The sequence below is a fragment of the Leptosomus discolor genome, chromosome 3 (assembly GCF_034619465.1).
Source record: "Leptosomus discolor isolate bLepDis1 chromosome 3, bLepDis1.hap2, whole genome shotgun sequence".
In the NCBI taxonomy this organism is placed as follows: domain Eukaryota; kingdom Metazoa; phylum Chordata; class Aves; order Leptosomiformes; family Leptosomidae; genus Leptosomus; species Leptosomus discolor.
The window spans coordinates 61,102,128-61,203,220 of record NC_141393.1 but is presented as its reverse complement, the minus strand read 5'-3'; the positions used below and the strand labels follow the sequence as shown (position 1 = coordinate 61,203,220).

Genomic DNA, 101,093 nt, shown 5'->3' with positions numbered 1-101,093 from the left:
CATACTATTAAACCTATGGTTTAATGAAAAAGTCCATGTTTCTCTTTTAAAGGTCCAACAAAAATTTGCTGTTCATAGCTCAACCACTTCTCAGTAAGAAACTGGCAGAGATCACTTCCATGTGCTGTACAAGAAAATCAGACATATATTTCAAAAGCTTATCAAGTTATCGCTACGTCATGGATGTTACTGCAAATGGTTTAAAGCTCTCATTTTCAGAACAAGTAAAAAAAAAATCCACCATCAAGAGCTCTAAATAATCCATAAAGTTATGGTCCATCACTTGCCCTCCCATCGTAGGCACTGCAAGAAGCAAAAGCTGTCACCCAGATATCTTAGCCCTATTGCTCCTAGGTGTTTGAAGGAAAGAACCACTATTTTGGTAACTACACATATCTCATTGTACTATTTCAAAGCAGAATGTGAAACCTCACCTCTTATGTGTTCCTGGAAGTAAGAAGACAAACAGTTAATCGTGTTAACAGCAGCTGCTGTGTTACGTTTCACCCATGTAACACCTACTGCGGAGTGAAAAGAAAGCAACCCCAGATCCCCAGAACCACGTACACCTCGAAGAGGGAAAGCTATCAATTACGTAGTCTACTGAAGATAAAGGCATTTTCGCTTCCTGCTGCCATAAAAATGACAATAGATAGAGCAATTGAGGAGATTCTGATATCAGCACTAGTATAACCATAATTAACAATATTTGGACCAGAAGGTAAAAACACAGTCCAGAGCAGCTCGAGACATCTTCTCTTCCTACTCCTACTGCATCAACCTAGGCTGATTTTTACAAAGTTGTTATTTTTCAATGCTGGTTCCAACAACATTAACGAACAAAAATTAGTGCTGTACATGATCAAAAGGCAGTGTAAGCTGCATGTCACCAGCATTAGCTCCTTTTCTGTTCAAAGTTCAGTATCACTTGTATAAACTTTACACAGGAATTGGGTAAAAAGCCCTGTCTACAGGTAACTCCCAGGACAAGATTAACATACTACTGGACCGGAGAGGACTGCCCAATATCTATTCTAGTGAGAATATTGAACTTCACAGAATTTCTGACTTCACTGTAAGAAGGAATACAAGTTTTACAAGAACAGCTACAGGGAACAGGAAGTTAAATAAAGGAGAATTATTAAAACTTGTAACTATAGCTCTATCCCAGAGAGGAAGTTAACACAGCAAGGACAAACAGGTTTATGTGTGGCTAGGGAAGTATCCTTGCTTGGATAGTTCTTCCATAGCAAATGGAAGGAATCAGGGCCCATTTTAATGCATCTATCTTAAGATACTGCATTCAGAAACCACCCACTTTGCTGCTGCGTACAAGAAATTTTCCAATTTCATACGTAAATAGTACATTCCTCTCCATGCTAACCACTGTACAAAAATCTTCAGTCCCTCTCGTAACAAAAACATCCAATTTAAAACAAAACACAGCAGATATGACAAGCAAGGAGGACAATGAAAGTAAGACCATTTTTCTTTACAGGCTGGCTGAGAAGTCACACAATCCATTGGCAGATCAGCACGGGAAACATTTTCAGCACTGCCCAAAACAAGCACGCCTGGTGATCCACAAACACCTGCTAACTGGGCATGGAAAACGAGCTGGAAGTTTTGCTTTTCCTTCTGGAGCTCTCCCCCCCCCCCCCCCCCCCGCAGTTTCTTGTCTTGACTACTCACATTACTGCATATCTCCTTTCTGAACTACAAAAAAAGGGTTGATGTGAAAAGAGGACTGCAGTATGAGGCAGGACTACCTGTCCAGTCAGAACATCAGCGAACAGACGGTGGCACTGGTGCCTAAGAGTGCCAAGTCTCTACAACCCGTCCTAGACGTAGCAGAGAAGCACAACCCTCTCACCACAAAACTCAGCTGTAAAATTCTCACTGACTTTTACAGGGACAAAGAGACTAGATGAGCAAACGTTGCAAGGTCAGAGCCTTACATATTAGTGGTTTCCAAAGAGCAATTTCCCAGTTGCCAGGATCTCCAATTTTTCCTCAAGTAACGCACCACACACATACGGGTTGGTTTTTGGTTGTTTTTTTTTTTCTTTTTTTTATTCCCATCCTCCCAAAAAAACAACAGCAGCTGCTAGTTAATGGAAAACAGGAACATAATACTGCTAGCACACAAACTGTCCCTGACTTTTACACGCACTTCGCTACAGCTGTTTTTAAATATTTAAAAGATCTCTATAAAGAATAAAAATACTTCAGTAATAATGCCAAAGCACAGCGCCTTCTGGCCTGCTCTTTTAAGGGTGCTGAGGGCTTTCCAGTCCTGTCGGTTTTGGCAAGACTACTGGCTCTCGGTCAGCCCTCCTGGGCATGGAATTTCATTGCATTTGTTTGTCATTTAGTATATTAGTAAACACGAAGAGTTCAGAGTAAATGCAACATACAAAATAGCAATGAATATGACTTGCATTGAATAATTTTGCTTTCTAATACTAAAGCTTTTAACCAAGGCAACCTAAGCTGCATATCTCCCACACACTAAGCACAGCAGAACCAGCAGCAGAGCTACCTTTGCCTCACTTGTGCACAACAGCAGCTCCAAGTCCACTGATGGAGCCTTTCTTCTGAAACTCAACATTCCACACGCAAGAGACTTTCTCCAGATCGTTCAATTTCTCGATTGTACCAAAACTACCCCCTCATTTCACAGACATCCACGCTGCTCAAAGACAGGTTCCCTTCGCCCCAACGCCGAGACAGACAGCAGGACATCCAGCAGCAGCACAGCAGTTGCGTCTGTTCCTGTATCTCCACTCCCACAGCACTGAAGTTTCTGCACGCTCACGATGCACAATTTGAGAGATTTAAGTTTCAGAAATATTCCTGGGTTTAAGTCAGCAATAGAGAAAAGCAGTTTTAATAAACGCACTCTCACTGTTTTTCACTGCTGAATAAACATTGGGTTTTCCTGATATGCAGCTGTAAACAGAGCTCCTGTAGTCATCTAGTGCTTAAAGCTCCTTCGGATTATAGCCACGGTTGGAAGGTAAGTGCTTTCACTAAAAACTCTATTTATAAATGCTGTGTCAATAATTAACATTAAATTTCCAAAGTGCTCTTCTATCAGAACGGCTTCTGCAGCATCACTGACTCACAACTCACATTCATGGAGGTGTCTTTTATCTTTTCCTTCAGACACGAAGCCTCAAGGAGGGGGGGAAGGTCTGGTTTGGGTACACCACACAGACCTCCCAACCTCCACAGGTGCCTGGTCCTTTCGAGAGCAGACCTGCGAGGGCAAAGACCACACTCCCCCACGGGCTGTGTGCCGTCCTTCTGGTTTTTGCCGTGTGGCACCCTCCAGCCGCCCCCCTTTCCCCACCACCGCGCAGGAAGGAGCCGGAGGGGTGCCTCACGGTGGAAGGAAGCGTCCCGCCATGCCTGCCGGCGGGGAGGGACGGAGGAAAGCGGGCAGGGTCACACGGGGAAAGCCGCCGATTAAAGAAAAAAAAAAAAAAAAAAAAAAAAAGTGAATTCACCGACCTACTTTGCTTCATTCCCGGAGTCTTTAACCGGCAGCCGGAGTTACGCCGCGGGGGTCATGTCTCGCTGCTCCGCCGAGGAGCAGGAGGCACCGCCGCCGCGCTCCCCTCCGCAGCCCCGGCAGAGCCCGGCCGGTGCTGGCCGCGGCCCCGCCTCGTCCTCACGCCCCGCCCGCGCTCCCCCGCGCCCGCCCTGCCTCAGGGCCCGCCGGCGGCGGGGAGAGGCTGGTTCCCCCCGCACGGCCCGTCACCCCCCCGGCGGCTGGGTCCGGGCCCGGCCTCACCTCACGCACAAGATGCCGGGCGGGGGGGTTCAGAGCGTGGCGGCAGCCCCCTCAGAGCGCAGGGACGGAGTGGTGTTTCCCCTTGTCTGCTTTAATGTCTTACAAAGAGCGCGACACCGAAGAGAGTAAACTTTAAGCCTTCAAAGAGGTGACGGGCGGTGAGGGGGGAGGCGGGACGAGCGAGCGCCGTGGGCAGGCAGGACCCGCCGTGCGCGGGGCGGACAGGCCCGGGCCGGGCCGGGCCGAGCCCAGCAGAGCAGGTAGCACCGCTTCCCTCTGCCATAAAGCATACAAATACCAGGGTTTTCACCGAAAAGTTTCCCCTCACATCGAACCTGGCGTGGGTCCGTCGTGACACCGCTGCTTCGCGTGGGAGGGGCAGCGGGAGTGTGGCCGGGAGAAGTTCAGGGAGAAAAGAAAGTGAATATTCAGTGTTTTCCTCTTCTGATAGCCTAATGCATTGTGGTTATTACAGAAGGAAATTTAATGACAGTTCTTATCTTTTTTTTTTTTTTTTTTTTTTTTTTTTAAATTCAGAGTGGGACTATTTTACCAGAACAGAGAACCTTGAAGGAAAGAACCAGTGCTGTTTGAATCCACACAAACATTCGTTAAGAATTTCATTAACGTTCAGTTTAAGTATTGTGGACAGTGGTTTTAACAGCGGAGGCTGTACAAAATAGCCAATTACTCATGTAAAAGGCAACATGAACCAGAAGCATAGGGAATGCTTCTATTAAACCTATTCATGTGAGGCTATTAAATTTCTGGCTATTAAACCTATTCATGTTAGGATGACTTGTGCTAAGGATCTCTGAATTTTCACAAAATTATAAACATAAATGTTATGAATTATTATTTGTAATACAAACATGCCTACTTGTCAGTGGAAGGACAAAGAGATTAGTGTTTAACAAAAATAATCTCATTTGGATACACTTCTTTTAAATGGCACATTAAGCAGTGCTATGTAATTTGGTTTTAATAATTTTTTGACACCGGTAATTATTTCCCATTATTTTAAAAACTACACATTTCTGTGAATAACCTGGATGCAGAGTGACTATGTTCATCTCTTCTTCAATATACAACTCTTCTGCAGCTAATGATGTTTTAATACCAACTATGTATGGATTGTTATTACAAAGATTTTGGTTAACTTAAAAATCCTGAGCCATACTGAAGGGATTGACAGTGAAAATTAATAATTAGAGCTAAATTTAAATCCTGACTTTGAGTTTTTCAAGTATTAAATTTGTGAGGACCAGAAGTCAGAAAAGTAGACATCCCTAGGCTATACAAAATGGTTCTAAAATGAACAACAAACACACCACAGCAATCTGTACCTCTCCAAAAAGCTATGCCGTGTGTAGCTTAGCAGCTACCTTTACATGGAAGTCAGAAGTCCAGCCTGTCACTGGTGGGGTGAGGTGAGAGGCAAAAAAAGGCCTAGACTGTGTAAGCACTGCTCAGCAATAACAAAAACATCCCTGAATTATCAACACTGTTTCCAGCACAAAACCAAACGCAGCCCCACACTAGGTACTGTGAAGAAAATTAACTTTATCCCAGCCAAAACCAGCGCATGCCAGGTGTCCCCAAAGATACGGCAAGAAACCCAACCGAAGGAGACTTGGAAAAAATACTAAAACAAACAGCAAATGTAGCAATTAAGTTACAGATCAGAGATAACCCCCTTAAAACAAACAGCAAAAATAGAGATTACAGATTTCTCTAACCCCACATTAGATACAGAATCTCCTCAGTTTGCCATAAAGATAACAATGTTGACCGTAGCGTTAAGAGCAGGAAGGATAACAAGGGGGCAAGGAAACTAAAATTGCTATAACCACAGCAGGGAGAACACTGAAGGAGTCTGATCCATGAAAACAGCATTATGAAAAATTAGCAGATGAAATTGCAAGACCCAGGCACTGATATTTTAAACAAATCTGTTAACAGGGTGTGATAATATCTGATTTCTAAAACATACAAGACTCTAGAACAGATTGGGGGTAGGGGGGTTGAACAGCTGGGGAGTAAACCCCAAGGAGAAGGAATGATGAACTATTTAAAGCAAAGGACAACACCGGTAGATGGTTATAAACCTGCCACAGAAACATTTAAGCCTGTTAATAAAACCTGAGTCTTGGCCAATAGAAGACTCAATTCTGGAACAATCTTCTAATGGGAATAAGGACAAAAAAGAAATGGTTTAAGTGAGGGTTTAACGAGTTTATGAAAAGAATGATTATACAGGTTTGTGCCTCTAAGAAAACTCAATAAAATAATCGAGACAGACTGTTCTAGCCTCCTGTTTCTTTGCTGCCAATGAGAGTCCCTTGAGTGACTACTCATTTCACCCACACTTCAGACCACTCCCCTTTCCACACACAGAGATTTAAATTCTTATACTACCTGACAGTCAATTATCTCTCCCTCTCTGTCTGAATATAGCTTTCATCGCACTGCTGCTTGAAATAAAGCTTCGCTTCATCTCCCACTTCCTCACTTCCACAGTTGTTTTCATGGCTTGCATGGTACCCTATTGTCTGGGTTAGCTTCTCTTAGTGAGGTTAATTCATTCAAATCTCTTGAAGACCTGGTTCTGCATGTATCCATTACCTGCTGGCTCTCTTTTTTGAGGCTAGTGGGAGAAAACCCCAACATTTAACTCAATAAGTAGTAGAGTAAATCACATTTTGACCCTTTTGCACTTTGATCTTTGTCCTTATGAATGATGAACTCTTTGAGAAAAGAGCTGACAGAGATGTGAAGCAATACCACATATTTAACAGGAACTTCCAATTAAAAGCCAAAACCCAGAAATTTTGTCAAGGAACTGAAAGGACTGAGCCCTGCTAGAAAAGATGCACCTTTAATCTTGCTTGTGGTCATCCTTTGTCTTGGAAAAAGCAGCAAGAGTCTAGAGCCAGCGTACCAGAGTCTGGTAAGTCCCAGGTATGTGCAAGTGAGGGGGTTTTTTATAATGTTTTTTTCTTTTCAGCAATATTATTTTCAAATAAATGCAAAACCAGTATCTCTGCTTCATAAGGTAGGAAGAAAAATACTTGTATTTGCCTGCTGCAAGCTCTTCAGCATGATATCATACTATCTTTTGTGTAATAGCTCTGCTGTGGCTGTATAAACCTGCTGATTGGCTTTAATTTATTTATTGACTTTCCGTAACTCATGATCCATTTCCTCCAAGTAGCATCAGCCAATTTCGCTCCTTATTAAAATAAGCATCACCTCTAATTGCTAAATTCTATTTTTAAAATATTTCTGTGTTTTAATATGACAGTTTGGGAAATCTGACTACACACAATTTGTGTCTGAGGTTAGGAAGCTGCTGAAGCTTTTGTACCCCAGACTTCCATAGTGTAAGCAAAAGCTGTCACAAGCCACCCAGTCTGCCGTTTCTCTGCTAGGTGAGATCCAAAAAAGGACCACTAGAAAATAGTTTTCTATTCAGGTTAGAACATCTTGAGACAAACATTTGGCATGGTAAGTTTTCTTTCGCTTCCTCATGCAGCATGGTGCTCAGTGAACTAGAAAAAAAAATCCCCTGCATAACCTACACTAGTGCGTTTTCGTTTCTTTCTTTTTCAAGTGTTTTTTTTTCCCTCCTTTAATATCGAAACTAAATCTTCCCACAGTTTAATCCTCTTACTTTTTCATACACTTAAGAAAGACAGGTAACGCCTCCTTTCAGAAGTCCTTTGATGTATGTTACTTTGCTCTGTCAAACTGATCATCGTTTGTGTAAAGCTCGAGTTCCTTCAGCCTTTCTTTATAGACCATCTTTTCTGGACACTGCTAAGGCTAACCGATCCCCTTTGGACTTATTCCTGTTGCTCTCTCTCTTTTTGAAGAGTAATGCCCAAAGTGCTCCAACCAAGGACTCGGTAGTGCTATTTAGGGGAAGAAATATCTCACTTTTTGCATGACAGAACCTTGTTCACACATCCCATAAGGACGTTGGCTTTTCTCCTCCCAACAGCGTGCCTGTGTTGACTCACACTCAGTTTGCGCGTCTCCCTAACCCTCAGATCCTTCCTGCAGAACTTCGGTTTGTGCAGTTGGTTCACCGTTAAGTGCCTTCCACTTGCCTTTATTGAATCACAGCGTATTTATTTCAGACCACTTCAGCAGTTTGTCAAGATCACTTTGAATTCTAATCTTGTTCTCTGAAGTGTTTGCAGCTGTTGCTAGCATTTTGTTATCCAAAGATTGACTATAACATGCACATTGCAACTATCCAAGTGTTTGTTGAAAATACAAAATATTTTAGACTTCAGTTATACCACTGAACAATACAGTCTTCCAATCTGTGACTTGTTGATTGCCCTTTTTTGTTTGGTTGTTTTTTTTGGAAAGTTCCTTTCCATCCAACTGAGCACTTTACAGTTGCTTAAAGTAGACTAGGCTTCCCTAGCTTGCGTAGGAGAAAGTCATATGAGACGGCACCAAAACCATCACTAAAGATAATGTGCTATGATGTTACAAGTTTTCCGTATCTGTAGGAATTCCCCTCACTACCAAGAACATTTTCTTGGTCACCCTGAGGGACCCTTTTGATTCCATCTGTTCTGGTCTTTGTCATTCTGATTTACCCCTACATGTTTGTGTTACTCTTTTACAAGTCCTCTTCAATAACTTTGCTTTCAATTCCAACTAAAGTTTCATTTTCCTTAGTAATGTATTATTTGCTCCTTTACTGACTTTCCTACCTTTAATTCACATTGGAGCAGGTGCTTTTCTGCCTTTCAGGTATATTTTTCCCAAGAAAATGCCAACCCTTCTGGACAACTCTTTTCTTTAGACTTACTTTCCATTTGATATTCACCATAGTTGAGTTTATTGAAGTTTTCTTTTTCAAAAACTTTAGTCTCTGTTCCGCTGTTTCCTTAAATCTTCACATTCTCAAATGGTTCCTCTTTCTCAGTCCAGGGAAAAAAAAATTTAGAATCTAGAAGAATCGTCTCTCAAGATGTTAACCAGCTCTGGTTACAATGGTCTTCATCCACCTGGCTTCTTTGGCAATATACAATTAACACTTACCTTGATCTTTTCTTCACATCTTTGCCCAAAGACTTCCAGTTACTTTGCCTCCTATCTGTGCTGGCTCTCAACAAAAATCATATGCCTCCTTGGGATAAAGACTTCATTCCTCCCATGCCTGCAGACCTCTCAGAACAAGTCTTTCACATTTGAATTATCTCACAAAGTCTCTATTTTGCCAGTGCAGTTATCATTTTGACTCAATACAAAATTTTCAGCATCTCCATACTTTATGCACTGGTATACGGACATCCAAGATGTCAAGCAAACTGACCCATGATTTTCCTTCTTTTGCTCCTGTCTCTTGAGCAAGCTCCCTAGCTTTTGCACCTTTTCCATGTTATCAAAATTCATACTAAATCACTGGGCCTATGACATTGGCCCCTACCAGTCTGAATGCAAAGGAATCCACACCAGTTTAGCAGGCCTGTGAGCAAAGAGGATGTTCTCCAGCATCCCTTCTTCTTAGGGCCTCACCCTTTGCAGAAGTGAAACATATTTTGGAGAGTGCTTTTCATAAATACAAGCAACAAGGAAAATTATTTTCTCTCAGCCTCACGTTTCACCTCAGACTTTGTTCCTTGAAGCATTATAAAAATAACAAAGGTCCAGGAGCCTTTCAAAGAGTTACACGTTGAAGAACAACAAAATACCATAAAATATCAAGCCCCAAGTGTTTTTGCAAAGCACGTGAGAAGACTTCAGTGCCCTACATGCATGCTTTGCAATTGACTGTGAGCAAGAACCATATAACTGTAGATGAAGCTTCTCTGACAGAACAAAAGCACTTAATGTTATTTAGCCTTGAAGGTTGGTTTATTCATTTATTTTAAAAATGCCACATTAAAACAATTCCTTCTCTTCCACCAATCATGCTGGACAGAGTCATGTAGCCACTGTGTTGGCAGATAACGATAGTATCCTGACCTTTTACAAAAGAAAACATCTATAATCTCCTGCGCAGCTTTACGTCTGTATAGATATCTGTTGAGATGCTTATATTGCTGCCAGGGAGTGGTGGAACCACATCTCTTCTAGGCTTGTAGAAAGACCTGAAAACTTCCCGCTTGAGAGCAAAAAAAATACAAAATAGAAGTTCTTTTCCTCCTCTAGTGAGGAAAAACACCACAGCCATCTGCCCCAACAGTGACAGGTTAGTGACAACATAACAAGTTGAAGCAGAAGTACTTTTCTGAGGTTTCCAGTTCTGAATAAAGATGCAGAAATCTGAAGCATACTAACCTCAGCTGCTTGGTGCAAACTGAGCAATTATGCATCTGAAAGAGCTAGAAAAAGTGTTAGAAATTCAGCTTCGGTTCTACCAGGTTAAATTTGTCCTTTCTGAGCACAGCTGAACTCCTTCTGGGTTTTTAGCATGGGTTTCAACATTTGTCTTAATTTTTTTCTCTTCTAATCCATCCAATTTGATTCATGCCAGGTCAACCAGTTTATATTTAAACAGGTGAAAGATAATAACTACAGAACTGCTACAGAAAAATCAAATACTGTTATTCTATATAAAAACAAATCACACATATGTATGTATGTATCAGAAGTTTTTTTAAATCATTTAATAACAACAGAAGTGAAAAGTCTGTTTTCATTATGTAGTTGATGTAAAGATGGGCTCTGCCTCCACAAGAGGATGTTTTCAGTAATTCATTTTTGCCGCTGCAAGAATGTTTTGCATTTAATCTCTCTGGACCTCTTTACCGGCATCCAGGCTTAATCAGCCAACCAAAAGCTTGCTGCTGTATTAAGACCACCAACAAAATTAAACTTCACTTTTTGTGCACCCACAGAAATGCTTTCTGCAATCCCCATTGCAACTTGAAGTAGCAGAGGTGGTGATTAAACATGTTCTGTGCAAAAAGTATGTTCTTTACCCTGAAAGATTCATCTGTTTCCCATGGCTGTACACATACTACAATCCTGTACTTTGACCGATAGATTAAATTGGCATCAAATACACTAACAAACTAAATTTTTAGTTGCAGAATAAACAGGAGTTGTCTTATAACCAGAAGAATGAACAACTGAATAGACATTAAAACTTACTGGACATACCATTATCAAATACAATCAGGTAATTACATGTATGTTCCTCCTTTGCTGGAAACCCCTAGCAGCTCACACCCAAATTTCATCTCCAGACTGATGATGCAAGTGTAACTACATTCATTTAATAAAGATAAGCCAAGAGACACACCTTTCTAAATCAGAGCAGGGTAATTCCTCCCTATTATTCAGAAGTTCCCTGTTGATTTATTTTTTTTATAAGGCAAAAAGTTAAAGCGTTGCTTCGGACTGGAGGAGCAGTGGCAGCTCTGGGAGCACACATGTTCACCTTCCAGGACAGAATCACTCATTATTAGCTGTCTCGACCTCATTGACAGTGGTTCACCTCGGAGGCATGTAGGAATGAGTCACATCTGTTAACAGCAGAGTTGCTAGCAGCAGAATAGGGATGTTAAAATGTTGACTCACTCTCTGACATTTTATGCTATCATCAACAGACACTTTTGAACAAGGTGTAGTAGGACTAGATCTTCTCTTTTTTAAAGATCTGTAAAACTTGTATCTTTGGCTCACATGATGGCAGGTAAGACTAGTTTGTCCGTGAGTGTTGGAACAGCTGAACCATCCTGTCCACAGTACAGTTACCGCAGAGCACCCTGGTAACATGCTATTAAGATGCTCACTGGGAAAAAGAGAAGTGGGATTCCAAATCCATATCTTTATATGAAAGAATAAAATTTGTCTACCTCTGACACAGTGGACAAGCACCTGAAAGCAAGTAGATCATTCACCTGTGAGAAACAAATCCAGGTGAAATTACTGACAAATAGTTAACATGTTCTGTCTTTGGGGTTAAAGCTAATATTAATGAAAAACCTACCCCACTCTGCAGATTTGTATTAACCTTAAGTCCTCTCTCCAAGGAATCCATGTTTTAGATACTTTACCACTGCCCTATGACAGGATGCTCCCTATCCCAAAAAGCATGCAGGAAAAAACAGAAGGATACCAAGAGGCAGATGAAGACCTTAAGAAGTAACAGGCTAATGTTCAACAAAACTTCCATTTAGAACCATTTGTCTTTTCACTGTAGTACCCCTAGCACGAGTATCCCCGCCCCAGCTGGAGGAGGTCAGTGTCCAGAGATGAACGTGGCAGTCTGTATTGAATCTAGTGGCATGTTGCTAAACATTTGATGGAAACACACAGAAGCAAAGGGAAGAAATCACTGCCAGGCTAATGTAAGAAGTGTTGTCCTCAGGATTTTTATGCTCAGATGCATGTTCTAGATGCTCGGAAATGTGTACGTTCAAATACTCTGTTCCCAGTATGTAGAGAAAAAAAATTGAGACAGCGCTAAATATATGTAGGTTGTGATATAAACTACTAGTGCCATCTTAAATGGAAGTTTTTGAGCAAGAAACTAGTTGCGGAGAATGCAGTAATTCAGTGAGTCATATAGATAGAAATTACACAAAGCTAATAAGTCTCTGAGGATAATAGAGACTTTAAAAATTATTCATGAGAGAAGTGTAAAAAGTTTGATTCATATGCGACAAATTGCCCACTTTTGCATCATGCTTTTTTTCCACATATTAATAATTCAGGCCGACAGATGCATCAGGTTTCTAGATTTTTATGTTTCCTTGTGCTTTTAAGCTGCTGTGTTACTCCTCTCGGAGCTTACCAAATCAGTCTGTCTGAAGCATCTATACGAACAGTACTAAAAATACATACAAACAGCAGGCATTTTTGCAGGAAAACCATGTCATCTTCCAGACTCATCAGTGCCAAACTTGTTCACAAACTGGCAAGTAGGGCACAAATTCCTATGGGGAGCTTATCAAGATGACAGATCCAGGCTTTTCAGCATGGTGCACGGTCAGAAGACAAAAGACAACAGGCATAAACTGAAATGAGAGGGTTCAGAAATTATAGAAATAAACGCTTTTTCCCCATGAGAACAGTCAAGCAGTGGAACAAGCAGAGCAGTCTCCATCCTTGGAGGTTTTCAAGACTACAGATAAAAGTGTGAGCCACCTGGCCTCATCTAGCTGGCTAGGCTTGAGGAGGAGGTTGCTTTAGAGAGTTCCTGAAGTCCCTTCTAACCTTAAATATCCAGTGACGCCATCACCCTGTGGAGTTGTATCTCATCACCAAGAGAAATTAATGACATCTTAGACAATATATGCTTTTAAAAAGATAACTGGGAAAGCAACCAAAACCAAAAATCTAAATACTGAAGTTCTCCCTTACGAACACGTTCCCGCATCTGTACACATGCAGAGATGCATTTGATGTTCTGTGTTACCCTGAAGAAAGGTTTTTCCTAAGGCAGCCAAGCTTACAAGGTTTAAGTTGAGTTTGTAGCTGTGATTGCTCACTGGCAGGACAGAGCACAGCCCGAAAGGCCGGGTATGGCCATGCTAACTGGTCTTGTAAGCTCTGGGAGCACGTCACTGCAAGCTGAGCCTACTGCCTCAAGCACAGCCCCAGGAGAACAGGTCTGTGGTGGTCCAGGACCTACGCTGTAAGTTTGCACGGTGTCCTGTTGGCCATATGGACTTGTTAGCCAAGGCCTCCACTACTTGCACCATGTTTGTGTAGGTTTGATTAGTTTGATCACAAGCAAGTCACTGGAACTGGTCTCAGCCCATCAGATATTGATTGTTAATACTGGCAATTCTTCTCATCTTACCTGTTTAGGTATAATCTCCTCAGGGCAAGTGATTTCCCTTGGAAACACTCACTCATTGCCCATCACAGTGAGTCCTGATCTCAGCTAATCAGCAATATTAAAACACAGTTTTAACTGACAGCTTGAGAAAGATCACCATTGACAGTGAGACTTAAGCTGCATCTATGTCATAATCCCAGAGGCAGGGTTGCACAGTAACATTGATTTTTCTGTAGTCTAGGTGAGATAACAGATACCATGCACACCATTTTTCTCCTTGCCATAGCCAGGAATCTAAACAGACAGCACAGCGCACTGAACCTTGCTCTGTTCCCATGGGGAGAAGCACCTCAGTCTCCCTCCAACCCATTGCCATCTGCAATTGTAACAGCCTTTCCCTCTCTGCCGTGGCCAGGTGAGTTGCATCCAGATTCTCCAGTTTTCTGTTTGCTACTGCTCTCTGTCCCTGAGACTGTCTCTGTGACAGTCTTACAATATATTCAAGCCTCCATCCCTAGCTTCAAGCTAGTTCTTTCCATTCATAAACAGGCTTCGCACCCATTTGCTCCTCCCTCTTGGCTCTCAATCTTCCCAGTCCTTTGTTAGGACTTTCTTCCGCCTGCCTCAGGGCTCAGATCCTGCAGAAACCATTCTAAAAGCTTATCTAGGAGGCTTGTTCCCTTCACATCTCCTTCCCCAAATCCCATCCTTCCCAGCAGAGAAGAACCTTGCAGGACATATCCCACATATTTCAAACCTGAAGGGTGCCAAACCCCCTCTGAGAACTTAGAGCTGGCAAAGGTTGTATCCCAACCTCTTTGCAAGAACCTGCTAAGCTTGTGATGTTCCCAAATGCTTCTGCAGATCACCTTTTAGGAAACAAGCTATGTCAAATACAGCACAAGATGGGTTTCCTCCTGGCAATCAACCTTAAACACATCAATGGTCTAGTCACAAAAGCCTCACTATCCAACACAAAATATGTAATACCAACAGGTTAAACAGCAAGGACCCGCTCTTCCTCATCTTTCAGACAAACAACTAACATGAGTTTACGCTAGCAAGCACAGGGAAATTTTCTAAGTGGAAAAGATGCGCACGAAAAGCATATAACCTTGATATTCATAAGATATGACTCTTCATTTATGCAGATCTGTAATTACTTTATAATCAAAAAACACAATACAAATTTGAGAGAGCAGAGCTGACACCCCAGAAGGCAGCCAGCTCTGATGGTAGCCTGGCTGTGGCCAGCCCAGGGGCAGGGAGGGCACAGAGTCACACCAGCTGCTCAGGTGGAGCAGGAGGAAGAGAGGAAAACAGAGCAGCACTAAACACACTTGGCTTCTCCAGGGACACCTCTCTCCCATTCAGCTGAATCAGTGGACTAGGAGGAGGAATATATAATATTTCGTAACATCATCTTAATTCTTTTTATAGTTAGGTAGCTCTAGCTGTTAGGAATAAGCTTTCAAGGGAGGCAGAAGGGAATGGTCTACAGAAAATTCACTAGAAGGCATTTTCATCCCTTTTTAAGCCTTCACATGGGTGCATGAGACATCCCAGGTAATTCGTTCTGTCACCATTAGTGAAGCCTCTTTCCTGAGTACTAAAACGCAATTTGGCAAGAAGAAAATCCTGAGTGCATTTGTGGGGGAAATTGCAGCAAAAATAGAAGTTTGGCAAAAAAAAAAAAAAAAGTGTTCCTTCAACTATCAGGCTCTGCAGTTTAACTTACATTTTGACAAGTTATATGGGTTTTATATGTCCATTTACTGGGGTTTTAAATAAAAACACTAGTTACTATAGTAACATTTACATCATAGGTTGTACTTATGCTGCCTTTGAGATACAGAAAACCAATCTGCTATGTTAACCTTTGTACTTCACTTCTGCAATATTTTAAACGACAAACCTGTTTTCTAATAAATTGTCTTTTTTGCTAATTATTTTACTTCCCAGATTATAAATTCAATACATTTGATCTAATTTTCTTTTAAATGACTAAGCCCTGTGTGTGGGAACATGAAAACTGGTTCCAGGGAGAACGAGGAGAATGTATGCAGAAAGAAAACAGCAGTATGGGGAAATAAGACAAATCTTGCTTTTCTAGTCCTTCTGTAATTTAGTTTCCTCTTGTAGGAATCATGGTAAAATGACAGATTATTATTTATTTGGACAAAATGACAGATTATTATTTATTTGGACAAATAGTCTTCTCCTCTGTACCTTTTATTTTAGCCTGTTAAAATAGCAAAGCAGCATGGCCCATTCTGAGCTCTGGTGTCCTTTCTGCTATTTTCCCAGCCTCTTATCAGTTGATTTGGTATCATTTTCAAGTACTTCTGTACATCAGCTATATTTGCCCCCCTGCATACTTACCAGTTTACTTGATCAAAGTTACAGTGAGTAATCACAAGACATAGAACATAGACAACCTTGCTCAGCCAGCTTTGTTCTTGGGGAACCCCTTCACTGGCAGAACATTCCCAAGCTTGCAGTGTCCTGATCTAGTGCTGGAAGACCTATTATGCTCTCCGTGAGGTTGATTCCCTTCCCTGAATTCTTCATCTTACAGCATTTAATGTTTCCAACTTACAGTAGCAGAATAAGATCCTCCATGATTTCTCCCCTCTGCAAAGATGTGTGGAAACACAGCCTAGGGAAATGTGTTTGAGGGGAGGGGAGTGGATCAAATAAAGGGAATTTTAAAAAATGCAGCTTGACAGAGTAAAAGGTCACTGGTGCTTTAGCCAAGGTTCTTGATTCCAGTAAAACCACTTCTCAATCATGCATTTACCTAACAGGAATTAGCAGTTAGGAAAAGCAGAGCGCAGTGTGAAGGTAACTCACATAGAGCTATCAGACACCTCTCCAATGGGTTGACTTGCTTTTTCCTTCTATTTTCCTTCCTGATGTACACACATTCAATTTAGACTGCAGTGAAAATGTGCATGAATGGGACTAGCACAGCCAAAACACCACTGGTCATGTAGAATTACTCTGCTGATGGCATAACCATGCTGAAAACATGAGTTGCTTTTGGTTCAGAAGGGAAGCATTGTTTAGTCTATTATCCCTGTAATCCCTGCCAGGATGAGAGCGCTACTCGACTACATTTCAGTGGAAAGAAAGTAAACACCACTACTTTTTTCCTAAGGGGGTGGTGGTGGAAATCTGTCTCCAGAAGTGCTTTATAAAACCTGGCACTAATTGGAGTTTCTCAGTGTGTCATCTAGCACAGAGGATATGAATTCACTGGCAAGAGAGATAAACGGTGGAGAAAATTAGGTTTTTGAATAAATCCCTTCATGAAAAAAACTCTAGGCCTTTTAACAACTTAGACATTTCTAAACCTGGCAGAAGTTGAGCCTGTTGCCCAGAATGACATATACACACTGAATACTAGAGAAAAAAAAAACAACACCAAATGAAATGGTGGTCTAATCCAAATTGAGGCCACTTTTATGGTTTTGGCTATGAAAACAAGATTTCACTTGTAATGTTTCTGTATCAGTGACGACTTTCATCCAACACAAACCAGAAAACCCATCTACTTCATGCCCACAATAAATGAAAATGCCACCATTTTTTTCATTAAAGCAGGGCAAGGGAGAGAATGGGTACAAGGATCCTCACCCACCTTGTCTCACCATTCCAAAAGGGAAAAAAAATCCTGAATAAGAGAGAACATCACACATGTCTTCCACAGCTCTTTTCAGATAGGTTATTCTTCTCTAAAAAAAGAAAGGGTCATATGACCATCCACTATTGCTTAAGAGGCCTTTTTACAGGACAAAAAAGGCAGGCCAGAAAAGAAGTGAACCCAACAATGTTCTTTGACAAATGTAACTGGAGCAGAGATTCTGGACAGGCCACTAAAGTACCAGACCTCCAGAGACAGAAATCACCTGCACATCAATGCATGTGAAGACTGAAAGGACCTGACCATCATCTCATTTTACATTCTATTTGTAGCTAGACTCCTTTTGTCAGTATTTCCTATATTTTAAGAGTAGCCAGTGCTTTCATAAACCACTTATCAGACTTTATCCTGCAAAACAGAACTACCCTGGCAATTCCTAATCAAACCAGTACCTAAACCACCAAGACATATGTCATGTCATTAGTCTCACATGACTCCAGTCAGTCCTCTTGCACATCGTCTGTCCTTCAAGTGCCTGCAAGGCCACAGTGCCTCTGCCCATGAGGTCAGTCTTAATTCTGCCTCTGTTCCCACTCTTGACATGTTACCTTCTCCCAGGCTGCGCTGTGGGTAAATCTTCTCTAGCCCGCTAGCTGTGACTCCCAAATGCTTTGTCAAAGACCACCTCAAAATTTGTTTTCTCCAAAAATCAGTTTCTACCTCTCGTGTAACACCAGAGCACGAAGGAAGAACGCCTGTGTCCGAACTGATATTTAGAAGTAGTATTTAAAAAAAAAAAAGAGGAAGATATTAACTAGAATTTTGAGTGTTTGGATGGACTGTCGCACTGTGGAGTCTCCGAGACTAAATTCCTCCAGGTGAAAGCCATCTGGTTTACGTGACTTGTACAGTATTGAGTCAACACCATGAAATGCAGTGATTAAACTGCAGGCTACTATAGCTGCCTGACTAGAATACACTACACATGGAAAAGATTTCATTGCTATGCATTTGGAATGGGGGCATTGCTTCTGAGTGTCAGGCTCGAAAGTAAATGGAGATCACCACAATAGATGAAGCGCTGGTACGAACACTGTATGCATTCATGACATATCAGTCATACCTACTTCTGATCATAATTGCCTCTAGAATATGGTTAAAATCCTAGGAATAGCTGCAGAGCATTTTATAATGCCAAGATGAATAATACACTGTATTTTCAGGGCAGGCAGAACTCGTCTTCAGCGTGATGTGCTGTGCAGCCCAACACACCGTGTTCCTGCTGTTATAAACAACTCAGTATGCACAGGAATTCAACTTGCTGAAGATACCAGGTATCTTAAAAGCACCATCCCATGTCTGCCGCTCCAGTATAGCAACAATTGCTATTTTGAGTGGTCTGTCAAGCAACTATTGACTAATTTCATGGGGCTTTTTGGCAGCAGCCCTTTACTAAGCTATCTCAGCCTTAAGAACCTTCTTCAGTGTATCATATTTGGATGTTTCATGATCGAGTGTCTACTGAGAACATGCTTTTTTTCTCCTAACTTCTAGAAAATTATGTAATTTCCCCCAAAGTAGCTGCAACAATGAAAAAATCTAAAAATCAGATTATTCTACCTAAACATTGAGTGAAGTCCTAGCACAGTGTCCAGTTTGCAGCTACTAGTTTTTCAATGTTGCTCCAAACCACATCTTTAGGCACCAATATTAGGGGGAATCCAGCATCTACCCTTGAGGATCCGGGTCTCAGTCTCCAAAATCTGGCAATATTTCACCCATGTTAAGATGCACTGTGACCAAGACCTATTAGAAAGCACATCTTAGCATGCATCTCAAAAACACAAATACAGCATTGCTGAGACATTATGTGCAGCGCTGAAGACATTTCTGTCCCAGTAACTTCTCAGAGCCAGATCTGACAATTTCAAAACATGAGGGAATATTCCAACATAAGTGGCTGATAGTTAAGAAAGAAAATCAGAAAAATTGAGCAGAAAAAAAGCGGGGAGTGGGTACACCCCTTTCTATGCTGAGATGTTGACATTCTGTATGACTTCATTTCTAGACAAATAATAATGGGTGAGAAGGAAGGCTCGGCATGGGAAAACAGCATGAGAAAAAAAATACAAGGGCATAGAAAGAGCATGTGGTGGTAATACAGGGAAAAATGGGCTAGGAAGGGCCAGATATGGGAAGGAGCAAGAACAGCAAGCAGAGGGACCCCACCAAGGAGGAAATTATGTGTACAGATAGCCCTGGCACAGAGGTGTGACCAAAGGAATATCAGGGGATTCTGATATGAGGGAAAGTGTCAACAGGGAGACAAAGTCTCAACAAAAAGTTGGGGTGGGGGCGTGAAGTCCCCATGAAGGGGCAAACACTACCAGCAGGAACCATGTACCCACCACCAGCAGGCAGGGTGCTACGCCCTCGTATTTAGGGGCTGGTGAGAGCACTTCTGACTGCGACACTGCATTTTGAAAATTTTGCCCTCCATATGTGGCAGCAAAAATTGGAGCAGTAAGGCACGGGCACCAAGCCAACAGGCAGGGACTCCGACAGCTGTTCTGTATTGTAGCAACCCCAGTTTTCAGTGCCATGTGGATGAGGCTCAGAGGATGCTGACGTAATGGAGGGAGGCGATCTGTACGGCATGTTTCATTCCCACATGAACTCCACATGGGAAACGTTCCCTCATACCACCCTGTGCCCAGTGCTCTGGCTTCTGCATGAGGCAAAGGCTAAGCCACCGCTGGTGCTGGAGAAGATGGGAGGAATGGGCAGGAGTCAGCCTTCTCATGCTGGGTTCTGTTGGCAAGGACCCACACATGCACCAGTGAATCCTGAAATCTGAATCACAAGGAGAGCAGACAGGAATTTCAGTCCTTCCACACTCAGACAAAAATGCTGTGCCATACAGAGGCCAGAGCTGTTCGTACAAGCCCAGATCAGAGCAGAAGAGAAGATTCAGGTACAGAACATACTCTAGTTTTCCACTTGCATCCCACACCTTGCATCCTGTTTAAAATGTCATGGTCCTTTGTTTTGCACATATGGAGGTAACTCTGCATCTCCAAACATCAAGATTCTCCCTTATTGATTAGGTATTTTAGCCAAAAGGTCTCCATTTGAAGTGTGTCAAACAAATCTAATTTGATTGTTCAGTTCAGACAGGTTTTCCCTTCAGAAAGGTCATATTTAATGCAGCGTTATTCCATCACGCGTCTGACTGCAGGACATCTGAATGGCTGCTAATAGTGTGACACCCACGGATAACCCCAGCTAAGCATCGGTTGTCTTTCCCTCCACCTTGCCACTTCTAATTTCCATCACTCCGGTTTCTTCATACGTGGGTTAAAGAGAGATAAAATTGACTGTTGAACATGATTAATAAAACTAACTTCAAAAGGTTTCATTTCAGGTAGGAAGTTTCAATGTTTAAATGGAAAGAAATTAGCCTAAATCCTGTTTTCACACTCAGTTGCCAAAGAAGAACATAGTAATAAAGAATGGCCCATTACTGCAACTTAAGAGTTTTCAGAAGGCCAGGGAAATGCTATAGAGTTAACGTGATTACTAAAAGCGCTACAGGAAAACACATATTGACTGATCCTCATAATGAGTTTACCTACAGACCTCCTCATTACCTGCACATTACAGAAGAGATTTACTGAAGAGAATACAATTAGCTTCAGTAACTTCACATACCTTACACCACAAGTGAGAAGAGTAGTGTGCAATAAAAACGGGCACTTAAATGTCAGACAAGCAGATGGAAGAATGATAGTTTTACCCTTCAATTTACTTATACAGAGCCTTTTACAAAGAATCAGAAAGTTCAGGATCTATTTGTAAATGATCCGCCAAAATTGACTTTATGCTTCTTTCCGTCTATCAACGTAATTATTCTTGTCACTAAAGAGAAAGGAATACACGTAGATATCAGTGCTGTCATTAATTATGACTTCCATCACTTGTCAGAAGCATTCACTGCATAAACAGATGAAACTAAAATTAAGTTAATTAGGCCATTTTTCATACCAAATCAGAGAGGTATACATTTTAAAAATACCTTACAGCCCACAAAGTTTGAGAAACCATTTTTGAACAAACTTCACACAGTGAAAGGCAGTAAATCACCATCACTTTCAAGAATTACAAAGCAGACATTAGGTTTTTTATATTTAATCAAAATTCTTCCATTCTGTGCAAAGCTTAGGACATGAGTAAGAGTTTATATTTAAAACAGAAGGTTAAAAAAAATCCAAATAAGCCAAATCAGAGCTAGTAAAAAAGTTTATCTTTTAAAACTCTTTTAAAAATTAACAAAGCCTTTAAGATTTAGCAAAGGAACTTACTGTGTATCTCACCACTAAAAAGACAGGTAATGAATTACAGCCCAATTACAATCATCTGTGAGTTTGGGTTTTTTTAAAATCAGAAACACCACCACTGCATCTTAAGAAAAACTGTGAACTTCAACCTGTCTGCAGATTACCAGTGTAGCATCACAGCTACTGATGGTCTCACATGGAGCCACACCATGAGGAACAGCCACCTTTTCATTTGCACTCCCACTCCACTGCATTTTGCCTCCTCAAAAGCCACCACAGGGGACATTAATCTACATCAGTTGCATTCTTCCTCTTAACTTTAATGAAAAGATTTCCACTGAAATTAGATTGGGGTATGGAGGTACCAAATGACGTACTGCTCACTGAGAGAACGGAAAATTCAGGCCTAACCTGAAACACTGTGATTTCAACAGGAGCTGAATCAAAAGAGCAGGATTGACTCATTTAGTCACGCTGGAATCATCTCACTAGTTCATGATCAATCTTCCACCATTGTTTGGTCTAGTTCAACCCCCAGACAACTCACTGCCTTGCAAGATAAAACTTTTTTTGGTGGTTTTTTTTTTTTTGGTCTTTCAGGTGACTTGCTGCAGGAAACATGGTTTTTCTTTTTAATGTACACAGTATGATTTTATTTTCAGTCAGATATTTTGTTCCCTGTTTAAATACGAGTTCTGTCATAGTGAAATGACGTAATGACTCATCCTGCAGTCATTAGGCATAATATCCTATGTTTTAGAAAGAAATAACACCTACAAAAGTCTGCATGTATGAATATATATATACGTACTTACACATTTAACAGGAGTTGTCCCAGAGAGCTACCATTTCTCTCCATTACCACAGTATGTCCCAGCTGTGTCTGTACAAATACCTTTACATGCTGCTAGAAAAGTCCTGACCTATGTAGGACTTCGGTTGTCAGACATTCTGTGGCAAATGCAGTACTCTAATCCCAGAAGTGGAAGTGTTGCAATTAATAACTGATTCTCAAAAAGCACATTCTTTAAGAGCACGTGCTAATTTCTCTGAAAATAAGGAGTCGATCTCAAGGCTACCCATACATCTGTTCTGCTTAGTCTTACCACATATAAAAAGAGGCTCTCAATAACCCTCATTACATCCCAAGGGGCCTTCCAGGGAATGAACTTTGTCCTTCTACCCAAGCTCTCTGGTCCATTAATGCATTTGACAGAAAAGTAGCTACAACAACAGGAGTTAGCATTCGGCACCTCAACACAAACTGTTGTGCAGCTTGCAAACTCTAGGCCAAGCATCCACCATCGATAGAAAATGTTTGAAAAAGAAAATTGGCAGCCAGAGTTGTGGTTACAAAATGCAAACTCAAATTTTTCCTTAAATGAGGTTGTGCTGAAAAAAACCACCAACCCAACCTTTTTTTTTTCCCTTTTTCTATGCATGTTGCTATAGCAAGTTACACAACAAATCCTGGCTTTAATAGCAAAGACACCAAAAGGCAAGTGAGGGGAAACGGGGTAAGGACAATCAAGACAATAGTACTCAAAAGGAAGAACTATAATTGCTTAAGCTGTTCCTCTCTGGTTAAAGAAACTGTCATCTCAGAATAGTTTCTTAGTGTATCTGAGAATACAGATCCTGTTTAACAGTCCTGTTAAACACAAGTTTTAAGTAATTAGAAACTGGAAGTCAGAGCCATCCATCCACATCCAGAACCAGTTAGCATTTTATGACATAGTTCTCTCTAAATCACTACTTGCCTGCCCCTCTTTCCATCTCGTTAATCCTATCCATAAATCAGTGATTGTTAACTTGTTTGAATGTGTGACTCACTTTTGGCTCAGCTTCTTGTGACACCCGGAGCTGACAATAGCTCAGTCCCATCAGGGCAGGGAAGCAAGGGCTGGTTGCAATTACTGACTGTGGGAGTTTAAAATTCACTCTCTTATTCTGGAGAACCTGGAACTGCCAGCAACTCGGGGAGGGTTGCTTCGGGTTGGTTTTGCTTGGTTTTGAATGGAATTGTAGCACATGTGGAGCAGGGAGGGGACCCCCTAGGCCCTATGGTAGGCTAGGGTTAGGTAGGGGATCTGAGGATCTTCTAAGCAACCCCAAGAGTTAGGATGAGGGCTGGAATCAGGACAGAGCTGCTGCTCAACAACTCTTTGGAGCTGGGACCTTCTGCACTTTCCTTGCAGGGCTGGACCCTGGGGGAAAAGGACTAAGGAAAGATGGAGAGCACAGACTAATGATGGGGTACAACCACTGTAAAAGAGGAGAGGAAGAAAGAGGCATCTGCATCAATCTCGAGGTGCCTAAAGGGATTTGAATAATCTGGATCCTAACTGAGGATATTTGCCGAATCCTAACTAACTTTACACATTGTTCATGAGACTACTAGAAAGATTGTGCGTTTTGAAATTGTTTCTAATGAGGATCTGTCTAGCCATTAAAAGATCCTTGTAGACTAAAGTATTTGCCACTGTAGATTTTAAACAGCAAGATATTTATTAAGAATGCCATCTTCTTTGAAGGAATGAATAGAAGAGACAGCTTCTCTTCTATTCTCTTCTATCACAAGAGATAGTCCAGTGCTGGACTGCCTAAGGTGTATTCTGTATTATCTGATTCAAAAGGTAAAATTTACTTTGTATGCATATGAGAAATATTCCACATTTCTTCATATTTTAAAATTAAACTAAGAGCAGAGTTCTCTTTCAAGGCTTACAATATGAGAAGTTGTTTTATCAGCATGGAGCTGTTTAAAACTTCCTAATGTCTCATTGCAATCATTAGCATTTATTTCATCCAAAAAAAAAACAAACACAAAAACAAAAACCAAAAAAACCCAAAACAGATTACCAAAGAAAGATTGGCTGTGCAGGGTGACACTGAGCCGTGTTTCTAGTAACAAGGACAAGCTGTTAAATCCTCTCCCAGAGCAAAGTGCCCTCTGTTGAAATACAGGCATACGGATTTTTGTAGCCAACAGCTACCCCATATCCTCTGTAGCGCAGCCAGAAGTAACAGACACTCAGACAAGATGGGCAGCCTGTTGCATAGAAGTGACTCACAAGCACGCTCCTAGATCGCTCTAGGACACGAAAGGCTTCAGCATCTGATGGGATTAGGCCTCTCTCATCCCTCCTTCGCCACCCCAATGACCCCAACAGCCCGTTCCCACCAACTTCTAAAAGGGAGAACTTGATCAGTAGCCAGTAAGTTACAACTATTGCAGCTTTTGTTTCTGTGATGTGTAAAGGCTTTTTTTTTTTTAAAAAAAAAAAAAAAAAAAAAGGAAAGAGGGAAAACTGGTAACAAAGGCTCCTATTATATTGTGAAATACCAGTCTTAGGCAGGAATTAAATGAGTAACAAAATCACAAGCCCAGATCAAACAGTCACAACAAAATATAAATGTCACTATCAATCCTCTTATTCCACACATATGCTTTGTAAAGCATGATAAATACCATTTTAACTTCTCCCCACATTCTCAAGCAAACAAAAACATCCAAACAGCATCTGTCCTTTATTCATATTGACCAAGAAAATGAAAGTATCTCAGCCAGATTACTGGCAAATAAAACTCACGGCAGGTGACAAAATGAAAAATCAGAAACATTGATAGCCTCAGCTGACCTCCTGGGCCTACCAGGCGACATCCACATCCCTTTTTGCCTCCAGCTCTGTTTGAGCCTCAGCACGCTTTGCTCCACTTAAGGGTTTTGAATGAACTATATACAACTTGGACTTGAATATGATTTTGGGGTTTGTGTGCATGTGGTTTGTTTTTTTTTAAACTCCACAAAAGCAAGCAGTTAATTTTACAAGCATTCCCTGGGAAAACATGCAATTAAAAATATAGTACATCACAGGCAACTTCCACCACTGAATGCCCGTTCAGCTGCTAGCAAGCAAACAGCTAAAAGAAAATATCAGGGTTTCAGATCACAACACCTGGGACAACTGCTGGAACTCCATACCTGAAATTCTTTTTTTCACTAGACAGCGATGTTATAAGCATGTTTCAGAGGAACAAGTATTCCCTATACGCAAAGGCTCCAAAGCAAGGCTATTACATGCAATTTTACACAATTATGTTCATTATACATAAATTACTTTAATAAACAAAGCCATAGGTTTAGACTCACTTTAAAAACAATCTTCCTCCTATCCCCTAAGACTTTGGGGGGGGGAAGTATGTTTCTGTAATTCCTGTCCTCTCCCTAGTAGTATCTGCCTCTCAGATGGCCATAAGGACCTCCAAGTGTTGAGGGCTAGCAGGAAGAAAGCCATCTGCACATGCAGACAAGGCATGATCACCCTCATGGGAGAGGAAGCAGGGAACAATCAACCAGTCCATTTAAAATGAGCCATTAGAAAGAAGTAGTACCCAGAATATTTGTTAAAAACTAGGACTAGTCTACGAGAAGCAGTAATTCCAAGACAGTAAGTGAAGTGCCTCCAGTGCTAGTCACGGAGCACGAACAACTGTAACCAATTTTTGAAAATAACCCAGAGAACACAGCTGAAATAAAACTCAACATGAAGACCAAAAGCAAAACAATAAACCAAGCTAAATATAGGAACAGACCATTGGAGAAAACATTTCTTTACGAGTGTCCAGCTGATCTTTAGAATTTAATTGTAATTCACCAGTCAATGCTTCCTTACATATTTGATCAAGAGACACTTCCCTTGAAAGCCCTCTAGCACATACCGGTCATGTGTTTGCAGGGGCCACTTAAATCAATTAGTCATTAGTACCTTGTGTGCATCCAGCTTAATGAAATAGTCTTTTCATCCATTATCACAGATCAGAAACAATCCCTGCAGAGTAAATGATGTAGTATCTTAAAAGTCATGCTGTGTTAACAGTTGAGATCAGGGTTATAGAGATCATTTTAGAGCTTTACATAATGTTCCGTTTAACAATAAAAATCTACATGTGGCTCTCTAGGACAAGTTTGTTTGGTCAACTCCCAGGTATTAACAAGCTTACATTCATTTTATGGGATTAAAGTCTGTTTAAAGTTTGTTTTGAAAGTTATCCAAGGTCATAACTAGTTAGGAAGGTTACCAGCTTTCTTAAAGGACTGAAGAGACTACAAAACCCATGCAAGACACTGACCAGTAACCCCTGCTCCTGACCTTGTATGCATATTTTACTTTTTTCCCTCCAGCTAACTACATGTTGACAGGGAAGAGCTCTGTCAACTACAAAACCAAGCAGCCGCAAGAACAAGGGTGGGAGGGATAGGAAATAAAAGTCATACCGTACAGATAATACTAGCAAATCCAGAACCAGGTTGAATAAGGGAGCTCAGGAACCAAGCCTAGAGTCTGAAGTTACTCAATATGCAAAGCATGAGTAGGGTTAGGCAGTACACAACAGCAATCCCAAACATGCATTTTGCAAAACAAGACAAAGCCAGCAGCTAACTGATCCAAAGTGCAAATATACTCACCTTCTCCAAAGCTCAGTTGCTCCATCATTGCAGTAAACAGAAAGCATCAGCTATTCAGAACACAGACACTACAGCTGCCTTCTCCCAATGGTGGGTGCGTTCACAAATTGATTAAAATAACTGAGCAGGTTTCATTTTCACAAGCACTGGTGGGATCCAAATCACCCACTTCAATATATTCACCAACTTAACTACAGGAGTACTGACCTCGAAAAGAAAGAGAGCTTTGATGCCCTCTGCATCCCTGCCTATCAGTGCTGACAGAGCAGACGGGTCTTACTCCAGACCCTTCTGAAGCAAGGAAAGAGGAAGAGGTCAAGTCCTACCCTACACACCATCTTTTTTGAACGCCTTTAAAAAGCTTACAGATTTACCATGTACGCAAGAGATAACTGATGATCATTTACCTGCATATTTGAATATGTCCTCTACAATCCATTCTAATGCAAGCCTTTACAGTAATTCCACGTATTGCAATTAGATCACAGCTTCTGAAATTTGTTCATGACACCACTTACACCATTATGAAAGCACCACTGGGTATATTTTCTCTTATCTTTCCTCTCCCACCAGTCTGTTGTCAACTCTCGAAATTTAAGACAGACAAATACTTAAGCATCAGGCATGTTTATTAGACAATTCAGACAGTCAGTTATTAGATAATTCGAAAAGAAAAGCAGAAGATGTTTTAATTTCCATGTTTTAATACTTCATCATCTCAAGAACCTGGCAATCACAGAAAATAAAAATAGTGTTTACAAAAGTTACAAAAGCTGCACTGCACCTCAAATTACAGAAAACATGATTAGTTGACAAGGAAGCTTTATAAAACGCAGTAACAGATTTTCAGGTGATTATGAAACAGAGTGATATTGCCATGTATATGCATTCACAAAAATCAGCATAGTATCGAAATTAAGGCACTTTGGATACATAGTATTCACTTCCATATAAGAAAACAATTTCAGAGAAACCACAGTAAATCGCTACTGGTAGATAGTGACAGTATGCCCAGTACTGGCCATCGAAGCACCAGGTTTGTGTAAATGAGTGAAGCTCTTGATAAAAAAAAAAGCATTGAAAACTATCTTTTTTACCCCATTTGATAGCAAAGACTCATTCAAGCAAATTTAAAGAGGTCAAGGAAGATTTCCACAATTTAAACTCTGTTAAACACAATTTTTAAAGTTAAACATTTTAAAATAAAAGTCCATGGTGAAAACTGCATGAAGTTCACATTAAGGATTAGTGCATGTAGCTGCTTCAAAGGAAGAAAAAAAAAAAGCATTGACATTCTCCAGTCAGCATTTACCTGTAATTTCATGAGGCATCCACCAACCACAGCAGTATCAAAGGAAATACAGTACAAGAGAATAATTTGTCAAAGAAGCAACCTCTCTTCAAGACTGCACTTTCTAATCCTCCTTTTCATTTTAGATTGTCACATGTTTACTGCTGTATCCCAGTCTGCCACAGCACACTGTTCACTAACAGATCTACAACAGATTCTACAAATTACAATTTCCTAATTTAAAGAAAAATTAATCTCAGCTGGTTTTCACACCACTTGCCTTGAAAGCAAAATTTCATCAGTAACTGAGTAGTTTTGTAGACTTGCAGCCTTCAGTACACAAATTCCAAGGAGTAAAAATACCCAAGAATCTAACCCTGTAAGCACACAAGTATTTTAACAGGAGTTAAACGGAACTGTTAGCAATAACACTAAGCATTTACAGGATCAGGCACTTCAATTGTGCATTATTGTTGCTGTTTTACTTCACTAATTTGAATGAAAACTGTTATCGTATAGGAAAAAAAGCAGTTTCTTAAAAACATCAAAGCAGGACTTATACGTGGAAACTCTAAACAACTTGACTCATAATCAGAGCAAATAATTTCCCCAGTGGCATTTTACAGTAGGGTCCAACAGATTTCACCTGAAGTCAGGAAGATGACGCTGTAAGAGAACTTGCTTATGCACAGCACCTTTACAAGTATATTCCCGCCATGTCTTTGATGAAGCATTAACATCCAGAAAAAACTGTCCTTTAACATTAATTCTTCTTTTACAAGAATGACAGCCCAGATGCACTTCAGTATGAAATACAGCTACTCAGCACTCCTCAGCACTGAGCTGTTCACCTTACACACATCTGAAGTTTAAATTTAAAACACGTAATTAACCTCCCTGAAACCCAATATTCCATTCCTACTTAAGTGATATTACACTGCTTGGACCACAGAATGAGTTCTGCACCCAGCATCAGAGTGCTCACGTAACATTCATTAACCTGTGAACCTTTGCTCAGCACAGCAATCCACGGGACACCATTTTGCAGTACACGAGTATTGAGAGAGATTTGGAGGGCAGCAGCAGTAGTTCTGTACAACTGAGGGGCCAAAAAGCACCGCGTTGGTGAAGCTGCCACATCTTGGAGGGCGGATTCTATCACCTCCAGACACAGCATCCCTCACAGCTATATAGGGTGACAGCACTCAGCTGTGGACTAACACAACTATCAAACATGCATTTGCAATCTAAAGAACTTGCAATAGTGAAACATACCCGATGCAGGAGTTCAGCTTCTTACTCCACAGGGCCGAAATCTCTTGTCCATTTTGGTATGAAAGAATAAAGTAAGGTGTCTTTTCCTTTACCACTCTGCAAATTACTGAAATCTCTTCCAGAGTTAGGGTTGTATCAGAATGCGTTTTTACAAAACTACATATCTCTACAATTTGCAGGATTCAGCAAGTCAAAACAGTAATAAAATTAACTTTTATAAGTGTGCTTATGTTAATGTTTACTAGGATAATGCTATTTAAAAATATAGTGTTTTACTATAACAATCTCTTCTTACAGACAAAAAAATAGTAGCTGAATAAGTATGTTTTAAAAGCAATGAGAACAGAAGGGATAAGAAGTCCTACCCCACAGAACACTCACTTCTTTGCCATTCAGGCATTTCACACATAAGAACAACGAGCTGTACGCTACATTGAGATTGTAAGTGTCCTGAGCGTAGTTCCTTCTTTTGTGAACCTTCAGAAGAGGAGTAATGTCATCTCTAAGCATTAAGAGAGGCATTAAAACATGTTATTCCCAAAATATGTCCACAGTTGTTGAGCAGGGACAATGCCTGAGTATCTTCGGAGGGGAATTATTTTTTAAATGAACACCATAAGTGGAAGGAAGGATTTTCAACCAGGGTTGTTTTCTTTTTATTTCATTAGGTAGCAAAAGAGTTGGCATAACCTACATCTGGTTTTACGTTACCAAGAAAAACCACTAACATTACAATTACTGAAGTGCAAGGCAAGCACTCATACATCCCTCATCAAATAAGACAGACTGGCCAAGTTGAACAACACTTTGTATTGGCCTGGTTTGATTACATGGTTAAAACCAGCCAACAGGCACGCTGACCAATGTCACATGTATCGACGATACTACTGTGATTAGAACGAAAGTTAATGCACATATAGTGAAAAAATGAGTAAAACAGCTTGTGTTTTGTAAACTTACTCGGGGACAAATTTGCAATTTGCTGGCGATTCCAGCGTTTACCAAATACGTCAAGACAGCTGTCACAAGAGCCTTTGCCCTTTGGCTGAAAGGAGTCTTAAAAAAGCACGTTATGATCTGACAATGTAATGCTACATGCATAGGCACATACAGACATCTCAGCGTGCACACACACACGTGTTATAATATAGGCACATATACACACACAGAGTATACATATGGTGATACATGCTGCAAAATATTACCAGTATCAGAGCGGTGTCCTACCACTGTTCCCAGCTAAAGTCATCTCCTCTACCAAACACAAGAAAAAAGCCTAAAATAGTAAGGAAAATGACTGCATTGCCAGCCAGCACCAGACCACAGGCTCCCCATTTGATCTGAAATGCAAGGAAATGAAACAATCAAAGCAGTTCTTAAAAGACAGGTCGAGGTCAGTTATTTATACGCATTAGATAAAGTAAACGAAATACTACAGACAGGTGCTAAAAGCATAAAGAAAAAAAGACAAACAATAAATAGTTCAATTTATGTGACCATTCAATTAGCAACCACTCGTATCTTTAATACAAGACTTCAACAAACAGGCTAATTACACTATGGTTTAGAACAAAATAATCACCTTGCCATACAAGTCACTAAAACATACCTAAAGTCATAGAAAAAAATCTGGTGAAACTAGTGCTCTCCTTTAATCGCTATGCAACAAAACAGAAGATAGCCTTTCAAATAAATGCCAGTAAGAAGCATGGAAAACAGTACATGCTTTTAAAGCTTTCTTTAACGATCTGCCCGGCTAAGTTGACTCAAACAAGCAACAAGCGCTCTTAAAAGACACAGCTATGAATTAGAGTTCCCCCTCGTGGTTACTTCTGGGTCTGCCTACCGTCAGATCCCCAACTTAAAACCAAAAATGCATCGTCAGGGAAATTGTGTATTATAAATAAACTAGAAATAAGCACACAAGTTTTAAGCAAAACTGAAAGACTGAAAGGGGAGAAACAACGCAACACAAAAACGTCACTGGCTAGTTTGGGAGACAGGACGAAAGAGGTCTTTGCTTTGCAAACCAATGCAACAAAAATCTCACCACTGAAGAGCAGTTCAGAAAGCAAAGAGAAAAGAAGTTAGCAGAACTTCCTCAGACTTTGAGGGGACAAAGCATGACTTTGGGAAGTGCTTTGAAAACCAGAAGGGCAGCTCTAGAAGTTTGGCCTTTTATCTTTTAACTGATAATACACTCCAGTCACCAAATTTTCAGCATCCTAAATGGAGAATATAGACATTCCGAGATAAAAATAAGGAAGGTGGCGCAAGAAGCGATGCAAAAGTTGACGAGACAGAGAGGCATGAGATGTAGAAGGCGATAATATCTTGTATTGGACCAAAACAAATCAGGGAAAGAACCCAGCTAAAAACTTTTCAGTCATGCAAGTCCTTTGTTCAGGTCAAAAAGCAGCATTGACAAACAAAATTTCAGCAGAGTGATTATTTTAATCAGAAACATTACAACGATGAAATTAAAGACAGGGTTTATGAACAGCAGCAGCGCATTTAAAGACTACACTCAGTAACCGATGCCCTACAATAAAAACGAGCAAGCAGAACTTACCGCTTCAACCCGGGCAAGGATTATAGGAAATCCAAAGGCAGAAACAACAATTCCCGTTGTGAAGAAATATGCCAACTCCCTGCAGGCACTGCTGGCTGCATCACTGTCATCACTTACTCTTTTTGCAATGAAGTGGGGAATGGGGCAGATGAAGTAAAATATTAAGACAAACAGAGGCCAGTATACACTGGGGAGGGGGGAAAAAGGAAATACATAATCAGTTTAGATGGATGCTTCAATAAAATGTATCTTCTGCTTAGAAAAAAATGCAATAGCTGTAATCCTACTTTTGGGTTTGAAATCCGTATTACGTGATTTAAGTACAAGCTTTCACCCAAAGAGGCAACCCCACCTCGTTTTCCCTGCACAAGCACCCAGCACGGCCTCGTGTAGAACAGGGTCCACGCTCTCACAGGACCAAGCAGTTAACTGGTTTTACATTTGAATCGGCATGGTGATTCGACTCACCCCACCAAACCCCACAGTCACTACACAGGGAGCTGGAAACGTACACAGGCAGGACGGGAACCAAGAGCTTTCCCAAATTAGAGGGAGCCTGGAGTAGAAACAAGGCACACCCTTGTGCTCTCATCTCTGTGTGCACACTCCCATCAGCTTCACCTGGATTTTTAAGCATAGCAGACATCCCAACTGGAGCCCTGTGGCAAGGAGGGTTGTTTAAAGAAACAGGGAAGCAAGGGAAAGAACTGTGCAAGGTTAAAACTGACTGCTTAGCAAGATGACACCGCTTTTCCTGAGAAAGTAGATTAGTTTCAGTCACTTTTTTTTTAATGGAAACGCAAGTCCTGGCTAAGGAGGTGGTATTCAACCACAACAAACGACCGCACGTCAAAAGCCAGAAAGCAGGCGGCTCTTTGGAGGACCACTAGAGCCAAAGAGCTCAATTAAAGGAGATTAACACCTCAATTAACAGCTAGAGAGAAGAGGGAAGTTTTGGAAGGGAAGCCGGCCCGCTCACCCGTAGTACTCCAGGGCGCAGCCCAGCATGAGGAACGTCAGCCCGATGGCTCCGCTGAAGGACAGCGCTACGAGAGCTGCAACGGCACAAGGCAGGCGGTGAGGCGGGAGACTCCCTCCTTATCCCCCCCATCCCCGGTTATGGGTTATCCCTCCCCGCGACGCCCGCTGAGGAAGTGCAAGCGCCCACACGATCGCTCCGCTCCCTCACAGGGTGACGGCCCCGGCCCCCCGCCCCGCGGGCAGGCAGCGGCTCGGAGCTGCTGAACGGGAGCTCCGAGCCGCTGCCCGCCCGCGGTGGGACCGGGCAGCTCTCGGTACCTTTCACGCCCGCCATGTTCAGGGCTCTGAGGGAGGCCGAGCTGAGGTGGCGACGAGCGACTTCCGCCTACCGGGCACTTACCCCGCCCCCTCCTGCACAACGTGAGCGGCCGCCTTAAAGGGCCAGCGTCACCTGTGAAGTGCGGCGCTGCCTCCGGTCAGGCCTTGGGGCGGATAGACGCACAGACATACGTGTATATTTTTATATAGGGTGTATATGTGTGTAAATACATGTATACATGTGTGCGCGAGCACGATTTAAACGCATAAATACGGCGTTAGAAAGCCCCCGCCCATCACTCATTACCATTTTGCAGGCAAGTTCTGAAAACCCCTGTTTTCACCCAAAAAAAAGAGGCCCAGGCATCTGCTTGTCTCATACAGTGCCTTCTCATGAACTACATCATCCACCCATCTGCTAATCTGCACTGAGAAGGGCACATCTTTTCTTAGAGCAGTATTTTTCAAGCTCTAGATTTTTTTGAGATGCCATTTTTGAGCTAACAACAGCCCTTTTGAGTGAGATTTTGCTCAGCCCTCTGGATACACCCCCCGCCCCCCTAGGGAGGTTTTTGTTAGGTATCTCCCATCTCTGTCTCTCAGCTCATCTTCTTGTTTCATATCTTCTCCAATACAGATTTTTTCCCAATTTCATTACTAATTTTAAATAATTTAGAGCCTCAAGTTACGCCAGGGGAGGTTTAGTTTAGACATTAGGAAAAATTTGTTTACTAGCACTTGCAGAGTCATCAAGCACTGGAACAGGCTGCCCAGGGAGTGGTGGAGTCACCACCCCGGGAAGTGTTCAAGAACTGTGTGGATGTGGCAATTCAGGACATAGTTTAGTGTGCACGGTGGTGTTAGGTTGACGGTTGGACTTGATGATCTTAGAGGTCTTTTCCAACCTAATGATTCTATGATCCTAAACAGGCTGCCCAATTAAAACAGCAGGCTTAAGTAGCTAAATGCTTTGAGTGAAAATTTGTTAGGTGCTACATTTGCGGACTTGTTTGGCTGTGGGTCTCTCAAGCGTAGTAGCATGAGAATAGCAAGTGACAAGTTGTTTCCAAATGTCTTCATTTGGGAAACCCACCTGGAATGCCAACCTGTGTGCTATCGCACAGCATCAGTGACCACTGTAAAAAGAAAATACCTGTATCAGGGGAGTAGATGTGTGATTTTAACATTGTGGTCTCGTCAAAGTTCATGAGCAGCAACTGAACTCAGCCTTTCTGGGCTTATTTTGAGACAGAAAATGATGTAGAGACCTTTTTACTGTACCCTCCCACTGTTGTAAGAGCAGAACAGATCCTTTGGCTGTCCTCAAAAGCAAAAGCCCTAGGAGTTTCAATACAAGCTTACATCTTGGTATAACTGCTGCTAAGGTAAATGGCTTTGGACCTACCATAAATATACAAACATGCACTTGACTTGTCTGAAAAATCAAAACACAGAAGCAAGTTACAGTCTTCTGTTTCAGCTGGGTTGAAGGGTTTTTCTCTTAAGCACAAAAGGCTACATCTTTGCCCATTGCAAATTTTCTCTACATTAAATCCTCACTGTTCTTACCGTCTGCTTGCAGTAACAAGAGCTGGCTTCTTCAGGTAGCTTGTTTGCTTTTGAGGAAATATAAGCCCTAGGGAAAAAAAAAAATATTTGCCTCTAGAGCAAGTAATTTGTGACTACCTTTATGTGTACCACAGAGGTCCCACACAACTGTGCTAGAGCAACAGACAGAGGTGTTAGTCACACACATAAGATGCTGTAAACAAAAGAAGTTTCCATTTACCACACATGGATTTGTTGCTGCTTATCCAACAGTTGCAGAGAAGTTACCCTGAACTGTGTTTAAAGCAAGAAGGAAGAGGGTTTCTTTCCCCACAAGCACAAAACATACCTGAATATGTTAATTTGATCTTTTTAATGTATATACAAATGTTTTAGACCAGTCACAATTTCATTGAGTATATACTGTATTTACAAAAATTACAATAATTTAGTCAAACAGTAAACCTGAACATTGATAACTTCTGTCACTACCAGATATGACAAGAATTTTTTTTTTTAGTTCACTATTTTGATATACATATGTCCTAATACTTTCATGCATCCATAAAAACATCAGGGATGGAAGTAATCAAAGCTTAAGTGGGGTAGGGTTTCTTTTGGTAGATAAAGTTTAATGATGGATTTGTATTTTGTGAACATAGGAGTATCCAGAGTTATGTGCCATGACAAACTCGATACAAAGCTAATGTAGTTTTTTCATCATTAAAAAAAATACGTTGTAGTCATGAGATCCTTTTTATTATATAGGCATAGGTCACAATATCTACAAATGTGAATGAGAAACAATAAACCAACAAATCACAGGAACATGATTCACATTCCAGTTATCTCTTTATATAAGACAAGCACATACTGGATCAAAACATTAATAAATAACATCCAGTTTGTTACTATTATCTTAAGGTCTTTTATATAAAAGGAGATCTATGTGTTGGTTTCACATTTTCAGTTAATGGTAGTAAATAATGGACCAATACAACAAAAGGATGACTTTTATACAGAAAGCAAGGTACTTTGACATACTGTCTTTGCAGTAAAACTTTTGCCACTTGAAACTGTAAGTGCAAAAACAAGTGGATTGTCTTTAAAAACCACCAGCTTTAAAGACTCACATCGGTTGACAACCTGTTCCTTAAGCAGTAAATACAAATTATTTCCTGCCCAACTTCTGAAGATACCTGCCCTTACAAAGCTCAGATACAGATACAACGTGTTGGTAACTAAACTTCTAGCTTGAGTTGTTCTACAAAAGGAGAATGGCAGAATTTGGGGTGAAGAGTGTAACTCACTTTTTAACTAGGAAAGATGCTTCAGCTTTAGCATCAGAGCTATTTCCTTGTGATATTATTGCTTTGGTCCAATATAAACTTTTAAGATAATCAATTTGCACTGTATTTACCTCAAAAATCAGGCCTGGTCCACAGATGTCTACATGACAGCTTGTACACCATGATCTGAAAAGTGAAGTGCAACAGGTTGCGTTCTGCCAAGAGCCTTTGCCAAGTGCTCCGGAGCTGATAAAGGCATAGAGGTGATAGAAGTGGGCTGGAAAAAATCTTCTGAATCCTCAGGAAAGGAAGTGTTACCTATAGCCTGGGAAGTTTCTAAAACTTTGCAGCAGAGCTTTAGTCTGTTGCTATTTCTTTTGTTTGATGGTTTCAAGCTATTGATGAGAACTTAATGGGAAATGCAGCACATGCTTATTCCTCACTTTTACAAAAATGGATTCACCCTTCCCCTCAATTCCCTGTTCCTCCAGAACTGCTGTTTGACAAACCAACAAGGTGCTGTTTAACATCAATTACTTGTTGCTTGCTTTAAAAGACACTTGCTCCATAATGCTGAGGAATTTTGTCTGCGCATTTCACTGCTGGACTGTGAGGTGAAGTACAGGATTAATGCGTAAAGCAGCAGTCAGCTGCCACACTGATCTAACCCAGGATTCAGCTGTGTCTCTATTCAGGCATACGATACTATATGAGCAATTAAGCAGCAAACGGTGACTGTTAAAAGTGTGCCTAAACCACATCTGCGCACTTAAGTTTGATAAAGTTTGATCCAAACCTAGGAAAAACGTACATCGACATTTGGGCTTCACCACCAGTTATTGAACTCAACTGAAGTCTTGCCATATCACATATCACAGAAAAAGTGGGAAACTCACCCGCTACTATGTGTCGGAGATAGAACAATTCCACCTTTTCCCAGAATGCGTTCTCCCTCGCCCCACTCGAATCCAAAGAAAAATACAAAAGTTTCAAGAAACTGTAACCCCATGGCTCTCATATGGCAAGCCAGGTGGCTAGAGTTCCTCTGAGCTCAGGATTCTTAATACAAGTATAAGGAAACCTTTCTCCTGTTCTTCATGATAAGTATTAGGCTCTTCATTTTCTGAATCTTCTGAATTTCCAGCCAGAGTTTGGTTGATCTGTGACGTTTGTGACAAGAGACTATATAAGCACTAGCACAGGTCTGTAGTGGAGACTGAGAAAGTACCTAATACAAGGGTTTTTGTCCTTGGTTTTCAAATTCTGACCAGGCATCGTTTAGTTCCATAAATATCATCTTTGCATATTGTTCATATGGCTGCCCAGTAGCCTGGAATAAAAACAGAAAGAGGAATATCACACACCTACCAAATCAGACTACAAAAAGTTGACATTTGAGCAGCTAGATTCTCACACAGTTGTTCACTTTCTTTGACAAGAGTAAGCTACTGTTGAGGGCTGCTTACCTTGTTTACAGCTGAAGAATTTCTTGGCTCTTCAGCTCCTCAGAGCTGACAACCCCCGAAGTTTGATAAAGCACTGCAGGCCCAAGGGGAAAAGAATTTACCTTAGGCTTTGCAAGAGGCATTTTACCTGCACTGAAGGGAAAGAGCTGCCACCTGACAGTTCCTTGATAAAAGCAGTATTCCTGCAAGCCTCTGGGCAGCCCACATCTTCTCAAGTCTTGCCCACTGCCCTGAAACTCTCAAGGCCTCTATTTCCTTAAAAGTGGAGGTGGCCTCATCACCACCATAGGGTTTCCCAGATGGCATCATTGCGCTCTGGTTGGCAAGCGTAAGCAGCAACACCACAAGCCATGAGTTGGATAATCAGATAGCCTGATTCTTCCATTTTAGAAGTCTGATTTTAAGACCCCTGTCCTTTCATACGCCTTTATCACACCCTCATCTCCTTTAGCAGACATGCTATTCTGGACTGTTGTTCACCACCAAGTATGGCTTAGAGTCAAAGTGAGGGTGACGAAAGCTGAAGATCTGAATCTCTGTTGCTTGGAGCAGCATGTACCAAGCACAGTCTTGGGGCTGGGAGCGGTTAGAGTTCAGAAACTGGCAAAAATCTTGAGCTACTACATTCTACAAAGCTGTTTGCACCAACAAATTAAGCAATTACATTCAACATAGTATAACTGAGCGTTCAGGAACCGTCCCTGTTCTACGTGAAACTAGGAAAGAATCTTACCTTGTCAGGATGAACGACAAGCACTGCCCGCCGGTAGACCTTCTTCACTTGCTCTGGCGTGACAAGATCTGCCATACTAACAGGTTTCCACTTGGTCTCCCCTGCCCATAAGACTGTGTGCATTGTGGACAGCAGAGCTCTTATATTTCTCTCCTTCCCTTCAATCCATTCCAGGACCTGGAGAGAAGAATGTGAGTCTCAATTTATGCCTTACATTAGATATTCCAGTAGGAAAAAGTTCCTTCATTTGAATAGCAATGACTCCAAGGAGCATCTTGCATTTCTTTTCAAGCTTTAGAAAACCTTTGGAAGATACTGGTCAGTCTCTACTTTGTCCTTAATTTTTCTACTATTGCTTCAAAGTCAAGACACACCTTGAGCAACATCTCTGCTAAAAATTTCAAGTTGGTAACACTTATGAACAGTCATTACATGGAATAGTCAAAAAATAAATTAAATATTTAACTGTGTGGCTCTTTAGCCAGCTTAATTCCATACCTAAATTAAGCTCGACTAGAACTCTGCTGTGGATATGTATCTTTTGCACATGCCTAGAGTTAAGTCTTCTAAAGACTCATGCTGAAGGTTGGCTTTAATACAAATTTTTTTTAGGCTCTAAGGCAGAAGCCTCAATTCTCTCCACATGCCTATGCACTACCTGCAATCCAGCAGTCAAATAAAGCAATAGGTAGTCCAGTTTTCTAGATGATGTAGTCCCCCTTAGTGTTTGCCATCTTAGGCTGGGGACAGGGAGGAGGAAAGGGAAGTAAACAGGAAAAAACAAGCGTAAATAGATGTAACAGTTCCAGGCTGAAGTGACTCAATGAAATAAAATGCATCAGAGCAAAGGGAATTTTATTGGGAAGGGAGAATCAGCTGGGTGCTTCAGTGGTTCAGCAGCTTGCCGTGGGGAAAATGTTGCACACATTAAGTGGTACCGCATGTATCAATAGACTGGTATAGCTTATGAATTGGGAACACTGCTGCCCACTGGCCTGACAGCTGTCTGGTGGGGTTACAAGTGGCTGACATTCGTGTTCAGCAAGGTTACTGGCACACGCTTTCCAAAGGTTAAAACCTTTCCACAAGGTAAAAAAAAAAAAGTTTTAAAAAAATTCACTTGTTCTGTTTTCTAGAAGTTTGCTTGGTTTTTGCTTGGTCTCTTCCTCTCAGTTCTTTATCCTTCTGTAATTACAATTCATGGTTTCATATTTCAAATGTAGAGCAGGACAGACTGAATTCCCTTCCTTTCGTAGTAGAGCTGTACTTTGGCAACTTATTGAGGAGAGATGAGAGAATTCCAAAGCCGGCAAGATTAATGAGCCAGAGGATTAGTTCAATTAGCTGTGCCTGCTAATCAGGGCTGGAGTGATGTGGAAGACCAGCAGCCCTGACGGTAATGCTGAGCAAGCCACTGTTTGCCACAGACTAGCATGAGACAGAAATGTAACCTTGGATTTTTAAATCTATTCCAAAGGCTGTTCCCATCTCCAGAAGACATGAGAATTTAATGTATGAACAAAGAGCAGGAAGTTCTCACTTTCTGCCCCAAGGCAATCTCATCATGGAGAGAACATCCCTCATTTCACCAAAACCAGTGTTTGGCAGGACTAGCAGAGATGGTCACTGCTGCTTTGCCTGTTTTTTTTGTAAGAAGGTATTTCATAGTTTTTACAAACTTACCAGTTTTTTTACGTCACATATGTCATTCTGATGAGATAGTGGAGATTCTTCCAGATATTCCCAAATACCTGCAGTTTATGACTTTGTCTTTCTGGTGACACTAGCTCATTTCTGTCTGGCACGCGGATGGGAAGAACAGCAGTTTATGATGCTATCAAGTTCACACACCTACTTTACAGAAAGCAAGCATGAGAGATAGCACATGGTCCTTGGGATCCAGCAGTCCTTCAGGCTGCACAATGAAGTAAGTGCTAAAACAAGGGGGTGGCTTCTGGCACTAAATACTCTGAAAGATCTCAGCTGCCTCACATGCAGGATGGCTGGTGGCTCACTGCCCCCTCCACCTTTCAGGGGCAACATTTCAAGCAGCTTCCAGCATGACGAGAATGAAAGACACATTCAATGACTGTAAGAGCATGAACTAGGCTATTGCTTACTTTCAGTTTTTCAGGGTCCATCTCCTTAGCCATTTCTTCTTTTCTCATCTCAGCTATTGTTTTGGGGCCCTTCTTGTCCTTGTGGGCATTAAAACCTTGACCAGATAGTAGATCTTCGAAATCTGCAGACACTTTTGGTTTTGCATCTTGAAAACAAAAAATATTTGAAGTTGTTATCACAATACAGGTTTATTTAACACTGCTTTTCTACCCAAGCCACCGCCCACATTTATCACTATTACAATCTCCCAGTGCATGTGCAGGTTCTCACCAAAGGGGTACCGGCTAATGATACTTTTGAATTACTATTATTGAAACCCATTTGGAATACAGGATTTCCTGAGTATTAGCACGCTTTAGAGTCTAGGATAGGACAACTAGTGTTGAATTTTATAGATCATCAAATGATCAGCATGACTTGCTCGCTTAGACCCCAACCTGTTAAGGTGTTTGAGCATTGAAGCAATGTTAGAAGGAGCCAACCTTTTGGCTGTTGAACTCCAAAAAGCTTACCAACAGTAGCTGGTCCTTTCCCACGTTCGTTTTGTGCTCCTGGCATTGCTGAGAAACTCACATTGTAATTGGGCTTGTTCTGGGGAGAGGCATGAGGCATGCTTGGCTGGGCTTTGGGTTGTGCCTGCTGCCAGCCATAGCCAGCTCCTTGCTGCCAACCGCTGCCACCCATGGGCTGGGGAGGGGGTTTCTGTGGCGAGGGGGGGAATCCTCCCCCCATGCCTGTCGGCGTGGTCGGTTTACTGGCAAACGAAGGGCCACCTGCAGAGGACGGGGAAAGAAGTGACAGTGGCATTAGCAAACAGGATACTGACTTGCCTTCTGAAAAGGGAAATCCCCCGGGCAGCTGGCTGCAGTTTTCAGCTCTGCCACAAACTTATTTTTGCACCATCAAGCAAAGCCTTTCAACTTTTCCTGCCACTGCTCTGTAAGCTGCTTAAAAGACAGCACCTGCCTTTGAGGATTGCACAGGAATTGGAGTAGCAGCTCGCTGGGGATGCTACATGCAGCTAACTGGGAACGACAGCTGCTGTGCATTATGGTGGCAACACCAGGTTGACATAGGTTGAAATCTCCTTACACTGCGCTGATGTAATGCAATCCCAGAGTTGTGTGTTTCAGCACCTTATTACTTTAGGGGATGCTCTTCTGGCTTTGTGACAGGAGGTACACAGTGTTAATGTTTTATTATTTGAGACTAACACCCATGCTCAACTTTGAGCTCTGAAACATGTAATGGAAACTGGATGAAGTGCTTTTGACTTAATAATGAACAACAAAAATGTGGTTAAATATCCTGTGGATGCCAAGTAATTTGTTTTTAAACTCCATAACTTTGCTACAGAATACACGTTTTAAAAGCACCTCAATGGCTGTGACATGGGTCTTGGCATGCTTTTTATTTTGCTCCTGCAGAGCAGCTAGTGATCCAGCAGAGGGAACTGGGAAACCTAATTCCAGAACCATGCTGTTACTGACGCAAAGGAGAAAATAAACATCAGATAAAACCACAGTGGCTTGCAAAGAGCTGAGGGCACTGACAAAGGGAAGAAAAATCTATTTACCAGAGTCAGAGAAGCTGACATGCTAGGTTTTAAGGAAAACTTAAATAATTTGTCAGAAGTGCCTTTTTTACAGTGGACTGGAGGGTTTGCTGATCATTTTCTGAGATAAAACAAGGAGAAAATGCTTGTCTAAGCTGTCAAGCAAACAGTCCTTTGTAGCCAGGTGCAAGTGAAAATGGGTCCAGACTCCACCTTTAAATAGTACTGCAAATTAGAGGCAGGTTACTGAGGTTCCACAATTTTCCTCACAAAGGACAAAAATGAGTTAAGTCTAGAAGGAAACAATTCCTCAAGGACCCCAGAAGCTTTGAAGAGCCAAAGTCTCCTCCCAGGCACTGCTCCAGGGTCTGTAGCAACAGTTCTCCAGAGTTAAACACAGAGTATCCTTACCCAGAGACTGTTTAGACAGAAGTTGTTCTTTGCAATCTATATAGCCTGCTGAGGTGCCAATGAGTTGCTAGCATGTTTTTATTTTTGATGGAGGATCAGTAAAAGCACAGATTTGTGCGAGCTTACAAAGAATCAGGCAGAAGGGAAAGCTTGAAAGCAGCACTAGCATGCAGGTAGTGCTGAGAGGACCCATAGAGCTCTTTGTCACATACCAGGCTGTTCATCCCATTTCTCTAAAACAGAGCTGGTAATTTCTTTATTTATTGTTTCTTAATAAGGGATGCAAACCTGCTAAACTTGCTCCAAGAGTCCCCAGATCAGCAAACGGATCCAGTGTTTGGGGTTTAGATTGATGAGTGGGAGTGCTGTGGAGGGATCCTGTAGGACTGGTGGCAGCTGACCTACTTCCCACTCCTAGGCCACCTTAAAGGGGAAAAAAAAAATATTATATATATATATATTAAAAAAAGAGAAAAAATAACTCAGTTTTTATCCCTGTTTTACATGAGTGCAGCTCTTACCCATGTGCTCAGTCACATGATGTTATAAGTCTGCTGCTAAAATTAAGTGTACTATTGTCAGGTTCCTAAGCAGTCTCAACTCAGCGTTGGCCCAAACTACTTGCACACCCACTCACAATTAGGCTCAGCAACAAAAGTGTTCCCTAGACTGTCTGCAGTGACAGAGTAATTATGACAAATGGATATATTTTAAGAACTAGAAGCCTTCAGGAAGCAACTTTTGGTAGGACATACATACTCTCCCAAGACTAGAAAGAATCATGCTATTATTTAATGGCACCCCAGGAACACATAGCCCTTCCCAGGTCCTTCTCATGGCTCTACACTGGAATGAAACACAACTATGTAACACCCTCACCGAGCACATGTCCTGCTGCAGGCCCTGGTTTCTTGAAGAAACCAACCCAGTTTTTTTTTAACAGAAAGAGTTAGGTAGTATTTAGCCAGATCCTCACCTGGATGGCTGGGAGACAAGGACAACAGGTACAGTGTACCTGCTGCAGTTCAGATGAGACTAACTAAAATCTTGGTTGAAGTTGGGTTGTATTAGTCAAAGTGCTAAGCAGCAGAAAGAGGGAACCTGTTCTCTGCAGTCACTGATAGCATTTTCCCTCTGGCTCTCCTCAATCGGGGCTTCTTAGGGATTTTTTGTTAAATGCCCTGAATTTTTATGATACCTACCTGGTTTGTTGGGCCAGTCCCAACCACTGGAAACATCTGGTTGTATGGAAACCGTTGGTGTGCTAGAAGCTAAGCAGAATTATTATGTATAAATATCTCAAAGTACAGCAAAACCAATATAATCCAGCATCAATGAAGAGCAGGGGGCAAGGAGCAGGAGAGACAATATTGTGTCCACCTACCATTTGGTAATTAGAAGTGAACTTCTCCATGATGGGCATTACAAAAATAATGCTTTTTTCTGATCTCATACTGTACAGAGGTAAGTGTGAAATGACACATATTTACAGTGTTCATTTCATGATAGCTTTGGTCAGAGGTTTTATATACTTATTTATAAAAACCTTACCACCAGAATAACATGTGAGTTTTTGTGTTTCTGAATACATCTCAACCCAAGGAAATATTCCACATGCAAAGGGCAAGGATGGAGAAAACCAATAAAGCAAAGCAGTCTACACAGATGTAAACCAGAAAGAACACACACACTCCTTCCTTTAACCCTCTATCAAGTAAAGTCTGTACATCTATGCAGCTCACCCTGCCAGCAGTTCATTATCCATAGACACTAGCACTGTAATTTAATACCTCATCATGCTGGGATACCATTTAAATTCCTTTCATTAGTGCAGCCAGCTCCAAGTGTGGCCCAACCGTCCTATTCACAGCGTTAATATCCAATACCCGAGTTTGGCAAAGCAAGGATGCGAGCAGTGCCAGCAGCACACTACTTCCCTCCTTTGTCATTTTGGCTTTCCAGTGAGACTGTTGCACCCGAGGGACACGTTAGATGATCAGACACAAAAACATTCATATCTGAACGTGTTTCAGAGAAGGTCGCGACATTACATTTTGGCATGGGGGGAGAAGGGCACAACTAAGGAACATTTCAAACAAAGAGAAGAAAAAAGTCCAGTAAAGAAAAAAAATCCTTCTTTTCAAATTCAACAGTGAATTTGACCAGTTACTATCAGATCTAAAGAAAGCAGATGCCTGTAACTAAAATCACCAAAGGATGTGTGTTTTCTCTAGCAGGGTTAATATGCCATGCTCTATTTAGCTCAATTAATGGTGGTTTGCTTCAAACAAGACCTCATAACCACAGGAACATGCAGGCAGGCATTCCTCATGGTGTCTTTTTTCATGTATACAAATAGCTCATTGATTAAGTATAAGACTTGACCAAAACTAGTCTCATCCTACCACACTTAAATTATGAATATGCTTTAAGTCTGGAGACAAAAAATGTCTTTCCTGTTTAGTGGGGTTTCTGTGGTTTAGAGTAATTTTATGGTAAGCATCAGTTTGTACTTAATGGCTCCATCACTATTTAAAAGCAGCATTTCATGTTCACTAGAAGAGCCTCACTTGCTTACCCATGTGAAAGGGATCACTGTGCACAGTTGGTGAAGGACTTCTTGTTGCTTGAAGGAAAGGATCACCAGGGACAGTTGATGAACCAAGAAAGGAACCCAGGAGGTCTGGACCAGTTTGCTTAGGGCTACTTCCAAATGGATCAAAGGCAGTGGCTGTAAAAACATATTTGAGAAAACAAAATCATTAACTTGTACAATGAACATGCTTCAGGGAAAGGACACTGGAGTGTGGAGAAGAAAACCTAATACCTGCAGATACCAAATAAGAGACAGCATGTGACTGTGGGAGAGCAACTGGAAAGTATCAGTATGCTAGCCAAATGCTAGGGGACTAGAGAGCCACATGACTCGGTCATGGCAACCCATTTGATGATCCCATCTGTCTTTTCCAAAAAGAGGGGCTGAATTCAGGAGCAGTTTAGACACTTCAGATGAAGTTTCAACTTGCACACACTGCCAATATATAAATGGTGCAATTCCTGCTTCCTCTCAAGAGCTGAACACAGTCTGAGATTATTTTAGGCTGTCAAAGGCTATACATGTGAAGGGTAAAAGGACCATCTTTTAGAAACAGCTTTAGAAAAAAAAATGTTGTCTTTCCTACATAAATCCAGTTCATTCTCAAACTCCATTTCTGATCAATTTGTTTAGCCTAAGAGCTTTCACATAAAAAAAACCCAAGCCCAATCAAAGAAAACCCTATGAAGTCAGTCAAATTCTTACTTGCCAACCAGTTTAAGGTAAAGAGCACCCTGAACAGTGATGCAATATATACCACCATTAAGAAAGACACAATCCTGAGAAGCTATGCATTGTGTTAGTGATGCTACTCATTACTTACGTTACTCATTGTTTAGGATACTTAATAACTTACTAGTCTTCACTTAACTTGCAAGCTTTCCTGGCACACAATTTATCTGTGTGATACTTTTCCTTTCTCTTTCAAGCACTAATCTGGCTCTGCAAAGCTGAACAACTATATCCAGAAATCTTTTCCTGATACTGTTGCTGCACCTCTGCCTTGTGAGATGCATGGCTGCACAACCTTCCCACCCCCAGGCAAAAGCTCTCAGATTGAGCGTACAGCTGCCACAGCAAGATGAACCTTCACCATATACAAATGGCCCAATTTCTTCCACTGAAACTTGCATTCTTCTCCCCTCTCCTGCCTCCAGCTCCTGTCTCAGAGTAAAGGAGCTGGCTGGCCTCTTGGGATCCCTCACAGCTCTTAATTTTCATGACATGACTGTCCCCATGTTATGAAAATTAAGAGGAATCCAACAGACCAGAACAGATCACCCAGGTGGGATTCTCAAAGCATGTGCTCCGAGTCACACACTAAGCATAACCACTCTTACCTTCTCCTACCCTTGGGGACAAGGATGGAGATGCTGAAGCTGCAGAACGCCGAGGAGTTGACTGCACAGATCCAGGTCCCCCCACATGGAAGACCTCCTCAGTAGCGGGCTGTCCACTTTGACTCTGGGAACTTGGCCCACCAACCCCAAACAAATCATTCAGCAAGTCTGAGTTAGAGGGGGCAGCAGTGGGCTGCGAGGGAAAACTCTTGCTCATAGGGCTACCATCCAGGCCCAGCAGGTCCACGTCTTCAGGCGGAGGTGGTACTGGAGGCTCTTGCTGCTTTTTGCTGTGTTTTGGTGTCCCATGAGGCTTGTCACCACTGGCATTACTGTGCTGACTGGAAAGGGACAAGAGTTCGTCATCTGACTGTTCGCTTTCCTCATGCACCAACGCTGCTCGATCCTCTGAGGTGGGGTGAGAGCTACTTTTGTCAGATTTCTGATCTAAATGATGATTAAAAATAAAATTAGGTAGCTGTTAGTTTTGTCATCACAGAGGTCCCATGAAAATCAGCTTACAAGCAGAGCAAAAAGCTACTGAGAATATCACAGCAGTGTTTGCTAGATTTTAAAATAAGAGTTCTTTGCAAAGATTAACTTAAAGCCTTTGCTGGTCTATATTCTAAGGAGCCAGCTTTATTGATCAGGATAACCAGAGACAGAAGTTAATTGACTGTCCTCAAGCCTGAAGAATCAGCAAGTGTTAACATCAAGAGATACAAACTGAATGAGTTTCTGGGTCAAGGACCAAGAATCCAGGATGATCTCCAGCCATGCCTCAAAATCCAGGCAAAACAAGGCTTACTGTAAAGGAGTAGTGACACAAACCATCCTCCTAGCTGTGCCCACAAGGATGTCTCACACCAGGTTTCTACCTAACATGGCACTGATGCCAGAGGACAAACACTGCATTCAGCAGTGCTGTGAGATTTTCAAGGTGTTCAGCATTATTAAACAGCCTCCCAGACAATCACTCTCATTGCTAAGTTATAATAGCACTACATATAAAGTGCAACATTAGGAAAAAACAGCATAAATTTGGTTTTAGCATTAAGGAGGCCTCGGGCAAAGCTTCACACCAGAACTGTACCAATAATTGTCATATATGGCACAAGCAATGTTTGAAGAGGACATTGTAGGAAAATATTTCCCCACTCGGTTGCAACGTAGGGGTGTGACCAGCAATACACTGTGATCTAATGGGAAAGACATGTTACAATCAGATCCTTGGGCCTGACTCTGTGCTCCAGGGAGGGAAGGAAAAAAACAAAACAAAACAAAACAAAAAGTTTGTCTTGTTCGAAGCAGATTTTGCTTTGAAGACCAAGTCTGCATACCTTGCCAGCTGAGAGATGAGAAGAATGCACTCTGTCCAACATTTCTTATGTTATCCTGGGGTGAATCAGTGGGACCTCTACCTGCAGCACAGAGCACCAAATAAGTAAAATCCAGCAAAACAAAGTTCAGCATGCAAGTAAGCACGTAAATTGAATAAATCTATGCAGCTTTTACCTGCCAAAGCAAGAGTGTCCTGATGCTCCTGATGAGAGGAGAAGAGGATGGTTGGATTGATGTCTTTTGTTGTGAAGTTCTCCCATGGGGGAGTTAGTTCAGTCTGTCTATCAGTAGACTGTATTTCTATATCCAGTATAACATGAAAAAGCTGAGGATATTTGTCTGGAGAGTCACAGGCATCCAATTCAGGCCTAAACAGGGAAAAGAATTGTACAGTTATAAAGGAAAGGATATTTCTGCAAAGCTATATAAAGTCTTTCAATATATGCAAGCACACAGACTCTTCACGTTTTGTCTGTGGATTTTCTCCTTTGGCCTTCATAAGGCTTTTACGCTTCAGGTTTGATCAATGTTCAGCATAAGATACTCACTTGGTGAATTTCAGTGTGGTTGTTCCCAGGGCTATGAATCCAGTATGAAATTGAATTTGGAATATTTGTGTGTTGGTCATCTGAAAAAACAGAGCACCAGACTGAACAAGTGCTTATAATTCATGAAATTAAAATATTTGTTTGTAGCACATGCAGTTAGTTAAGTTTACCTTACTACCAGTTCCTGTACAGACTAATCATAACTGCTATATAAGCTAATCCGTTCTGCTTGTTCTAAAGAAAGATCTCAGATTAAAGTATCAGGGGCTAGAGTGACCATTCAAGATTACAGCCACCACATCCAGTTGGTTGTGAGAGTCCGGGACTGTTCTGCCTGCCCAGCCATGCAGCACACACCTGCAAGGAGCAAATGATGGGGTATTCAAAGCAGGTGGGATAAAACTTGGTTCTTCCCTCACTTTTTGTGCTTTAAGTCACTACAATTTAAACAGGTCATTTCACCAAGTGAGCCCATTAACCCTCATCACTACAAAGGTTAATGGATCAACTTAGCGTATAACAGCTACTGATTCAGTTTTTGTAGATGCAAGTTTTCACGTCTGAACAGACTGCATTTCCAATTTCCTCTTCTGCAATTACAAGAGCCAGAGAAGAGTATTTTGAAGTCAGTCTCAAAGCCTAGAACAGCACAACCAATACATATTTTCACTTTCAGCACTGCTCTTACGTTAGGGGAAGGAGACATCAGGGTGTGCTCCCTCCAGCACTCCTCTATTCTCTCTCCACAGTTTCCACTGTCACCCATTTCTTCTTTGTTCTGCTAGTGTTACGAGGCTTTTTGGCTGCGACGAGGATGGCTGGGTGATCAGCCTGCAGCTTAAAAGGTCTTTCCTGTCCCCGTGCCTAACCAATCCACACAAATTGCCTTTTTGCCCTAATGACCAAAAAAGGTAAAGGCTGCTCTAGAGCAGGCAAAACATGACACCATGCAGGAGCAATGGCTCAGTAAGTCATTCTAACTTGAGCAGAAGAAAATCTTCCATTTTCTTAGAGTGCGTAGGTAGAGGCTTTGGTGGTGGTTTGTCCTGAGCCAGTTACTGATGGACAGATCTGTCTTCTACATCAGCTGGGAGGATTGTACACTCGATCAGTATACACCATCTCCATAAAGAGATACCAGAGTCATCATGGACTTCTCCATATGCAGTTCTTTGTTTTCACTTGGCACTGCTCAAATTTGTGTTGTGTCTACTGTCGAGTAAGGAAACTTTCACCACAAGTGCCATGTGCATTCTTAGACCCCGTATTTAGCCATCTCTTAGTTAGCTACATTGCCTCTACCATGCAAGAGAAGTCAAACAAACTCCTACTTTTGCTTGAAGGCGTCCCCCAATAGTTGATCTCATATGGTAGACAGAAACAACAACATCTCCATGGACAGTGGCTCCCAGTGGAATTAGGACTTTCCCTTCTTGCACACGGTATTCTCTTTGAGGGGAAGAGAAGGAAATTCACCGTTAAGCTCCCTTTCACAGTGCCATCACCACCCATCAACAATGTCAACATAAAAGCTATCATCTCGCTCAGGCCAAGCAAACAGAAGGTGCATTCAGTGCTCTGCTTAGTGTTAGGCTTCGCTGAAACAAGCATTTCACAGGGGAAACCAGCAGAGCACTGAACTATCTCTATGAAGGTCTCCCACTGTGTGACAACTTCAGATTCACTCTGGCAGTTCATTTCAACACTAGGCACTAACTTTCAATTCATATATGTACTCCTTCATTTATCAGGCAGCCTGGCAACAGCTGCAGCACAGGTATTAGACACATTACAGCAAAACAAAAACCTCCTCGCATTGAGTTTCTAAGGATGGTAGGAGATCACAGCAACTTACTTCATTCTTTCGTACTCCTGGGAAGTGGTAAGGATTCTGGTTTCTCCGCTGAGGATGTCGCAGAAGGGCCGGCAGCCATTTCGTTGCTTGTTGAAACAGGGGACTGGACTGAGGGTGACTGACTTGATAGTGAGTGGTTTGCAGTGAGGAATGACCGGTTTGTCTGCTATTAGATCACAGATGTATCCTATGTATCTGCAGACAGAGAAAACCATTACTGAAATCCCCATCCCAGTGACCAGTTTTCATTCTGTACTTGAAGTCTACCTTGAAATCCAGTGAAAGTGAGATTCTTTCACAGTTGCAGGACTGGAGTTTCCAGGTACTCCTGCATCCTTGCAGCTGGGCAAAATCTACACTTCCATTTCTGTTTAATTACAAGAATGAGAGCTCAAGAGAAAGGAAGTTGACCTTTAGCTCCAAGATGAAGATCATTTCTCCTCATATTTTAGAAGAGAAGGTGCTGAGCAATGGATTTTCTGGTTTTACCAGAAGAAGTTTGTCTTTTATTTTACACGCACATAGAAGATGGATTACTTTTTTTTAGTCATGTGCTGAAGGATCATTATTACTACATATGTAACACTATATCTTTGGTTTACTCTGACAGACAGTTTTTCCTCTGCTTAACATAAAATGAAAAGAACATAATTTTACAGCGTAAAATCCTGTAAAGCTGAAGCCGATGTAGGGAGAGGGATTCACCCGGGCCCTGTTAACTACAGGTTTGTCAGTTTTCCTGAATTAGTGAGCAAAGCTATTGTAATATTTGATTTTGTTCCTCCGCTATTGTTAAATCAATGTGGGTAAAGCAGAAGTGGCCATAAACATCAGTTAAGACCTGTCAAAGCTAAGTACCGTGGCTAATGCACGAGTACTGCTTGGGCATTTTTTTAGTGTGAGGAATAGAGCTGTCTTGTGTAGCATTTAGCCAGTATACTCTACCTCCTGTGAGATGGCCACAGTACAATTCCAGGTCTCTTTGTGTTCAACAACTGCATAGCAGGGCCTGGATTAGAGAAGAGGTGACAGAAACAGAACATCGCACTGACCAGAACTGCTGAGGCTGCACGGCCATCCTGTTAAGGAAAGGGGTGGGGGGAGAAAAATGTGTAAGTATCAGAGACAGCCTTTACATTTCAGCAGAACACTCTCCACTCTTCCTTAAATCACATAAAATAATTTATCCAGAAAGACTAGGATTAAGACTGCATGACAAGGAAGAATTTCCAGTGCTGTATCATTTGTTTAATACCTAGGACTTCAGTGAGTGGCACTGGCCTGGATCAAAGCTAAGATAATATCCAGTTAGCAGCCAAAGCTAAGGATGGTTTAGATTGTTTTGAAAGCCCAGAAGAACATTTTGTCTACAAATGTTGGTGTTCCATGCCTGCTCTCAAGCCGTAATATTATAATCATTTCAAACATAGGCCTGGAACTGAACACAGGGGTCAGAGTATACCCATCCCACAGCTGCAGGCAGTCATCCGATAGAAATTTAACCTAGAAGAGTTCACAAACAAAAAAATCCAGCCCAAGGCTCCCTCATCCAAACACCTCCACAGCCCTCAACCTACAGATTGCTCCTGAACAAGTCTATGTTTTCTTTAGGGTAAGTATGGGAGAAAGTATTATTGCTAAGACAGATTGATAGACCAAAAATATAGGAAGACCAGGAGAGACTCAAAGTACCCCCAGTGCCCCAGGTCCCTTCTATACCCAGGAACATATCAGGTGATGAGCCATATGGACACTACCCCAGCTCTGGCAAGCCAAACAGAAAGAAAAAGCCATTCCACCAGCTTCCACCAAAATCCAGGTCTGATGCCTGCTTAGTTTCAGATGCACATTCATGGCACAGCGATGGGTACAAGAAGGTGCTCAGTACTACCAGCGTACCATGCTACCCAGCTCACATCCCACTTGTCAGAGGGGACAGAAGATCCCAGAAGACAAGACTCATTTACAAGGAAGAAGTGGGAAACCTACTGCCTCATCAGGCAGGCTGTCACCCTCGAAGTCTGAAACACAAGTTAAAAGTTATACAGGCTCCTTGCAATTGCTTATTTCAGGCACCTTTCAGGCACTCCAGCCATACTGTAGGATTTGCCATACCAGAGCTGACCCAGACCCCAGTAAATTGCTCAGCCTGAGCACATGCTCACGGTTAACAGGCTATCTGTTTTTTTAAGGTTTAGCCCCTGTCAAATGCTTCTGAAAAGATGCCTCAGCTTCATATAAACTAAGTGGGCTTCTGCAGACTTCTGAGCAAGTGTTGAAACGGACTCTCTGTCCTTTACAGCATTATCCTGATATTCAATGCTCAAAGGACAGTAAAGGAATTTGATTCTTGAGCTAGATTTCCAGGACTGAAGGCATCAAGTACATCTTCATCTCTGAATGGAATTTATATCCCATAGCCACTGGCTGTGCTATGCAAGGCAGAAATGCCAGACTCGTATGTAAGGTCTATGCAGTTTGGGATCAGTCATTTCCTCCGTTCCTTCCAGTTTATGCTGATCAGAGCTGACAGCCTCCTGGATTTAATTTAGGCTCCGGGAGCAAACCAGAACTCTCCTTTTGGGCATTACTGTCAATATTAAAGGTTGTATGGGGTAAATTACAAGTTAGCCACACAGAATCACACCGCTGTCATGAATCCCATCTACACAGCAACTGTTTCAGCTGTGGTGCACAAAGAGGAGCAGAAGGCAACTGGACTTCTTCAGCCAGGTCTGACAAGTAGTGACCGCAAGAGACTTCAACAATTTAATTTTCACAGTTCGACAGAATTCCCAGCTATGTGTTTTCTCCCCAACTTCCATCGCTACCCTTCAGTCTAGAGGCTGCATTTTGTCCTGTGACTACTTACAGTAAAATGCAAAGCCATAGCAGGCTGACAACTCTTACGGTCAGTTCTTGGGTGAAGTTCAAATCTTTTTGCTGCTCTTAACCTCTAATAGTTCACTGCTAGACCAATTGTGACCTCTGTCGCTTTGCATTCTTGCTTCTTTTTCAGTTTTAGGTCTTCTAGCTTAGCTATGTAGCTGCACATGGAAGATGATGTCCCTTTCTATGAGTGTCCATTTTATATTTCTTTTAGAAGTTGTCACCATCCTTGTACACAGATGCCAGACGTGCAACATGACTTATGACTCATAGGTCTGAAAATTTGCTTACTTTCTGGTGTACTTACCATGCAGTGGATGACACACACATTTTTGGGGTTCTGCTGTAGCCAGTTGTGCATGTTCTTACAGACAGCGTAGAGGTTGTGCAGGCTGGGAGCTTGTCGTACTGGCCAGCTACATTCAGATACCTACAGAAATTGCACGATGAACAAAAGCCAGCTTCATAAGACCATTAAGCAAGGCATGCTTTTACAAATGCTTTCTGCCAAGAAACATACTTCTCTTTTACCACCTAGAGTTATGTGCTTGAAACTTACTCCATCTCTTCTCATGCATAATTCTGCTCCGTGACTTTCATGAATTATGAGGAGACAAAAAAGATTTCTCAATTAAATAACATAATATTGATGTATTGTCACTGGCTATACATTTTTTAAAAAATTACATTCCAAATCAGGTTGTCTTGAGTGGTCTTTCTCACAGCAGCACATTGATTTCTGCTCTAAAGTCTTTGTACAACTTGTCCCTAAAAACTACAGCCCTGATTTTCAAAGGACATTGAGCATCTGTTGTTCTCAGTTATTTTGTGTCATAGGATTTTCAAGTCCTATTTGTCAGATACTAGACTGATGAAAGGGAAATTTCTGTTAAGAAAATATAATCATATCTGAATAAGTATAGTTTAGATATTAGCAAGAAAAATGAATGACGACTTAGAGCTGAAACTCCACAAATCCCAAAGTATGTCTAGTTAGTATTCATCGATGTACTAGTTCTGAATCATAACTCTTATCTCAAGAACAGTCCTTGCAATCTCAAACAGCACATCAAATAACCTTCTATAGACATCTCTGTTTCATCTGGTTTTAATTGAAATATCTTTTTTAAAAGGCATTTCTGGCTAGAAGAAATTTAAAGGAGAAACATTGTGAGGCTTCTCCATAGACAAAGAATTGTTTCTCTCTCTGGGCTGACATTTAGATCCAGCTTAATGAGAACCAGGGGCAGGAAGGAGATGATTTGCCCAGACGTTCTTAAATAGACGTATGATTTCCATACCTGACTGTTCCATCTCACAGAGGAAGGAAGTGCTCCAGGTTTCGTAAAACTTGTATTTAAGATTCTCTCTTACATACACCTGCACAACATCTTATAGCAGAAAGGAATCCTGACTCAAGCCAGAGAGCTACCAAGCTGTGCTCAAACAACGGCTCCAATGACACCCAGAGGATAGAGGGAGAGAGCAAGCAGGCAGCGCTGCCTAACCCACAGCATCCACCCTGCTGCCAGCCTTTCTGAGCTGGCGGATCTCTGCTTAACATTTGGGAGATTTTTGTCTAATCTAATATTTTAATTAGGTCTTTGACTAATCGCTTTTTTGGCTCGTGAAAGTTTTTGGTCTCCACAATATCCTGAAATTCAGCTGTGCATTTGGTGAGCAAACACAGGTTTGCATTGTAGAAGTCACCCAACAAGTCAAACCATGCTCAGGCTTTGGAAGGCAGTGATTGACCATTCCTTATTTACCCTCTCTATAGCATTATCCTCACCCTCCATCTTCTTCTGTCTCAAGAGCTGTAGTTTATTTCATTCCTTCAGTTGTATACACTTGATTTGCCTTTGCCTCTACCTTTTCTGTGCATTTTCAGGAAGGGCCAAGGGGGCATAAAACACACAAAGGTTCACTACGCCGTAACTCCCCGTGCAGGAACAGCCAGCATTAACTTTCTGCTCCACAGACCTGACAGGGTAGGCACTGCTGCAGTTATGGGACCATTGTAAAAACTGAATTACAGAGTGATCATAAACTTTCATTCAATTCTTTAACAGAGCCAGAGTACTGATGCCATAAATTGCATATATTACTTTATATTATAAATTATTTTATATTATCATGCCAATTATTTTATATCAAGCAAAAGTCTTCTCCCAATGCCAACTATTGCAGCAGGCTTCTGGAGGCGCAAGATCCACTTGCAGTTAGACCACTAAACCACAATTCAGATTCCAAGTGGCTGTTAAAATTAATATGACCAGTGACCCTTTCACTGACGATCTTCTAAACAGACCTCATGACAGCGCACTGTCAAGCATCTGGAAAAGCCATTATCACTTATCAAGTAAATAATATACATTTCCCAACTGTTCATAATCATATATTTGTCTGTAATTACACATTTGCAAATCGCTGGTTTGCAATTAGGAAATTAAATGTGCGCTATATAACATTTCATTTATTTCAAACATAACCTCACCACCACTCATGGAAGGCAACCTTACAGAAAAACAACAGGAATTCTTCTATAGTCTTGGAAATAAGCAGCCAGCGCTTGTTTTATTTTATCAGTAAGGCAGCAACAGCCAAGAATGTGACCCGTCAGGGATGCTGAAGTTTGGTTTTGTTGTTTAATGTTATATTTGTGTTACGTGTTTTCAAACTGCTCACACTTCGTCCAGCAGCTGTGAGCCCTCCTCTCCTGCCGGGGAGGCAAGGCAGGGAGGAGAACAAAACACAACTGGAGTTGAGCAGCAAGTTTTAGTGTTCATAGTCCCCTCTTCTCAATAGATTGGGCACCTTGCGCTTCGTGCCCCACACAGCCACATCAGGGCAGAAAATGATCCAGCAGGACATTAACTGTCATCCCCCTCCTGTGCCACTATGCAGCAAAGTGACCTACTTTGATCTTAGGGAAAAAAAAAAAGTTTTAAAGATGATGGGAATTAAAAAGCCTTTCACTTCAAAGAACAAGCATAGGTCTCAAAACTTCAGCTCGTCTGGCATCCTCATCCAGAAAATAGTCTTAAATGTGATTTCACCCCTTGATAGCCCGTTAGTATTTTTTTCCAATATATATGAAGTTCAACCTCATATTTATAATTCTTTCATGTTTCAGCTGATCTCACCTGTTGTGTTGTGCACATTTCATTTTCCTGAGTCAGTATTTCCTAACCTGAAAGTACAATATTTTATTAAAATATGCATAATTTTCTTCCAGTGTGTCAGGGCAATAGCTTACAAAGCACCTAGTCATGCTTCGAGAGGGACATACAGAGTCACCTGTTAAGCTGTTGGGTAGGAAAGGAGATAAAGCACAGGGGATGGAGGAGTTATGGCAAGGTCAAGCAATATACAAACAGATGTTTAGTGTTCAGCTTTCAAAAGTAGGTCTGTCTTTCTCCTCCCACCAACAGCAAAAGTGATGCATCAGAACCAAGCGAGACTGAAGATTCAGAGCCATTGATATCTTTTAATTAGTCTTTCCCATTCATTTACTCATATTTGAAGTCACGGCTGGTTACTGATTGCCACTGAGAAATGTGCTTCAAGTGTGAGTGATTGATTTCTGGTGATGGGAGCAATTGCTGAAGATAGATTCAGCTATACCTCAAGTTAAAATGAAATGAGGCTTATGCAGCATAAGATTCACTTGCCCTGACTGAGGGTTAAGGCTGGCAACTGCTCTTGCTTTTTTGGTTGAAGGCAACAAAAAATAAGAAACTAAATATTAAAAAAACAAAAAAACCCACAAAAAAAACCCCCAAAAAACCCACCACCAAACCAAAAAACCCACACAAACAAAAAACATCACTCCCTTGTGGGAAAGGGAAAGAACAGGAAGTTTTCTGAAAGATTAGATCTAATCTTGCATTTCAGTAGTAGCATTTCATAGAGATTTCCTCTAAAAGCCATTAATGAACCAGAGCCTTGCAATGCTCCCATATGCTGTTCTGGTTTTAGAGAAGGAAACGGGCGGAGCAAGGAGGTGGGTTTTCAAAGCCTTGTGCTAGTGAAAGAGCCAAAATGTCCCTTAGATCCAGCTTCCAGTCCTGTGCTTTGCCTGCTAAGGGCTCCTGCTTGATTAAAGCACAACTGAAGAATTGTTCAACATGAAAATAATTATCTTTTACTGGTGATTTCTTTCAAAGTGTTTTCATTTTACTCCTTATTTCTCTGCAGCAGCTTCAAACAGCTACGTAGGAGCCAAAAGCAGCACAGGCTCAACTTAGTGCAATGCCACTTAGGCTCCTAACACAAGCATCATGCCCTGAACTTTCCAGCTCTTTGACCCTCTTGATCCCAGACTTCAGCTGAAACCCAAAAACAACCATAGCAGCCTAGAAACACCTATCATTCCCATTTCATCTTCTTACATTCCACCACACTCAGGACAGACAGAAACAGGACTTGGTGCCCCTTTTCCCCAGAAGTTTCAGCTCCTGCTCCTGTTAACCTCTCAGAAGACACTCACCCGGTTATGAAACTTGGCACTGCGATAATACTTCGGTGACAAGTTGAAGACTGTGTAGTGGTCAGGATGTCTGGAATCCAAAAATGTCCGTACATCTTCAATATGGTTTCTGAATCCCAGCTCAACACCTTCAGCCGGAAAAGACATCACTAGAAATAATAAGAAGCAGCCAGGCTGAGCATGCACCATAACGTGTTTATGGACTTCTGAACCCCAGGGTGCTACAAACTTTATTGATCCAATAAGCAGTACTTACCTATGATTCTTGAGGTAATGTATGAAATATCTAGCTCTCCCTTGGTGTAACTAAAAGAAGACAAAGTAGGAGACAGACATTATGCACATGCTTACAGAAGACCACACATTACAGGAACCAGGAGAAGAGTGATTTCCCACAAAAATTTGCTTTTGACACGAGGAAAGAATAATCTTAAAACTAATTTTCTTTGTACTGAAGAAATGGGTACAAATAGCTTCCTGCAGACAGTGACCCAGCCTTCCCTTCTACCTATGCAATTAACTGGATGCAGAAGCTTGCAAAAAAGGTCCCTTTTCCCTTTTGTCATTAATTTTCAGTGCCAGTTTTCAGGAGAAATCTCTAGTAGTTTGGCACTTTGCAGATCCGTCAAAGCCTCTGAGGTCTTGCCTACATTATGTTTCTTTAATTTATCGTAGCCCCATATCACTCAGAGGCAGGTAGAGTGCCAAGCACAGGGGACACCACCAGCAGAGGTAACCAAAGGAAAGTCATGTCAGCTCTTTCTTTCACTCAAAAAGTGGCTGTAGTGAAGAGGACAGTTACATTAGCAAGAAGAGTCTCCTTGCACAGCAAAGGGTGGGCATACAACATGAGCCAATTTTCAGTGACAAAATATTTTAGTGGTGGCTGAGTAGCAAGACCCCACAGGGGTCAATGAAGGAATCTGAGACCAAGTGCTCCACTTTCACAGGGGGAGCCTTTTTCCAGATTTCAGGATATTGATGCTCACTTACAATGAAGCCTGAATATTTTACTTGGTTTTCCTGCTTCCTTGAGGCCAAATACCAGTTATGAGACAGAATCAAAGAAGTCATTTGTGATTTTCACCTCCTTCCTTCCTTAGGTTAGCTGGAAGTTGTGCTGTGCTAGTTAAAACGGCAGCTCAGACTGGCACCTTGCAGCTAGTGATTTTACCTGCGTTAAGCAGCTTCAGCTGTACTGTACCTGGCAACAGACTGCATGACCTTTGAAGATGTGTCTTTCAGGGTATCCTTCAGGTTATCCTTCAAATTGCTGAAGAGTCTCCCTGCTCCTCCTTTCACCATATCTAGCAAGCCTCCCCCATAGCTGGACTCCATGTCTGGTGATGAGGCACCTTCAAGTACAACAAAACCAAAGCCAACATCACTTATTTGGAACAAATCCACAGAGCCAACGAACCCACTGCTCTATTCAGACTGAACGTATTCACGTGTGCTGCAGCATGTCAAGCACAGGACAAAAGTAGTTTTAAAGTCATGATTTTCCAGAGACAAGAGAGCACATTCTTGCCGTCTGGGCTCAGAAACCATCATCGACTCAGCATTGTATGTAGGTTGACTGTTTAGTACCAGTACAACATGGACAACCACCACACAAGCTCCCTCGCTTCTCAGCCCAACCCGAAGCAAGCCCAGCTCTTCAGCATGTGCCTAATTCGCTGATCATAACCAAGACCAAATCAACAACCACCTCCACAGGGGTAAGAAAAAAAGGCACTAGTATATATGACAGCTCTACAGTGTAACTGTCACAGCTGCCAGTTTGACCGCAGCTAGACAACTGAAGATTGTCTTATGACTATCCATTTCTGTGGGTATAGGAGAAGTTATCAGAGTGATTATACATTGCTTAAAAGTCCAGTTAGATTTCTTTGAACAGAAGAAGATAAAAGTTTGGGCTTTGGTGAGAAAAGAAGAAAGTTCAGGAATTAAACTTTCTGGCTGAGAATGAGAACCTTTTTGGATATTTGTACGTTTGTAGCCTTAGTACAGGACTCAGCAAATTGCCAAGGCTAAAGCAGAGTGGGGTTGACTACCTTGGCAAGCTTTTCTTTCACAGCTTGAAATGGCATGGATCTGCAAAGTCAGTAGGAGACTAACACAGACCAAGAGCCATTTTAAGTGTCATTTTGGTGGACCATGATATGGCCTTGCACCTTAGGTGTTTGCATTTTGCAATTGTAATAGAATAACTGTTCCACTGTCTTAACCAAGAACAGCAAGGATTTCTTGCAGTTTCCTTATTACAGCAGTGCTGTTAATAGCATCATTCTTAGAAAAGTAGAAGTATATAAATTGGATGTAGACTTGAGTAAATTGTGGGTTTGTTTTACTGCAGAATTGAATTGTTAGACACAAACCTAGTAAAATGATATTTTAACTGCTTGTTAGCTACAAATTAAGCTCTTGACTACTTAAAAATTGCTTTCTATTCACTAGGCCTCAACTACTTCAATCTTGGCCAACTTCAACTATATTACTTCAGTTATACATTTGTTACCTCATTATGTCAGACTAGTCAGAAGACCTAGATCCCCATCCTAGATGGGGAAGATTGATCATGGTGAAAGCAGGCTGGTGGCATTTCCAGTGTTCATTACATCTTTTACAAAGAGACCTTACAGCTCTCGCTCCTCTGGTCCTACAGCACGTCCGTGAGTGGCATTAGATATATGCTGCTGAAATGTTGCTCATATAATCATTATTACCAAAAGAAATATTCTAGACTATTAAGAAACATGAAGAAAACTACATCTAAAAAAGCTCCTGCTGATTTACTCTGTAGATTACCAAACCCATTTAAATGGCATTCACTCTTTCCAACCCAGAGTGAGCTATCAATAAATATGTATCTTTAAATTGGAGGCTCCATTGGTAAAATGATACTGTTTATTTCCCTGTGCACAGAGGGTGCTTAATGCACTCTGATGTGGTCATGATCCACATGTATGTGACCCATGTGCTATAGTGGTAAAATTAGAGACCATCTATTCTCCTCTGTGCTCTGTTAGTTCAGAGCAGAAGATGCTTTCTCAAGGCACAGGAATATTTCTTTTGCCAAACCACTTGCAAGTATCTACCTGAGGTATGATATAAAAAAAGAAAAAGAAAAAAATAGAAGTAGCTCATTGGCTTCCAAGTGTGGAATTAGGGTTTGATCTCTCTTCAAAAACTCTGTGCTAGGGTAGCCAGGGGTGGAAGGAGGCAGCAATGTTCAAAAGGTACTTTCAGTTCTGCAGGTCAACTTTTAAAAGAAAGGAAGGCAGAAAGGTGGTAACTCGGAACAGGGGAAGGGGGGCAAAGGGGTCAGAGGACCAATGGTACTGGACAAATTTTTGTGGTTGGAAATGCTGGAGGAAAGCAACAGAAAGGCTTCAAGAGTACAGAAAGCCTAGAATCTTTAGAAATCAACCCTAAGGAAAAAAAAGAGGGGGAGAATCAGAAAGAGAATGAAAATTTCACTGTATTTCTAAAAGAAGCAGCAGCAATCAATTCCAGGTTTACTATGTACACTAAAACAGAGAGACAGAAAGGATGTCTAATGAAGAAGCGCATGCTGGTGCTACTTAACCAAAACCACAAAACTAGCGTTTAAGATTTATCATGAGGCAACTATTACTTAGCTACTGTGAGGCTGTTGAGGAAGCTTGTAACATAGCAGCACTTGGTACTATACCAGGTGCAGTAATTTGCCTGGGTATCTTTTAGTCACTGGATGAGAGCAGCATCCTCAGTGCTGTCAAAGATAGTCTTTCTCAGTTACTAGGAATGATACAGTCTCCACAGACTGTTCATAGAACAACGAAATTAATACATCCAAAGGCTCCTCTGCTAGCCAACACGTCCTACAAAGCATAAAGGTGTATAAAGGAGCAGAAAGGGTTAATGCATTAACACAAGAACCTGACAATATATACAGAAATCCACAAGAACAGCCAAAAAAAAAAAATTGATTAAAAAAAACATAGCCTGCCCCTGCATTTTTTGCTGAATAAAACATTTCTGTGCTATATCTCTCTTGCAAATTGAGACCTTCAGAGGACCTTTCCAAAGGACAGTTGCGCTTCCCTGGGACACATGCAGCAGCTGCTGGAACGAGGCACCAGGACAGGGAGGGCTGAGCCCCACGTCCCACAGGTCTCCTGGGGAAATCAACCACCTCACCAGGCATCACCTACCACTGCCATTGCATGTCCCTGAACCACGCCCAGAGAAAGCGGTCTTCACAGGTTTGCTTTTCTTCAACATGTAAGTCCTGAGAAAAGAACGGTTGGGTTTTCCCTTAAGCACACTGGCCAGCCTGCAGAGGACTATGACCTATTCTGTGGTAAAAGAAGGACCAAGGGCACTTGCCGAGTCTGAAGGGATGAGCCCGTGGTTGCTCCCTCTCAGAGCCCAGCAGGAAGGAGGTTCATGTTTCACCATGCAGATAAGGTGACCACCACTAGCTTGGTCAGTATATTGAGTTAGCAGTGTAATGGCATTTCCCTGCTTTGAAAGATCTTCCTACCAGAGTCAAGTGGTAAACCCCGAAGAAGGAAACAGTTGCCTCCTTTAGCACAAAGGCAAAAGGCATATTTTGTATTAAAATTAAGTGCCTGAGGCACACGACCCCCCCTTCCTCCCTTCCATCCCACCAGGAACGGTATCATGTGCATGCATTTGCTTATGCTGCAGCCAAAGCCAAAATTAACACTCACAGACCCCACAGAAGCTCCAAAAGCACTTTATGCTAGGACAGAAACAGGAGCTTGCAAGCTTGTCTGCACGGGAATAGTTTGCTGCAAGTGAACAACGCAGGAGCCTGCGATTGGCAAAAAGACAGCTTCATCCATTCAGTCGACAAGCTGAAGTTTGTATTTGTTCTGGCTGAAGGTACTTGCTCTGAGTTAATGCCTGCTCCAAAAAGAGACTACTCTGCCTTCAGAATAAACCTCCAGCAGTCACCAAATAAAGCAACAACCTGCTGCACCTCCTTACAAAACTAAAGCAGTGTTCCTACCACAGTCCTTTCTCATCAGCAGCCAAAGGGTGGGATTTCTCTGGACAGATTACAACTGAAGGAGACTCTGCTGACAGCACCAGCCTTGTGGTGTACAGGATGGGAGCTGGAGCACATAGAAATCTTAAAGCACTTCAGCTCTCTCCTTGCTCTCTAGCTAATGTTAGAGAGCACCAGAAGAAAGATGTGCACTGCAGGAGAACTTCTCCCAAGGCAGAGAGACTGCCGAGACACTGCAGCAAATGCTGCGTCCCTATAGATATTTCCCACAGCAGCAGGTGCACAGCTTCAGAGGAGAACACTGTGATTGCCAGAGAAGAAGGATGCACTTCTGTACAGGAAGGGCTGAGCATGGATCCTCTGCCTGCAGCCCCACCATGACCTGCTCACCAAAGGCACAGGCATTACTCCAGGGCAATGTGAAGTGCTTTAGCAGGAGAGCTTTGGGGTATTGGGAGCTTAAGGAGAGACTAATATTCATCGACAGTGTCAACAGAGACCCACCATCATCGATCTTCCCTTAGTAGAGCAAAACCAAAGTGCATATATTAGCCAAACTAGGAAACTCATCTTCTTCACATGGACAGAGAAAGAAACCTTTCTGTACCCAGAAGAGAAATACCTCCCTCCTCCCTTACCCCCGTGAAGGACCACTCACCTCAACTCCTCTTGCTGCAGTCCCACAAGTAGTGCTTGTGCCTAGTGCCAAAAGCAAAGACATTTAAACCAATCCTGTTCTAAAGGCTGGGGTTTGGGGCCAGAAATGGGTGAACAAAGCAGGTGTGACCCTGTGTGATGGGGGCACCAGCCACCATCCCCTGCAGCCAGAGGTTTCACAGGACCACGGAGGAGCCAGCAGCAGAGGGTACCACCCTACTACCACCTGATGGAGATGTTCGCTGCTCGGAACAAGCGAAAAATACATGATTTGGAAGCTTTCCTTGCAAGATCTGCACATTGTCGTCCTCATCTGCCTAGGGGTCCCTGAGCACCAGCCCCTCCAGGCAACCCACAAACCCTACAAACCGCAGGGCATGAATTCCAGCTCTCCAGAGAATTAAGAGGGAAATAAGCTGAGGTTTATAAGGCATTCAAGACTCTCTCAGTCTGAATATTTATGCTGATGAAGCAATACTTAGCTTGAGAGCGAGGAGGTGAAAGCAAGATGTCTAGAAATTGAAGATCGGGCAATGGAGTACCACGTTTCATAGGTTACTTAGCAAGAGTAAACAGACCCTTTTTGCCTGTAAAGGGCAGACAAAAAGCAGTCATGAAACCATAGGAAAGGAAGCAGGTTTACCTCAGTCTGCCCAAACTATATGTAACATGTAACAGTATCTTCAATGTCAAATTACTTTTTTTTTTTTACTTTTTTTTTTTTTTTGCTCGGAGACCTACTGCTTGTTCTTTCTTTAGAGATGGAGCAAGGAAAGAGCTAAACCTTCCCCATTCTTCATCACAATTCTTCTCTAGAAAAACATTAAAGCCTTCACCTCCCATCCTCCCGAAAAAGGAGGTTAGTTTGGGAGTATTAAATGCTCTTCTGTATTCTCTTTCTACAGTACTGCAAGAGCCTGATGCTATGATGACAAAAAACTTGTTAGCTGCTGCGTACATGTCCCAAATTCCACATTTCTGGAAGTTTTTAGCCACTCACTACAACCTTCTCCCACCCCCCCCCCCACCCCCCCAAAGTATTTCAGAGGTAGAGGGCAGGTGTCTATGCTTGTCTTCCCCTCCCCCCCAGACTCTTACTAGGGCCCAGCATGAAAAGGGAGTAAGGGATGTGGTGGAGGCTGCCTTGTGCCTTGGCAGAAAGGGCCCTTTTAGAGGTCTGAAAGAAGTCGAGCCACTGTTGTTGTGGCTTCAGCAACAAAGCCTGAATTGTTTTTAAGGAACACTCAGCAAAAACTGATACTGTTTGTGCTTCTGTGTCCCCCCAGCAGCCCCACCAGCCAGCGGAGGAGCAGCTGCAGCTCACGTTCCTCCCACACACAGCTCTCCCAGCAAAGCCGGTGTAATGCGGGATGCGATTTCACGCTGGCATTAAAGGATATAAAGCCAGGCTACTGTGGCCCCATCATCGTATTTATGGGCTTCACCTCAGCGTTGCACTAGAGCCCACACAGTGTGCAGAGGCGAGGAGGAGCAGCCCTGGTGCAAGCACCTCTGCTGCAACATTATTAGAGCACCTTTGTACAGGTACATCACGTATGGAGGGGTATGTGTGTGCAAAAAACAGACAGAAAGCCAAACTGGCCCAGGCAGAGGGGAGTCCCCACGCCCCTGGGTGCCCTCGGCACCCCCAGCTCCTGCCATTCCCCACACTGAGTCCATTTTCCATGCTCAGCACTTTGTTTTTCAGAGGACTGCGAATCAATCCGCAGACATTACTGGAAGAGTTTAAACTCCTGTTTCAAGGGGGAGGGTGGCAGATATTTCTAAATGAGGATCTCTGGGCAGGTACCTCCTTTGCATCCAGTAATAATCAATAGCATTTAGATCCAAGTGCTTCATTTGTCAGCTACACTTAAGAGCACAGCCTCAGCACCCTGAAGCCCAGTCCTCCCTAACTGTTCCTCCTGGCACATAGCTCTCTTCTGGACAGCTGAGCTTTATCACGTTTAAGACTCTAAAACATCTATGCTATTATATGCACTTACATCCTCTCTTAAATCAGACGTAGCCCAAGTGTCATAAATACATCTACTTTTTCATAGGCACCAAGTGGTGGTTTGCAAAGGGGCTGGGGAAGAATCAGCAGCAGAGGCAGCTAAAACAGCAATAAAGGGCCATTCACAGGAAACGAGAGTGCTTCTACCTGCAGAAATTACTTGGGAAGTTCCTCAGACTCACACAGAACCTGAAGACTGATTTTTTTTTTTTCTTTGCTACCAGTCTCATCTGTCCCCTCCTCCACCCCTGCCCCAGATTCCTGGTAGAGTTAGACTCCCTACAAAGCTGAGCAGATATCTTAAAGTGTTATTCTGTAAAAATAAACAGCAAGACACCTGCAGAGTAGAACTGGAGGACAACAGCAGCAGAACAGGCTCCTACTGTTTGGTAACACTGCCATCAAGACCCCCAAACTCAGGCTTCACTCATCCTGATGCTTAAAAACACATAGTGGAGGCACACAAGTGGAAGGCTACTTTAGCAAGTCTGATCCCCAAGAAAAGAGGCTTTAGCCCATGGGAATGACCGGCGTGGCCAAAGGGAAGTTTAAGATCAGGCTGTAAAGATGTTTGGACTCTCTAAGGGCACAGAGAAGGAGGTGCACTACGAGCCAAAGAGCCTAATGCAAGATAAGGGCTCACCAGATCACAAATCACATGACATTACAGACCAGTAATATCCCTCACCCCAAAACCTGCACAGTCTGGATATTTTGCAAAAAACATGTTAACAATGAGACTGCTCTGGACAAAGCCCAGCAGTGCTTCAGCTCCTTATTCAAGTGAGGGAGTAGTCAGGAGGGTTTTGTTGTTGTTTATGGGGTTTTTTGTTTCTTTTTTTCTTTACTGCAACCTTCCAGGAATTAGCTGGCACTGCACCCATCCAGTCCTTTTGCCTGGAATAGATAGAAACTGCCTCAAGACCCAGAGTTGCATTACTAGCTGACCAAGAACTTCTTGGCAGCTTTACCTCAAACAGAAGGGTCACCCCGTGTTGTTCTGCCCTTCACACTCCCAAAAGCTATGAGCATCCTTTTCAGATGAAGTTAGGCTGGGAAAATAAAACCATTATAAGCTTACAAGGGGCTCATATAATTTAGAGACTGGGAGGAAGGAGTGGACATTGGAGGAACCGAGAAGCTCCTAAAGGAGATGCTTTGAAAAAGAATCAATTTGGGCTCACACCTCAAGGAATCACTGGCACAGGGAGATTTCTGTGTGTTTCTGCTGCTGTTGAGCAATGCACGTCCAGGCAGGCAGTGCTGCTTCCCTCCCAAGTACTGCACTGGCTACAGGAAAAGCTGTATTCCATCTCCTGCAAGAAGTTATGGTCCTTTTCTGTGCCTTAGTTGTGTGTGGGCTGGGACAGTGTCCCTGACCTCCCCTGGGAAGCACGCGGAGCCGCTGGCAGCACGTAGCACGCTGTAGGGTAGAGAAGAACTTTCAGTGCTTTTTTATGATAAAATGCTAGAACTAATATTGTATGAGCCTAAGGCTTTTTATTTGAAGGTCCGTTTGAGAGCACTTAAATGTAAACTTCATGGAGATGTGAAGAATTAAGCTATTCCTGCTTTTGCTTGAGAAATAGTAACTGAAGAATGCTGCTTGCACCATCAACTAATCAATATGGAGGATTTCCAAGAAGAGGGGGTTTTGCTTCTTTTTTCAGGAGAGTAGTAATGTTGGGGGGGGGGGGGGCTAAAAAATCACCCCCCAGTACCGTGCCAAATTTGTTTAATTTGTTATGTATTTTCCCTTATGAAGCTTGTACACAGCGAACAAAATGTATGTGAGACCAGAATACTGAACTACTAGCACAAACCATGAAATTGGTCTTTAAAGTTGATTGACATTCTCTCTGCTTCTCCTCCCTGTCAAAACAACAACAACAAAAAGCAGCACTACTGCCAACACCAAACCATTCAAGTGTCCAAAAACACCAACCAAACAAAAGAGTTATTAAACCAAACCTCCCCATTTGAAAATTCAGCTAGAAGAGAATACAGGACAACATTGTCCGCGATGGTCTTTGTCCCCGTGCCAGTGACATGGAGATGTCTCTCTTCTGACTCAGTGAAAAGGAATCACCAGAGTACAAGAGATTATGCTTGCCAGTGTGAAACAATTCAAGAAATCTCAGCTTCAACACTTGCAATTTGTTTAAAAGGCTGTTCTTTTGCAGTTACTCTGCCTGAGGAAGCACGTAGCACAAGCAAGTCTATTCCCTGCGTGTTTAAAAGCTATTTTGTAGATCAGCTAGTTTATAAACACCACAGAAGATCATAGAAAAGATGTTTTTTTCCTTTTGTATCCTTGTTGTTACTTTTATATCTTATTTCCTAGAACCTCTTCTTCTTTCAATGCTCAGCCAGCTGCTAAGAAAGCATTACTGGGTGCCACAGCAACAACCTAAATAAATTGCTTCTCCACTGCCTGCTTCTCATCTTGAGAGCAATTTCAGAGACTTAAAAATAAAGAGACAAAAGACGACTACATAGATGCCTTTCTTGGGATTTGTTGTTTGAACTGGCAACGTTTTTGTCCTCCCAGCTTCGGATCGAGTCTCCCCTTATCTCCCCTTCCTTCCATCCTCAAACTTCCAACCCAAGTGCCAGCATGCTTTCTGGAGGAAGTGGCAGTTAGCATAACATATAGGTAGGTCCCATTAGTGTTATGCATGTCTAGCACATTCCATAGGAGCTGGTTAAAACATTACATCAGGAGCTGAACACTCAGCAGCTAAGGGCATGTGCTAAAGCTGCACAGAGCTTTAGTGCCCACCTAAAGCATCACAGAACTTAAGTATAACCCTGTATGAACAGATCGTGCTGCAAGTGTTAAATCTGAGATTTAAACCACACACTGACCAATACTTCTTTCTGAATGCTTTAAGTCTGGCAAGGCCTAAAGCAACTGAAGACAAGGCCATCACACAAGCATCATCAGATACCAGCAGTGACCCATACGGCCGCCCTACCTGAAATAGTTTCTGCTCTTAGCTCCTTTGAGCTAAACCCAAGCCTAACAGGGAGGGACTTGACATCACTGTGGGCAGGAGTTTCCATTGATGCCACCTGTGAGCGCACAGGTACCCCAAGCTATACTTTGAGCAACTTAAATTGTCACTACTTCAGTTAAACAGCTCCTGTTAGTGCTCCTCCACGTGGCATGGGTGATGGTGGCAGAAGAATTTGTAATGATCTGAACCAAGAAGCATTTACCAGAGACTTTGAAAATCATCTCTTCCCAGGCTCAGCCACTGGACACAGCCTGTCCAGCCCCTCCATCCCAGTGCTTGCAACCCCAGCATGCCAGCAGAGAGACATGCGTAGGGTCAAAGAGCCCCTTGGGAGCCCCTATATACCAGCTCCCTTTCCAGCCACAATCAGATCCTGCCTCCCAACAGCAACCCCCTCCCACACACATGGTGCTTGTGTTTCCTGGCTTTTTTCTTTTGACACTAAGCAATACCCATCCAAAAAATATTAAGCCAATAATGCTAAGTACTCGGAAATTACAGCAAAGCTGTAACCGCTGGTTATTTTCATTGCAAGAAGCTGTTTATGAGATTTCAAGCCCACATTAAGAGATGATACTTTAAGATCTAATACTTTGAATTAGTTTAACAAGAAATTAATAGAAAAACCCAACAGGGGCCCACTTCCCCAACTAATGTGAGTTAGTGTCCTTGCAGCAACAGCAAACATAGTCACGCTAGCTAAACCAACGGCAATTTGCCTCAGAATTGCCTGCACTTTGCCTTCAGCACAAGTCCTCACCCATCTAACCTCTGTAATTGCTCAATATTAATCTGCATATGCATCTCCCAGAGAGCAAAGGCCATTTTTCTGTGCCCAGAGTGTACTGCCCTTGTACAGATGAAACATAATACGTGGGGAGAGATGAGAAGAGGAAGGTTTGATTCTCCAACCATTTAACTTCATGAAAGATGCTATTTAACTGCACCCAGAAATGTTAGGTTCAAGTGCAGCAATTGCCCTGCCAGACAGACAAACCACGGTGCTGCACCGAGTGTCCCAAATTGCCTAGTGACATGGAGTCAGGACTGTTTCACTCCTCCACTGCAAACAGCCATTTTGATAACTCAGGCAGCAGCTGTTCTGCCACACGTGAAGCCATTATTTAAAAAAAAAAAAAAAAAAAAAACAAAACCTGAAGCATAAGGGAGGTCAGGCTTGTGGGAAGTACATAACAAGATCCGATTTGGCCAGGGCACCTCAAGGATTTCACCTTCGGGGTCTGCCACCTAATTACGCAGAAGGGAGGCTCCCCTGCCCCACCAAAACCCAGCAGCACACCTCCCTTGCACCATAGCACGTCACAAATTTATCTCACACTTCTCATTCCTGAGGAATTGGGGTCTCTCTCCCCTACTGAAAAATGCTCTACCACTGCCCATCTTGGGAATTTAGAGGCATCATTAGTGGGAGAAGTCTCAAGTATTTATAATATAAACATATTCTCTGTTTAAAAAAACAAAACGCAGAAGGTGGGTGGTGGTTTTTCCTTGCTTCTATTAAGCCAAAAACCCCAGCCACCATATTTTCCTGTCTTTCTCTTACACTGCTCCCTAATTCCCCACCTCACCGTAAGTATCTATCTTCACACTGCATTAAAGGTAAATCATGTCCCACAATCCATAAGCAGCTTCAATTACCAAATCACTAGAAATCACAAGCACACCTGCAGGGTGGACAAGTTTTTTTAAGCTTTTATAATTTCATATTTGGCAAAGAAGAAATGTCTTTGCAATGAACTGATAAAAATTAGGCATTTATCAGCATATAGTGTCCAAATGAACAAGGCAGATAAAAGTATGGACTTCAGGTTCAGAACAGAGCATCACACTTTTTTCATTTCATGTGAAGATTTAGAAACACCCACCAAAAAGCCCTTGCTAAAGAAATAAGGTATTAAAAAAAAAATCCTATAAACTGAATTCAAGGGTCATACTAAGGCCTGAGGTTTGTTGTTGCTTAAGTGTCAGGTGTGTTGTTTATAGAGCCTGTAAAATTTAGGCAGTGAGAGTACCAAAGTGAACTAAAGGAGGTGAACACTGGTTAACACAGATCTCTCAGCCATTAGCTTCCAAATCCCCGAGACGGTCCTTGAGCAAGCCCATGTGTTTGAGGGGAGAACATCATAGAAACTGATTGAGGGAATTAATACAATTAATACTCTGGGATGTCTTCAGAATTAGCAGCTGAATTGTTGAAAAGTCTGAATATTGTACAAACCCTGTAAATAAAGATATCCGTGAGCACTTTTATTTTTTTCCCTCATGCTCAGCAGGGAGCAGAATGGCTTGAAGAAACAGAACAGAACAATTGCAACAGCAACACTCAAATAATACACTGAGCTGACGCTAGACAAAAGCCATGACTTGACACGAGCTGCAGCATGCTCCCACACCTGGCTGGAGGCGAACGTTACCTTCCACAACACCATTGCCTTTGGTTCTTAAAGTTCTAGGGCACTCATTCAGATAATTGCTTTAATGACCGTAATATCTAACCTTCTCAGCAGATGCCACGTAAGAATCCAAATAACTGTAACACAGCAGCCTACTGTGAGTAAGAATCTACTGACACATACTATGATTACAAGCAACTGTAGCAGAGATATCATAGCAGCAAATTCAAATACATTTCTAAAGTCCATGAGTAAAAAAAGTTAAAAACCAACACCAGCCCCCAAAAGAACTCTTGAAAGCAAATTCAAATGGGAAGGGGAAAGAGGAAAACATAACTCCTATCACATCAGAGAAAATGTGGGGGAAAAAAAAAAAAAAAATCAAGGCAAGACTTTCCCTGCTCAAGACCAGACGTAGGTCATTAGGGGGTTTCTCCCACACACAAGTCCAGACATATGTCGTTAGTGGTTTTTCCCCTTCAAGAAGAGGTTACCACATTAAAACAAAGGTAATGTATTTTAAGTACTTGCTGTCTTGGGCCCACCCCTTTCTGTCATGGAACAGTATGGGCATTGCTGCAAGATCCCTCCGTTACAGTGGGCAGACATCAAATTTGGTCCCCCTCAACTAAATAGGGTATTTCCCTGGACAAGTTTGTGCTTTAGAAGTTCTATGCAAAAGCTGTAGATGTTCATTGTGTCGGGCACATCTAACCAACCAGAACCAGAGCCAGTTCGTTTTGAGACATCCCATAAAAACTATCAGGTGAGTACTCTCGATTACTGGTTATCCAGGCAAATTTTAAGCTGTGATGTAGAGGTGAAGGGCTATCTATCCCATTACCAGCCATGAAGACCATCTGGTTCCCTACTCCCTGATTAAAAAAAAAAATGGTGCATGCAGCACATCATCTATCAGAATTAATCCAACTCAGTTTGACAAGTGTTTTTTAGGGGGGGGGGGGGGGGGCGGGGAGATAAAAAGTAATAATTCTGGGGAATAAGTCAGCTGGGGAAAGATCCCCAAACACTCCATTCATTTTAGCACCAGAAAAACCTTTTCCTCCACACAGGAGCCAACCCTGAGGACTTCCCTTGCGGCGCTCTCCTCGCTTTCCTCCATCCCTCCCTCGGACAAAGGGCCGCTATTGTCCCCGGATCCCCAGCCCCACGCCACCGCAACCACCCCACCATTGCCCACCCGACACCCACCGCCCCACCCCGCGCCCCACCCCGCGGCGGCGGGCCGGGCCCTACCTGAGCTGTCCATGGTGCTGCCGCCCTCAGCGCGGGGCTGCGGCTGCTGCTGCTGCCGCCCCGGGCTCCGGCCGATCGTTCCCGCCGCCGCCGCCGCGCTGGCCCCGGGTTCGCCCCCGCCGCCGCCTCCGCCTCCGTCAGCGCTGCTGTCCACCAGCTGCAAAGATTCATAGCCGTCACTGCCCGGCTTTTTGCGGTAGCTCCCGAGAAGGCTCATGGATGAAGCGGGTGGGTGAAGCTCCTCTAAACGCCGCGGGAAGGAGCTGGGGTGGGGAGGAGGAGAGAGGGGGCGGGGGGGAAGACGAGTGCTCCGGCCGCCCTGAGGGGAGGAGAAGGGCGGGACGGGACGGGGAGGCCGCTCCTCCTCCCCCCACAGCTCCATGTAGCCGGTACCGCCCCCTCCCGCCCCTCCGGGGCCCGGAAGCAATCGCGGAGGGCCGCGGCCCGGGCTGTGCTGGGTGGCAGGCTGCGGGTGGGAGCATCTGCGGGTGAATTAGGGGGTGGAAACGCTGCAGCGGGGCTAGAGCCGCTTCGGTCGGGGAGGGACCCCCGCAGTCAGCTGCTGGGAGCTATTAGTTAGCAAAAAAAAATGCTGCATCCACACCATTTCATTCTCCAGGGCTATTATTCATGCATTCCAGCAAGCACAACGCTCACCCAAAAGAGGTCCTTGAGCTCGGAGGGTTGGGCCGTACAGCTAGTAGGAAGAGATTCTCAAAATAGCCATAATAGACTGGTTTGGGTTGGAAGGGACCTTAAAGATCCTTTGGTTCTAGCCCCTCTGCCATGGGCAGGTCCACCTTCCACTAGATCGACATTAAGATTTTCCCATCACACCAGCGAAAGGTGTGTTCTTTGGGAACAAGCAAAGGTCACCGAGTTACGGGTGGGCACAGCCAATTCTGCGGTCTAATGGAGGACGCGTGGCATAACAGTTCTGCACCGAGCCTCCAAAATCCCAGAGAGCATCACTGGTTTGGTGTAACACCACACCTGTCTGCAGGTGAGCAACCAGTGGGGTCCCAAACCACAGCCCTGGGTCACGTCAGGCAACACAGAATGCATCAGCATCCCAAGCCCCTGCCTGTGCGACGGGTGGCACCCAGCTGAAGCCGTGCTACCACCCATTGCTAAGCCATTTTTCCTGTTAGGTCTCACTGATCTATTTTTAACTCTTCACATGTAAACAGACTTTAGACCAACAGAAAGCGTGTCCTTGAACAACTGATGAGCCATATCTCATTCAGCACATTTTGCAGCCACGGCTAGTAGATCATAATTTCATTTTACATGGAACAAAGGAACTGAAGGATGCTCCAAAGGAAATGGCCACTATTAAACCCTTCTAAATTGATTTCTTTTTAATTTAAGGAAAAACAAAGGCAAAAGAAGCCACAGCACCCAGACACATGTATGCCTTCACTCTTACAGAAAGGAGAGAAAGTACTCTGCTTAGAAAAATAGTGTGGGTTTGCTTCTAAAGCAATAACATCAATAAGCACGTTTGTAGCAACAACCGTAACTTGAAATATTACTGACACTTTGGCTTAAACTTTCCTGGTTAACACTCCAGGGCAGCAGGCATCTGGTACAGCCATACCTTGTCATGTGCCATTGTTTATGTAACTCCCGTGATTTTATATTACAGTGCAGACAAGGTACATCTGTGACCCAGAATTTTCTCACAAAAATCCAAGTAGATTTACAAGCAGCAAACTAAAATGAACTAACCTGACATAAACGGTTTGCAGCTAGCAGTGGTAGCAGCTCAAACTCAAGGTTGGAATTGTGTGTTTTCTGCTCCCTGGTTACTTGTCTCTTAATGCATTGTTCTGTACGGAGCAATACATGAATTGCAATGCTCAGCAGTCGAAATGGGTCCCTCTCCCTCTTGGCACCCATATGCAGCCACTTAATAATGAAAAAATAGAAGTGCATGTATTTTTGCTAGGGATCGTGTCTGTTAGTCTCTCCTAGTCAACCTAGGGTATAACAATTCCTGTGTTCTAGGATAAAAATGGGAAATCTGGGGAGGGTCAAGGTGGATTTTCATTTCTTTTGCTTGCTCAGGTAACAGCCCAAACAAAAAAAACCACCAACCAAACCAGGCTCTTGGGTGAAGGGGGCATGTTAAGGCTGTGTTACATTCCCACAGGTGCTCAAGCACGCTGCACCAGCGTCAGCTTCAACCTGTTAGAGGGAAACGAGCTGACACAATACAACACTCTACACAACTATCCCCTATCTTAAACTGTCACCTGTGGTTTCTAGCCTGCTCTGCTGCCTTTATCCAGCAACTCAAGCAGCTCAGCTTAGGCAAAACTTCATATCCTAAATCCAGAAGTCATCTCTCACTGGTGAGCAGCAAGGGTCTGTCTGCATTAGGCAGCAAAAAAAGTCCTGGTGGAAACTTTCTTGTGGAAGAAGGGTACAAGCAAGAGGAGAGGTTCGCTCCAGCAGGAATTATAGCTCGCCGTTCTCCAAGTACCATAGCAGGTCCAGAATTTATACTTGCCCAGCCATGGTCTTGTTATCACTGCCCACTGGAGCCTCATGGCACGCCTTTGGCTCAACATTTCCTACCCAATGTTGATGCCACTGTCACAACTGCAGAGGCAGAGTACAGTCGTACTTAAAAAGAAAAAAAATTGCTTCTCCTTGTTGAATCCATTACCAATTCATTTCTTTCCACATTTTTCCTGGAGATTGGGGGTTCATAGCTTGCTTTCCCTCCAAGGAGTCTCAAAGGGGAATCACCACCATAGCCTGAAGCTCCAGCCTGGAGAAAGAGGGCTCTGCAAAGCATCAGCTCAGACACCAAGTAGGGACAGAGCAGCCTCTCCAGGGGATCTTGGCACAGAGGAACGAGGAGGAAACAGACTTCAAAGTCCCATTCCTGCTTGTAATTACCATTGCTGCAAACAAAGAGATGGGGTTAGGGAAGTATGTGGTGCAGAATTCAGTGGAAGCTGCACTTACATATGCGTTTTCCAGCCCTATGGGAAGTTTAGCTGAAGAAAACATATAAAGTAATATTCCTCTCTCCCCCAGTTCTGCCTTTATGTTGGGCTAATGAGGGGCCACATGGTTTCTCTCTTTTGGAGGTCTACAGTACAAAGAATGCTGTATACAAAAAAAACCCCAGAATCAAGTAACATGATAAATTGTACATGGCTTTCAAAAATGAGAGTAAAGAAGAAAGAGCTAGATAATCAGCTACTTAGAAAAATTCATTAACATCCTTGCAGATTAATTGAGCAGGGGCCAATGATACTGCAGAATACAGATGCATTCTGTTTGAATGGTGTGGCTGGCAGGTGCCATTAAGGCTGTGGGAGATGTTAACTACACGCTAAGTAGGATTGTATGTTGCTCAAGACACAAGAGATACAAACTCTTTCCCCATTGCTGACCTTGGAACTGTCAATTGATCTGCCAGCCTCTAATTCTGTCTGCTTTTCTGTCTGGGTTGCAGCCTCTCCTGGGTAAAGTCTCTTTTCGCAGCTGTAATCAAGGACCAACTACACCGAGGTGCAATTTCATTTTTTTCCACCTCTCCTCCAACTAGATGAACAGTTAAGGTGAAATATTATACTCTTAATTCTTCATGAATGCATTCAAACTGTGGAGTGTTGTGAGAATGACAAATATAGCTTGAAAGTTAATATCTGGAGCAACACCTTTAAAACTCAATATACTAAACATTTTTTCCAAAGTTACTCCACTGCAAACAATGAACTCTCCCTGCACAAAGTGCAAGAAGCCCAAACCCAGGTGTATGCACATAGGCAAGTACATGGGAAGTACCAGCTATATTGTATGATATGGACTGATATCACTGCCAGAGGGAAAAAAAAAAAAGCATGTGTCAAGAAAAATAAGACTTGCTCAAGCAGCTTTCATATTGCTCAAGCATATTTCATATTTCCATTTTCATAGTACTGCATGGACCAGCTCATCTCTCTGCAGCCCAAGCTACAATAATTTCTTTCCTCTTGCCTGTCTCCTCGTGCTTACCTGCACCTTACTGCTTACAGCGGGACACTGGGCCATCAAAACATACTCTAGAGAATTAACATTTTTGCCTTTTCCCTCTTCAAAGCACTCAAATCCTAATCAAATAACCTTAACTCACAGACTCCTGAATTTAGGCTACCTTCAACAAGTGCTCTATAAAATAGACTTTCAAAAAAACAGTGCAAGCTCTTTAACTGTGCTTACCTTCCTTGAAACCTTGCAAGGAACACCCATGGCGTTCAGCCACAGTTACGTTCTGGAAAACTCTTTAGCAACCCAGTAACCCACCACATCACACATGGCCATGTTCTCAAGGATTTGAGCCATGCTATGAGCCACCCTGCCAGCAGAAGGAGGCTTAGACACCTGTATAAATTGAAGCAGGTTGATAAGCTTTTGACAGTCTGGAAAAAAATAACAACCACCACCTTTTTGTGTTCGGTTAGCACCCAGCCCTACACCACAGCCATTATACATGCTAGGTAGCAAGGTATTGCTTGAGATTTTGACACTTTATCTAGTTAGTCATCAAAAATTTGTTGTAGTACAGGCATCTGTCTTACTCTAAAAACTAACAGGGTGTAGAACTGACAGCACCAACAACTGTGTCTCTCTTGGCATCACATTTACCCCTGGACACCCCACACCCTGATAAAAACCCAAACAGACCAAACCTAAACCCTAGCCCTTCCCCAGCCACCACACCAAGCCATGGGCTCACAACCCTGCTCACAGCAGCTCAGCCCCACCAGGCAGGGAAGATGTTGCTCCACAGGTGTCAGCTTTGACCCTAGTGCCTACAGCATTCTTCTAGCAGGAGAACAAGAGCATCACCACATTTTTCTGTTGGGTCATTCCTCCTGGACCTGCCCCATAGCAATTTTACTCTAGCAAGTACCCATTCCCTATACTCTTAGGAGAAGGGGCGGTCCTACTGCCTACCTCCCCAGGAAACACTGATACCAGCACCTCCACCCCCAGGATACTCAAGGCCTCCACAGCTGCCAGCATTTTAAATAAGAGCCACTGTTTAACCCTGATTGAATTGATTGCAGCCAGCAGGCTCCTTGTCTGGGCTAGGACCACCCTAGTTACCATCAGTGAGCAGAGCAGATGAACTACAAGAAATAATACCACTGCACTGTGGGTCATTACTGCCACAGATAAAGAATATCTTAATTTTTCTGTTTTATTTTTGGCCTGCTGTGTTCAAATGTAAACCGAAGGTCTTAAAAACCTCAGCCATATATCATCATTTGAATTAGCTTTGAGAAAGTGTTACCTCTTGATTGCATCTGCTGCTTTCCATTCAACTCACCTGGTTCTTGTCACCTTAGAGTATTGCATTTTCCTCCCAATGAAGGCTTAGTGCGGCGAGGAACAAGAGCCAAGCTATGGTGAGAGCCAAAACAGTTCCACCTCAGAAGAGTGTCATAGTTTTTTTGGGTTTATTTTTGGTTTTTTAAAGACACCAATTCAGAAAACACAATGGCTAACTAAGGCCATCAGGAGGCTGTGTGATATCACCCTTTCTGCTTTACTTTTTCTCCTGAGAAAACCAGAATCAAAATACCTCCTCCTGTCTCCTCATCAAAATGGCAATTGTCAAATCAGTCTCAACCTTTACAAGAGACAGTGAATAAACTTTTCTATACACAGCCAAAGGATTTACCTTACAACTCATCTCTGAGGCCAGGTCAGAAAAACCAGTGACTTCTAAACAATCACTTTCTCTAAAAATAGCCAGATCCTCTGACTGGGATTGCCATGAACTTACACTGAATCCTACCCTGTCACAGTGTTAGCCAGCCCCTCCCTCTCACAGGAGCCTTCCCACCACTGTTGTGTTTTATCTATAGGCACCAGCCTCCACTCTCGCAGGCTCTGAATGCATTGAGGCAATCAGGGAGGATGCGTGAGAGTTTCCTTCCTGACAGTTCATTGTCATAGCAGTGGCAACAGCTGACAAAATAAAACCCCAGGAGCCAACCCATTGCGATTCATGCTCCTGTAGAATAAGCTCTTCACATTTCCATGTTCAGATGAGATGTGGGTCAAGCACAAATGCCTTCGGTACGAATGTGACTGGTACAGAAAGGATCGCACTTCTTGCCTGCTCATCTGGAGACCATTTGTTGCTTGGGCAGTGGCATGGTCTGGCCAGGAGCATCGATTCCCATGCCCTACTCTGAGAATGGGCACGTGATAGCACAACGGGTGCAGGCCCTCAGTGCAGAGCCAGAAATACGCTTTCAAAGCAGTATCCGGACTTGTGCTGAGGATAAATAAGTGGTATTTGGTCTGGAGTCAAGGATGGCCATGCGGTTCCTTTCTCTGTATGTGGGAATAGTGTGTCCATGCTGGGGTTTGCTGGAGAAACGAGCTGCTTATGGGCAGTGGTCGCATGGAACAGTGTAGCATATGTTACCGGTGTGGGATGCGGTGTGCCATGGGCAAACAGGGCTGCTTTTGGGGGGATCCAGGTGGAGAGAGGGGGTCAAATGATCTAATCTTTTGTTAACCCGCCCTGATATTCAGGAACTTCCAAACTGGCTGTTCCTGTCTTGTTTGTCTCTAATGAAAAGCAAATGTGGTCCTGAGAAATTTGGAGTTGTTTTTAAGTGTTAGGCTCCATTAAACCTTTGCTTTCCTCCGTCAGATGAAGTCTTGAGCTGGAGTGAAAGCTAACTGCAATACTCAGCACCTCACTGACAGCTGGAGCTCCAGTGAACATGTTCTTCAATGGATGGACACTGAAGAACGAATTCATGAGCATTCGTCAAGCAACAGCTGTAAATTCATTTCAGAGGCGTTCACAGTCCTTACGCAGGCATCTGTAGGAGGAAACACTTGTTGGCAGGAACACTGATGGCAGAGAAAGCATTGCAACCCTTCCCACAAAAGCGTTCCTTCTGGTCATAGTACCAAATCTCGAGTACAATTATCCTGAGAGCATCTGAGGAGTCACCATGTGCTATCAGAAACCTCAGCAAGGTTGCGCTTGCCTTGGTTACCTGCCAAATCAATGGAGGCACACCAATGAGCCTGCGCAGCTGCTTATCATTATTCTCTTTCCCAATGATTTAGGATGTGACGAGTGTTTGACTGACTCTCTTATTATCTTCTTTCCCATCCTTTCCCCTCTATGATAGCACACACCATTAAGTGTATTGCTGTGTCTGCATATTTTTTATGTCTTGCCTTTCAGCCTTGTTAAAGTGCTGTCAGGGATGATACACGACTTACTCATTTCAGCCCAAAACTTTGTTTCGGAGTATTCAAGGATTTGACTGGCTCCTCGGCAACGCTGAGCTGTGGAGCTGCTTGCCAAAGCTGTTGTAGATGCTAAAAATGTACATGCTTCACAGAGTGGAGAAATGTATGGGAAAAGCAAATCTATAAAGGACCATTAAATAGGAGTGTATCACTGTTCGTTCAGGAAGTCCCCAGCCTGCAAACTGTTGGAAAATTGGAAACTGTGCAGCCATTCATACAGTTCCTCGGGCCCAAATCAGGTGTTTAGGTAAAAAATCAGTTATTTTTCTACCTGACTACTGTTCATTCATTGTTTCCCATTCACTGTAAGTGGCTAAATACCAAGAAAAATCTGGGCATAACCCTCCTAAAGCCTGTCTGCAAGCCTGCAAAATATGTATATGTGTAATCCCCATTAGAATGAAAGGCACGAGTTTGAAAACACACGAACAATTCCATTGGCAACAAGAGAAGTTCTACATTCATTAACTGAATCAGGGGTGGCCCCATAGTTGGTACCTCAGAAAAATCTCAGCTTTATATTAAACCTGGCTGCTCGCAACTTGCAACGAGTTGCAAAGCTGAATTACTCAGCTCATGCACTTATAATGCATAACTGCAGCTTGCACTAGCATTTAAAACAATATAATGCCCAGGTTTTTGCTCTTTTAAACACATAGAAAAAGTTCAAAGTGTAATTTTTAATTTCTTTTCAGCAAGTTATTGTTTGCATTGGAAAATGGCTGGTGGTAAAAACAAGGAGAAAAATTATACAAGCAAGTGAGTCATCACAGGATAACTTCAGCGACTGCTGCTGTGCTCGGGGTCAGACTCCAGCAGCAAATAATATAATGAAAATAGTCAGGTCATTGCTTGCAGGTACCTCTGACCAAGGATCCCTCAACACAGTGAATCTTTCTGTGAAAACAGAAGGGAAATTACAGCTGGCCCTGCCAGCCCGTGACGAAGGCTTTGCCCACTTTGTTTGCTACCATCAGTACTTCCATTTTAGGACGTATGGGATGAGGATTTCCTTGGGGAGAATGGACCAGGGGACAAGTATCCTCACTAAACGCTTCAAAGGGATGGTTTCTCTTGGATGGACAAGTAAGTGAGGTCCAACTGGCAAAGGGTAGGAAGATATAGATGGGTCTGATAGCACAGGAAAGTTTGCCCCAAACCCAACACCTCTCCGTTAAAGTGGTTCTACCTTCTTACAGATGTTGGTAGCACATTTTTTATCTAAGACTAATAGGAAAAATTGTATCTATTAGAGCTTTGTTGTTCTGGCTGCTATGTAAAACCTTAAAAAATGATGTCAGTTTCAGCTCACAGTACCTACTGACTCACAGGTCCTGCATCACACCCAGCTGATGCAGTTTGGGTTCAGATTTATAACTGCTCATCATTTCCAAGGTACTACTCAAGCAGGCTCTACAAGGCTGCATATGCTCTCTCCCACGATGCTGTTTTCAATCACACGGCGCTCTGCAGTTTTGGAAGAATAGCTTGGACGTGATTCAAGGGGAGAGACACCCAGTCGCATCGCTGTGGGAATAGCTTGCAACAGCTCATTGTGACTTTGGATGCAGGCTGTAAATTCAGCGGAACAGGAGCCAGAAGTCTGGTCCTCAGTGACACTACAGCCCCATTAAGCAAGGCAGGGAGCAAGGCTGGGTACAAATACCCTCATCCTTCTCCTAGTGACCCGTTTACACCATGAAAGGTAACAAACCTCCCTTCGCTATTTCCTACATCACTAACTGAATCAGCCTTTTGTGGATCCCACAGCTTGGTCCCTCATCTGGGAATTCATTGCTGGGATGCCTTCAAGATGCCAGGCAATAGAGAAGCTCCATGAACATCCAGATGAAGCACTCTTGACTCAGCAGAAAGGATTCAAAGCAATCTTCCTCTGCTGGCGCTGCCATAAGTGTTCAGAGAGAGCTGCTCCGCACCGTGGGATGCTCTCCCCAAGGCTGCAAAGAGCCCTGAGTGAGGGACAGGTGATGGAGCTGGGCTCCACCCAGATCCCGCTCAGGTTTTTAATCCCATTTAGAGCAGGAAAGAATTTATCATCATGTCTGTTAACTCAGAAAGTAATGTCGCAGGAGCTAGTCTATACCACGTGGCTTTAAAATAATTACGCCACGTGGCTCCCAGGCTGGGAGTTTTGGTTGGACGTGCTTCAGGTTAAATACCTTCAAAAATCTGTTGGGGTGGAAAACAATTGCCAGGAGTAAATGTGTGCGGAGCCGGAGAGCCTGCCTGCATCCTGCCCCACAGTGCCTGGACAAGTGCCGCTGCACCAGGGCAGGGGCCTGTGCACAGACGGCATGCCGCAGTGAAAGTCTTGCTAGCTAGAAAGCAAATTGCTCTTTCTGTAAAGTTTTCCATGAAAACTATTACTTGGAAAAGGAATTCAAATCTTTGGGTCTTTTTTTTTTTTTTTTCTTTTCTTCAGAACGTGGTCTGGGGAAGGGAATAAACTTCACAAGTTTCCTGCATGGCAAAACACCCCTCATTTCAGGTGATTTGGAGGAAATCCTGGCCCTTACCTCAGTCTCTCTACATGATTTTGTTCTGCACACCCAATTTCTCCCTCTCTCTGCTTCCCAGCCATGATTCAGGGATGTGAAATGATACCACTTCCCATCCTTAGTGTTTCTGGTCACTAAAGACAAGAACTTATTCAGGAGAAAGAAATCTGTATGTTGTTTACAGTGCCTACCAAAACAGAGCCTCATAGACTAGTTTAAAAGTTCATAAAATATTATTTGTCATTGAGTAGAAATAATAAAAAGTAATATTTATAGCATTTTAATATTGAGAGCTTCCCACGGCTGCTTTATTCACCCCTGAAAAAGCATCTGTAATCTAATTTTTGTGTCAGATGTGGAAATTACAGCATCTCAGTTCGGTACAGTCACAGCTGGGATTTCCAGACTGTGCTCCCTACAGCCAGAGATTTTTCTTCTCCAAATCTGAGTGCTGCGGGGTGCCACACACCCAGCAAAGATCAGACCCCCAGGAGCAGCTCCACAGCAGTTTCAGACATGTCCCTATCTCTGGAGCATCCCAGGAGAGGAGCAGACACCACTTTAGGTCCGGCTGTTCGTTATAGATGCTCGGGTTATATCCTTTGCTACATCTCTCACGGGCTGGTGATGCTAATTGCCTTCGCAAGACAAGTTTCAAGCACCTGCACCAAGCTGGGGGTGCAGTAAAACATGACCCCATGGTGTCAGCACCGAGCCCTGATAGCCCAATTTTGATCCTGAAACCTGAGCGGCACATCTGGGTACCAAACTCTCCATCACTACGCTCCAGCGATTCCCTTTTCCACATGGCCCCCGGGCCGCCACCATATTTTTTGCAGCAAAGTGAGATGGATTGTAGCAAATCCTGCCCAAAAATCCAGCTTTGAGGACTGGTGCAGCGGGAGGCCCCGGGATTAATCTGCAGCAGGGCAAAGCCATCCGCGAGGCGGATTAGTCGGGTCAGCAATTAAACGTTGGCGCTTAACGCTGCCGGCGGCCGGCAGGAAAAACCCAGCGCTCAAGGACAAAATGCAGTTCCTCCTTAAAGGCTGCAGCCGCTCCGAAATGCTGCATCTATCAGCTGGGAGTGTTTTTTGGGATCATAAACAAGCCGGCTGTGTCACGGCCAGCTAAATATAGTGCAGCCTGGGTTGCCTTCCTGCTGCCTGTGCCATCTGAATTACTTGGTACGCTGATTTTAGTTTGCTGCTTTTTTTTTCCTCAGGGAAGGCTATGACTAAGAGAAATCCACAGTTGAAGTGATATCAGAAGATGGAGGCCCTAGTCCATATGCAGAAGGTGAATGTAGTCTGTAGTTTGCAGACCTGGGGGCCTGTCCAAAACATTCCTCACCCTCCTCCTCCTCCCTCTCCTCCTCCTCCTCTCCTTGGCAGTATCCAAAATAAGACTATAGTAACAACAGCTATGAACACATCAGCAAGACATTAAATATGTCCTGATTTAAAGTTGCAGTGCTCCCGAGGTGATGCCGACGGGGATAAAGACCTACCTGAAGCAGCGGTGACGTGGGGAGCAGGCTGTCCCTGCCGTCCCGGAGCACCCTGGCTGGTGCTGTCTCAGCAGGACCAAAGCAAAGGCAATGATGTATGCATTTAACTATATTTTTGTTTCTCTTTTCTGGCCTGAAGTAGGGTTTTTAAAGTGAATGCAGCTCAGCATAATAAAATGGGGGGGTGGGGGGGTGGGGGGGGTGTTGAAGATCAGCTTCACAGTGGATGCGCTGCAAAAGGCTGGATACCAGTATTTCGTAGCAGCATTTATATATTCACAGATACACCCAATTACCCTTCCTGTGGGAAGTATAGCTATATTCAGACATAAGCTACAATTATTATTTTAAGCCTGAAAATCACTTCATTTTTCCTCATTGAAGGTAATGTGCCCAAATGGCTTTCACAGTCCTAAAATGCACAATATTTTGGGAAGCAAGAAGAGCTGCCTGCGTTCTGGATGGAGTTATTGAGCCAGCCAGAGCAGGAGGCAGCCTGAGGGTATTAAACACTTTATGCGTAGGTATACATTGCTGAATTTCAGCACCTTAACTCACCTTCAGACAGCAATATGTGCTACCCTGCCAAGAGAAGCAGTTTTTCCATGCATGCCTTCCCTCAAAGCTATTATGCAACAAGGCTTTAAAGCAGGATTTAGTTATTTTTTTTGCTTTATCCCAAGCTGCAGGATCTGAGTGTACCTCCCCCAATGATTACTCAGCACAAATTTGCCGTAAACAACATCCCCGATTCGATCGTGCACCGTCTCGCTCTTCTTCCATCGCGCCCCGCTCATGGCCAAGCTTTGCCTTACCTCGCTTTTCAGCTGCGTGCATCCTCCTCGCCCAGCTCCTGCGGCAGAGCTGCAGGGAGCCTGGCTGCGCTCCTGCACGCCGGCTTTCGGCTCGTCATTCGGCGGCAATCCCAGGTCACGGGGCGATGGCCATGGGCTGGGGCGCTGCTGCCTGGGAACTGCGCGCCGCTCTGGGCCCTGCCGGGTTATATTTGGGATTACAGGGACTCAGGAAAGGATGAGGATGGAGGCAGACATATCACATCTTCTAAAATGTGGCATGGAGTGGGATCTGGAGTCTGCAGGTCTGAGGCATCAAATGCAATCTTTTTTTTTTCCCCCACCCCATTTTTTGCTTTTTGGAGAAGGTTAAATCCTTCAGATGGACTCATCATGTAAAAGCTTTGCAGAGCTGGGAACAGGGCAGTGTGCTGGTCCAGGCACTTCCCTGCGTACAGGCTAGCACTAGCTGATGCTATAAACATGCCATTAATTGCCCCCAAATCTTTGTCACAGCATAACTGCAGATGCGATGGGGTTAGGAGCTGTCAGTGCCATTTCTTCCAAGCAGTCACCAGTAATTCCAGCTGTCTTCCTTGGATATCCCCCATCCCCACCATATTGGAGCATCCCAGAAGATTTAATCTCTCCACATGATGCCCAGGGGAAGCGGAGCAGTGTAATGACTGATGGGGAAAGAACAGAGGAGTTCAAGTCACAGGTCCCCAGGGGCAGACAGGCAAAAGAACAAGTTAGAATAACTGGGCTGTAAATAAGCAGCATGGAGTGCAGAAAGCAAATAAAGAATAATATACTACAAACCTTACATGAAGGGATATATATTGCACAATATACACAACTGCACGATATATACAAATAGATAAATATTGCATGATATACACAAATGTAAGAGAAAGGTGGGAATTTTAACACTTGCAGTGTGGTTCTGATATTCAAAGAAATACTGACCAGCCCTGCATGCAAGGACACACATGCTGCTTTGCAGGTGCCACGGTGGTTTGTCAGCATCCCTAGCTGTGCTGGGTTTGGGTGCATGTACCCTGCAGCTGGGGAGAAGGCCCCCTACAGGTTGAGGCGGCCGGAGGCACCCCAGCATATGCTGCAGGGCAGGCTGGAAGGCTGAGGACACCGACCCTTGTGCCACCCCAGCTCCCCTAACAGCACTCTGGGGAAGCCAAGACTGGTCTCAGCTTGATTTTGGCACTCCTCATATATTCCTCTGCTTTTTGTCTTCCAAAATATTGTTTTTAGACTGGGTTCATTTCCTAGCTTACTTAGCTTTTTCCTCCTTCTATTTATCTGCCCTGGCACCCTCAAATGGAGTTGCATGGAGGCAATACATCCCTTCTCTGGCTCCAGATTCCTGTGACCCTGAACCCCGGCATCACCCGCACCCCTCCTGCCAGGTTTGGCTCCTTCGCCCATGGCTGCCGACCTGAGGCCATGCCTCTGCTTGCTCACCTCTCAGGCAGTGGTTTCGCTGCTTGTCACCCTTTTTTTTTTTTTTAATTTCTCCTAATCATTTCTGAGTCTCTGCTTACCCCGAACAGGGGACCAAGGGCCCTGAGCTGCTATTTGGGAATTAAATCAAAAAGCAAAAAGCGATTGGATCTGCAAGCTGGTAGTGATGGGCGGAAGCACTTCAGCTTATGGCTTTTAATTCCCTCTACCAAAATACATGTGACGGATTACACGGGGCACAGGCCGCAGCCAGAGCCTCGCTGTGTCTAATGCTCTCATTACTTTTATTGGGGGAGGTTAAAGAGGAAAATAAAAAAAACACTTTACATGCAACAAGGATGGGAGGGCAGGAGCAACTGGCTTCATCTGCACTGTCAGAACAGGCTTTTTAACCGATATTTTGGATTAGATCAAATAAAGGAGATGGCTGTAAGGCAGGACCCAAACAGAAGTATTGTGCCCTTCCCAAAACCTGGGGGACCCCCTTTACTAAGGGATTTTCTCCTGTGCTCGAGTGGGGATGCTCTGACTCCTCCCCCCTTCCTCCTCCTCCTCCTCAGCTCCTACAAAGAAATCCCAGGTCAAAAATGACCCGCTACATGCAGGCACATCCTGCAGACTCAGCGCAGGGCAAGGGCTCGTGCAGAGCCCGGCTTTCAGCAGAGATAGGGTAGAACTCGCACACAGACACTGCCAGCACAGGGAAAAGCAGGAGAAAAACTTTATTTACATCTTTCAGGCAGTAACACAGCTGCAGCGATTCACCGGGAAGAAACTCCAGGAAGAAAACTCGGCATGACAAGCCAGCGGTGCCCCACGCATGGGGAGACCGTCCTCCCACAACACAGTATCTCGGGTCGGTACAAAATTGCTGTCGCTTTAGAAAAGACATGAGATTCACAGTAAAGTACCAAAGGGGAGCAGGTTGGGGAGGAAAGGCAAGGGATACGTGTCGCTTGGGGACCTCATCCCTGCCAGTATTTGGTCTATGAAAATGCACCGTACTACAACTCTTGTAGAAAAATCTAGCCCAAGGGCTCGATGCATGCACGGTTGTGGGACTTCTACATCTACTATAGGGCTCAAAGCCTTTGAAACAAGCGCTCCGGCAGCTCTCCCGGGGCAAAGTCATCTGCAAGCCCTGTCCTGCCACTGGGCGCTGCGTGGGGCAAGCCTCTCTGCAGGAGGCATTTTGCAGCAGGGAAGGATGAGACGCAAGAACTAGGCAAGGGAAAGCAGGGAGCAGCCCCCCTGCCTGGCACTCGGCCCCAGCAGAGCCGCCCGCCACAACCAGGCTGCTTTTATAGCCTAAAAAAACACTCCCCCATCATCTCCTCCCCTCCTGCCCAACACTGTTAGAAAGAAAACAGCACACACATTTTGGCTATTTCTAGATTTGCGTTTAAAAACGGCCCAGACCTTCATCCGAGGGTCATGGGAAAATCTAAAGTCTTTCTTAAATAGGATTGCAGGGTGGAAGATTTGCATCCTCCCAGTCTGGGAGCTCCAGGCAGGGTGGGGGGATGGAAAGGCCCCCAAGGATGGCAGTGAAACTCAATGGTCTCTCTGCTCCCACCTGGGAAATTCCCATCGGGAGCGGGATGCTCCCACTGCATCATGGCTTTGACCCGCAGGCAGGTGACGAGTGGGCAGCATGTGGGCAGAGATCTCGCTCGGCAGATGCCCGATGGCTTCTGGCTCCATGATCAGGAGAGCGCCAGGGCAAAGCTGCCTCTGATGGAGAAACCAAACATCAGGGGCTCCTCTGATAACATAAGGATGCGGGTGGCTCAGCAGGGATAAAAGACCCCTCTGGGGATGTGCTGAAGTTTCGCACATGGAGCCTGTGCATCCCTAAAAAAGCCAGTCAGCTCCCCCTCTCCTGCCACAGGGTCACTCCCTGCGCAAAAACAAAACCAGTGCCATTCCAGCAACAGAAACTTACCCAGGCTGCTCGAGTTAATCAAAGGGGTGTTGGGGAGTGACAGCTTTTCTGCCCTCGTGCTGAGCCGGCCCTCGCAGGCAGCAGCACACTCTGCCAATGCCAGCAGCTTCGTGCAGAGGTCCCAAAAGTCGATGCTAAAATTCAGCTCTTTTTTTTTTTTAAATCTTTAAAAATACACATCTTGCTTTTTTCTTAAATATATAGTCTATAAAATAAGGCAACTCGAGGGGACAAAAAGAACGTCCCCATTGCTTAGGTACTGCATCCTACCATCAAAGAGGGTTACAGTACTTCCAGTTGAGAAAAGCCACTCCACCTGGCTGCAAAGCTTCCTGCACGCGAGAAGAGGAGCAACACACTCAGATGATGCTGTAAATCTTGGGGAAATGCCTGGGCACAGCCCTCAGCAGCCCCTGCATGCATCCCAAGGAAGGGAAGGCTCTCATCCCTCTGGGGGTTCGTGGGTAGGGAGCCACTTCTGCCAAGGATGCTGCAGCTGCAGCGGGAACCGCTTAGGGAACGCCCCATCTCCAGGGAATCTTGGGGACAAAGGCAGCACAGAAGATGGAATGACGATTTCTCCCCAAAACTGAAGCACACATTAAAATAAATCTTTTGGGAGAAACTCTTATAACATGACCGTATCTTGTAGTACTAAAAGCTATAAACAAGGTAAGCACAAAGGAGCACAACTCATCCCCAGCACAGATCCTGCTGAGTGTCACAGCATCTCATGAAAACTAGACTGTATAGCAGCTTTTTATAACAGGGGTTTCATCTCTCTCTATGGAAGAAGCACAAGAGCATGTTTTACCTCCAATGTTTTTCCTCTTTCATGTCTATTAATGCTGGAAATGTGATCTTCACATTTCTAAGCTTCATAGTGTACACATTTTCCATGTTGCTCACCAGTTCCCACTGGGCTAAGTCTGGCTTTTTAGAGCTTTATTTCTCTGAGAAATAGATTTAATAGAAAATAATTTCTGGGAAAAAAAAAACCCAACCTAGAGAGTAATCTGCAGTAAATGGTACTGTGGAGCAACGGGATGGCACATCGTAGGCTCAAACAGATAGCAGGGTTTGTATGGGGGTGGCAAGGACATCATGGCAAGCTGTGTAAACCTGGTATGATCATTACCCAGGTTTGCATCACTGATCTTTCTATGTACTTGGGCCACAGGCAGGAATAATTTATAGCCTCACAAGAGAAAAAAAAAAACCTTATTCCAGCAGACTTGAACATATAAGCGAAGATCTTTTCACCCTGATACTGGCTATAACCGTGTATCCACTGATATCACCCAGCACATGTGGGGAAGGGACTTTAGATACCATATGATCACCTAATCTGAGCACAGCCCCACCACTGCACAGAGAAACCAAATCTGTGATTGAATTAACTCTTGGTCCTTGGTACAAGCTGTTAGTTCTCCTCGTCTGAGAGAACGGGCGGGATCTTGCTGGAAAGCAGGGTGTACACGTATGGCCAGATCTTGTTGGTCTCTGTCCCCGAGAAGGAGTGAAGGATGCCCCTGCTCCTGGAAGACAGATGGGAGGAAAAGTCAGCATCAGCTCTTCCTGGGGATGGGGGTACTTGCAGTCAGGTTGGTCAGCCTGGAAGCTCACTGATGGCTTTTTGGGTGAAAGCAGCCCAGCTGCACTCACACATGGATAAGCCAAACTCAGATAACCACAAATAATCACATTACTCAGGAGAACAGCTCACCCCTGTCCCCATCAAGAGCACTTGCTCTCTAAAGTGCTTTATAGACGTAAATCAGCAGGATTTATTAGTGTGCTTACGTGAGTGGGAAATTCAGGGCTCAAATTTTCCCCCCTCCCCTCCAAGCACACTTCTGGCCCCCCACGGACCACTTCTGCTTTTAAAAATGCTGCTTTTAAAATGCCAGTGCCTTCTACCGCAGCCAAAAAACCCTTCCATCCCCAGCATCGGCAAAGCTCTTTGTGGAGCCCAACAAGACAAATACAAGCTGTGAAATTTCTTTACATCAGCCTCCTCCCTCCAAACAGGGCCAGAGCTTGGCTGCAACGAAGGGCTGGGATTTGTGCCACTGAGCACAGTGATTTGCCCCCCAAAATCTGTCAGGGGCTGTGCCAAGGCTCCTCAGGCTAGGGGCATGGGACTGGCTGGTGGAAACAGCACTCGTGCCTGTTTTTACAGGCACGTCATGATTTATTTGCATGGCCCAACTCACTTGTACAACTCTATTACTGGCTTTGCAGCATCTTTGTATTTTCTGAGCCTGGCAGCAACGGCCTCAGGTTTGTCGTCCTCGCGCTGGACCAGTGGCTCGCCCGTCAGGTCATCGATGCCCTGCAGAAAGGCAAACACCACCAAGGGGATACAGCCACCGGCCCCATCACCCATGCTGCAGCTCCCTGCCACGCAACCACTGCCAAATGCACCATAATGCTCTGCATCGATGGAGCATCCTTGGATGCCAATCCCATCTTCCTAATTAACATTTTGCACAGCTCCTTCAGGCTGGCTCCTGAGTGCAAAGCCCTCTGGTGCTCAGTGCTTGCTACCTGGCATTCCTTCCCCAATGCTTTTTTATGATCTCAGCTCATGCAGAGAAAGGCTTCTCCGATGTTTTCCTTCTGTGAATGTGCTCCCAGCCGCCCTCACCGTGATGCTACGGGCTCTTACCTGGACATGGGGGGGGTTGAAGTCCATGTTGTACACCCTCCCACTGGCTGGGTGGACCCAGCGGGCACTCAGGCGATCCTTCAGCGTCTCGAAGGGTATGTTCAAGCTGATCACCAGGTCCAGCTCGCAGATCCTGTCCAGTGCTTTGGCTTGCCCCAGCGTCCGAGGGAAACCTGTGCAGGCACCGCAACAGAAAGGGGCTGTCATGAGAGGCAGCAAAGCAGCAGTGATGGAGCCAAAACCACCCGCCTCACAGCCCCCGAGCTGCAAAACCACTGCGGCTCCTCGCTATAGCATAAGCAGCATGAAAAGTCAGGCATCCACCACACGGCTACAACAAAAAATAGCTCCTGCAGCACTGACTTGCAAAATACAACACACAGGTCGCCGTGGGCTCATGTTTTCCTGCAAAGTTGTGTCTGGTGCAGGGCTGGCGTCCCTGCAGAGGGGCAGGAGGCAAGGAAGAAGGCACAAGCAACAAGAAAACAGGGATAAATGCTGGAATTACAAAATAAAACCTGAAGGAAACAAAACACTGCACACAGATGAGTAATACACTGCTGGTTTACATGAAGGACACCAAAGATACTGTGATAAAATGGTTTGTACAGCCATCACCCAGCTCTCTGCAACCCCCGTCCTCTAAAGGTACTGGGTGGTACCTTTTGTTCAGAAAAGCCAGTGAGCAGGCGAGACCCAGACTGCAACCAGGGGTGACTCCGAGCCAGTCCTCTCTTCGGTTTTCTCTGCTGACAACATCCTTTTTCTCTTTTTTTTTAACCTTTTTTTACATCCGTAAAACCCTCGGAGATCTTACAGGCTTTTCCCACACAGAGTATTATTAGCCGAGACCTTATTGGGACATTGGCACATGGAATGAATTGGCCATTATGAGAAAAAACACATTTAGTCTGTCTTACCCAGTAAAGCCGGTCTGTTATTTACATTATCAAGCCGATCGCTTGAAATAAATATGCTCCTTGTCACAGTACTGCTGGAGTGGGGCTCTGACTGCAGCCACTGCTCGCGCCCCCAGGCAGATGAATTGCCCCAAAACTGGGAGAAGCAATATGACAGCGCAGGGCTGCCAGCATCGCTGCTGCCTGCATTCAGATTTTCAGCTTCAGGAACATCTTAGTGTAAGTGGAGGTCAGCTGAGATTTCCTAAAATCCTCATTACCAGCCCACAGCTGGAATTGCTTCACCCTTGCAGCACCCACGGCGGGACCTCTGGATGCAAAGCTGTGACGAAATGAGGCTGGTCCCTGGGCCAGGCTGCTGGGGGTCGTACCATGATAAATCAACATCCCAAGCTGCAAGAACCTGGATCTGAGCATGTCGATGCAAACCCCCAGGACTGTGTTGAAATCCCAGTTTTAACACAATGAAATACGGACTTTTTTACACCGCGCTTGTTGCTATAATAGTTGTTAATTGCCACGTTCCCTGATGAATTAAGTGGCATTGCTGTAGGAATAATGAAATTTTAATAGGGAGGATTCACGAGCATCTTTAAGGCAACCTGAACCTACAGGGCTTGAGGTCTCTGACATCCATCCTGCAAGCCCAGTGGGGCAATGCTGCTGGCCCCCCCGGTGCCAAACACTGCCGGATCCATGGTGTCCACTGAGGTGACGAAAGCTCAACTAGACCCCAAGCCCCAGCACAAGTCACCCCTCTTCTGGGGCCACCCAGGGCCACGCAGGGGAAGAAGCCTGGCTCTACCACCCTCCAGTCCATGGCACTGGACCCCGGACTTATTTTAATTGTAAACTACTTCATATTTTCCCTATCAGGAGCCCGAGAGCTCTCCGAAAGCCCAAGTCTGTTATAAATCGACTGGCTCAGTCTTATCTCCATATTCGCTGACTCTTTCAAAGAACTTCAGCAGATCGTCAAGGGAAGGTTTCTCCCCCTACAACAGCCACGGCCGCTTGTCCCCTCGTGTCACACTTGCCTGTGCCCAACACCGCAGGTAAGCGAGACCTGCCGAGCCCTGCCCCATTCCCTAACCAAGCCCCAAAGCAGTTTCTAGAGCTGCTGGCAGCACTTGCCAGCTCCCAGGCTGCCGGCAGCAATGCACCATGGCTGCTGGCACGCAGCTTTGCTGCTGCCGCCGAGGGCTGCAGGAGCTCCTGGCGAACCCTCTGCTGCTCCTCTCACTGCTCGCCTTGCTGGTTTCCTCTCAGCATCTTCTCCACCCGCACCTCAGGTGGCTTTTGGGCTTGGGATGAGTACCTCCTTCCCACACATATGGAGGCAGTAAGAGGTTTTTCTTGGCTTGTCTCCAGCCCCATCTCCTTTCCCTGCTTTTCCCTTTCCCGGACGCGTGCCAAGGGCTCAGCTGGACATGCACGTGCTGCTGCTTAGGGCAGGGAGAAGAAACACCCACAGGCAGATGTCTCTGCCAGCAGGTCAGCTCCTGCCTCCCCTCCCACGACCTGCAAAGGCACCTTCTGTTTTTTCTCTCTTCTGGTGCTGCCAAACCATTAGCAGCAAAATAACATGTTAAAGGGGGCTGGGATTCTCCCATCCGGAGGGGACGCTGGCAGGACACTCACCATCAAGCAGCCAGTGCTGCTCTCGCCGCTTCTCCAGCTCCATCATCATCACGCGCGTGATGACGTGATCCGGCACCAGAAGGCCTCGCTCAAGGTACTGCTTTGCCAAGATACCAACTTCTGTTCAAGAGAAGGAGGGGAAAAAGAAAAAAAGCATGACATTCCCACTTAAAAAATATCCCTCCCCCTCAAATTCTGCCTCTCCTCCCAAATCCCTCATCCAGAAGCTTTTCGGCAGCATCCCTCTGCTCACAGCTGCTGCTCCTGATAGCTGAGGGCCACGTGGTCCTTTTGGTGCTGTAGAAATCGAAACACCTGAAATATCCAAGAGCAGGAACACAGCAAGGACCAGCCAAGCTCTTGCAGCCCTGCCAGCCGGCTGACGGCGGCAAGGGGCACCGGCACTGTCCTTGCCATGCTGGATGCACGCACTGCATGCTATGCATGGAGTTCCTTTGGGTTTGGAGTGACACTGGCAAGGATATTAAATGTCCCAAAGACACTGAACCAGCTGCAAGGGATGCCACCAACCTCTGCACGCCTCCAATGTTGGGATGGTCACCCCATCCCGGACAACAAATCTGGCGGCCATCCTGCTGCCTGGCTTACTGCTTGCTTTACAGCAATGTCAGTGCCAGATACAGGATGCTAGTAACGCCTATTCCTATAGGCACTGAGCTATAGCTGCAAATTCTGGTGCCTCAGAGGTGGTTTCCAGAAAAGCCATGAGAACAAGGCATTTAAGCAATGTTTCCAGATCTGGCAGCGTTTGACCCATAGGCACAAAGTTTGCAGGTACAACCATTGTCAGGAAAAGCTGGTGTCATCATTTACAAACGACTTGAAAAGGTGCAAATTCATGATTTCACATGTAAAACCTGATAGTAAACAGGTATCACCAGCGAGCTCATGCGAAACCCAAACCTCAAAGCATGTTAAATTGCTGCTGAAAGCAGAAGATGCCTTCCCATCCAAAGGGCTTTAAGACTTCAAAGCCTCAACTTAAGATACGCTCAGATAAGAAAATTATTTCCAAGATCAAATCCTTGAGAACATAATTGTGGTGTAATTGCAGTGTAACTGCAAGGTAAATATACCTTACCAGGCTCCTGCCTGGTTCTCTCCCACATCACTCAGCTGGAGCCGACAGCGCTGCAAGAGAAGCGGTGGTTTCTGCACAGGTAACACCGTGTCTGAATCCACCTTCACGGCAGCCTGGCATCACCTGGGCCAGCAGCCAACATACCAAGGGTTTATTCTGCTTGTATTACTGCAGCTGGGGCAAAGCAGATGTTACTTCAAGAAGAGATGCAATAAATTCAGTTGCTTCTTACATTACAGTTTGCCATCAATTTTCTTTTAGCCAGAGGCACAAAGAAATGAAAAGTTAAATATTCTTTGCCACCACGTGTGACCAGTCCTGACCCTGCCATCAGAAGAGATCTGGCAAGCAATTTTTTGCAAGATTTCTGGTGAGGACAGCACATTTCAGCCCTCTCAAAGTATGAATCCTCTCTAAAAAAAGCCACGGGACCCTGCATTTGGAGGCAGGCTCTGCTTTTCCAGACTGCAGCAAGATGTCAAAGCGGGCAGGCATGTGCACCTGGCTGAGGGCTGAAATCCCGAGCTGCAGGAAGCGTTTTTTTGCAAGATACACCATTCCTGGAGGGAGTTCATCTGATCTAATGGGGAAACCTGACGCATGAACCTGATGGATCCCCCTGGGAGCACAGGGTGTGCAAAGGAAACCTTGCAGGCTCCCAAAACAATCCGCAGAGGATACCTGGCAGGAAAGTGGGGCAGGTTGGGGCTGCCAGCTGAGCCATGCTCCCCAGTTGGAAACCTGCCTCCAAAACGGGGCAGGCAGCAGGCACTGACTCACCAGCCTGCGGGGCTGAGTCACCACAGGGACAGGGACAACGTTCCCCTCCCTCTGCTCCATACAGGCATTTCAGCTCACCCCGCTGAGCAGCTCTTTGCTCAGAGCCAAAGTGGCTGCCAGGCGCAGGGAGCAGAAAATAGGGTTTTTTTCAATGACAAGTTTTTTGTCACTGCCCATACGTCGCCAGCGCTGCTGGCAGCTCTCCTGCTTGGGGAAGCAAAGGATGCAGGGATGGAAAGAATACAGGATGTCTTATGCAAACAGCACGGAGACCTGCTAGGGCATAAATATTATCACATCCGCCTACATTTTTTAATATTTATTCACATGGTCTGCACATTGCCACAGGCTTGCAGGGGACGCACTTGCCGGCCAGGCAGAGCCGCTCCCAGGGCAGAGCCTGGCGGCCGCGGAGGCTGGAGCTGCAGCAGAAGGTCCCGCTGCCACCTCGAGGAGGGCTGGCCATCCAAGGGACCGGCTGCTGCTCGGTGGGGCCACTGGAGCCAGGCCTGGTGCTGCAAACCAAAAATACACCGAGCTGCAGTTTGGAAAGACGAGCGGAGGCCCACAGGTCTGCATCACGGAGGCTGCAGTTTTCCCATGCCCCTGATATGGGTGGACAGCTCTCCACTGCTCCATGATGGACAACTCCTGCTGCTGAGGATGCTGCTCCTCTGGGCCCCCCATATGTGCCACGGGGGGACACAGACCAGCATGGGGGACATGACCCGCATGGGGATGCATGCACAGGCGTGGGGTGCACACACCAGCACAGGGGTCATGCACCAGCATGGGGAGAATGCACTACCATGGGGGTCCATGCACAAGCACAGGGTGCTGACCGCTTCCAGACAACTATTGGAGCCCCTCCAGCCTCTCCCTCCTCCAAAGCACACGTGGTACCACCACCCCTCCTCTCATTGAGGAGTTACAGGTATGTATTTTGCACAGAGGACCCGCAGAGCTGCCCGGTCCTCGGACCCCCAACTCCCAAGATGCTCCGGAGCGCATCATCCCTACAGCACAGCTCTGCTCCCGTGGGGTTTCTTCAAGGCAGCCTTTATCTCCAATTTTCACATTCCCTAGCCCCTTCCCAGCCGCACCAGCTTCCAGCCCCAGAGCCCAACCTGCTCTGTGCGAGCCCCCCCCCGGTGCAGCACTCCCCAGCCACAGCCCAAAGGGGAGCAGGGTTTGGGCAGTCCTTCCTGTGAAGGGTGGAAGATCCCGGTCCCCCCGGTGTGAGGAGCTGGGGCTCACCCCTATTGCACTGCACAGCACCGACACAAGCACCAAAATCCCCGTTGCTACGCCTGGGTGCAGAGAGGGGTTGCATGCATTGCTCTGCAGTTACTCCAGGTAGCAAGGGGCTCCTTAGCTGCTACTCATGCTGCCCGAGCTGGGCCAGTGGGTGCTCCCAGCAGTGCTGAACTCCACACAAAACAGCCTTTTGGCTCAGGCTTAATCTCATTAATCTAATGACCATGAGTTTAAACTGCCCTTTAATGCACGAGACTTCAAGCTCTCTGTGGCTTCTTCCCCCATGCCACCCTGACCTGCAGCCACCCCTCCTTATCAAAGCAACACGGAGTTACAGCCTCTGAGGGACGTCTCCTGCCCCCAAGGCCACGAGCAACAAAACAGCCACCCAGGACCAGGCAGGAAAGGCTGAAGAAGAGGCTGTTCCCAAACATGGCACTTGGCAGCCTCCGGACCCTGCCAGATAACCTCAGATTTTCTGCCCTACGGTGCAACCTTTTACGTGATTTTTTTCATTATTATTCAGGCTACAGCAACGTGATCTGGAGTCAACAGCGAGGAGGAACCCTGGGCAGTTAATAGGGCACCGATCACAGCCGGTTGTGCACCAGCGCAGTTAATCTGCAACAACCCCAGCTGGCCAGGGACAGATGTAACCTCAGTTTTAGGACCCTGGGACCTCTTTCCCAACATGGATGCTGCATCTAGGGCCCTCGCTCCTACCCCATCTCTGCCAGCAGGACAGCACTTTGGGGAGCTGGAGCCTGGTGTGACCCCAAATTCAGGCTGTCTGCAGGGCAGCACCCAGCGCCAGAGTATCGCTGTTGCACTCAAACATAAAGATAGAGCACTGACCCTACGGAAAACCAAAGGGCTGGCAGGTTGCATCCCCTGGGCTCAGCGCACAGCTCTACCAGCGAAGACCATCATGCATGGGAAAGGTGGGAAGAAGGACCGTGGTGCTCGGCCACGCACAGCCACAACCCCCTTGGCCTTTTTTTGTGTGTGTTCTTACTTTGGTCGATGCTAACAAATGAAAATTTGTCACGAGGAGGTGACAGGAGCCACTTCTGTCTCCAACGAAGCATGTTAAAGGGAGTGGTGGGACAGACACAAGACCCACACGTCTCTCAGGTGATGCAGACCCTCAGCCAAAGCCACTTGGAAAAGAAATTAAATTGGATTGCAAATGAACTGGTGAGTCCTGCTAAGACCCTGGGATGCTGCCAACACCAGAGACCACCACCTGGGTACCAAGGCAAGTACCAATCAAGGAAATCACTCACCACCCTCCAGCACCCCTGCCTAGCACCAAAACCACAGTTTCTATGTCTTCCAAGATCTTAAGAAGGCCCTTTCCTACAGCAGAGCAGCCACTCACTAAGCGAGACACTAATTAACAGACAAATGCGTGGCAGCGGATGTACTTGCCGGGTCGCTGCAGCAAAACTTCAAGCACTTCAGCTGCAGCCGTGCGTTCAGCCGCTTCGCTCAGCTGCAAAGTGAAGTCGTGGTTCCCCAAGACTGCCGACACCGGCGGCGAGCCCGGCACGCTCTCTGCGCTGGGTGGCTCGGGCTTCCTCCGGCAGTGGCTGGGGTCTTTTGTGCTGCCCAAGCCTGAACCCCATGGCTACTTTATGTCCGTGCATCAATGCCTGCCTGCTGTCCTTGGACTGAGATTACTCTAAAAACACCAGACTGATGGGTCTCTTCGGGCTGACAATTCTGTAACGACTCTGTATCAAAGGGCCCCAGCTCCCCTACAATTCAAAGCCAGTGGTGCAGATGATAAACGCGGGAGGAGAGTGTACTTCCACCTAGTTTGCCCTGGAGCTGGCACACCACACCACAGTCGTGTAACAGCTTGTCCAAAAAAAAATAGAAAAAAAAAAATAGCAAATAGCTGCAGCTTAGTGAGAAGCTGTAACCAGAGGCTGAGTCGAAGGTGGGACCTGAATGTCATGCCAGCTGTACCAAATGAAGGCTGGTTTACTGCTGAGGAATTTTACCCACATTTCTCAGCGTTTTCTTTGGGAAACTGAATTTACCCGATGCGCTTTGGGAAACACCTTTGGCTAACTCTGTTCACAGCCCCTTCTTCTTTCTCCAGTGTCCCCAGAGAAGCTCCACAGCAAGAGCAGTGACAAATAAAATTCAGGAAAGACACTCGTTTAGAGCTTGAACATGCAAGTTCCCTGGTGGGCACACAGCCTCACCGCACTGCCCTGCTCCTGCATGCTGCACCTCTGCTTGCTTTTCACTCAGGCCTTTTGTCCTTCAGCCAAAGCAGTCATTGGGATTTTCCAAATTTTGAGCCTCCCTCCAAAGGAAATATTATTGTCCCTTTTATTTATAAAAGGAAATCTGAATATTTTTAAATGAGTGACCAGCACAGGGCTGCATGCAACACCCTTGCTAGAGCATGCAGCTCTCCAAAACTTTACCCTCCTTTTTTTTTTCCTCCCCCTTTTTGTTGACCTTCTAAAAAGGGAAATCACTTCTAGGTCCTCTCAGCTTGTTTCGCATCGATGCCGTTTTACTGTTCCTCTGCCCGGTGAGTCAGCTTCCCCCCTCTGGGTCGGTCTTTCACACATTAGCAGAGGAGAGAAGGAACTGTCGGGACAAAAAATACGCTGGGATTGCCTAATGGCAGCTGCAGAGGAACCCAAGCACAAGCTGGGGTGCAGCAAGCCTGTTCCCGAGCCTCGCCGGGGCCCGGGAGCACCTCCCCAGACGACAGCACTGCCCAGGGTGCCACACAGCGAAGACCATCGCTTCTCCTGGAGGCTTTGGACCTGGATGTTGAACACGGGATAGGCAGGAGCAGAGAGCCACTGCGGCGAGGCCGTGCTCCTGCAGGCAGCATCGCCCTGCCCAGGAGCTGCCTGCTGCGTTCTCTGTTGCAAGCCCTGAAAAGCTGGGTCTTGGCGGGGTGACCTGTGCAAGGTGGGTGCTGCCACCCACCTCCTCCACCCTGCTTTCTGGAAGGGAGTTTCATAAGCAGTAGGGGACAGGCACTGGCACCCTGTAACACCCCACAGGCTTAGCCACAGGGGCGAGCTGGCACAGCACAGCACAGCATATCACGGCACCCCGCCACAGCACCCTGTGACCCACAGCAATTTTCCCCAGCGGGGTTTCCCCCATGGTGAATGCACGTTCCAAATCCATCCCTCCCACCGTGGATGTCGCACAGGCACAGCTTGTACCAGCGTTTCAGCCATTTGAAACCATTCTTAGCCATTTTTACCCCCATTCCTGTACAACCACCTGCGGCAGGATGAAGTTATTAATAACGCGAGAACCGCGTCCCTGGACACTGCCGTTAGCCGTCGGCACACGACCAGGTGGGTTATTCACACCAGCTTCTCTGAACCCACCCGGCACAGGGATGAAAATTACTACACACCCACTCATGGCATCAGACGCCACTTTTAACGGGCAGCTCCCTGAGCTCAGGCTGGAGGGAGAAGGCGATGAATGAGCTGTGGCCGACCCCACGGAAAGTAAACAACCCGGGCCGGGGGTGGGGGTTCCCCATCCCATCCTCATCCCGATCCCCATCGCCGACCCATCGAAGATGCGCGGAGCTGGAGACCTCCCTCCGCCCCCGGTCCCCACCGTACCCCCGACGGGGCGGCCCCGCGGGCACTCACCGCCGCCGCCGCGGAGGCTCTCCCGCAGGAATTGGCCGCTGGAGAGGTGCTGGAGCCCGAAACTACGGGCGATCCTCTCGCACACCGTCCCCTTGCCCGAGCCGGGGGGCCCCAGCACCACCGCCCGCAGCACCTTGGAGGCCATGGCCGGTTGCCGGAGCCCCGCCGGGGTCCCTGCGGGGCAGGACAACGCGTCAGACGGCCCCGGCCCACACACCCGCCCCCTCCCCGCCGTGCCGAGCCGAGCCGAGCCGCTCCCCCCTCATCCAGCCGCCGCCGCGGCGGCCCGTACACATCAGCAGGGCGGGGGGAGCACCGGAGGGCTCCACCACCCGCCCGCCCCCTCGGGCCGCGGCACCCTGGGACTTGTAGTCCCGGAGCACGCCTGCCTCGGGCTGAGGCCCGCTGGGGGTTCCCCGCCGCCCGGCCCGGCCCCGGGGGTCCTAGGTAAGGAGGGGGAGGGTGCTAGGGGCCCGGGCTGACGGGTGCACAACACCAGCTGGGGGGACCGGCGGTGGTTTGGGGGGGGCACGTCCCGCACGGCCGCCACGCCGGCGCTGCGTGGGTGCGGAGATGGGGGATGAGCCCGAGCGTCCGTGGGCACCGCTGCCAGCACAGGGGCGGCGAACGCACAGGCTGGCCAGGCTGGCTGCGAAGACACAGCCTGCAAACAGCCTGAAAAGATACAGTACACAAACGCACAGCCCGAAAATACACAGCCTGCAAACAGCCTGCAAACGCCCAGCCCGCGTATGCATAGCCCGAAAATACACTCTGCAACCAGCATGCAAACGCACAGCCTGCAAATACACGGTATGCAAACGCACAGCCCGCACACGCACAGCTTGAAAATATACAGCCCACAACCATAGAGCCCACAAACTCCCAGTCCACAAAGGCACAGCCGGCAAGCGCACAGCCTGCAAATATACGGTCTGCAAAAGCACAGCCTGCACACGCACAGATCGCAAAGGCACAACCCACGCACGCACAGCCCAAAAACACACAGTCTGCAAACAACCGGGAAACGCACAGCCTGCAAGTACGCGGTCTGCAAACAACCTGCACACACACAGCCCGCAAACGCCCGACCCGCAAATGTACAGCGTGCGAACGCACTCTGCACGTGCACAGCGTGCGAACGCCCCGCCCGCCACGCTCACGGGCTGCCCCAAGCTGGTGACACTGGGGCGCGGGGACACACGTGACACACGCCCTCCTTGCCCTGCCCGGTGCACACGTCACTCCGCCGCCGCCGGGGGGGGGGGGGGGGGGGGGGGGGGGGGGCGTGTGTTCTCCCGCACCTGGACACTCCCTCCCTCCCCCCCCCCCCCCCGCCCCGGGACGCGACGGGGCCGTGGAACCCGGGGGGGAGTGAGGGACGTGTTTGCGTGCGCGCTCCTCCGCCCAGTGTACAACAACCCGTGCCTGCGCGCGCGCGCCCGCGCCCCACGGCTCCGCGCCCGTTCGCCGCCGCGTCCGCGCTCCCGCCCCCCGGAAGC

General features: G+C 44.7%; 3 protein-coding genes across 5 annotated transcripts; all 3 read right to left on the bottom strand.

The window, feature by feature from the left end:
- Positions 1 to 27,623: 27,623 nt before the first annotated feature.
- Positions 27,624 to 33,495, bottom strand: LEPROT (leptin receptor overlapping transcript). The gene is made up of 4 exons (XM_009948704.2): positions 33,450 to 33,495; positions 33,130 to 33,205; positions 32,151 to 32,337; positions 27,624 to 30,918 (listed from the first exon to the last, which is right to left on the bottom strand). The coding sequence occupies exons 1-4, from the start codon at positions 33,463 to 33,465 to the stop codon at positions 30,802 to 30,804; spliced, it is 396 nt and encodes a 131-aa protein (XP_009947006.1). The 5' UTR covers positions 33,466 to 33,495; the 3' UTR covers positions 27,624 to 30,801.
- A 4,019-nt stretch (positions 33,496 to 37,514) lies between these two features.
- On the bottom strand, positions 37,515 to 77,217 carry DNAJC6 (DnaJ heat shock protein family (Hsp40) member C6). 3 transcript variants are annotated; one of them, XM_086462596.1, is made up of 20 exons: positions 77,134 to 77,217; positions 72,022 to 72,178; positions 58,838 to 58,988; positions 57,890 to 57,939; positions 57,634 to 57,782; positions 53,449 to 53,571; positions 51,198 to 51,331; positions 50,253 to 50,447; positions 49,729 to 49,846; positions 48,398 to 48,477; positions 48,024 to 48,217; positions 47,849 to 47,929; positions 46,509 to 46,955; positions 45,151 to 45,303; positions 43,775 to 43,843; positions 42,861 to 42,995; positions 41,119 to 41,379; positions 40,606 to 40,751; positions 38,486 to 38,662; positions 37,515 to 37,616 (listed from the first exon to the last, which is right to left on the bottom strand). In XM_086462596.1, exons 1-20 carry the CDS (start codon positions 77,188 to 77,190, stop codon positions 37,515 to 37,517), a joined length of 2,979 nt encoding a protein of 992 aa, XP_086318722.1. In that variant the 5' UTR covers positions 77,191 to 77,217. The 3 variants fall into 3 exon arrangements, with proteins under 3 accessions (XP_086318722.1, XP_086318720.1, XP_086318721.1); XM_086462594.1 differs by lacking the exon at positions 77,134 to 77,217 and having other exon boundaries at positions 72,022 to 72,238; XM_086462595.1 differs by lacking the exon at positions 77,134 to 77,217 and having other exon boundaries at positions 42,870 to 42,995; positions 45,169 to 45,303; positions 72,022 to 72,238.
- A 9,845-nt stretch (positions 77,218 to 87,062) lies between these two features.
- Positions 87,063 to 99,736, bottom strand: AK4 (adenylate kinase 4). Its single transcript, XM_086463318.1, has 5 exons — positions 99,592 to 99,736; positions 92,797 to 92,916; positions 90,236 to 90,408; positions 89,781 to 89,899; positions 87,063 to 89,102 (listed from the first exon to the last, which is right to left on the bottom strand). Exons 1-5 carry the CDS (start codon positions 99,734 to 99,736, stop codon positions 88,988 to 88,990), a joined length of 672 nt encoding a protein of 223 aa, XP_086319444.1. The 3' UTR covers positions 87,063 to 88,987.
- Positions 99,737 to 101,093: the final 1,357 nt, after the last annotated feature.

Bases quoted from the DNA above. Each gene is read 5' to 3' on its own strand.
- LEPROT (XM_009948704.2), bottom strand. The intron at 32,338-33,129 runs GTGAGCGGGCCG...CCCCCTCCCCAG, and splicing joins TGCGCCCTGGAGTACTACGG to TGTATACTGGCCTCTGTTTG. The intron at 30,919-32,150 runs GTAAGTTCTGCT...CTTGCATTTCAG, and splicing joins TCCTTGCCCGGGTTGAAGCG to ATCAAATGGGGAGCCTGTGG.
- DNAJC6 (XM_086462594.1), bottom strand. From the start codon at position 72,238: ATGAGCCTTCTCGGGAGCTACCGCAAAAAGCCGGGCAGTGACGGCTAT. The intron at 53,572-57,633 runs GTGAGTGTCTTC...CAATTTCTGTAG, and splicing joins GTGCCAAGTTTCATAACCGG to GTATCTGAATGTAGCTGGCC. The intron at 48,218-48,397 runs GTGAGTATCTTA...TTCCCTGTTTAG, and splicing joins ACCACACTGAAATTCACCAA to GCCTGAATTGGATGCCTGTG.
- AK4 (XM_086463318.1), bottom strand. From the start codon at position 99,736: ATGGCCTCCAAGGTGCTGCGGGCGGTGGTGCTGGGGCCCCCCGGCTCG. The intron at 89,900-90,235 runs GTAAGAGCCCGT...GCCTTTCTGCAG, and splicing joins TCAACCCCCCCCATGTCCAG to GGCATCGATGACCTGACGGG. The intron at 89,103-89,780 runs GTGAGTTGGGCC...TCTGTCTTCCAG, and splicing joins CCAGTAATAGAGTTGTACAA to GAGCAGGGGCATCCTTCACT.